The 144,179-nt window shown below is 34.1% G+C and overlaps 1 protein-coding gene and 2 pseudogenes across 2 annotated transcripts; all 3 read right to left on the bottom strand.

Annotated features, from left to right (window-relative positions):
• Nucleotides 1–38,645: 38,645 nt before the first annotated feature.
• PCDH10 (protocadherin 10) lies at nt 38,646–98,116 on the bottom strand. Of its 2 annotated transcripts, none has more exons than XM_005555921.5 (5): nt 94,633–98,116; nt 93,008–93,066; nt 92,359–92,465; nt 84,012–84,317; nt 38,646–39,203 (listed from the first exon to the last, which is right to left on the bottom strand). In XM_005555921.5, the coding sequence occupies exons 1-5, from the start codon at nt 97,261–97,263 to the stop codon at nt 39,133–39,135; spliced, it is 3,174 nt and encodes a 1,057-aa protein (XP_005555978.2). In that variant the 5' UTR covers nt 97,264–98,116; the 3' UTR covers nt 38,646–39,132. The 2 variants fall into 2 exon arrangements, with proteins under 2 accessions (XP_005555978.2, XP_005555979.1); XM_005555922.5 differs by lacking the exon at nt 38,646–39,203 and adding an exon at nt 56,577–57,198.
• A 23,930-nt stretch (nt 98,117–122,046) lies between these two features.
• On the bottom strand, nt 122,047–123,412 carry LOC123573476 (R3H domain-containing protein 2-like; annotated as a pseudogene).
• A 104-nt stretch (nt 123,413–123,516) lies between these two features.
• On the bottom strand, nt 123,517–124,561 carry LOC135964407 (R3H domain-containing protein 2-like; annotated as a pseudogene).
• Between the last annotated feature and the right edge of the window lie 19,618 nt (nt 124,562–144,179).

The raw sequence follows: 144,179 nt of genomic DNA, 5'->3' as shown, positions 1-144,179 counted from the left end.
AGCTTATTTAATTATAAGTAATTTTATAATGGGATTAAAATATTATCTATCATTTTAATTTCATAGTTAGATTTTTACTATATGCAAGCTTTCTTCAGTGACTTTTTTTAATTGCAAGGAATGAGATAAATTAATGTAATCATGGGAAGGAAAAGGTTATGATGGCAGAGGGGATGTTTGTACCAGATGCAAAGAGAAAGTAAAATAGAATGATTCCATTCCTAGAAGTAAAGGGAGAAAAATGAAGGTGATAGTTGAAGACAATTGACATAATCAGACAAATATGTTCTAGCTCTTATTCTCCATGACAAAATCTTAGCAGTTCCAACATTACATAATTTGGATGGAAATTCTAGAGATTGTGCCCTGATCCACTACAGAATTCTGGGAGATGACGATGAAAGAGAAATTCTTAAATCAAGTCAGATGAACAAAAGCAAACTAAAAATGGCAGCATGACATAGCAGGCTGAGAGAGGATCAGAGGTGAAATAATCCTCAAATTTCCAACATGCTTCAAGGCTGAGTTGAGATCCACAGGACCTTCATGCAAGGGAAGAGATGACCTTGTCATAGAGGATAATGAATGGATAACCTGAGCCAGGCTTCAGGTGGAGTGCCTGACTAAAACTGAGGAAGAGTCTATAAAGTCTATATAATTCAAACTGGGTTTGGCACAAAGAAGCACTAGGCATTCACCCAACAAAATAATGGAAACTTTTATCAATGGTCATTTGACAGGTATAAGTGCAAGCAATTTAGAAACTACTCAATTCAACGATCTTGCAATGGAGTTCAATTCAATCAAGGACCAAGAATAAAACCTCTGTATTATGTTATGGGGTCTCCGCCTCCATAATCAGTAGTCACAGGAACTTCTCCTCACACTCAAAGTCCTTTTTGAGACAGAAAGAGGGATAAGGAGGTGGCTCTAAGGAGGCTGGTTAAAATGGAGGAAAGCTGTCTGAAACAATAACTGATCAAGATACCTTAATTAATGAGTTTAAGAGTCCCTTTGCTGTAATAACCAGGTGGGAGAGGGATTCCTGAGAGTAGGTTTAGAGAAAGTAGAAAATGTGAAAAGTCATCTATTTCCTTTCAATAGAAGTAAAGAGTAGTACATTTTTAATCCTGATGCAGTTTAAATCATATTTGCAGATGGTAAGTATTTGAAACACTTTTTTTCAAAGCTTTTAATCCCTAATTAGAGGGAAAAATGTGAATGTTGGCAGGGAATAGTATACTTCTTCCTCAATATCTATTTTCTTCTACTTCTTTAGAAATAAAATGTAAGTGTTTTAGCTAATCACATAGTCATTCAAAATGAATACTACAATCCCCAGAAACCCTTTTACCACTAGAAGTGACAAAGTTCTGGACAGTTAAGCATATAAAATTTTAAGTGCCATCTGCTGTAAAAAAAATCTTTATGAAATATCTTAATTTTTTTTTAAGATTAGAAAATATCTTTAACTTGCAGTTACTAGGAAACATAGATATAATCAGTTACCACCTGGCTCTAATAGACTCTTTGGATTTTTCTAAGTAATTTTATTAATAATGTACTAGAGTAATCATAAAGGGATAGGCAAAACCAATTTTATTAGAAATTTTAATTAAAAATAAACCTTTTTGTTTCACATAAACTTTGAAATACAAGTATCATAAAAGCTAAAAGGAGACTGTTATTCTTCTTTATACCAAAAAATAATGGCCTAAATTATTTTAGAAATATATTGTGTGGTAAAGTCTACCATATCATCAACTGGGTGAGAATATTATGCATCTTTTCATTTACTAAGAAATATATATTTCGCAAGTTGATTCTTGAGTTTAAGAAAATTAGCTAAGATATAATACTGATAGTCATTGTTTGAGATTCTACATACTCAATAAATTTCACCATCATTGTTATATTCTAGAGCAGTGCTGTGTAATACAATTACATGAGCCATATATGTAATTTTAGAATTTCTTACAGCTATATTGAAAATGTTAAAGTAGGTAAAATTAATTTTAAACATATTCTATTTAATACAGTATATCAAAAAGGTATTAATATTGGATGTTTCAACATGAAATCAGTATAAATCATGAGATAGCTTACAGTCTTTTTTGTTTTGTTTTCATACTGAGTTTTCAAAATACAGTGTGTAGTATACACATATTACATGTTTCTGGTGCTCAATAGCTAGATGTGGCTACTATTAGTGGCTACCATATTAGATAGTGTAGCTGTATTTATATGTCTCTTTGCATTTGTTTTTTAATGATTGTAAAAAGTCTAACCTTACCAATATTTTTCTCTTTCTCATGATAGGTGGCAAATTTAAAAATTCTACTCAATGAAAGCTGAAGGCAGACTTTAAGGATAGACTTTCTTTATACCTTCTTGAAATAATTATCTAATACTTGGAGCATTTCAATAAGAAATATGAAGAATTACAATGTTATTATAGCATTTTTTGATAGCTCCGTGGTCTTTTGTATACTTTGAAATGTTTGATGAGTAGTGCAATAACTCTTAAGATGATAGAAAAAAGTGTAAAGACATTGCAAAATTAAGACACGAACCCATAAGGTATCTGAGATTTATAACGTTTAGTGGACTCATACAAATATGGTTAAGATACAATGAGTTTTATTCTGTTACTTTAAAACAAAGGTACATTTTTTCTGTTTTCTTTGGAAGAACTCTAAGATAGTTTTAAAATATTAATTATTGTAAAAAGTTAGAAATCTTCAAAACTATACTCAAAAACCAAAATTAAGTACAATGCACCCTAACAGTATAATGAGAGTTTAAGGTATATGGTGCGTGCCACTTGATATTGTGTCTTTGTCTAGTCCTCTATTCAGCTGCCTGGAATGTGATATAAATACTGAAGGTTTTACTGTCGTCTCAGATGACAGAGCACAAAGTGCACACACTCAGGAATATTAGAATATTAGAATATTGGAATATTAGAATATTATTACTAGAATATTAGAACATTATTAGAATATTAGAATATTATTAAATATTAGAATATGGACTATTAGAATGTTATTAAATATTAGAATATTAGAATGTTGACCTGGAAAAACCTTTAACTGAAACAAAAGCTACCTCCTGTCTTTTGAACATGAGAGATGTTATTTGGGGGTTGCTCTCCATGCAGCCCTCTTACAGAATTGTGTACCAATGAGGATCATGCTCTTTTTGTTTGTTTGTTGTTTGTTTGTTTGTTTTTTGAGATGAAGTCTTGCTCTGTGGCCAGGCTGGAGTGCAATGGTGCAATCTCAGCTCACTGCAACCTCCACATCCCAGGTTCAAGTGATTCTCCTGCCTCAGCCTCCCAAATAACTGGGATTACAGGTGCCCGCCACCATGTCCAGCTAATTTTTTAAAATATATTTTTAGCAGAGATGGGGTTTCACCATGTTGGCCAGGCTGGTCTTGAAATCCTGACCTCAGGTGATCCACCTGCCTTGGCCTCCCAAAATGCTGGGATTACAGGCATGAGCCACTGTGCCCAGCCAAGATCATGCCCACTTTTTATCATTTCCACCATTCCTACACACAGAGAGACTTTCATACAGAAGAATCATAAAGTCAATACTAAGTAACACTGCCAAGAAAACCCCACACTAATGTATCTTATTTATTAAAAACATAATTTACCTATCTTTATTTTCTTCATTTTTCCTGTTTGTGCTTGTTTAATGAATGCCCGGACAATTCAAGTGTTACTCAAGGTTTCTTTCAGTTCTAAGACTACATTGATGTTAAAATGATGAGAACTAGTGAATTATAATTACCATGTAAAGTGAAATTTACTGTAAAAATAATGGCAAATTGTTGAATAGGTGAAAACTCTGCCAGTAGGTTTATTACCATCTCCAAAATAGTACTAGTTCGTTAAATAGAACTATAGTTGTTACAATATGATTTTTATCCTTTGGGCTTTTTAATGCTTTCTTAAGTCTGGGCGCTGTATTATATCCATATTTGTTTCATGACTGAATATGAATAAAACATGAGAAACTAAGTTATATGTCCAGGTAATATAAAACTGGTTTGACCTCTCTGTAAATAGCATCAAATCTAGCAGGAAAACACATTTTCTTTATTTTCAAACTAGAAGGTGGTTTCTTTAGAAGTAAATTACATGCATTTGATAATATGGATATAGGAAACTACAAAGAAGAAAAAGAGTATGTAGGTCAGGGTAATGATCCTTTGCTTATCACAAGCTGACCAAAGTCTATAAATGTTAAAATACTTTTTAGGTTATTTTCTCTGCACAAATTTCAAGTATTTGAAAAATTGGCACAGAAATGCTATTTTTCACTACTATTTTCAAAACACAACCCCATTTTCCTTTTGGTGTTAACACTTGTAAGAAAATATGTAAACATCAGGCTTATGACTGCAGGGGCTTAGAGGAAGATAATTAGAAATATTAAATCTAAAAAAATAGAAAAGATTTTGTAGATGAAACAAAAACGCGAAATGAGCTTTTTTTAAAAAAAGAAAAAATAACCATAAGCAACATGTGTTTTTCTTCAACGAAACTTACTTTTTTGTCTTAGCAACTTTTAGAATGAATTGGGATTACAGGTGAAGTTTACAAATGGGTTAAGATTTTCAAGTTTTCTTATTTTGACTATTTATATCTAATACCTGAACAATACTTGCAACTAGGATTGCTTTTACTTTAAAAACAAATCTACCTTTACAGCGACTCTACAGTTTGAATTAATTTATTGGAAATTAAAAGCATGGCAACAAACACAGGGAAGACAATAACTGCATTCTGAGTTCTGTTCTGACCTTTATCTTTCAAAACAGTAACTCTCCAAAATTGCTGAAAGGTTAACTAATCTCTTAAAAGGTCACCTGTCTTTAAACTAGCTGCAGTATATAAATGCTTTTCTGCTATCCTGGAGCAATTCATCAATAACTCATTAAAATAGCACTGTTTATTTCTTGAAGTTTTTACTTTCTTGAAAGGCTATTTCCTCTTGGTCAATATAACATTTAATGTTATGTCATAATTTACAGAAATATAATTATATAAAACTATGTAATGCTGTTCAGTTAATTAAAACTATTTTTGAGTATGTAGTCTATGCCAGTCATAGTTCCAGTTGCTAGAAAAGAAAGCTAAGAAATACAGAGCCATAGACCAGAAAAAATGTTTGTTGTAAAATGTGTTTATGTATAGTGAGTATGGTGTGTGTCAGCATGTAATATTTAAGTCAATACAATGACCAATAAACCCTTTGAAAGATAATGAATTTATTTCAATATTGTTGAAATTAATTCAAACATTTTCAAAACTTTTTTTCTAACTCATTTGAGAGCCAACAGCACTTTAAAAAAATACCCTAAAGGTTAAACATAAATTAATGCAAAAATCTGTCCTTGAATGTACAATTGGATTATTTTCATGTGATCAAATACCATTACAAGTTTAAGGGGTTGAACAAGGTGACTATGATAGGTGATTATGGTAGGTAAAAAGGGGTGCCTATTTGCAGACAAGAACAGAATTCTAAAGTAATAACACAGAATTGCTTCTATATTCTGCAGTTGATTTGAGACAATGTTGTTTCTGTTACTCTGAAGGAAATATTAGTTGTATAATCTTTGATTATTGTTTAAAATAAATCTCACTAAAGCCCACCAAAATGTCTTAATCATTACCCAATCATTAATTGGGGCCCAGTATTTCATTCTACTCAGAATAACAATGATATGCTTTATGAAGACAGGCCTTTCTTTGAAATAAATAACAATCTATCCAACCATTTGGATGAACAATTGCAGTTTTTAATAAAAGTACAAACAGTTTATAAATCCATTTTGCTTAAAAGAGTTCTCATTTTGGACATTTATTAAATTTACGTAATTTTTAAAACTGGCTTTTTGACAGATAATATCCAAGTTTTAGCAAGCATAAAAGAGTATGAAACAGAAAATGCATCAATAAATACAGGAGTATTTATCATATGTAGTAGAACCAAGAATTGTTTTATGAATCGTGTTTTAATTATATTTGTTTTTATGTATGTTTTTATATATATATATATATAAATGCAACGTAAATTGTATTTCTTGCAAGAGTTTCTTTCAAAAGACTTGAAAGACACTGAATTAGAACCTAAAGTGTGACAGCCTGAAAACATCAATACAATATAATGTCTGATTTCCACAAATACACATTAATTTTACATCTCTTATTTTTCTTCCTGAAAGCTTCAGCATTCATTGAATGGGGATATAAATATTCATGTCTATTTGAAGAAAGAACACGGAGTTTAATTGGAGTTACAGGAAAAAATAGAAAAGCAAATGGATATTATTTAAAGCCATCTACCTATATTGGCTTTCAAAATACAAAAGTCTATTTATTATAACACACAACTTACATATATCCATGAGATAAACTTAAATAATACAGTTTACTTGGAAAATATTTTGCAATTGTAGCTATGTTAGCTTCCTAATAAATTTATTTTAAATAAAATTTTATATATCATAATATATGCCTTTAAAAATATTATATTAATTCAGTTTCTTATTCATTGAGGGAAATGGAGGTGACAGTTTTTGACACTGATGTTGCTATTGTTGCATTTTAACTATCCAAATGAAATCCTGTAAAGCTTACGGATTCCTTATTTTTGAATTGGCATTCTTGCCTAGGGTTGAGTCTTAGTATACTCCTGTGTTTCTACTGAAAATTAAATAGATACTACTCTGTTCCTATCTTAGTATACATTTGTCAAGAAGTCAGATTTTATTCATTTATACTGACATCTACCATACACTCAATTGTTGTCCAAGAGAGTAAGTATGCACTTGTGCATATGAAGCATGTTACATGCATAAAAAGACTGTGTAAAACATATTCATATAGTTTAAGGATTATAATAATATAAACATCTCTCTGCCTACCTTAGAGATTAGAAAGTGAGTATTTTCAGAATTGTCCACCCTCACGAGCAACAAATGAAAGATAATAACTTGTGTGAATGTTGAGTTCATTAGCCCCTTACTTTCTTTATTATAGATATATGAGTCATTTATGATTCCTACATACCAGCCATCTCATTATGGACATTTTTAATTTTATATAAACAGAAACATTTGTGGATCTGAAGAAGGTAGCTTTTTGAAGTCTATAGCTGAGAACTCCAGCATGTACCCATGAAGACAATACCCAATATGGGGTAAGGAACCACGCCCCCAAATCAATGGAAACAATATCTGTGTATCACACTGGGTTGAGATAGCTTCTGTTCTCACTAGCTACCTGAATGCATAGCAATAGAAACTACCAAAAATGAAAAACAGATTAAAAAAACAAAAACAAAAACAAATGAATTTATACTAGTGAAATATAGAATCTATTCAAGTGACCTAATATGCATACAATTGTATTCTTCAGTTGATATGAAAAAGAATGTGGAAGAAAAAATGATTGAAGAAGCAACGGTCAAAGGTTTTCAAAATTTGATTAAAACTATGCAGCCGCAGATCCAAGAAATTCAACACATTTCAAATATAAAAAACACAAAAATAGGCACATCAGAATCAAATTGGTTAAAAACAGCTGTAAAAATCAAATCTTAAATCAGTCGGAGCAAAGAGCACATTATGTTCAGAGAAAATGTAAAAATAATGTCAGGCTTTTTTGGAAGAAGCAAGGCATCCTAAAACACAATGGAATTGCATATTTCAAAAACAAAAGGGCAGAAAAGATATATTAAACATATAAAAGATGAAAAAATATATCAGCAAAGATGAGAACTTCAAGAAATGTTAATAAAAGTTCTCCCAGTAGGACATAAATTATATTATAGTTCTGTCACATCTTGTGAGTGAGATACTGTCATTGTTTGCCCATTGTTCTTTTTGAGGACATTGTATAGTGCAGAAGCTTGGAAGACTGAGTCGATGTTTCTGTCTAGAGTCAAGAGCAGGTTTTCTCATAGCCTTGGAAGATAAGGATAATATCTCCCTTTAGAGCAAATGACAAGTGTATTTGCTGCCCAATATAACAGAAAGTGTGCCCCTATGGAAGAAAGCAAAGTCATGCTTACTGCCTATTATAAAAGACTGAAATTCCCTACGGTAAGACTTCCTTTCCTGTAATGCAACCCAGGTATTTTCTTGCCCTCTTCATGTTGCCCTGTGGGAATGAGGGCTTCAGGAATTGATATAAAATGATGATACTCTTGCTACTGCTATTGCTTCTGGTAATGAACTATCTTTTGTCTCTGACCCAAGAACACAATAACTTCTGTCAATAACAATGAAACTCTGTCAGACTAATTGCTTAGCATGAAAATAAGGTAAAATTAAACTCTTCACTCTTCCTGATGCTTGAACATATGCATTGATCATTTCTTATTTCCTTAATACAGATTGGAATGCACATACTTAACAGTTGGTCAAACACTCACACTGGTTTCTTTACCTGTAGAGTAAGAGATATTGTAATAAAAATGACCAATTGGAATTCCTTAAACTGAGCATCTTACACTTTGGCAGTGATAGTATACTTCTGCCTTCCAAGTACATTTCACATAAGATTATATCTCAACATGTTCACTTCCAACATGTGGACTCTGAGCTCTCCTCACAAGACTAGATTTCTGTAATAGACTCTTAAAACTGATGCTCCTGATTCCACTCTTATAATCAATTAAGAAACAATTCTGGTTAAAATAAATAAATAAATAAATAACCACTGTAGTCATTCTAAGTAGGAAACACTTTAATATAAGGCTTATCTTTGATTGCAAATTATTAAAAAGGCTGAAGGAGCAAGTATTAGCTTGTGCTTCTGAGGCACACTCCCAGAATAATATACAGTCCTCAGAAATGTAACTGCTATCACTGCAGTCATGACTGTAGCTATGACTTTCAGGGTTTAGAATTATCACTGCCTACAGAAGACTCTGACACCAGCGAGCTGGAGAATAGGCACAATTCTGACTTGAGGCTATGGTATCCGTTCAAGAGGTTGCCTATGGTGATACTGTTTCTTGAACCTCAGGAGACCTCAGGTTTAGAATCTTTTTCAAAAGATCCAAAACTTTGTCAGATATTGGTTAAAATCCAGGAGCCACAGGAGGTAGTGTTCCTTTGACTTCCTTCCATGTAAAGTGTTTAATGATAGAACTTTCTTTGCACCCAGAATCTTGATTGAAAAGGAGGTTGGAAAAATAGACTTAGCTTTCCAACGCTAGAAAATAGAAGATGTAATAATGTTTTGAGGAAAGACATTCAAATTTCTACTACAACACCTCTATAAGGTTTTTCCCATACAGTTACTTTAGTGATATCATTATGTTACATAAAACATAAAGCCTTACCATTGTATATAGAATAAACCATAAAAATCTTACTACGGCTCAAAGTTTAGTCCATAATCTAATTCCTTTCTTATCCCATCTCCTGCTTTTCCCCTTCTCTTCATTACACTTCATCCACACTGATCATCTTTCTTTACTGCCAATACTAGGATTTTTCTCTTTAGACTTGGAGAAATTGTCCCTGGAAATCTTCACTAGACTTTTGTATGGTGAATGAATTATATAATGTTTTAGCTCCAGTGACAATCCCTATTAGAAGATTTCCTTTGACACTCCAATATGAAGCAATAACAAAAATTTCACTTGTGGATTCATAACTTTTCTCACTTCTAGTACTTTTTCTTGCATAACATTTTTATTGTAATTTTAGTTATAATTGTTTTAATTTTTTATTAACAATGCCTGTTAATGGTTAGGTTGAAGTCTTATTTATGTCTATTATATAAACATATGTTCATTATTTTGAAACTTGTTTTTCTCTTGAATTTTCTGGTCTATTTTCTATTTTTTAAAAAAATTAAATTAGAAGTATTTATTCTTTTGTTTTTCGTTTATTTTCATATTATTCTGTCTTTGGGGATATTTTATTTCTGTCTCACAGAGAGTACTGTTTAGAATTTCTAATCATTGTCTGCTTTTTTTCAGTACTGATAACAATTCATTGTTTGAATTATTTTTACTTTTAGTTAAATGTGATTATTACTTTTCAACAGGCCTAGTCTTACTATTTGTTTTTTTCTTTTTATTCATTATCAGAGATACATATATCCATCTGTTTGAAAAGCACAGAGCCTTACTGTTATATGTAGAATAAATCCCAAACTTCTTTATTGTTTAAAGTTTACTCCATAATCTAATTCCTTTCTTACCTTATCTCCTACTTTTCCCCTTCTCTTCATTACACTTCGTCCACACTGACCTTCTTTCTTTTCTCACAACAGATGAATACATCTATTTTCTTTTCATTCTTCAGTGATTTCTAAGTATTCTTTCTGGACATTTAAGTGTGAAAATGACAAATTCATATAAATTTTGAAACCTAGTTTCTAGTTCCTGTTCATCTGTACTATAGAGGAATACTTTTCAAACTCTTTTTGAACTGGAAGCCCCTTTCAAATCAAAATATCATCACATGAAAACTCTAAGGTATTATTTAAAAGAATCTTTAGTATAAAATGTATTTCAGTTAAACTTTTTGTTAAAAAATGCATTATAAAGTTAGTTTTGATACAGTATTTAATAATATTGATAATATATGACTGTGATTTTATATTTAATAGAAACAGATTCTTATTAATTTAATTTATTATAAATATATGGATTTATTGCTAAAACTCTCTATCTTTTAAATGGAGTGTTTAGCCCATTTACATTCAGGATTAGTTTTGATATGTGAGATTTTGACCCTGTCATCATGTTGTTAACTAGCTGTTCTAGAAACTTGATTATGTAGCTCCTTCATAGTGCCTGGGGGCTATATGCTTAAATGTGTTTTTTGGGACAGTAGGTGTCATTCTTTTGATTTCATGTTTAGCACTCACGTAACAACCTCTTGTATGACTGCACTACTTAAAACAAATTTCCTCAGTCTTCGCATATCTGAGAAGGATTTTATCTCTCCTTCACTTATGAAGCTTAGTTTGATGGTATATAAAATTCTCGGTTGGCATTCGTTTTCTTAAAGATGCTGAAAATAAGTCCTCCAACTCTTCTGGCTCGTAGAGTTTCTTCTGAGAGGTCTTCTGCTAACCTAATGGGGTTCCTTCTGTAAGCAACTTGACCCATCTTTTTAGCTGCCTTTAATATTTTTTCTTTTTCATTAACCTTGATGAATCTGATGACTATGTGCCTTGGAGATTGTTGTCTTGTATAGTATCTTGCCAGGATTCTGTATATCTCTATATTTCTTAAATTTGAATGTCAACCTCTCTAGCAATATTAGGGACATTTTTGTGAACAATATCCTTAAATATATTTTCCAAGTTGTTTATTCTCTCTTTCTCTCTCAGGAATGCCAAAGAGTCATGGATTTTGTCTCTTTACACAATCCTATATTTCTCAGAGGTTTTGTTCATTTTTTTTTTTTTTTTTTTTTTTTTTTGAGACGGAGTCTCGCTCTGTCGCCCAGGCTGGAGTGCAGTGGCCGGATCTCAGCTCATTGCAAGCTCCGCCTCCCGGGTTTAAGCCATTCTCCTGCCTCAGCCTCCCCAGTAGCTGGGACTACAGGCGCCCGCCACCTCGCCCGGCTAATTTTTTGTATTTTTTTGGTAGAGACGGGGTTTCACCGTGTTAGCCAGGATGGTCTCGATCTCCTGACCTCGTGATCCGCCCGTCTCGGCCTCCCAAAGTGCTGGGATTACAGACTTGAGCCACCGCGCCCGGCCTCTGTTCATTTTTATTAATTATTTTTTCTTTTGTCTGACTGAGCTGATTTGCAGAACCAGTCTTTTAGCTCTGAGATTCTTTCCTCAGCTTGATCAATTCCAGTGTTAATACTTCCAATTGTATTATGAAATTCTTGTAATGAATTTTTCAGTTCTAGAAATTCAGTTGGGTTCTTATTTAAATGGTTATTTCATCTTTTTGTTCTTGTATCATTTTACCAGGTTTCTTATGTTGGATCACAACTTCCTCCTAGATCTTGATGAGCTTCTTTGCCATACAGATTCTGAATTCTATGTCTGTCACTTCAGACATTTCAGACTGATTGAGAACCGTTGCTAGAGAGCTAGTGAACTTGTTTGAAAGTAGGAGACATTCTGGCTTTTTAAATTTCCAGAGTTGTTGCACTGATTCTTTCTCATCTGGGAGGGTTGGTGTTCTTTTAACTGTGGTATAACTTGAGTATAGTCAATTGTCTTCATTTCTAGATATTTTCACAGGGCCAGGGCTCTGGACAGGGTCTTTATGGCTGAATTCTTGCCCTTGATTTCACAGGGAGGTATATTAGAAAAATACTTTTGGTGTTATAGTTTAGGCTGCAATTCAGTAAATGGTGCAGTTGTGCTCTGCAGTGCAAGGGGCAGAAAAATGACCCCTCTTACCTTGCCCACTCCTGGACTTTCAGGCAATGCCATCTTATCACTGGCCCTGTACCCACATTTATTTTGTTAGTGGTTCCAGGCTGTGGGGTTCCCTAGGCAGAGGCCATGGCAGGGAGATAGATCCACACCATTTCCAGGACTGCCCTGGGGAGGAAGGCACATCTCACTCCCGCTCCAGCCCATAAACCCACACATCTCACCTGTATTATTGCTGTGAGAGTGTGGGCTTCTTTCCTGTTCAAATGCTGGCCATAGATCTCAGATTGGCCCTCCTAAGTTACATGTTTCAGTGCTGAGGGCCCAGAATCAGCTGGCAGCTCCATCCTTTGAACCCTCTGAGTCAGATTCTGAGTGTGACTTGGTATCTGAAGTGCTCCCAGGCTGCCAGGAACATAATCAGGTGGATCAAAGCACTCAGACTAGGCAGCAGAGGCTGCACTGTGCACATGGTCTTGCAAGGAGGTCATACAGGTGCCATGGGAGGGACTGCAAAACGGATTTGCCCTAGTCCCATGGGTAAGTCAGTGCCACATTCTCTTTGCCTGGCGGTCAGCTGGGACTAGAGATTATTGGAGGGAGATGGGGAGCCCTGGGTAATGGAAGTCTATGGCCACACTCCATCAGAGCTACACCATGCACAAAGACCCCTGGTTCCATACCAGCTGAAACCCTGTCTCAGTCTACTCTCTGGGCAGATCCCTCTCTCAGCTCAAATGTCCGTGGAAGACATGGGACCACCTTCAGCCAGGATTCCAGAGGTTTTCAGAGAAGGTGAGCAGGCCCACACTCCCTTTACTCACTCATTTCCCAGGAGCCATTTGGGGCCAGGAGCTAGCCCCTGCATTTGGATACCCCACGTAGGGTTCCCAGCCTCCTTCCTCAGCCTCAGTGTCTGCATCACATCTCCACCCACTATTGTTGTCTTCTCTCCGAAGATCTGTTCATATTACGTTTGTTTACTCAAAACCTTTGTCTGTCTCCATGAAAGTGACGCTTCCGGACTGTGTCTAGTCAGCCACCAAAAACAACAACAACAACAACAACAACAAAAAAAACCCTAAACCCACTTTAAACATGATGACACACACTAGATTAACCAAAAATTCTGACAACACTAAGTGTTTGCAAGGACATGAAGTAATCCTCATACAGTGCTGGTGGAAAATTTTGTCAGTGTCTACTCAAGCTGGGTTTCTGTCATATAGTATATTATTGTCATAAGGAAAGCACAAGGGACTGCAATTCCACATTGACTATCAATTGTCAGCATCTCTGTTAATGAAAATTCAAAACCTGTCAAACTTGGAGCATTCGGGGCTGTGATACTTGGAGATATATTCCAATATTAAGAAATTTGGCCTTAACAAGAAGTGTAAGGAAAGTAATACAGATCAAAGCCAAACCTACTACGTTCCATCAAGGTTAGACATTTTGTGTAAATTGCCTGTTCTACAAGGGGCATCATTTCAATTGCGAGCTATGTAAATGGAATGCTCCAGACCTATAAAGTACACTCTCTCATGATTTTAAGTGACGGTTCTTTCCATGAGCAGATAACTAAACAAACTAAGGACTGGATATAAAGAATCACACAAAAATTCATTTGTGTTCACCTAAAACTAACAGTTGAAAGAAAATAGAGAAGATGTCTGTAAGTATACCCTTGTAAAATATTTTCAGCAGACAATAACAAAAACTAATAAGACCTTGACCATAAGTACTGGTCAATGTTATGAGAGAAAGATCAACTATTTTTGTGCACACTGCTAGATTTAATTATTAAAATAATCATCTAAGTAGCAATCATAATGCAAAATGAGAGATATTTCTTTTCAAATAGATTATAGATTCAAGCATTTGTAAAAGAAAAGAAAATAGGAAGCAGCGAACTTATAAATGAAAGAACGTTAACATTTCCGTCTAACTTAATGTTAGTTAAATAAAGCAATGAAGTATTTTGTTGGTATACAGCAATTATGAACAATTGGTGCTAATCACAGTAAATTGGATAGAAAGTGATAATAATTATAATATTAATAGATAAGTTTTCCCCCTGTAGTATGATATGTCAAAATGTTGACTGTACAATAGATTATATAAAAAAGAAGTGCATTTTCCCTCACAGTATTTGTGAAGCAGTCTCTGTTAACACATTTTCCCGCTGAAGTATTTTGTAAATAAATAAAAAATATTTCAAAATGAAATTATATTAAAGCCATGCTTCATTAGGAAATCTAGTATACACATGTAAATTAGCTTTGTAAAGTATTCCATTGGTTCTGAAACTAGATTCACTGCCTAGTGAAAATATAGATAATACAGAGAGCACATTTATTCTTAAAAGTTACCACCACATGCAATCTATCAAAACACTGTAGCAGTAATGTGTTATGTGACACCCATTAATGTCTCGTCATGTAGAAGCTTATTTTTGAAGAGCTTCTAATCTTTCATAATCCACCTATAGGGCACAGAAAACTTTAATCTTATACTAACCACTACTAGTTAAAATTCCCAAGCTTAACGAAAATGCCCATCATCAGTATAGTAAATTTTTGTAAAGAAAGGAACTGATTGTCAACTTTGTGGCCATATCTAATGGGAGACAAGTATGGAATAATTTTAACAACTGGAAAGTTATCTATTAACTCTCAAGTCTGCATTTGTTTCTTACTCGTAGTATTAATTATTCTGACAGGAAAAAAAGCCATATGAAATACATTTGGAGAAAGTCATAAATTGAATATTGAATGAAGTAATAAAGGATTTATATCACTTTGCAAAAGAAAAGACATAGATAATGACCTATTATGAAAGACATTAAGCAGTCTTTTCTATAAGCCCTACAAAAATCAAACGGAACATGGAATCATCTTCCATTATCTCCTCCATATATTTCTTGGGTACTCAACCTCTATGAAGAGGAAAAAGTAAGAACTTCCCAAAGATGTAATGTTTGTAAATTGATTTATTTGTCTAATACTTACTTGAAGAAAAGTTATTAATTAACTTCTATATTAATCAGAATACAGTTGGTGCCAAATAGAACACCATCACAAATTAATTAATGATAAAATGATAATTTATTTCACCTGAATTCTAAAATTCAAATAATAACATCAGATTTCTTTTTCTTTCATTGGTTCAGTTTTGCTTACCTTCCATTTTTGTCTCATTCTCATTTCTTTCTCTGCAGATAGCCTGTGTCTACTTGCTTGGAAAGAAGGAATTCCAGCAGCTTCAGACTTAATATTCTTGTTAGGTAAAATCCAAAAAAGAGAAGGTAAACACTACCTAATTACAGTTCAGAAAATTCTGGGCAATGGGACACTTTGGACTATATGCCTATACTCCAGGTGTGGTTCAATGAGCAATAATCACGCCAGGACCACAAGCAGTGGTTACCTACACAGTCAACACGTTCCTAGATTTACGTTGTACTCTCTCAACTGGTTGGCTAGCCTTCCTTGTTTACGTTGTATTTATACATTTGGAAATACAATTTCCAAATGCATTTCATACGGGTTTTTTTCTGCCAGAATAATTAATACTACGAGTAAGAAACAAATGCAGACTTGAGAGTTAATAGATAACTTTCCAGTTTAGGTGTTCCAAACATTTAAAACCATGCCTTGTACATAGTAATGCCTGGTCTAAAATTATATGATCTTATACATCAGTGGTTCTTTTTTTTTTTTTTGAGACGGAGTCTCACGCTGTTGCCCAGGCTGGAGTGCAGTGGCGCAATCTCAGCTCACTGCAAGCTCCGCCTCCCGGGTTCCCGCCATTCTCCTGCCTCAGCCTCCTGAGTAGCTGGGACTACAGGCGCCCGCCACCGCGCCCGGCTAATTTTTTGTATTTTTTTAGTAGAGACGGGGTTTCACTGTGGTCTCGATCTCCTGACCTTGTGATCCGCCCGCCTCGGCCTCCCAAAGTGCTGGGATTACAGGCTTGAGCCACCGCGCCCGGCCATATCAGTGGTTCTTAAAGTATATTCCAGAAACTCTCAGGCTGCTTAGACACCTTCACAGGGTCCACAATATCAAAACTATTTTCATAAAAATACAAAGTTCAAAAAGTTGATTGACATGGCTTCAGAGTTTGCATTGTAAGTAACTTTCAAAAACAACCATTTAAGTTTTCGTATAGTATCAGGAAAAATACCTACAATTATCTAAGAAATGTATTAAAATACCTTTCCCTTTTTCAACTACGTGTCAACTATCTACTTTATATTCTTTAATCCTAAAATTACATAGCAAGAGATTAAAAATGGATGCATTGATAAGAATCCAGCTCTCTTATAATAGCTAGATGTTAAAAAGATTTGCAAAGATATAAAACAAGGCCAGTCTTCTATTTTTTCATTAATTAATTAATTTAGACAAGATCTCACTCTGTCACCCAGGCTGTAATTCAGTGGCACAATCACAGCTCACTATAGCCTCACCTTCCTGGGCTCAAGCAATCTCCCACCTCAGCTTCCTGAGTGGCTGGGACTACACATATGTGCCACTTCGATTGGCTATTGTTGTTTTTTTCCATTTTTGTAGAGATAAGGTCTCACTATATTGCTTTTGAAGTCCGGGGCTCATGCAGTTCTCTCACCTTAGCACCCAGAGTGCTGTGTGAACCACTGCTTCTGGCCTCTATTTTTTGTTTTGAAAGATATGGTTGTTAGTTATAAAGGTATATTATTTATATTAATATACCATGGTTTTAATTTTTTAAACTTTTCATAAGTTTCTACAGATATATTTATAATTTGAGTTGTTATTTTTAATTCAGAAAATATCAGTACATAAAACCCATGTAAACAAAAGGTCATTGGTGTCCTCGATAAATTTTTAGAGTGTTCAAGAGTTCTTCACCAAAAAATTTGTGAACCACTGCTATATGCACATAAATATATAAATATATATGATATGGTAAACTAAATAAAATTCTGTATGAGCAATTGAACTGATTTCACTAAGAGGCTAAACTGTTGTCAGCATGAGCTGGGCACTTTCTAACAAAGAGTCCTTCCAGAACAGAGCGTCAAGAGTACCAAAACAATATTGTATATTTTAAAGTACGTACATCAAGATTCTTCATGAGATTGAAAGTGAAATATTTTCCACAATTTAAAATTTCACTAGAGCATTTTCTTCTGTACATTTTCTTCTGTACACTTCTTCTGAGACTGAAAGTGAAATATTTTCCAAAATTTTAAATTTCACGAGAGCACTTTCTTCTGTACACTGAAGACAGAGCATGAATAAGACATTCAGAATGTCTGCTCTCATAGAGTTTATGTACTTTTGGCTGCATACAGAGACCACACAGGTAAACAAAATAGACAAGATACTTCCAGATTCCTATTAGCGTTGTTAGAAAAGAATAAAAGAAATAAATAAGCTAGAAAGAGACTTGCAAATAGTACAGAAGAATTTAAGTGAGGTATAGGAATGTCTCCATGAGGTGAATTTTGAACTGAGATTCGAATGACAAAAAGAAACCACACAGCAATAAATGTTTGGGAAAACATCTTTGGTTTTGGACATAATATGTTTGAATGTCATATTACATCCAAGTAAAAATTTTGAGTAAGCATTGTTATAGAAAAGTCTGTAGTTATAGGGAAACACAGAAGACCATATTATCTCTGCTGTGAATCTGCAATCTAACAGAGCCCAACTAACTGAACACGCTAAATGAATATTTGTTGAGTAAATAAATTAATGAAGCATCTACTTCCCTGACTGTTAATTTTTACTCCTCATGTAGTCTTCTATTTAATTAGTTCATTATTAATTATCTTCCAGTCTTGCTCCATATGAGGAATAATGACATAAACAGGAAATCTGAGCATTCCACTTACTGAAATATTGTTAAATTGATTCTTAAATTGAAATATTTCTTATAAATTAAGATAGCATTAATACTTACCTACTATATGAAAAATCACTGGAATAACTAAGAAAATTTAAGTTTCTGCTACTATATCTGCCTATTGTAAGTGTTTACCATGTCAGGTTCTGCCTAAGATGAACATATGTATTCATGTATATGTTCGTTCGTTCGTTTATTCATTCATTTTTGATAAACACTTGTTGAGTCTTTACTCTGCTGCAGCAATTTCCTAAGTATTAAAGATATTAACACTTAAGGACAATGGTTGTCTCTGCCTTATAGGCCAGAGCTGGAGACTGTGCCTTATAGACCAAGATGGTAACCAGTACTTTGGATTCAACAGAATGGCACTTACGAAAAGTTTAATGGAAATATGAAGTGGAATGTTCTATCAACTTCCTGGGGAAGTTAGTAAATATTTTGTAATATTTACATGAAACTTGGAACAGAGGGTGAGAAAGGCCAGTCCAAGCAAGGGCAACAGCATGTCATCTAATTGGCATATTATAAAAACATTGTGGCAATATTTTATTTATTATTTATTTATTTATTTATTTTGAGAAGGAGTCTCACTCTGTCACCCAGGCTGGAGGGCAGAGGCCAGATCTCCACTCACTGCAAGCTCCGCCTCCCGGGTTCACGCCATTCTCCTGCCTCAGCCTCGCGAGTAGCTGGGACTACAGGGGCCCGCCACCTCGCCCGGCTAGTTTTTTTGTATTTTTCAGTAGAGACAGGGTTTCACCGTGTTAGCCAGGATGGTCTCCATCTCCTGACCTCGTGATCCACCCGTCTCGGCCTCCCAAAGTGCTGGGATTACAGGCTTGAGCCACCGCGCCCAGCCTTATTTATTTATTTTTGAGACGGAGTCTCACTCTGTCGCCCAGGCTGGAGTGCGGTGGCGTTATCTCCTCTCACTGCAAGCTCCGCCTCCCGGGTTCACGCCATTCTCCTGCCTCAACCTCCAGAGTAGCTGGAACTACAGGCACCCACCACCACGCCCGGCTAATTTTTTGTATTTTTAGTAGAGACGGGGCTTCACCCTGTTAGCCAGAATGGTCTCCATCTCTTGACCTCGTGATCCACCCACCTTGACCTCCCAAAGTGAGCCACAGCGCCCGGTCGTAATATTTTTAAAGAGAAACTGAAAAGGTTGGTGGAAGGGAAAAAGAAGAAAGCAGGAAAATAGGGACAGAGAACAGAATAAGAAGGTTATTTGAAAAATTCAAGGGAACTCCCTGAACTGAGGCAGAGACAGCTGGGATGAAGAGTGGCTTCCAAGTTTCAGTCTTTGAACTTTGGGAACAGATAATGTCATTCATCTGGAGGTGCTGAGGATAAAATGGAAGATTAGAATACCCAAATGGGAATATCAGATGGGCATATCTGGAGGGAGGTTGAAATTTAATCTTTAAAGCATTGTTATATAAGTGATAATTTAAGAAATGACCATGAATATGATCACTCAGCAAAAGTAAAGAGACGATTGGAGAGGTAGGACCTAGTAAGAACATGTATAGATAAAGAAAAAGGAGCATATGTAAAAAAACTGAGTAGACAGAGATACACATATGGAAGAAAGAGGATGCAATGTCTTGAAAACCAAAATAAGAGAGTACTTTGAGGAGAGATGAATTAATAGTGCCAGATGACACCACTGTGAGTTTTAAAGTATAGTATCTTAAATCAATTTTGATGTAGTGATGCAAGATAGAAAAGAAATAATAATGTCCTATCATTTAGACCAATGTCTAGAATTTTGCTGGGAGATTATGTGCAGTTTTAATTCAAGAAAATGCTCTTTGGAGACGGTTTAGAAGATAATTAAAATGCTACAAGATTTGGCACAGCAACAAAAGATTAAAGAAAGTACAGATCTTCTGTCTATGGAAAGGATAATTTAACGTAGTTCTTTGAGTAGTTCTCATTTATATGAAGAATTCTTAAATGGAGAGTGTTATCTGGAACAAACTTTTGGAAGTCAAAAAGTTGAGACCAGACTATTTCACCGGAAAATGCACTATTCTAGTTTAGAAGAGTAGAACTAGTTTGTCATAAATAAAGAGAAATGTATGTGTGAATTTGTTTGGGGTGGGAAGCATTAGGAAGGAGTCATATAGCCACACATTATGGTACCTACGGAAACGCTAATGTTTAATTCAAGAAAATAATGTCATATTGAAGTATTTTTGCAAGTTTTATTTTCAGAAAAAAATAAATATACATGATTGTGTTTGTAGACTACATGAATGTAGCATTTTATGGAGATTAAATAGCTTTTGCTTCCAGTTAATAAGTGAGTAATACTATTTCACTTTAATATTTCCTCTAAGTAGATGCAGCTTCATATTTCTAGAATAAGTATAGCAAGCACAGTAAAACCTTGCTTTTCATCTCCAGTGGCTTCTGAACCTGGAAGATATCATAAGCATTAGAGTCATTATTTAATGTTTATTAGATACTCTGGGATCATATGAAGGTTGAAGCTATAATTTAGTAACAAAAGTAAGTATAAACCTGCTCTATTTTTGTTGCAATCCAAGAAAATAATGTAAATCTAAGTTATCCTTATAATTCTGGTTTATGATATATTTTTATTGATCTTAATAGTATGAAAATAGCAAAACATTGTCTGCTTAGCTATACATAAAACTATCTAGACTTTAAATGGTAGAGTAGTATATTTAAAAATATATGACTGACCTTTCATAACTAATGGTTTGTGATTTATTATTTTACTTCCTTCCATAAAAGTGGACTTTAAGAGAGTGACAGATAGTTAAAGAAATTGAGGGTCTTCTTCCTGGCCAAATTTATGATGGACTTTATTATGCTTCCAAGAAGAAAAAGGATAGCTTCAAGGATGGTGATCTTGAGTATAAATTTAGCCATTATTGATTATGTTGTACTCTAGTTGAAGTTGCTAATCCTTCAGTTGATAGCAAATGAAAGAGTAGTCTGATTATTTCACTTTGAATTTTATTTTATTTTTTTGAGACAGAGTCTCACTCTGTCGCCAGGCTGGAGTGCAGTGGCCAGATCTCAGCTCACTGCAAGCTCCCCCCCGCCGGGTTCACGCCATTCTCCTGCCTCAGCCTCCCGAGTAGCTGGGACTACAGGCACCCGCCACCTCGCCTGGCTAGTTTTTTTGTATTTTTTAGTAGAGACGGGGTTTCACTGTGTTAGCCAAGATGGTCTCCATCTCCTGGCCTAGTGATCCGCCCGTCTCGGCCTCCCAAAGTGCTGGGATTACAGGCTTGAGCCACCGCGCCCGGCTTTCACTTTGAATTTTAAAAGGCACACAGTCAAGTTTAAACTTAGCCATCTAAAAATAAAATAATGGAAAAAGGTGTTGTCAGCTAACTAAACAAAAATAGATATGTTTCCATTACTTCAAAAATAATGAAAATATATTTTAGTAAAGAAGAAATCAACACTCCATTTCCCAACATTATTTTGGAAACAGATCTTAGAATGACAATGTAAGAAGACCAGATGGAAAACACAGGAAATAAAAATTACATTTTTAAAGTAGTTTAGTATATGGTATAATAGAATCTGGAAGCTAAATCTATGCTTTAAAATATAATTAATTACACAAAATTTACCAACGATCTTTTTCATTTGGGCTTACATAAAAAAATTAAAGTGTGTATGTGTGTATATATACATATGTGTGTATACATATATGCACTTATATAATGTCTACATATTCAAACTTGTATAATATAAAACATGTATACATTCGTGTACAATGTTTGCATTTCTTTGTGAGTGTGTATATGTGTGTGTAAATATGCATATGTTTTAAACGTATCTTGGTCTCAATGAAGTGAAACAGAAAATTGGAAACCATTCGGTTGTTTTATAGATTGTGTAAAAAATAAATTACAAAACCTTTTTTGAATGTTGTAACACATAGTATGGTACTAAATTTAACCAACTGTAGCATATTATAAATTACATTCACAAACAGCTTGCTGTTATGACCATAATAGAAATCATTGCTAATAGTTTCCTCATTGGAACTTGTACTTTGTGTTTAAAGAGAACTTCAAAGGAAATTGCAAAGAAAATAATAGTAACAATCATTTCTTTTCAGTTCAATATGAGAAAAATTATACACAATCTAAATTAATGTTAATGTATTATATATGTAATTTCACATTTTGGTTAAATAGTCCATTTATCCAAACTTCAGGGCCCAATTTTAAAAATCAGTGACTGTAATTTTTAAAATCAAATACCATTGAACAAAATTACTTGTAAATTTTTTACAGCTGTGCAACATCAAATATGATCAGAACTTCATGTTTAAAAATACATAGAAAATTTATTACATTATTTTGATCACTGAGACCAATATTTCAATGTAATTTTTTCATATGGCTTCTTTTGAAAAAAAATAAAAGGATGGACCATGGAATTGAAGCAACTGACTGTAAACACTTTTTTTTTTTCTATTTTTAAAAATTTATTTGTAGATTTTCTTTACATGTTAAACATTTTTTTTCTTTTTTAAATTATACTTTAAGTTCTAGGGTACATGTGGATAATGTGCAGGTTTGTTACATATGTATACCTGTGCCATGTTGGCGTGCTGCATCCATCAACTCGTCAGCACCCATCAACTCGTCATTTACATTAGGTATAACTCCCAATGCAATCCCTCCCCGCTCCCCACTCCCCATGATAGGCCCCGGTGTGTGATGTTCCCCTTCCCGAGTCCAAGTGATCTCATTGTTCAGTTCCCACCTATGAGTGAGAACATGTGGTGTTTGGTTTTCTGTTCTTGTGATAGTTTGCTGAGAATGATGGTTTCCAGCTGCATCCATGTCCCTACAAAGGACACAAACTCATCCTTTGTTATGGCTGCATAGTATTCCATGGTGTATATGTGCCACATTTTCTTAATCCAGTCTGTCACTGTGGTTTCAAATAATATGATTAACCTTAGAGAAATCTACGCTGAAGAAAATGAATATCAGTCATGAGATAGTTTTGATCTATTAATATATATTCTTGTGAATAGTTTAAACTATGTATAAGAAAGTAAATCACAGATCACTTTAATGTACTTAAATAGAGTGTTACAAGTAATTCATTCATTAAAAACTATTAAACTTACTACTACCCTAGACTATAAAATGTGCTTAGGATAAAGACATGCATAGAATATGGTTCTTCAACTTGAGAATTGGAGGATCTCATGCAGGGGTAGACTTTGTAATCTAGCTTCTATATCTCAGAATTGATCATCTGTATACCCATCTTTCTCACTTCTATCAGGCCGCGATAGCCTACCCTTATTCCTCAGATGCCACAAAGACTGTTACAGAGTTTCCCTCTGCCTAGACTGCTTGACATGAGTCCTCAACGTCCAGATCTTTGACATCCAGTGCTGTTTGCCTATACTTCTCTGTATAATACTCAGTATGCCTCATCTTTGCTTAAAATGTAGTTTAGGAGACAGAGATCATATTTGTTTTAAGCCAAATATAACAGCAGTCTAGAATTTTCTAAGCTCCTTTGCTGTTAGAGCACAAGTAGTTCTCAGTTGTGAGGATACAAATTAAGCAAAAATCTGCTGTGCACTTTTTTATGAAAGCTTTTGCTTTCCTGAAAACAGACATAGATGTGACTATTCCTTACACCTTTCTGCTTTGATCAGAAGTAGGAAAAAAAGTTATTGCAGCGAGGTATGCAAAAAAGTGAAGGAAACTTCAATCACGTTCTTTAACCTTCTTAAGTGTGATGGAAGAGGACTGACATATTAAAGAGACTTATGGGTTAAATCTATGCTTTATTGATGAATTATAAGAAAAAAAGATAATGCCATGCAAATATTACAAAAGGAGAAACACTTTAGGCAGAACAATGAAATCAGTTTTATTCATACTGATTATGAGATTCCTATAAAACAGAAAGTTGCCATATATCATGATGATCACTAGGCAGTAGTTAATCTTAGATTGGAAGTCTAAGAAATTGTCAGGTCTGAAGTACAAACATGTAGATTTTGTTGAGAATATGGGAGTAGATAGATTCCTTTCATACAGTGCATAGAGAGTAAAATGAAAAGAAGGTCTAGGAGCAAACTTTGGAAAACCCAATATTGAATGGGCAGGGATGAAGAAAAAGAGAAAGAAAGAGAGAGAGATGGAGAAGTTATAGTTAAAGACCTAGGAAGATCAGAAAAAAAAAAAAATCTCACAATGCAATTAAAAGGACAGTTCCATATTTGATGATAAAATATTTTAAGTGTTAACAATATATCAAGTTAGAAGACAATGTCAGAATGCAAGCTGGATTTGGTATTTAAGATGTCTGCACTCAGAACAATAGAAAAATGTACGTTACATATCAATTATTTTTTGACTGATAAGCATGTGTGTACATAACTCTCTGCTTTTTACAAAATAACAGCAGTTAAGAGGAAAGGTCCACATTAGTGCCTGACAGTGGACATCTCTCCACTTTGGTCAGTGAGATAGTAGAGCCAAATATAATTTAATTTCAGAAATCAGAAGATATTATACTTAAATTGAGAGCACTACTGAATATGACTACCTAGTGCAAACTAAAGGGTATGTAACTCGTCAACGTATGTAACTCCATCAGGAACAATCTATGCATTCTCAAGTTACAATTTCTAGTCATTTTAGGAATATAAAATGACAAAAAAAAAAACTGCTAGTTAATATTATGCAGCTGGGAGCAGTAGCTCCCATCATTCCCTCAATCTGAGAAAAATATCTCTCTATTTATTGAGGGATGTTTCCAACTTAGATTTATACAGCAAACACCGAATTTGGACCTCCACATTACGTGGTACAGTAGTTTTTTTACACGTGATTATTTGGCTCTGTATAAGTTATTATGAATTCGCATGGCTACTTCCTCTTTATGCATCATATGCAGTTCATTCCTATTGCAAAATTCTCCAGCATTCTCTCAAGAAGGGCCTTTTCATTTTTTTATGCCTTTTCAACAATTGTGTGCTTTATAGTTTCTTTAACTTTTTGCTAAACTTTAAAATGCATCTAGAAAATTGCACGTATAGAAAATTGCACATATCTTAATCATAAAGCTTGCTGAATATTCACAAACTAAACACAACTGAATAATTAGCAGTCAGGTCAAGAAATAGGATTACTCCAGCACCCAGAATCCTTCCTCATTCGCCTTTGGATAGTCCCCATCGAAGGGTAGCCATTATCCTGAATTCTAATACCATATACTATTTAGCTTCTCTTTGTACCTTATATCAAGATAATTTATAATGTGTGCTACTTTGTGTTATGTTTTATTAGTTCAACATTATATCTGTGAGAGTGCGCATATTATCCTGTATAATTATAGGTGATTTATTCTCATTGCTGTATAATGTTCCATTGTATACTGATAATTATACTGTATCTATACATCTACTTTGGTCACTTGAATAGACTTTTGTTTTGTCTGTTTTATGAGAGCTATCTTTTTTGTTTTCTTTTAATGTATTTCTTTTTGTGAGTGTTTCCCACAAATACAGATTCTAGAAAATATTCTCAAAATGGGTTTCAGTGAACTTATATAACACTTTCTTGAAATGGTTCCTTCTTAAAATGTGATGTTCAGCTTTGGTCAATACTGCCCATTTTTCCATACTGAATAAGAGTTTTTGTTGCTTCACATCCTCCCCAAGAAATTGTAGTTGCTGTTTTTCCTTGTAGACATTGTAGTGAATTTGTAGTGTATCTCATTGTGGTCATAACTTGCATTTTCCTGATAACCAATGTAGTTTAGACCTTTTTATATGTTTGCTGATCTTGGCAACTTGGATCTTTTTTATTAAGTAAAAAATCTTGTTCAGATCTTTTGCTCTTTGGGTTTATTTATTATTTTTTCTTAAACTTTGTAAGTGTTCTTTGTTTATTTTGAATACAATTTCTTTTTTTCTTTTTGGGTACATATACTGTGAAGCAATTTCCCACTCTATGGGTTGCCTGTTCATTCTCTATATGGTGTCTTTTGAGGAACAGAACTTCTAATTTTAAGGCATTCCAAATTACCATTTTCCTTTATCATGAGTTCCATTTAAGACATCATAAGTCCTCCAAAGTGATAAAGATACTACATAATTTTTTTTCTAAAATATTCACTTCATTGGTATTTTATTTTTGTGTATGGTGTGAAGTAGTAGTCAAGACATATACATAAATGCATACACATACATACATTAATATATGCATATTTAAACAATGCGTATTTAGCTAAACCTACTAACCTACTTACTTCAGTTTTGTTTTTATAACATAAATGGAAAACAATTCTAAGGCTGCATATTATAGAACCCATTATTTTAAAGTGCCAACCTGAAACCTTCGAGGCTTTCTCACAGTTTTAACAAGCAAAATATTGCAGTAAGACAAGACCATGCTATCCTGACACCTACTGTAGAGAGTTAACTATAATGGAACACAGAAAATCACACACTAACACTGCATTCTCATTATGAAGATCCTGTAATGGGAAGCCCACACAGAAAGCACTGAGCCATGGAGAAATGGAGACACAGAGGCTGGAAGGCAGAGTAGAGAAATACAGAAAAGAGATCTACTGGCCGGGCACGGTGGCTCACGCCTGTAATCCCAGCACTTTGGGATGCTGAGGTGGGTGGATCCCAGCACTTTGAGAGACCAAGTTCAGGAGTTTTAGAGTAGCCTGGCCAACATGGTGAAACCTCGTCTCTACTAAAAGTACAAATACTACGCGGGCATGGTGCCACGCACCTGTAGTCCCAGCTACTCAGGAGGCTGAGGCAGGAGAATCGCTTGAACCCGGGAGGCAGAGGTTGCAGTGAGCCGAGGTCCACAATTGCAGTCCAGCCTGGGTAATGAGCTAAACTCCGTGTCAAGAAAGTAAAAAAAAAAAAAAAAAGAGAGAGAGAGAGAGAGATCTATTTAGTGAGAATTTTCATAAGAAACTAGGCATACTATAAAATTCATACCTTTTACTCTGTTTTCCCTACAACAATCTTTAGTAAATTTCCAACAAGACCCACTTAGTAAAGAATATTGATTTGAAAGAACACCAAGTTAGTAATCTAAAGATGGCAATTGTATTTCTTAAATCCTTGTGCATAATCGATTTCACTTTATAAAGTTGTGTAACATCAGTAGTCCTTGTAATATATACCCAGTAATGTTTCATGTGTTTGGGTATGAGTAGTCTCTTATGATGTCTGAAAATGTAAAAAACTATGGTGGATACAGAATGACAAACAATATCAGGAGCAGATGTACATAGGAGATTTCAGCAGGCTTTCTTGTCCAGCACATGATTCATTAGATGGCCCAAGATATTTTTATAATGAATAGTAAAAGATATAAAAGTTACATTGTTTAAAGTGTTTCTGAGTGAAATGACATTGATGGTTTATGTTACTGCAATATACAGACACAAAAAAGAGAAATACTTTCTCATAAAAAACATTTGTCTCTTAACACCCAAAGTTCAATACTAATGAATCATTAAGTTTATCAGAGATTTCTTTTAATATTTTAAGTGTAAAGATCAATTACTACTAATGTTTAACTTGCTTCGATGGGAAAATAAAAGCAGCATTTTTTGCCTGTCTATATATTATGAACTTTATTAGGCTACTCATATTTTTCTCTATTTTAGACTTGATTTCAAACTCAAAGAATAGTTTGTCTGCCTTGGAGCTCACAGCAGATCCTAAACCAGAAAATATGCTCAAGAAACATATATTCTGTAGTTTTATGAACTAATAAGTAACGAGCATATTATTCTTTACTACAGAGAGGATAAGTTCTTCTTTGGTGGCCATATGCTTACATGTATATTGTAAAAACAAAAAAATGTATTATTTTATTAATATAGAACTCAATAATTTGGAGAAATTCAATAATTCAATAATTTTTGTGTCTTACTTGATAAAACTTTTCTTACAACAATGTAATGGCATCTTCCTGATTATGGTAGTTTCTTGAGTATGGCAGTGGCAAAGCTGTCACCAGAGATATGACAGTAGTTCTCCTAGAAACTTAATCTTACAACATGGCTTTCCTAAAATCTCAACCAAAAATCTCTCCTGTTTTAGCACTACCCAGGATTACATGAGCCATTTAATAATCTTTAACAAATTCTTTCCTGCTTAAAATACCTACAAGGGACTTTTTCTTCCCCAATTGTACTTTGACCAGCAGTGTTTGTGGTAAGAATTACATGTAATGTATATTGTTTAACACCATGATTAGGATACAGTCAAGGTTCAACAAAGGTTAGTGAATATCATGATTATTGAGAAGTTCTCAAACTTGCATGAAGCATGAGCTATAGTTAACCAATTATAGATAAAATACATTACTAGAAAGTTTGAAAACAAAGTAAATTCCTGGGAATTTTGAAATATGACTGGCTATCTTTTGCAATTCATCCTTGTTGTCAATTGCAACTTACTTTAGAGATGTTAACCTTCAGTGTGAAGTGACTAACAGCATTCTGCCTCACTTATAATTCAGAAAATATTAAAAACTCATTTCTGATTGCCTGCTTTAAAACACAGTATGTAACATAAGATATACTTGATGACTAAATGAAGGAATACAGCTTCTCTTTGGTTGTACTCCAAGCTTATTTTGCTAAATTTTGAATTCAAGCCAGAAACGATGCTATTCTGCTCCATCTGATATAAGGAGAAAATAAATTTTTCAGACCAGATGAAGGCAATTCGATCCTCGATGGTTTGCATTTTGGTGTTCTTCACAATTATAGAAAATTTGTGCATAATGAAACATTAGAATATAAGTTTTTGTTTGCTTGTTTTAAGACAGTTTCACTTTGTAGCCCAGACTGGAGTGCAGTGGTATGATCTTGGCTCACTGCAACGTCTGTCTCTGGGGTTAAAGTGATTATCATGCCTCAGCCTCCCAAGAAGCAGGGGTTACAGTCTTACAGTCGCACACCATCCCTCCTAGCTTTTTTTTGTATTTTTGTTAGAGATGGGGTTTCACCATATTGATTGGCCAGGCTGGTCTCAAACTCCTGCCTCGTCTTCCCAAAGTGCTGGGATTATAGGCATGAGCCACCATGCCCAGCCAGAATTTAGGTTTTGAACTCCAGAGCTGTCTTACTTATTGAATCTCATGGTCTTATCTCAGGACCTGTAGTAGTGGCTCACTTAAAAATCACTATTGTTGCCATCATTTAATATCAGAGCAACAGTTTATTGTCACTTTGTAATATGTTCGTGTGACCATGCTTGAGAAAAGTCATTACAAACCCAAATTTATCTAGGGGCTCTGAGGCTTAGGGAGATTACCCACAGTTACAAAGACAGAGAGTGGCAAAGCCAAACATTGAACACAGATTTGTTTAAAACAATTGTTAATGAATGAATAACAGAAACCACCTTTAGTGTGAAATATTGTTTTCCCAAGACATTCCAGAGATTATGCTGCTGTCTGCCTTTCCTATTATTTTTATCAGATGAGCACAATGGTAATTTACTGACCATTCTGTTTCTACAACTAAAGTTGATATGCCTGTTCAAGTTTCTCCCCTAGCTTAAAGAAAAAAAAAAAAAAGAAAGAAAAAACATAAGAATGTCCTGCTTGAAGCCAAATTTTTCTCTTTGACTAAGTCAAAAAGATATTTAGAAAAAAATATTTTATTAAGAAATAGAAAACTACCAAAGAAAAAAGATACATGCACACTGAGCACGCAGATTCCATAGGAAAAAAATGACAAATATTTTGATTTTTTAAATATTAAAGTATAACATAAAATAGTGAATATTTCTTTGGAAAACTATTGTATATCTGTACAATTTTCTCTGCAGAATATGTCAGTTATTCCTAGAAGTCACATCACTTAATTAAAGACAATTAAGTCACATTAGGAAGATATAATTAAAAGGAATCGGAAAGCTATCCAGGTACCCCTTCTGCTCCAAAGTTAATTTGTCTCTGCTTTTACGGCATAATAAAAAAAAATACATTACTGCTCAGATTAATGCAAAACATCAATCTGAATTGAGTAGCTTTATTCACAAATCCTTTCAATTTATATTTATTTAAACTGTACTAAGCACTGGGCATGACACTAAGCTCCTGGGTTAAAAAAAAAAAATGAATTCTTTGTAGTTCCTGATTGTGAGAGGATTTCAAACAAAACCCTGCAAATAAAAGTTTTCCTAAATAGTAATCATCAAAATAGTAATTTAGGTTAACATGGAAAAGAAACTTCAAAATGCTTTTCATTTTATTGTTCTAAAATATCTAGGGTTCATTTGGATGATAATATATAGATAAGACAGTAACTGATATATTCAACCAAAAGTTAACTATTCTTACACAAATTTAAAATTCCTCTGTGGTTGTTATATTAAATTCTTTATTTCATCAACATATTGCCTTAATATGTAAGTATTATCACATCAACAAAATAAAGTGAAGTACTACCCACCACAACACTTATGGCAGGAGCATACATATTTATTACCTATTAATTACAATAGAGGTAATCTACACACACGTAATTGAGTTTCATTTGTCTTCTGTAATCTCTACTTAAATCTAACCTTTACAAATAAATTCTCCTCTGCCTGCTTTCACTCCAAAATCTCTTACCTCATAAGTACATCTTAGACAATTCTTACATATTATCTTTCTCATTCCTAAACATTGTGTATATGGTTTGTTTGTTTTCTGAGATGGAATTTTGCTCTTGTCACCCAGACTGGAATGCAGTGGCATGATCTCAGCTCACTGCAACCTCTGCCTCCCGGGTTAAAGAGATTCTCTTCCCTCAGCCTCCCAAGTAGCTGGGATTACAGGCATGCGCCACTACGCCCAGCTAATTTTTGTATTATTAGCAGAGACGGGGTTTCACCATGTTGGCCAGGCTGGTCTTGAACTTCTGACCTCAGATGATCCTTCCGCCTCAGCCTCCCAAAGTGCTGACATTACAGGCATGACCTACTATGCCTGACTTGCATATGGTTCTTAGATGTCCCTAGATAATAAATTCCCCGAAGCCGAAAGTCATTATTTGATTCATTTTCAAATCACAATAGTTTACATCAAATCTAGATAGGTCAAAGACAGCTCTGGAAAATTATCATATGACACATTAAGGAGTGAAGAATTAATAGGGGTTCTTTGGGTAAAAAGTAGTTGAGAATGTTTTATACACAATGAAGTAGTTTATGTTTTAACCTGTAAGGCAGTGTGGTGTTCAAGTAATATTAGCAGCAAAAATCATTTAAAATGTTATTTGATATCTTAGATATGAAAGGAGAACCTTATAGTTAGAATGGTAACCCAAATATCCAGATATCTTCTTGTCATAACCCCATGTCCAACACAAATGGCTCTACCTTCTAAGTTTGAGGATTTTTGTCTTAAGATCACGGTTTCATGTTCATGCAAATAATGCCTCAGTAAGGGGAGGACTTGACTCATTTGAGTTGGAAGAGAAGCTTACCAGCTCTTAAAACGTGGGCAGAAGTAAAAGCCAATTATAGTTAGCAATTGAATTATGCATGTGCTAGCTTTAGAGGGGACCTAAAATCTAAAGCAAAGAGGAAAAGTTCTAAGGAGATTCAAAATAAGGTTTTAATTTTTCAGATATATTGAGTTTGAGGAGTTGGCTTTTAAAAGAAGATTTGAAATGAAAGGGCATTTGAATATTTGAGCTAGGGTATCTTAAGACAAAGGGAGAGATTACACATAACAATGAATTTAGATGCTGTGGAAGGATATATAAGTTTGGATAGACTGGACATGTTTATTTACTGAGGGAAAATACATTGGAGGGGATAAAGAAAAGGAGTAGATGATTGATGGACATCCAAGGAGGCAAGCAGGAAGAAATGGGATTCAAAGCACTAATGAATAGATGAATCATAGAATTTAAAAATTAGTCTTCTCATCTGGATCCTTGAATGAACTCATGCAGAAGCCTTCCAGTTACCTGAACCAATGTTGTCGTTTTCTCTTAATCCAGTGTGGGTGGATGTTCTGTTACTTGTAACCTGACTAATACAGATAACCATCAAAAATGCTTCTCTTAAAATGTAAAGATGGGTGCGGTAAGATTATGAGTGTCTTAGAGGATGTTACAGAATCTTTTCTGATGCCTAAATTATTTCTCTGAACTAGAAAGCAAGATTATTCACTGAATGGTGTGGGTGAGGCAGGTCTGAAAATAGTAATGGAAACATTGTAACAATGTAAAGGAAAGAAAGGAGAATAGAAGTATATGTGATAATAAACAATGAAATGTAGCTAACTATAGAGTTACTAAGAGAATATCTTTCAGATTATCAAATTTGCTTAAAACTCCTTGTCTCTTGATTTTGGAATATACACATACTAGAGTTATTCAAACTTGAAAACGTTGTTATATGACCTGCTATTACTGATAATTGCACACATCAAATATTAATCATGTAAATCATGTTAGAAAGCCTTTCTGTAATAAAATTAAAAAATCATAATTTTTTCCAGTACTTACATTAATTCCTTTCTCTCCTCTGAGGTGTTATTTCAATCTCCTTTTTAATTAAGAATAAGTGATGAATATAATTTATCAGTGTCTTCAAGAGCTCCTTATTGGCCTTGATTACATGCAAATCAATTACTTACTAATAATCTGTTTTTAAACAAATAGTATTATTTTTCACACTATTTCTGAAGAGCAATAGATATACTTTTAGATAATTTGGTAAAATACCATTACATAACAATATGTATGTGTATATATATACAAAAATAGAAATATATGTGTGTATAAAATATGTGTGTATACACATACCCACACTCAGTATATACAATCATCTCTCAGTATTTGTGGAGGATGGGTTCCAGGACCCCCATGGATACCAAAATCCAAGGATAATCCAGTCCCTTATATAAAAGGTGTGGTATTTGTGTATAACTTATGTACATACTCTCATACTCTTTAAATCACCTCTGGATTACTTATAATATCTAATACAATGTAAATGTTATATAAATTGGTGTTATGTTGTATTTTAAAATTTGTATTTTTGTTGTTTTATTATTTTTATTGTTTTAGTTTTTAAAAATGTTTTTCATCACAGTTGATTGAATCTATAGATATGGAACCCATGGATACAGAAAGCTGACTGTACAGAATGTGACCATGTATTTCCTGGACCCAACTTTGTAAAAGCATGTTTATTTAGAATTCACACTTTCTGATCAAGAGAGCTAGAATATATTAAAGTGTGAAATAAAAATAAATCATATGTTTGTATTCATTGTACTTCTATATAAATTACCTAAAAAAAGGAATGTTCTACAACAGTAAAATAAATAAAATGTGTTTTATCCATGTATGGAGAAAGATAAGGCATTAATTTTATTTTCCTCTGTATTATTCAAAACATATGAATAAACATTATTTTTGGTAATCCCTGATATAAATAATTTATTTGCTAAAAGTTAATTTATAAGATGATTTTTTTATGTTATTGATGTGTTCCTGGGTCACCTGGCTGCCACGTAAAGACTATTCAGCAAGTAGATAAAACTGTATATATTGATAATAGAAAATAATTTTACAAAAGTCATTAGAATTACAAATTGTTAGAACACTTAGCTAAAGCTCCTCTTACACAGGTATTCAAGGCATAGTTAGGTAAACTTCAAAGACATTTATAGTAAAGTGTACATAGTTGATATAAAATTTGTACTGCCTTTTATCTGATGTAGAGAAACGAAGGAACAGGTGAAGATAAGCAATATTTTTCTGAAAAAATAACCAAACATGAATGCTATTAAAAAGAGATTTTAAAGGTGTTTTAACATTCTTATAATTATAGTCTTTTTAGATTCTTTTCTAAAGTCAAATATTATTAAACTGATAAGCAATTTGTATTATCTTCATGTGCTTTTAACAATCTATCTCCTTCTCTCAAATATTATTCTCTTAAAAAGTCTTCAAATAGGAAAATAAAAAGCACTGACATCATTAAGTCCCTGGTAGGAGATCTGACTATCTTTGACTTCTAAAATAAAAATAATTGTTAAGTATATAATAAGGACCAAGAAATAAGATTTTTAGCACCTTATTACAAGTTATAATTTACAGAGAGACATTTATAATCAATATGATCTGACTCTGTGTCCCCACCCAAAACTCATTTTGAATTGTAATCCCCACGTGTTGGGACAGGGAACTCATGGGAGGTGATTAGATCATGCAGGCAGTGCCCCCATGAGGTTCTCACGTTGGTGAGTGAGTTCTCATGAGATCTGATGGTTTTATAAGGGGCTTTCCCCACTTTGCTCTGCACTTCTCTCTCCTGCTGCCATGTGAAGAAGGACATATTTGCTTCCCCTTCTACCATGATTGTAAGTTTCCTGAGTCCTCCCAAGCACGTGGAACTGAGTCAATTAAACCTCTTTCCTTTATAAATTACCCAGTCTCATTTATTTCTTCTTAGCAGCATAATACAATACTCCTCCAATAATCTCATGAGTATAGTTGTTGCTACTTCCATTAATGAACTAGTGAGTGATACAGCCAGGATCTGAACCCACATAGATACTGTCCAAAGCCATGTCACAATTTTAATTATTTCTCACCTGTCAGACATGTAATTATTTAATGATAATGTCAAAAGGTTTTTTTTTTTTTTTTCCCTTAAGATGAATTCTCAACAGGACCATCTCTTGCTTCCTACAAATACATAAACACGATCCTAGAGCTTTGTTTGCAAACTTAATGAAAAGGAGCTATGTAGAACCTTTAGTACCTTGTAATAATTCTTCTCACTTCTTCTATAATCTGTCTAAACATATATAACATACTACAACATTTATTGTAGCCATGATGCATATAAATTTTATATGCATTTTCCATGGAACGTGCTGATAATCCAGTGAGGAAAGTTAAATAATTAGTCACAAATCATAAAATAAAAAACTAAGGCACAGTTTGGTTAAGTGATTTTTCAAAAGTCACACGGATTTAAAGTATTAGAAGACGGATGGCAACCCAGGACATCTACTTCCATGTCCTGAGTTTGATGTATGCATAAAAGGTATCAGCTTTGTGTATTTCAATTCCAGTTCTGCTACTAGTTTGCCAAAGGACCTTAAGTCACACTCCTCTGGCCCTAATTTTCCACTTCTGCAAAATACATGGAAAAATAAATCAACCTTTCTCAAAGTATGTTCCTCATAACTTTCATTTGTAGCTGCTAATTTTATAAAAAAAAAAAAAAGTTTCATGAACAGTGATTAGGAATAATAGGCTAAAAAATGTTAGATAAGTTTTTTTTTTTTTTTTTAATTGAAGGACTCACGAGATTTATTTATTTATTTATTTATTTATTTATTTATTTATTTGAGATGGAGTCTCGTTCTGTCTCCAGGCTGTAGCTAAGGAATTGTACATCTTTCAGGAATTGATATAGGATGCAGTATCCATTTGAAAATAAAAATTCCAATACTTCACTTCCACCCCAAACCTCAATCTAGTGGAACTGAAGGCTTAGGGAGCATACATTTGACAATTTTAAACAAGATCTTTAGATCTCATTTTATTCCAATGTATTATATTGTGCTTCATTGTATACTATTCTATTCATTACCAATAGTGTTACCATCTATTCTAAATTCATTTCTCTCTCTCTTTCACTCAAACACACACACAGAAATACACATACACAGACACAGACACACACACACAAACAGTATAATATGAGATATGCTGTCATAGTCTGGAGATGTAGGAAAAAGCATAAAACCTACAACTTAGGCCTTAAAGTCTTGATCATTTCCATTATTTGAACTATGAACTAACTTTGTTTTACATAGCTATTTGGTTTAAATATGGGAGGGGTTAATGTATCTAAAATAATTTATCTTTAAAATTCAATACATAAGATACCTATTTTAGACCTTTTTAATAAACATTAAGTGATGAATTACTTCATTTTATTTTGTCTTATTTCCCATACCACTTAAGGGAACTAACAGCAGGTGTCATTTGGCCAGAGGCCACTTCTCAGCTCCAATACTCACTAGCCTTAAAATTAAGAAATAAAGTTTACATGATTTTCACATCTTTATCATTTTAAACAGATTAAAGATAGTACATTTCTCATGTAAGTGTAGTGATGACCAGCATAGCACTTGTCACAGAAGGAGCACTCAATAAGTATCAGCTTTCACTGAACTTTAGAACTATCTTAGTTTTTATTTTTAAATGATTCTTATATGCTTGTCACAGTTTGTGCCAGTTTGGAGCTGCATTTTCTTACAAAAAAATGTTTTTATTACTTTTGGTGCATATCTTGGTATGGAGTTGTATAAAAACTCATGGTAGAGATGCTCTTTACTTCCCTTTATTCACTGGAATAAAATGAGGTCTAAATATCTTGTTTAAGAAGAGATGACTTGTCATGCCTACTGATAAAATCTAGAAACCACTATTGCCCATCACCAATGACAGGAACAATTTTAATAAGTCATTAAGAGTATTATAAGATTTTAACGGTTTATTTTGCTTTTTTATTTCTATCCAGAACTTCCCTGAACAGGGAATTCCACATGAATATATGCAATGAGTATGTCCCCAGATCATAAAGGATTCTCCCTATAAAATGGAAATTATTTTGTCTAACATCATTCTGATTAAAATTTAATTCATGACCGTAGTTCAGATATTAGAAATAATTTGTGTCTGTGAGTTAACTAGCAAAACTTCACCAAGGTCACATGATTTTAAGTAGTAAAGTGAGAGTTCAGTTTGTAATAATTTTAGAGTCATCATGCTATCCATTATATATTGTCTGTGTATTTCCTAAAGTATCAATTAATTAAGTAGAACTAACCTAATGCATACATTAAGGCATAGGTTTGAAACCTTTTAATTTTTAAAAACATTATGTTAATTATTTCAGGAAAAAAACATTTTAGTAGATTGGGTTTTTAAAAAATTTTAGTGTCAGAGCTAATTAACAGTTATGTTTTCCTTAACTATTACTTGAGTTATCATCATTTCCTTCCAATACGTACTTTACACATTATAAGTGATAAAGTTTGCAAAGTGCAAAACTTGGTAGAATTTCCTGGCTTAGAATGAATACCTAAGTATTGTATTCCTCACATACACAATTCCCTTTGAATCAGCATTAGTTTCAAAGCGTATGCTTTGTTCAAAAAATTTTTGCCCTCCTCTTATATTGATTTCAATTGTACCTACTTAATATCTGCACATTCTAGAAACACTAGAATAAAGGGGATTTTTGTCTTAAATTTAAAAAATATTTCTTTCTACTAACAAACCCAGATAATGTGGATATTCAATTCCTTTGTTTGGATATGATTTCAGGAGAGGATACGCGCTGTAAGTAGAAAAAAAATGGATTGCCTATGAATAGCTGATGCAAGAGAACAATTCTAAGATATATTTTTACTTAATTCAAAATAGGTATGATAATTATCGGATATTAAAAGTTAACACTACGTACTCTTCCAGTATAAAGTTGAGTTTCTTTATAATCTGTTTTTAAATAAGCATAGTATTGATTTCAAGTTGTGAACATATAAAAATCCATTATTTTTTTTTTAAATCTTCCTGCTGTTAGTAAAACAGAATGTGGGTGCTTTAAATACTCTTGATGTGTCTGTCACCGGCTCAATAGTTTCCCCTCCTGTGCAGAAGAGGCCTTTGTCTGTCACTGGGATCACTATGGAGGTGAAGATTGCCATGTCGGTTTTCTATCGACCTTAAAATGTAAGCACCTCATCTAGGCTGCCATCTCTAGAATGTCAGATTGGGTAGATGATTCCATCACTAGATCGCACTGTATTTTGCCATTTGAAACCAGATGTCATTTCTGGGAAGACAGTTAATGCTTTCATCACAGAGTATTTCTCTTGTTTTGCTTAACATCTACTCACCTTTCGGTTTTGAAGAAATACAAAATACTAGCTGATAAGGCTATCCCCAGGCAGAGTTTTCATGCTACCCATGGCAGTCTCTGCACTTATAAAGACCCTTCAATAATCTGTCAAAAACTGACATCACTGTGTGAAAGCTGTTCATTTCTATATCTCATTTTGGATTGATGTACGTGCACTTTTATATCCTTCAGTTCGACATAACATTTGGCCTTTCATGTTCTCAGTTTAAGCTACAGGGAATTCAGAGCTATTTCAAAGCATAATTATACCAATCTGCATATAAAAGGCTATATGTCCTACAGAGGATTCTATGGAAAGCAAACTGTTTCAAAGAAGAAAATTAGAAGTAATTCCCACAACTAAAATTCACTAAAGTTAATACATTTTTCATCTGATGAGGACAGCTTTATTTTTTTTAAGCCAATAGATCAATCCCAAAAATGGTGGGGATGATTTTTTGTGTGCAAGGTCAGGAAAAGAGGAGTAAGCAAGAACTGAAAATTGAAGAGAAAGTAAAGCAACAGGATGTGTACATTATACATATTGTTTTTGAAAATGGCCACATCACACCAGAAAAAATACTTCATATTACTGTAATACTTCATATTACTTCATATTACTGTATCAGACAATAAGATTCTCACCTACATAATGTATTAACTATTTATTGTTGCATGGCAATATACCCCAAAACATAGCAACATAAAACCACAAATATTTATTATCACACAATCTGTGTGGTTCAAAAATTTTAGTGCAGCTTAGCTAGGTGCCTCTGGCTAAGGACTCTCAGAAAGTTGCAGTCAAACTGTCAGCAGGGGCTGTGGTTTCATCTGAATGCTCAACTTGGGAGTCTGTTTCCAAGCTCACTCATGTGGTAGTTGACAGCCCTTGATCTTGTGCCACATGGGTCTCTCCACGTAGTTGCCTCCACAACAGCTCTGCAAGGAATCCAAAAAATAGCAAGACAGTACATAAGAAGTTCTTCAAAATGGAAACAATAGCATTTCGATACCCTAATGTCAAGTGTGAAATCACTTCACTTTTATCACATTGATTTTTTAGAGGTGGTTTACTATATCCCATCTACATTCAGGGGAGAGGTATTACTCAAGGCTGTCAATGTTAGGATGTGAAAATCATTATGGGCCATCACAGAAGCTGTCAATCCTACGTAAACACAGTCATGTTAAATTGCTTTAGGTACTTTTTTATATTGCAAAAGGCATTTCAGAATGCAAGTTCCGTCAATGTGGTTTTAAACTAAAAGTAATTCTACTAACAAACTCTGCATTCCTTTTCCCCAAATATATTGCTCTCCAAATATAATCTTGCTAGTTTTAGAAAGTTTCATAACTTGTAATTGATGAGTACAGTTACTTACATTTTGTAAGTAACAGTTTTTATCTTTTTTAAACATGAAAAATTGAAATTTGAAAAAAAAAACACAACTCACAAATATAATTGTGTAAATTCTGGAGCTAACAAAGTACTTAGCACAGAAGTTACGCAGCATATGGTTATCCTAGTTTTAAACAGTAAAATGTGTCTGTATGTGCCAACTCTTAATTATCAGCTCATTAACACTCAGGTGTCAATTGCTGGTGGCAAAGGCAATGCCCAAATGGCCTAGTTTCTGTCATGCACAGTGTAATTAAATTGACCTCAAGTACTGAAGCTTGCTAGTTGTCTGATAGTATTTGGACACTAATTTCAGGCCGCTATTCAAAATAGAGTAATATGGTAAATAAACCAATGCAATGAGAGAAAAGCTATATTAAGTTTTATATTGTAATATAATATAATAACCTTAAAGACAATTGAATAAATAATCACTATTCTAATCTATAACAAATATAACAATGCATATTACCCCTTTGGTTTTAACATTATTGTTTTAAAATTACTTTAGATTTCAAGATAATGATATTACAAAAAAAGTAAAAATAAGTTATTGTAATAGTGACATAGGGAAAAATGAATTACGTATTTTATTATTTTATTTTTTGATATGTAATGAAATAAATGAATTATTTATATTTAAAATTTGTTATTAATTCCAAATTGTGATTCAATTTCAAACATATCAATGCTTTTCTATATAGCCCTAACAACAGCAAAAATATTTAAAAAAAAATACTAAAGAGAATCCCATATTCAAACTCTCAATAATGTAAGATCAAATTTCCACATGACATTCTGCGTTACGCTTATAAGACTTTGCTTATTATGTCCATAGATTATTTTCAAGCTCCCAGTTACAGAGAGGGGAGAGGTCAATTAATGCACTAACATTCCTTCCTCCTAAAACTTTATGAACGTGAAAAAAAGTTTAATGAAAAAGTTACAATGACAAATGAAAGACAAACAATTGAGGAAATAACTATGACAACATTCTGAACGTTTGGAAGTAGATAAAAAGGTATAATTGACATACTAACTGCAAAAGTTTTAAAACCTTAGCTGGAATCTAAGAGTGTAAAGAAGAAACCTGGTTTATCCCACAGAAAATTCCAAAGGCTCAGTAATTGATAGCACAAATTAGTTCTGAAGTAGGGGTAAAAATAAACCTAATAAAAAGGACCAAAAATGTTATTAAGAAACAGTTAGACCTCCAGATGTCCTCATCAACTGTGCACATGTAGATGATCAACTATTCCCTCTGGTTAGAAGACAGGAGATTTATTATTCTCTAAGGAGGTTGAAACAGAGCGCTCCTACATTAGAAAACAGCAGGTACAGTTTAAAGTGCAATCGTCATACCAAGAAGTCTGGATCTTGGGTCTTCCAGATTTTTTTTCCTAGTTAGTTTTCAGAATTCAAGTACCCAGGCTTATACCCTTATACCTCCAGGCAGAAGACCTGAAAATATTTCTCTTGGTTATCTAACAAGACCAAGAAGAAAAATATGCCTAAACATATTGACCAGGAGTTCTCCAATTAAATTTTAGCCAGATTATCCTACAGACAAACATACTCAACAAGTCCTCCACACAGGGGCAGAATTTATCTTCAGCATTTTAGAGTACCTAAATTCTTAATTATGAGATGACAGCCAAGTATCATAAAACGTTATGAAAAGTCTCTAACATAATTATAGGAGACACTATCTGGAAAAAATGAAATGTAAAATAAACTGTCATCAATATATTTGGATGAATAAAATAAAGTATTGCATACACAAAGAGTTAAAAGTACTTTAAAAGAGGAACATTCAGAAAACAAAAACTACTTAGAATTCAAGTAACAATAATAATAGTAATAATAAAATAAAAAGCTCAGTAGAGGTTTGGAATAGATACATAACAAAATACCCCAGAAAGTACATTTTTAAAATATAGAAAAGAAAAAGTAATGAAAATTGACAGAGCAGTAGAGGAGGTTCAGCATCTAAATAATGAAGGATCCAAAAAAATGAAGAAAAATAAGGGAAGAAATGATGAGAGTAATAACTCGAGAAAATTTCCAAAAGTTGAAAGACTTGGGTTTGAAGATTGAAAGAGCTGACAAAGTGCCTGCAACACAGATAAAAATGGACCATCAAGTTACACAATACCAGATTTCAGACCTTAATCACAAAGAGATTATCTCACAAGTTTACAAAAGAGCTGGGGGATCCTGTGTTCATGAAAAGTTTATTTACAAAAATGGTCCACTTTGTTTAGAAGATGATATGGAAACCCTTTCAAAGAATCAAAGCTTAACAACAGAAAAATTTGGCAAGAGTCAAGCCTGACCAAGACCTAAATTCTTCAAGTGTTCACATAGAGTTTTGGTCTTTTTCATACTAGATACTGCTCACCCTTAGTGTCTGAGGCCTAAAATTAAGGCCCATTGTTATGTGTTGGCATCACGAGGAAGGACTCAAAAAGTCTAACTTCAAGTTCCCTTCCCACTCTGCTCCAGAAGATGAGGTCTCTTAACCAAACCATCCTCCTTATCAAGGAGACCAGGCACAGGCCCTGCTTATCCTGGGTTTCCTAGTAGTGGTTTCAGTTCCCTGCTAACACATGGAATTATTCAAATAAGCTAATCACATCATCCCCTTGGAACCAGGGTTCACTTCTTGAAACACAAAGCTTTTCTCCCACAGTCCCTGGTTGTTCCCTTTGTTTCCAAGTGCAACCTCCACATGGTCCTGTGCAGAATGTAGTGTCCTCCTCTCCCAGGATGTGAGAAGATGTGACTAATAAATTGTTGTAGATGCCATTTGTCCAGTGTCCAGCTGCAGATTCTCCATCCCAATAATCCCAGGGCAGGAATGTCTCCCTCACCAATAGAGTGAATAGGAGGCAAGTAAAATAACCTCTTAAAGAATGACCTCCAACCATGACCAAGGACACCTGGTCAACTTTAATTCATTGCTTTTGGCTAAGTACTTTCATGATACTAGGAAGGCCACATGCGAACAAACCACTAATTGGTTCCAGTACCACTTTGTTCCTTCTCTTCCCTTTCTAGGAAACTCTTGTTTTTCTCCAAAAGAAGAATTCTTGTTAATTGACTATACCTAGGCATGACTGACTGTTGGGTTTGGTCTGTTTTTGGCAAGTGTCCCTGAGTCTCCTGCCCATAAAAGTAGTGACAACACAGCACCTTAAAGGTAGGCTGGTGCTTGAGTCCTGCCTATCAAGGGTAATCTAGAGCTCTCTGGTTATGGCATCTAATCTAGTGACCTCCATTAGCTGCGTGGGACAGCCACGTGGATATTAACTGTGACTGTACACCCCCAGGAGGAACATGGGATGACACATTGCCAGGTTTGTAGAAAAGAAGAAGACTGATACCCTAGAAAGAATTAAGCATGGCTCCCAGGTTGCCTAACGAGAGCTGCCGTTCAGGCAAAGGTAGCCACCTTGCCCATTTCCTGTGTAACTGTTTCCCTCAATGCATCCCATGCATCCTCCTGACTCCCAGGGGTACAAAGGTAGACATCCATGGCAGCCCATGGTCAAGACACTGATGGAAAAATAATGAGAGAGAGTTTAGGAGCATTTCTTACCAGCCCCTCTTAAAACAATGGAGAGGTAATGCAGCTACTCTCCCAGTGAAAAACCCTATCCAAAATACCTAGGCTTTTCTTAGTGTTGCTGTTTACCAGCATGCAAAAGTACTTCACTGCCATGCCTGCCTCACAGTCAAAATGACCTTACTAGATGCGGTCTCCAGCACTGAAGAGATTGACTGATATTCACTGGGGAATGAGATAGCTGTCTACAGGTGGACTACTAGGCTCCCAACATTTTTACCCTCAACCACACAGAAGGTGTCCACCTAGAGTGATCAGGAAACAGACTGAAAGCTGTGATTATTAAACTTTATATGTTTAGAAATTCAAAATATTCTGAGGAAATTTGTACAGAGAGATTAAAAAAAAAAAAAAAAAAAAAGGAGAGAGGCTGCATGCCTATAGTAGACAATGGTTTTGAGAATGACCTCTGGGTCATGACCCCAGAACTCTTCCATTGTGCCAAAATGTTGTCTGTTTCTCTGTTGCAATAAAGATCATGATTCTTAGCTTGACAGGGTAAAATACCCATGACACCCCTATGGCAAAGCATAGGTGTTATTTAAAACCCAACTTAAGTCTGGGGCTCTTAAACCCTATGATACAACCATTTCCTTGGAAAGGGCCCCTAACCTTTATGATAATTATTTAAGGTTTGCTAAAGTAAAAAGTTTATAACTATGAGCAGAGTATAAAAGGGAAAAATTGTTAGAAAAAGAAGGAAGGAATCTTGGATACAGAGAGAGAGAACAAAATTCAAATAAAGGTATATAATTTGACCACTTCTCATTTCTTCTGGAATCTCTATACCATGGCATAAGCTGACAGTGGACTTCTCCTTGGCCCTACACCATACATCTTTAGCGTGGCAATTTTTGGTCACACACTGGGCTTTTCTGGAAATAGAGAACTCTCATAGATATTGGCTTCTGATCCTCCATACCAAGCTGGCCATTATGCCCTGAGTCATGAAATTAGCATTCCATAAGTTCTGCATAGCTACCTAGGACTTCCTTCAACAGACTGGCACCAAACTGGACCCTCTAATATAGCCTCCCTGCAAGAATGAGTGGCTTCACCTCTCCTCAGCCTCTTGTCTGATGCCTCAGTGCTAGAAGAGATCAACTCACTTGTGGAACTCTTAACAACCTGCGAACAACTGAGAGAACATGTTGATACACTTTATGGATCAACTACCACCATTATACGTGATGGAGCTCAATGGAATTTTACTGCTTTTCAGTAAAATTCCTCTGTCAGGATGTCCCTGATAAACAACAGGATGAAAGGGTCAGCATAACTGGCCAAACATAAGGCAGTCAGTTTTGTACCAAAAGCCCCGGATGGAAAATGCCTTCTTCCGTACATTTTCATAATCTCTCAGTCTGTTGTCTAAGAGTTGATCCCTTGGAGGTAAAGATCTCTGAGAATCTCTTGCCCCACAGAGACATAATATAAAAATCAAGGCAACAAATGTCACTATATGTACTAGGGCCACAATACAAGGCCTCACCAGAACACTTCTTATTCCTTTAAAGTTGTAAACATTATTGATAGTGATTAAGGCATTTACTTTACTTCTTAAAATAGACAATGTTGGGCTCTTAAAGAAGGTACTCAGTGCAACTTCCATGTACCCTCAAGACCCTGAACAGCCAGGTTAAGTAAGAGGCATAATGCTATCTTCAAAGAATTGCTGTTTAAGCTACTAACTGGTAAATAGAACTCCTGCTATTGCCATAGGTATGGATTAGCTTAAATCCACATCCCTCTGTATTCTCTGCAATAATGCCACACAAGTCCCTCACTTTTCTTTATTGGTCATAAGCGGGACACCACTAAAGTTTATGTTTTTGAAGATTCCATCATTCATAGCCCTCTTTACCCTGGTCAAGTGCATACTTCACATCCTAGGGAGTTTGTTCCACTGCATAGCAATCTACTTATGACAAAGATATAAACTGATGCCAAGGCTTCAAGGAGATAGTGGGGGTCTAAAATTAAGGCCCAATATTACGTGCTGCCTTGATATCTTATATAACCGAGAGAGCCTCAAATGCCCTAAGCCTTCTGCATTCTGATCCCAAAGATAAGATTCCCCTAGCCAAAGAATTGTCTTTATTAGGGATCCTCAAGCACAATTCCTTTTTTTCTTTTTCTTTTTTTTTTTTTTTTTTGAGATGGAGTTTAATTCTGGTTGCCCAGGCTGGAGTGTAATGGCATGATCTCGGCTCACTGCAACTTCCGCCTCCCAGGTTCAAGCCATTCTCCTGCCTCAGCCTCCAGAGTAGCTGGGATTACAGGCATGATCCACCATACCCGGCTAGTTTTGTATTTTTAGTAGAGACTATGTTGGTCAGGCTGGTCTCGAACTTCCGACCTCAGGTGATCTGCCTGCCTCGGCCTCCCAAAATGCTGGGATTACAGGCATGAGCCACCGTGCCCAGCATAATTCCTTTTTATCCCTAAGTAGTGAGGTTTCAGTTCCAGGCCCAGACCCACAGAATTACTCAAACAATTCAGTCACATCCTCTAGTGGGAGGTTGTTTGCTCCGTCCCCGAGTGCAACCCCAGCAAGGCCTTTTTTGTCGTGCAGGTTCTTCCCCAAGGTTGTGAGAATATTTGACTAAAAAATTGCTGTCATTGTCATCCATCTGTCCACTGTTAGGTGTGTGTGTCTCCATTCCCATAACCCTATGGTGGGAATGCCTCCTTCAATGGGGTGAATAATACATGACTAAACTACCCTTTGCATGCCTTCCTATTTTTCTTTCAATGCTTCATTAAATTAGTTGAAGTATATTGAGCTAGCTTGGGTGAAATTATTGGGTGAAATGATGATGATTTTGTAAAATCAGGTTAGTCAGATTTACTCTTGGTGATGCAGCAGTTTGTTCAATGTGATTTCTCTGGGAGACATACTCATATTTGGCTCTAATTGTGCTTACTCACGACCAATATAACTTGTCATTAAGAGGAATAAAAATGCCTACATTTCATTTTAATATAAATCCATAAAAGAATAGTAAGAACTGTCTTTAGTTTCTTAGACCAAATTTAACAGTGCCTTTTATGAGAGAATCATCATTATGGATGAACATACTAAGAAGTGGAAATTTTAAAATATAAAGTGAGGTTCTAGATGTTATAATTTATTTGCATATTTTCAAATATAACTACTCCCAAGATTTCAATTTAAAATAAGACACAGAGAATGGAAACATAGCTTGGCACAGGTGGAGAGTTCAGAGTCAAGAGAAAGGATTAGTGTAGGTTGTTAGGTTTATTATTAGGTTCTTCCATGAGTTGACTTATATTTGTGTTATTTTCTTCATAGGTGGGATTCAGACCAAAATATTTTTAAGGCCCTGTTCTGCATTAAAATTCTATCATCCTGTGGGACCTGCTTAAAAAATAGAAAATGAGATTAATTGCTAGTAGAGGTTAGAAGATAGTTGATGAACATAGACTTAACAACTTGAAGGTGTTAAGACTTCTTCAAAAATAATTGTTGAAAACATTAGTTGAACTCAGATTTATAGGAAATATTTTAAAATGCCTTTTACAATTGTTGCATCTTTTAATTTTTTTATTAACATTTTCTTTATCTTTATTACTTATTGTTATGGGTGTGTTACAAAACAAACAAACAAACAAAAAAGCCAGAAAGTTGGACTTAACCTGTGTTATTTTTACATGAGTCAAGCCTAATTGGGTACATATACTAGTCAAAGTTATACATACAAAAAAACTTTAAAACTATTTATAATTTACATATATTTATAAAATTGCTTCTAAACATTAATGAGAAAGTTTTGACTTAAGATATTTAATTTAAATAGTATTAATAACCATCAGTTATTACACAGAGAATAAAGCAGAATGCAGCATGGATAGTACCATTTTATATTAGAATAAAAATTAAAGGCCGGGCGGGGTGGCTCACCCCTGTAATCCCAACACTTTGGGAGGCCGAGGGGGGTGGATCACGAGGTCAGGAGATCGAGACCATCCTGGCTAACATGGTGAAATCCCGTCTCTACTAAAAACACAAAAAAATTAGCCAGGCGTGGTGGCGTCCGCCTGTAGTCCCAGCTGCTGGGGAGGCTGAGGCAGCAGAATGGTGTGAACCCAGGAGGTGGACCTTGCAGTGAGCCGAGATCGCGCCACCGAACTCCAGCCTGGGTGACAGAGCAAGACTCCGTCTCAAAACAAAAAATAACTAAATAAATAAAAAATAAAAAATTAACAACAACTGTGGAATTGTTCAACTATAATGTACTTCAGGCCCCACATTGGCAGAAAACATAGTAAAATTAAATAATAGAATTAGAAAGCCTTTCTACAAATAAGATACCTTTCTGCACATTGTTTTTTTGTTTGTTTGTTTGTTTTCCTTTACCTTAACTTGTTTAATGGCATTATGGTCCTCTCCATCATTTCTCCCTCGCCTTCATCAGCTGACTGACCATCAAGGTAGTGAAGAAGTACAGTCTATTTGTCCTCTGAAAGGCCTCTCAATTCTACCCTCTCCCCTCCATTTTTACCAGTTCATTCTAAGTCAATTGGGTTCATTTGTTCCTTACCTAGAGATTCACAGTAGTCTCTTCTTACCCCAACGTCTCTTTTTCTCTTTTCCATTGTTGCAAGTTATCTTGCTATTTAATTAATCAACGTATTATTATTATTATTATTATTATTATTATTATTATTATTTAGACAGGGTTTCACTCTGTCACCCAGGCTGGAGTGCAGTGACACAGTCTCAGCTCACTGCAACCGCCACCTCTCCGGCTCAAGTGATCCTACCATTTCAGCCTTTCAAGTAGCTGGGACTACAGGTGCACGCCACTACTCCCGGCTAAATTTTTAAAACATTGTTTTGTAGAGACAGGGTCTCTCCATGTCACCCAGGCTGATCTCCAACTCCTGAACTCAAGCGATCCTTACACCTCGTCCTCCTAAAGTGCTGGGATTACAAGTATGAGCCGCCAGCCAGACAAGTTATCTTGCTAACTCTAAATTAGTCAATTCTTAGTTATTTGTAGCATTTATTTTTATCTTTTATTGTTATTATATGTAGGACTTGGATAGACACTTCTATAGAGTGTTAAAAAATGCTTTCTCACACACACAAAAATACATCTTAAAGTAAAAAAATCACCTAATATATCCTTTTCACTCCCAATAACTGATTTCCAGTTAGAAGTTTGCTTCTCACCTCAGCAGTAACATCTATAACCAATAACCACACTGTTGTAGCCTTATCATATAACTTGATAAAAAGCTAGGCCAGTATTACATATCTTTGCATGATGTTAGTGGTATCACCAATGTTTCCCTATTCTGGTTTCTAAAGTTATAAGGACATCATCCTAGCATCAGGAAGACACCTTTAAATGGAGTAATATTTGCAAACACTGTCATGTGAGGCCATACATCATTGTCAAAGAGGCAATGGAAGCAACGTAAGCATCTATGGAGGCATTCAATGAGGTGGTTTGATATTACCACATTTTAAAATAAAATTTAGTATACTTCTTAATGTTGCTTAAGGAGTACTATACCACTTTATTTCATTCTTTGTCAGGTTAAAATAGAATTACTTATCATTTGTTTTCATTACTTTTTTCCTTATCTTATGTATCTTAAAATGTAACTCTCACACACCTCTCATTCTCTCTGTCTTTAATTCAGTTTCGTTTGGTATATTCTGTTACAACCATGTTTTTTTTTTTTTTTTTTTTTTTTTTGGAGTCTTCGTAGCCCTGTCATAAATAAGGGTGGTTTTCATGTAATGTTAAAATAAATCATTGATTGCGTGGTGTTGAAAGGCCCATGCCAGTTTGTTGATGATCAAATACTATTGCTTTCCAAACAGGCATGTTGATACTTTAAAGACTAACATTAGAGGGGAACAAAAGGTGGATGTTTTACCTATAATATGATCCTTTATGTTCATGTAATTCTTTCATATGAGCCTGTTATTACCTTTCCCAATTACACACACACACACACACACACACACACACACACAACATTTTGAGAGAAATATTTTGCTAGAGAAGTTTGAAATTGGCTATTCACTCTATTATTAATTAAGAAACACAACTGAGAATAAGAGAATTCTCACATTTTTGAAGTAACATTTAGAGTTGTGGGCTTACACAATTCACCATGCCAACACTTCTTTTTTTCATGATCAAGATAAGAGTTTTTCATAATGATAGGGAGAAAATGGAGATGGGGATTGTGTTTCAGATTAGGTGATTGCAATGTTATCTAAATGTTCCTATCTTTCAGACAGATTGGTTGAGGAACTGCCCAATGATCATCAGATGTTTTCTACAAAAAATAAAGAAGCATACCAAAACAAAAATATCTTCACCTACACAATATTTTCAATATGGATCAATTAATTCCCTTCACAATATGAATACTCCTTTAGAAATATCAGTTAAGTTACAGATTAATTTGAACTACCTTAACTGGGAAATTTAAAACCTAGTTTTCCTGACAAGGAGATAAAACTTTTGATTAAAAAGAAAAAAAAAAAAAAAAAAAAGAGGAGATTTTAGTTATATTCTGAACACCCAAAGGACACCTCTAGGGAACAGAGCCTGTCAAGCTAAGTAATGACAATTTCAAGAAGTCTACTATTACAGCAACTTTTAAAATTCAATTCTATTGAGCAGATACTAAACACTGCCCTAATTCATTTTTATGAAAATCATATGCAAACAAAATGATTCTTTCAAATATTCGGTATTTCCAACAAGCATTTATTTGTATGGAAATACATATTCAGAAAGGACATTAGGGTCAGTTAAATATGTCCTAGTGCAAACATACACATGTATTTTTCAACAGTAGAGATAGAGGACTATTTGAGAGTCGTAAAATGAAGGGGAGGAAGAAAGTGAAGCTAGCCAGATGTGTTTTATTTTTTGTACTCCATACTACTGATAAATGGAGAGGCAAATATGAACTGAGCTGATGAGTGGATACCAAAGGCAAGTCTACTTTCATCTTGAGGGTTTGAAATTTGCACTGCTTAGACACAACTCTGTGGCAGGTTGGAATTTAGAGAAAAGAATTTCTTTTGTTTGTAGACTGTATTCTATACTTTTGGTAACCAAGATCAGTGGTTAAATGTTGGGAAAAAAAAGTAATAACATATACTACTTTCATTGTGAAACTGCCATTGTAAAATTATAACTGAGAAAACTATTGCAGTGAAAGAGATCTAAACTAGCCAATCCCATCTTGCTTTTAACCTCCAAGCTGTCCTTGTTCACTCCTAGGCATAGGCCAAGCTAACTTTGGGAGAAACTTGGTTTATAGTTTAACTTTGAAACAAAGATGATAACAGCCCTTTCCCAAAACAAACCCCTTTCCTGTCTGGGGACTAGACTGCCTTTGTAGGACTAAAAAATTAGCCACAAGATTAGAGATTATGGTTTAAGAGTCATGCAGCTGAAGGCTACAAGATTCTGACCTTTTCTAAATTTCTTCTGGGGATAACCTCACTATTGTAATACCTAAAATCACTGTTTGAGATATTTTGGAGACTCTGTACTTAATCAATCAGTGGGCACCACCCAGATTGATAAACTGGTGCATCCGGTCTTGTGACCCCCAGCCAGGAACTAACAGTGCAACATGACAGCTTAACAGCTTCTATTTCCTATGATTTCATCTCTGAACCATCTAATCAGACCTGATTCACTGGTCCCCTTACCCACCAAATTATTCTTAAAAACTCTGATTCCCCAAATACTCTGGAAAACTGATTTGAGTAATAATAAAACTCTGGTCTCCCTAACAGCAGGCTCTGCATGAACAACTTTCTCTATCGCAATTCCCCTGTCATGATAAATTGGCTGTGTCTAAGCAGTGGGCAAGGTGAACCTGTTGGGCAGTTACAAGTCTGTGTTAGCATTGTGCTATGCATTTCAGATTTATCCGCTCATCTAATCCTCACATCTATTCTACAACTAAGTGTACTTATCCATATTTTACAAAGGGTAAAAGATTAAGATTCAGATGTGAGCTAACTTCAAAAATATCTTCCCTGTTTCCACAGCATTAAATAAGTTTAAATTTGAAATACAGATCATATGGTGTAGTGCTTTTCAAATATTTTGGGGAGTGATTCACAGTAAGAAATATATTTTACATTGTGACCTATTTTATACATATATCTGAAAAAAGCTTCACAAAGAACCATTTGCTTTTACATAAATGATGTATTTTGATGCTTTTCTAATCTATTTTTCTATTCTATTTACTTATTTTTTTATGTTATAATCTCGGGCCACTGATAACTCTCAACCATAAATTTTGATCACTTAATTATTTGATTATTTAATATTTTCCTCCAATTTCCTTGGAAATTAGAATTTTCCTAAAAGCAAATAGTACCATTCATTCGTACATTCTCTCACTGTCAGACCTCAGTATATGTCTGTCATCTAATACAATTTAATTTTACCACTGAAAATTCATAATTTTAAAGAGTCTATGTTATATTTCCCAGAAAGAGTGAAAGTAAGGGATAAAAGGTAGAGATATACAGGGAGAACCAAGGCAACTTGTAATCATAGCTGTTAACATTTCATTGAGAACTATCATTCTTCTGTATTTCATTCCCTTCTCTTCCACTGAATTGGTTTATCAGATGTTCAAAGCAAGAGAAACGCCTAGCCACACCCTCCCCCCGGCCAACTTGTTGCCTTATAAAATGAACCTTGGTTCAGGTATGTGCAATTTGAACTCAAGAAAATCAGTTACAGAGAAAAAAACATGAGATTAAGAAGCACATTTCTTATTTTACCTTGTAGTTAATTCAGACCTAAATTTCTATGGGGTTAATTTGATTATTTTAATATTGTAAAAAGTATCTATCCCTTAATTCACATTTTCTACCTGGAAAATGATACCCATATGGATTTTTTCCTTACATTTCTGTCAACTTTAAATATGAAATGCTGTGTTTCTAAAGTTTTAGATAAAATCCTTTTCTTTTATTGCTTGAAGGCACTCGTATCTTAAGTACAACCTCTATGTTAATCTTTGTGGACCCTTGGATTTACTACACATCAAAAAAAAGTTAAAAAGTAAATACAGCATTAGGTGGAAAAATAGATGCTTCTATGACTCATTTTGGGTATCATGAGAATCATATACAACGAAATGTCTACTTTCAAAACTATAAATATAATGAAATTCTTTAAAACCTAGCATATGCTGCTTCAAATGAGACTCAGTTTTGAACAGATGTCCCCTTAGACCTGTTATATTAAGACTGAAATTACTAAATCAGCATTAGATGTTTTTAAACTTAGAGCCATATTTGCCACTGATTTTTATTCAAAGCTCCCTCAGGCGTCAGTGGAAGATGCATGCATGGAAAAATGGCATAATATGTATCCTAGTTTTATTTATTTCATATGTATACAGCAGTATAAAATAATTTATTACATTTACACTCATTTTACTTATGTATTATTATAGCATTCACAGTAACAAACACTATAGTTAAGATTGAAACTCATCTTTAGTTATAATACCCTGTTTTCACTCACAGATAACTGTCTCAAAAATGTGTTTAGAGCTGAAATTCCCTGCTTACTTTCAGCTCTAGCATGTATGAATGTATTGGAAGTCTGAGTTCTATCATTCAGAAATTTTTGAGTCTCATGTGAAATTTAGTATTTTTTGAATGATGAATGCAAGATTTTTATGCAACTCAAAAACATCTGGAGAGTAAAACTTCAAACTAAGCATGTGACAAATTTTCAAGAAATAAAAGCAATTTTTCTAATGTTACAAATACTTAAAAAATAACAGTGATTAGAAATACATGCATGCACACTAAAAGTATTAGAATTTTAGTCGTATTATTGCCTGCAATACTCTGGCGGCACCCATCTACCCGCATTCTTACAGAATGCTATAATCTAAAACCTATGCCAAGATTTGAAGAAAAAAATACTCTACTGAACAGTTTCACAAATTACTGTATAAGGATTTTGTCTGACTTCACAGAGGGATGTTTCTTGAAGTACTAACAATATATAAAATAATTTTACTACTTCATGGTGTAAAAAATATGGAATTCCATTATTTTCTGTTTTTCCTTGTTAAAAAGGAACATAAAAGGATGTTAAGTGCAAAGCCTTTACCACTACAAAATTAGACTTGAAAAAGATAAAGAACCCAAGAAATTGTAATATGAAAAATATAAGATTTTCAGAAAAATCATCAAGTATACCAATATTTTAAGTATTTTTGAGTTCCTTGGGTATCAATAGCACACATAGAAAAATGAGGGGGGAAAATACATGCAATGACAAATAACAGTGCTATGATCAGTCAGTAACTTAAATACTTTTCTTGATCTTGCTGAACTTTTGCCACATTCTGCCTGAGTAATTGTTTTAAAGATTAACTGAGCTCCAGTAAACAATGTTTAGAAGGTAAAATGGTACAATTAATGTGCAGTTGTTAAAGATTATGTTGAGAATTGTGAGATTCTTTTTCCTCCTCTTAATTGAAGAAGCAAGATAGCTTCTATAATACAGAGAATCTGATGGCAAATTACAACCCAATTAACAAATAAAACAATGAGAAATTAAAATATTCAAATATTCAACTATAGTTCTTAATTTGCAATGTTTGATAAAGGCATTGCATTTAATATCTTTATAAAATAAAATACACATTTCCTTAATATTTGCCGAGAAAAGATGACACACATATTGACACTATTATATCTGTGAAGTAATTCTGATGTGATATTTAAATATGATTTAAGATGATTTCACCAAACTATGTTCACACGTTAAAAATTAGAATTCTACATGTGGATGAAATATTTTCTAAAAATTGTCTTTTGACATACCTTTGAAACATTAAGACACTGTTTCCACAGGAAATTTTTTTTTGACTTTGACTGCTCTAAAACTAACCATGTTAACAAGGAGTAAATGACATGATTATTTTTTTCTGAAATAATTTATTGATGAAATACTGTCTAATAAGATGGATATTATTTTTCTTTGATGTATATAAAATTATGTAAGATTGGATATTAGAATGACCAGATTAAATAGAAAGCCTATTCTAAAATTCCTTGATATATTAATCTAGTAAATGCTTAATTAGAAACTTTCATTATTTGTTGGTTGCACTTTCCATTTTATAGTACCCCTCATGGGAAGAAAACATTTTAACCAACTTACTAGAATCATATCCTTACTCTGCTGTAACTTCTAATTTACTTTGGATGCAACAGATAGTTGATTAATGACCTAATAATTTAGCATTTTATCCTTAAATAATACTATTTGTCCCCCAAATTAGGAAGAAGTTCTGGTTTTGGTTTTGTAGATTGATGGTGTAATTTAAGAACTAAAATGTAAGTTAGTATAACTGGTTACTAGGATATATGAAAATAACTAATACACAAATATATAATATAAAAAGTTGGTTCAAGGGAGATTATATACAATGATATAAAAGGTTAAATAATTAAAGAAAATGTCTTTGAAGTAAGTGACTTAATATAATTACTATACATGAAGTGAGCATAATCTTATTTTCAATGCATGCAGTAAGGAAGATGGATGTGGATATTCATCCATGATTGCAAAATGATGCATGAAACGTTTTAATTAAAGCAGAGTGACTCAACAAGAAAATCATTTTCTTGTTAAACAAAAGAATTGGAACAAATAGATTTTTTTCCTGTTAAATTATGTATAAACATTTCCTTACTAAAATAGTCTATCATTCAAAATACTAATGTAGTAGCAATGCCAAAAGTTTAAGAAAATGTTACTGCTGCACTTAGTGAATTTATGTGCTTTTTGTATTACATATGATCTGTTAGCTTCATATATGTTTAAAGAGACTTCGAAAGGCTGGAACATTACATACATTATTTTGATATATGAACTGACTGGAATATGATATATTAATATCTAATTTGATAACAGTCAAATGAGAGATACCGATATATCACTCTAAATGTACATATCAGGACCTAAGTGTGTGTGTGTGTGTGTGTGTGTGTATGTGTGTGTGTGTGTCTATATGCATTTTAATGTTAAATCTAAGGAAAAATTTCCACTTAAGTTACATAAAATGTGATGAAGAACATTTGTCAAGTGTTAAGTTTTAGTCTATTCTTTAATAACACAGTGCAGCTCAAATTGTCATTGAATATAAGATCAGTTAAAAATTAAGGGAAGTATTTCAAAACAGGTTTCTAATTTGAACTGGGCAAACATTTTGCTATAATGTTGAAGGTTTGATATAATGTTTTGATATAATGTTTTAAAGGGTGAGGGGAGCTGTGACAATTTTGTTTTTTCCTTGAAAGATTATCTTACATTGTCTGATTTTTTCCCCTCTCTCCAATGTGTTCTAACCAGCATAAACAGTAGAAAAAAATATATAAAAGAAAGGAAAGTGCTTCTTACTAAATTTAATAATTAATATTGTTGACATAAAAGTAAAAGGCAAGCTTAACTTTTGAAGGCTGACTCATGAAGAATTTTTTCATTAATCAAACACTGACTACATTTAAGCTATAAAATTTTCACATGGAATACTGAAACAAAAATGTAACATGTTTCTATCTCTAAATTTATCTTAAATTTAGAGATCTTTCATATTTTAGTTATTCTTTACCAGTTCAGATGTTTATATATCTCCATATATTCATATAGAGTTATAGATGTTATATTCATGTGTAATTAAGTCACAAAACTATGTAAAACTATGCAAAATAAAATTCTGTGTGAGTTATATGACTGATGACTTCTTAAAATAGTAATCTTCAGTTACATATTTTACACCACAAAATGTACAGACACCCAGTTTTTTTTTTTTCTAACAACAAATACAGGTGAATTTATCGATTCTTTATAAAAGCTTTAAGTGATTCTAAATTCAAAGCCATAGAAATAGAATCAGATTCATGTAGATTGTTAGATAGTTTGATAGTACATAGTCAGTGCTCTGTCTGATAACATTAATAGCTACGTCTTTGGCATTGAAAATTCAGTATGAGTTTTTGACAAAATTTTGTAGCTTAGAGCATCATTTTCTTTTAAACAAGGAAAAACAGGGTTGAGTAAGATATGAAAATTGGGAGAAAACTATTAATGATTTTTTCTTAGTAAGTTTGTCGTTGGGACCCTGAATTACCTTTTATTTTATTGTATTATGTGGACTGTATGCATCCATTTAAAAACCAACTGAGTTGTACCACATTTTAGGAAAATTATATAATATAATATATATATTTTATATTTATTTAGAAGCTTTGAAATAGTACAGTAAACACTTTGCAACACGGTGTATAAACTACAGAATGTCTTTGATATTTTGTGGGTCTTCAGAATACAACATTTTTTATAACCCACAGGTGAAAAGAACATAATCACAATTTCTCTTGTAAAGTTGGAATAGTTTGGGGGACACTTGATCACACAAAAATAATATAAAACAGTCAAGTTTAAAACAGTGATATTGCATTTATAATGCACAAATTTCCTTTATCTTTATGACTGGCTTCTCGAGGTGAATATAAACATCTAAAGGGCTCAGTGACATTTGGAGAGAGAAAGATAGATAGTGCTGTAAACAGGCACACACTGATCGGGGAGGCAAAATCAGTTGCCTCTAAAGTTTCTACAGTTCTGCACATTTCAACTCATTTCTCAGGCCTGCTGAGAGCAATTAGGTCCTATAATTGGCCATGATGACTCCGCCCGAAATCTAAATCAGTTACACATGACTAACTGGATGGCCAAGATAATGAAGTTGAAAAGTTGATGCTTTTGTTGGTCGACTTTGTGCAAATCATGCTGCTTCAGGTAAGTCCTGTAGAATTGACTAGCATATCCTTTTCCGTGCTGTGAAAAAGAAAGAAAAATACTCTAAGAAAAATAGGTTGATTTTTGGAGTTTAGAATTACATGTTATTGTAAAAGAAAGAAATACAATTAGAAACTAGTTGTACCCTCATACCAAACACATGTAGTGTCAAACTTTTTCACTGCTAGTAGTCATAGCCATTCTGTTGTTTGGTATTCTGAAAATGATAATTTTGATATTCTTATAAATTAGTTTTGCATGGGAAATGGATATTTTATATACCAAAGACGAAATTTGTCAAGATTTAACTTCTTAAAGTTATCTAAATAAAACAATCCCTACACTTCATTATGTAAGAGTATAGAAAAAAAAAATGTGTGGCCCTTACATTTCTAGAAAATGTCTCTAGCAAAATCTATAAATAGCTTGTTTTATATTTAATTTCATAAATTATAAATTATATATATTAAACCAATATTTATTACAGAAAATGGTACCAGGAAGTATTTATGTAGTTAAATAATTTAAAGATGACTCACATTTTCTAGGTTTATTTAATCTCATTTATAAAATTTTAAAACCAAGTCTTTTTATGGTCCATACATTTTTTTAAAGTATTCTTATTTATGAGAATCAGTTTTCTCACAAAGGAATTAATAAAGGCAAAGGGGAGAAAAATATTATCAAATTTGTTCCAGTTATATAAAATATATTAAATTACAAAGCAGAATGCCCAGATTTGATTGTCCAGATTTCATAATTTTAAGTATTTTATTTGTAATGATAAATAATATTTCTTCCCTTATCCATAAACTTTGTAATATTTGACCATAAGCACAATGAGAGCAGTTGTATCATATCAATCAGTATGTGGCACATAACAGACGTATAACAAAAATGTGCTGAAAATAAAGCTAGTTGAATTTAGATAAAATTTTCATATATCTCATTAAAAGTTACAAAGCACATTAAGTAGCAAAACTGAATTATTTTAATTTCATAAATGGTTGCTTTTTTTAAACAAAGATAAGAACACATTGATCTTCTCAACCTTATTCTCTGGTATTTCAACTCATTTCAAGTCTATCTAATTATCTATTTATCCTCATTTATTTTTCCTCAAAAGCTTAGTTTCTGATCATGAAACAGTTGTTTACTAGTTCACCATTTAGCAGGCACATCAATTAAAACCATAGAGTCAGCCAGATGTGGTGGCTCTCGCCGGTAATCCCAGCAATTTGGAAGGCCGAGGTGGGTGGGTCACCTGAGGTCAGGAGTTTGAAACCAGTCTGGCCAACATGGTGAATCCTTGTCTCTACTAAAAATACAAAATATTAGCCTGGCATGGTGGTGGGCGCCTATAATCCCAGCTACTGTGGAGGCTGAGGCAGGAGAATTGCTTGAACCCAGGAGGCAGAGGTTGCAGTGAGCCAAGATCGTGCCATTGCACTCCAGCCTGTGAGACAAGAGCGAAACTCCATCTCAAACAACAACAACAACAACAACAACAACAACAAAAACCATAGCAGTCAGGCACTATCATCAACAGAAATGAAAATGAAAATAAATATCTACATGTATTATGTAGTATAATAACTAGTATTGAAAGTAATCAGAACATATTTTGTAATATTATATGATATCAAGAAGTATAAAATGAATTTGATACAATATTGTACCACACAGTAGCCAGGTCATAATATTCCACAGAATATTCTACAAGTAAATGGAATTATTATTTTAATGGAATGAAATCCTATTTTTCTGTGTCCTTGAGTTCAAACTGTTTCATGAGAAACTTACATGTGAAATAATTCAAATAAATGTGTACACCAATCAGAATTGAAAATTATTCAATAAATTAGAATAGTGAAACCACAGAAGTTCAAGTTTATAAAATGACTCAGAGCAAATCATTACGGTCACCAAATAATTTGTTGTCCAAACTGGACCCACTGGTGAATGAAAAGAAACACTATCATTACTTACAGAAGATTTTGTGCTTTCTAGACAACCAAGGAAAATATTGTCACCTACAAATAATATTACTTCTTTCAAAATAAGCCGGGTAGGGGCCTTTATTTTTAATAGTAAAAATCAGAAAATGCTGATTTAGAGGAAACATTCTTTTCTTAGTTCAAGAACAAAAGAAACTCAGGAGTGGCCTATAGTCAACCTATAAACTAATTCATTATGTCAAAAAACTAATATACTGAAAAACTACATCTTAGTATAAATTCAGAAAGTAGTCAACTGAGCATATGTTTAGAGTATAAAATATCATTTCTAGTTCTTATGGCTTAAAAGCCATTAACATAAATATTATATGTTCACTTGATTTAGTTAGGATACAAAAAGAAATTGTTTCTTTTTAATAAAAGAAAGTATTAATATGGTTCACAGTTATAAGAACACAGAAGCTTAACATATGTTATACTCAATATCTTAAATATAAACTTAAAAGACATCTTCTAATTGCTGCTTAGAGTTACATGTTTTTTTTTTTTTTAAAGTTCACTATTCTACTTGTCTGAATAATACACCTATTCTACTTGTCTGAATAATTTAATCACCTTTTATTAAATTTACTTCCTCCCACCTATGCGTTAATTCAGTAATGCAGATTTGGATAGGACGAATATAAGATCTGAACTTAGATCTGATCTAAGTTCTGAAGGTCAGAACTAATTAGATTGAGGAAGGAAAATTTCCTCCATGTCAGAAGTTAATCGTACATTTGTGAAGAGTTATCCCTCAGTATCTGTGAGGGCCTGGTTCCAGGTTGCCCCCCAAATCGGAGGATGCTCAAGTCCCTTATAAATGGCCCGTAGTGTATGCATATATCCTATGCATGTCCTCCTAAATATGCTAAATTATCTTCAGGTTACTTACAACATCTAATATAATGCCTAACAGCAGGCACATCACTTTGTTCACATAAATTCAAGGTAGTACTCAGTGCATGACAAATTAGAGTTTTGCTTTTTGAAACTTTGCAGGACTTTTTTTTCCAAATATTTTTAATCCACAGTTGATTGAATCCACAGATAAGGAGTCCAAGGATGCAGAGGAGCCAAAATCCTGCCAACCTAGAAATAGTTTATACTATTACTAAAGTTTTAGTCACATCCGCTTTATTTCAAACCTTTTAAGGGTTGAGTTTAAACACTGAATAACTATTATTCTTGGCTGGGCATGATGGCTCACGCCTGTAATTCCAACACTTTGGGAGGCCGAGGCCGGTGGATCACTTGAGCCCAGGAGTTTGAGACCAGCCTGACCAACATGTCGAAAGCCCGTCTCTACTAGAAATACAAAAGTTAGTAGGGTTTAGTGTCACAGGCCTATAATCCCAGCTACTCCGGAGGCTGAGGAACAAGAATTGTTTGAATCTGTGAAGTGGAGGTTGCAATGAGCTGAGATCCTGCCACTGCACTCCAGCCTAGGAGAGAGAGCAAGGCTCTGCCTCAAAAAACAAACAAAACCTATTATTCTTTTAGCGTTGTATGGGCTAATGTTGGACAAGTAGCAAGCAAATATTATCTGACCTTCCCCACAAAAAAAATATTAATTGATGACATTTTAGAGCCAGTACCAGGACAATTATTCCAGTGTTAAGTAACATGGAACATTTGCTGATGCATTTCAGGTTCGACAGAATGAGTCAAATACACAGAGAATCTCTATGTTTTCTAATGTATTCTATGTATGTTTTGGAATTATCAAAGCATACTCGGAGAATTTCTTTTTCTTTTTATTTCACAAAAGCATTTTTTTCTTGTGATGCATCAACATGTAGGGAATTGGTCACTCGATGGGAAAGAAGGTTTTATTTTCAATCAAATAAAATCAGAAGTAATAGGAAAAGGATTGTGTTCCTTTTCAATTTTATTCATTCAGTGCATTTATTCTTCATAGTGAGTCATAAATGTTAGATTAAGACAATTATCTTAATATCTAAACACTAGGTGAAAATGTATCCTTAATGGAAAAGAGATTCTCAAATATCTACCTTCTCATAACTTAGCATAGATATAATTTTTAATAAAAATTCCATGGTGTATATTTTTTCCTTATATTGTGGAATCCTATTTTTGCCTTTTATAATTTGCAACTGATATTAAGCTATGAGAAAAAATTAAATACTTAAATTAATATTTTAAGGTATTAAATTGACTAATAACTTAAGACAACTATCACATGTATGTTGCAAAAATAATTGTAAAATTGTCAATACTGATATACTATTTATTGCATGTAATTGCCTGGTAAAAATTATCTTACATAATACATTAAAATAAAAATTTTATAAATTGAATATTCACATTGTCAAACTTGCAAAAGAGGAAAGAAAATACACTTTATACTTTATGATTGTATAAACCTCAGACACTAAAGAAATACATTAAGTTTATGAAATAATCTATTTCTGCAATTTAAAGAAAGGACACCCTTCAAATATCTCTGATGCCTGAGACTCTCCACTGCAGTGAAAAATTTCTGGAGGCTGAGATCAGTAACCTATTCCAGAGCTTATCCAAGTGTTCAATAAGCCTCATCATCAGGACACTTCTTTACATATAAATGCATCTAGCGTACAAGAACTTGAACACATTCCCCCCTGTGGAAGTCAGAAATATCTGTTCTCTGGTCTATGTAAAAGCACATCATACACTTCAGAATAGTTTTAAAGTAAGCCTCCATTAGAAATTTGTACAGATAATCCATTCTTTTAACTTTCCTCTGTCTTAATCTTGAGTCATGTTTAAGGGTTCCCTTTAAAATCTTTTTGAATTTTTTTTTTCAGTTTAACCTTACATCCAGAAATAAGCACAGTAGTGTTAACTATTAAAAGAGGGTAACTGCTTGATTTTTTATTTACCTTCCATTTGAACACTCATATTTGCTTTTATTTTTTAAAATATAGATGTATATTGTTTGGACTTTAAATCATTATCTTTCTCTCCCCAGACATTATGAATAGATTAGATTTTAAATTTAAATATATATGAATCTATGTAAATACATATTTACATAGATTTTTATACAATATATATTTATATATTATTTACATAGATTTATAATATATATATATTTAAAAACCTTGATTACTCTGGTTTATTTATTTATTTATTTATTTATTTTTGAGATAGAGTCTCGCTCTGGTATGCAGTGGTGCAATCCTGGCTCACTGCAACCTCAGCTTCCCGGGTTCAGGCGATTCTTCTGTCTCAGATTACTAAGTAGCTGGGATTATGCGTGCGCACCACCACGCCAGGCTAATTTTTGTAATTTTAGTAGAGACAGGGTTTCACCATGTTGCCCAGGCTGGTCTCAAACTTCTGGCCTCAAATGATCTGCTCACCTGGGTCTCCCAAAGTCCTGAAATTACAGGCATGAGCCACTGTGCCTCACCAAACTATGTTCTTAATTTTAATTCATAAGGTTCATACTCTCTTACACTAAATGTGTTTTTTTCCTTTCACCAGACAGAATGCTTTAATGCTTTTTTATTCTATTTTGACAGAGATAAGACATTATAGAACATAGGTGGAAAACAGGAATTTGGAGATGGTAGTATTATAATATGTACTATATGTAAACCTGATTAATCTTTTAGAAAGTAAATCTCATAAAATAAATGACTCAAACAATCCTTTAGACCATTAATGTGAGAAATACATAGTAAAGCCAGGTATTGATTTTTACTTTAGTTATATGTATATAGAATACTTACAGCATAGTTTGCAATGAATAGTTATTAAATTAGAATTTAAATCCAGGGATATTTAAAAATAAGAAAATAGGCAAACACCATTTTGTAAAATAGAAATATGCATCAATGGATGAATAAAATGTATCATTTCAAATAGAAGAGAGAAGCATGTTGAGCATAATAATTGTATCATAGACATTCTCATTCTAGCAACTCTGGCAGCCTTAAATAGTTGGCCATCTCTCCTAAAATTCTAATGTTACCGTTGTGGGAGAGACTATTTACCACTTCAAGCTCTGAGTTAAAAATGGATCCATCCTAATTTTCTCACCTAGCAGAGTGTGTGCAATGAATAAACTTATTTCATAATCTGTGAGGTACCTTCCGAATCAAGTAGAGTTGACATACTGTGAAAGGCCCTAAATTTACTACCAAGACAATTTCAGATATTAGTATTGATCAGTGTTTATTTTTAAACCAAATTTCATTGCTAGGCAAAGGACTTAACAGCTTTAAAAATAGGAGCTTTTATTTGTCCAAAAGTGTACTACACAGATACAATGGTATACAATTACCCTCACATAGCTTTGTATGACAAAGTGAATCAACTGAAACATTACAGATATTTTTTTCTAGATAGAAGATCAGCAGGCACTTAGAAATTTCTATATGTGTGTGTGTGCGTGCATATATGTGTATGTGTAAATCAAAACTACCTTGTCACAAGGCAATAGTATATTTACAACTGTTTCACCAGGAAATATCTACCCAGTGGATTAGTGCAACTATGCCAACTACTCTCATATTATTAAGAGAATAGATGCAGTTATAGTAACTCAGTTTTGTTTGATTTAATAATACCTCTAATTAATTATATGAATCAACAGTGCTTTTAACTATGACAAAAACTAGTGATAGTGTATTAACTCCTATAGTCAAAACGCTTTGAATATTATTATTTGAATTGACTTGAGGAAGATATCTAAAAACACAGAGTAATCATTTTTAACTTTTCCATTTAGAAACAAGAATTGTCAGTATTCTAAAGATCTATTTTTGAAACTCTAAAAACATTAAACTTTTATATTAAAATATTTGTTTAAAAAAGAAGCCAAGACAATGTACTAGCATAGAAATTTGTAAAATGTTCTTGAACTTAGTTCAAGTTTCTCTAAAAATGTGAAAAATTATGTTCTAGAAGCGTAATAAATTTTTCCTCAGGAGAAAAATAACAGGATATGACCCTAACCTAGCCTCTTTGGGCACCATACCATTCAACAAACAGAACACCATCGCCCAATTAGTATCTCAAAGTAAAGTTTGGAGACTGAATTATTTTTCACATGTGCTGACCCTATACTGGTGTATATTGAGGAAATGTAAATATAATATATCTTTCTCTGAATGTTTATAATATCACTGACGATTTTTCTGGAATCCTTCATCACAGCCCAATAAAATACGGAAATTGGGATTTGTTCTAGAAATATTTGAAAATAGCATTGTTTACATTAGCAATGAAGTACCCTTAAAATTTATTTTGAAGACAATTCCCTCAGTTATATCTTACTTTAATAACAACAAAGGATACTTTCATTTAAGTTACTGTATCAGTATTGTGTGTATCTGAAGTTCCAACAAAATATCCATACTTAAAAAAAATACGCAGTTCTTTTTTTTGAGAAGCGCAGAGCTGATAATATTTAGTGATATTTAGGCACTTACTTTTCAAGTGTTTTCCTTCAAAAAAACATTATAAGAAGACTAAATTAGCACATTTCCTGTGAGGTTGAAATTAGCACTGATTTTCAAAACAGAAAGCATGAAAATCCTGAATGGGATTGGTCATTCTCGTAATTACAGGAATGTTGTGCTTGTATAAGCGTATTTGCACCTATTGTATCACAATATTTACTCCAAATACTTGTGATGTGCACCACTTCATCTTTTATATGAAAACCAAGTGTAAATTCCAACAAAGTAAGATGAGAAAAAAAATACAAGTAAATAATAAGACCTTCATTAAAAAATATATAGCTGTGTAGCTAAAGTATTATCCATCAACAACCTACTTAAAAAAGGGTAAAGTTTCAAAATAATTTACCCACAACCAAACAGATTTAAGACACATAAACAATTGGAAGCTCTGGGTTGATAAATATTTCTAAACAGCCTATTCAAAGATACATTCAAAGAAGACACAACACATACAACTTAGAAACAGTGTGTAAATGTATGGCTATTTGCATACTTGATGATCAGATTTCCCCTAACATAATTTGGTTACTTCTATGTCAAGGCAAGTAGAAGGTTAAAAGCAGGAAGGACAGACTAAGAAGGGGGTTAAAAAGGTTCACGCACTGAAAACTGGCCACAGAGAAGAGATGTAGAAAAAACAACACGGCACTAAAGCACCAAGACTATACGTTCTGATAACCCCTTGAGTTGGGTTGCCCATAAAAAGTACAGAGGGCCCAATAACACTTGAATTTCAGATAAACAACGAATGAATCATTTTTAGTAGGTGTATGTCTGATAGAATATTTGGGTGCCAAGTATATTTTATTTGTTAAGTCTGGCAATGCTGTCCTCAGGGCATCTACTTCATGATAGCACAGATGACACTACTTACCACTAAAGCCAAAAAAAAAAAAATGTTGCATTGTGTTTTTAAATTATAATATAGGACTAGTTCGTATAATAAGTTCTCTATATATCTGTGTCAAAATAATTTAAAATTAAGGCATGTGAGTTCAGAAAGAGATAAAAAAACATAATTAAGTTATCTAGAATATAAACTTTTAATGATTAATTTTCTAATTATCATATTTGTATAATCTTAACTGTTATTTAAATTATTTCCTTGATTACGATTAAATTTTATCCCCATGTTTTGAGTGAAATTTTTGTTTTGGTGAGATGGATAGCGCATATTAAATCAATATTATTTCTTCTTGGTGTAATAGGTATAATTTTTAATTGCCTATCCTAGAATGAAAGCCTGGGTACATACTTTAGTTTTAGTTATACTCTAGAAACTCATTAAACCACCTCCTTTTCTTCCTTTCAATTTAACCTGTCATCAGATAATTAGAGATTTGAAAAACTGATAAGCAATGAATTAAACTTGGCTTTAAAAAAAACACAAAAATGCTTAATTATTGAAACAAGATAATATGCTTATTAAAGGTTAAAATTCATTTAATTACATTCTAATTAGATGCCAAGATTTAGATCCTTAAATCATTATGTTACTTTTGGAAACTTTAAACTTGGTGTTCAATTAGAGATCATGTAAATTATTATAAACATTTAATTACATAGCAAAGTAAAAATATTGCATTATATATTTACTATCTATGCAAAGTATTACAATAAATTTAAATAAAAGTTCAAATTTTAATTAATCAATCTTTGTTGGGGCCAGTAAAGAATTCTAGTCAAACAGTTTTGAAAATGCATACTTATATATATGCATTATTATTAAACTATCAGAAGTGTACAAAACTACCTATATATCTCATAATAATGTTCTCATAAAGAAAGTAAAATTCTTCAACATGATATTTTAAAAACAGCATCTGACGTACCCATTCATTACTACAATGCCATAAAACAGATATAACTTATGCAATAATGACGATAAGTAAGAATGTCATATACATACAAACTGTTACATAAAAACTTCAGAAACCTGAAGGAAAAGTCAGATGAATCGCCTCCAGCCATAGGTATCCAGTACTATCAACAACCTCATGTTCATAAATATTATACATATCCACAATGGCTCACCCATTATGTTTATATTTAAGATAACTTTATATTTACTTACTGTTTACGTATATGTTTGCAAATGATACGTGGCAGACAATTGAAAAGGAAATAGCTTAGTGAAATTAGCCGGGAGTGATGGTGAAACATGAACTTTAAGGACTTGTGAAAGAGAAAGTGATATGTCAGAAGAAAGAATAAAAGAACTAGTATAGATAAGGCCAGAATAAAAACAGAAAATTAAGAAAATCTGAAAGAAGATAAAATACAGCGGAGATTATTTAGGACTGGAAATGGTTAAGATTTTTTGTTGCTTTAGTTTGCTTTTTTAAATGTTATTCAGGGGCTACTGTAATTTTATTATTTATCTAAGTCAGGGTAGAGGTCTAGACTAAGTACCTTGAAGAAAAAAGAATTGCACCTCATTTCCATTCAGAATATTTCATTTACTGATTCATTGCTGTAGTCTATAAGCATTTCTGGGCTTCTACTTTATCCCAGGCACAGTTATGGAACATGGAACCTTTACATGGAGCACATGATTCAGCTCTAAAAGATCTTACACTCCAATGGACCGAAAATTGTTTCACAAACTATTCTAAAGACAGCAATTACGTATAAGAGTCTATAAGACGTTACAGTTAGAGTGTCTGTATCTCAGTGTCTGAGAAGTCTTCTCATTAAAAGTAAAATAAATTGAATCTTGATTGATGAGTAAGAGACGGTCATGCAGATGAATGGAGAGAAAAGCGGGTTTTCAGATGAGAGAGGATGCCAGAAGAACAGAATGTCTAAACACACAAGGGCTTAAGAAAAAGTATCCATGAAGAAGCTGACCAATCATTAAATGATGTGAAACAGAAATGTAGGCAGAGCTTAAGTATAAAAGTCTTTAAAAACTAGAATAAATATGGAGGTTACTGTGGCTCCAACAGAGAGCCTCAAAGATGTATTAAGAGGAGAACATGAGTCAAATGTTTTGGAGAAATAGTCTAATTAGTTAATATTTATAGCTAGATAGTAAAGGAGAGGAGTCCTCATTGCTTTTGGTAAGCTAGTTAGAAAGGACTGGATTTGAGGAATACAAAGTAAATGCCTGCTTTCTCACAGAGCACAGTGGGAGAACTCAGGGTTAATACTTTCCATATCTGGATGTAAGTTTGCATTCCATTACTCTAAATCTTCAAAATGTAACAAAACACTGCACTCACAAAGACTGCCTGAATACTGATTCTAAGGATGACTGTGAAAGGAAAAAAGTGATGAAATGAGATGCTCAAAGAAGGGATTCCATGCCACTGTCTCAAGCCTCGGGTATTTCCCACAGCAACAAAACCTAGGAACCTATAGAAGAGTACAGGATTTTTTTCCCATAACATTTAATGAAGAAAAAATAAGGCACATAATGATCACAGACTAATACTGAATTCACTTTATAACCGTGAGACTGAAACTTTTTAAAATAAATAATTGCTTCTAGGTTTCTTCTAGGCCCCAAAGTGAGTTCTACATATTCTTCCTTGATTACACTGTAAAGAGTCTTTCTCAAAGATAACCAAAGATATTTTATTCTAATAAATTAAATATCATATTCCTCCGTAAATGAGATGATAAACTTAACATAGACTCATTGAAAACTAGTGCATTTTGATAAAAGGAAAATGCTTAATTGCAGGTCTCTTACCCTAGGAAGTAAACCTTACCCTAGAAAGATCTGGTCTGCAACTCACAGAATTAGTAAAGACATATGGATAATTGGAATTACGGCATTTCAAATAACATACTTTAAGTGATTAAAAGTAACATACATTTGATTAAATCTCTCCTATGCAAAAATAACCCCTGCTACATTTCAATTTAACAATATTTTAAGTTATCATCTTTCCTCACGTCTATTTTTTGCTTCCAAAATTTTTAATTTAAAAAAAAAAAATGGCCGGGCAGGGTGGCTCATATCTGTAATCCCAGCACTTTGGGAGGCCAAGGCAAGCTGATCACCTGAAGTCGGGAGTTCGAGACCAGCCTGACCAACATGGAGAAACCTCATCTCTATTAAAAATACAAAATTAGCCATTTGTGGTTGCACATGCCTGTAATCCCAGCTACTTGGGAGGCTGAGGCAGGAGAATCATTTGAACCCGGGAGGCAGAGGTTGCGGTGAGCCAAGAGCACGCCATTGCACTCTAGCCTGGGCAACAAGAACGAAAAAAAAAAAAAAGAAAGGACACTGGCTTTTTGTGCCGTCTCAATAAATGTTAGCTACTATTACTATTGGTACTATTACTCAAAACGTGTCTTGGTCTATCCAAAACAACTTTTAAATCTTAACCTTCACTATATCTCTGGATATATCTGATAGATTGGACAAGTTAGAATATTTACTTCTCCATATTTATTATTTGCTCTCTAATTCCGCATTTTGGTGCATGCACTTTCCTGCTGCTAGAATACCCTTGGTCTCTATCCATTAAAAATCACACAGATAGTGCTTGAATAGTGGCCCCAAAGTGAGTTCTACATATTCTTCCTTGATTACACTGTAAAGAGTCTTTCTCAAAGATAACCAAAGATATTTTATTCTAATAAATTAAATATCATATTCCTCCGTAAATGAGATGATAAACTTAACATAGACTCATTGAAAACTAGTGCATTTTGATAAAAGGAAAATGCTTAATTGCAGGTGACTACAGTAATTATATTCACAAGCATATTAGATTAAAAAACAATTACATTTATTTAATATTTAACTTCTTCCACAGCTAGAAACAGCAATATTAAATGCAAAAGCCTTATCACTGTATAAAAAATGAGAATTTTTTTCTTTTCATATGAGAAATAAACATAAATGAGAATGATTCTGAAATGAAATTGGGCACTAAAACTTAGTTGTTAGGTATCTTGTTATTTGGGCAAAATAGTGATATATATGCAAAACTGATGTAGAAGTTAGAAGACAGAAACACATAGAATAAAAAAACATGAGAATTACACAGAGAGCCCAATGAATAAACTACAAGCTGAAACTAAAGTTTGGGTGGTTTTTTAGGTGTTTTTTCAAAGGGGTTTGTGACACTATTTGTTAGTTCTGTATCACATTGAAAGACAAAGATACAAAAATATAAATAGAAAGCTGATTGAGAGAATCAGGTTTACCAGATAATAATATTTTGGTGAAGAACAAAGAGGCAAAAGTATCTCTAGGCTTTTATGTGTTCAAATACTGATCTGTGACAGATATAGATATATTTGCTATATGTTACAGAAAGACATGGTTTTCCGTATTAACAGATGACTTTCATTTACTTTAAGCATTTTAGGGCATCTGTGTCTTTTACACAGGGCTATCAGGACACAATAGGATAACAATATCTTGTATAAGGCTAGAATTTGCACCAATGTGCCAATACAATTCTCTAAACATAGATGAGTCAAATTCTATATGGACATTGATTTTCATCATTTTAATTTCTTTTTGCCTGAGCAAATAGAAATCCTTTTTCTACAATTATCAAATATAATATGCTACTTCCTACACTGAAATAAAAATCTGTTGCTTGTATTCTTCAGATGATTTTCACTGTTGTACATAACGAAGTATCTTTAGTTATTATAAGTATACAAGTTAAGTAAAATAATGAGAATGTGAAATTTTAAAAGTTATAATCATGCTTTGTGATTAACACATGAAACAAATGAAGCTTAACCTTTGCTGAGTATTATGTATTTAGTTCTATAATGTCTGTTCCATTGGTTTCTTGGATGGAACAGGAAAATAAGGAGACTGTACTTTTAAAATATGTATTATGTGAAAGAATATATATACTGCAGATGTAAAATAGTGATATATAGTGAAAAGAATATTTGGAGTCTGATTTTTCTCTGGGAGTAAAAGAGAGCATAATTAGTTCTATTTAAGCCCAGAATTGTAATTTTGTCCATACACAGACTGATGTCATTGTTCCAATTTTAACTGAATATATGGTTGCCTTGAACACTTAATGAGTGCTTCTTTTGGGCAGGCACTCACTGCTTTAAACATGTTAAATAATTTAATTTCCACAATGAGCTTTGGAGGAACTATGTCGCAGATGCAGAAAAGGAATTATAGGAAGGTTAAAGAAATTAGAGAGGTCCCACAGATAGTAGCTGGCTGGGTCAGTAGTTGAAACCTGGCTGACTGACCCCATAACTGGTGCTCTTCACCACATTGCTTCTCTGATGTGAGAACATGTACAAAGGTCACTCATAAATCCATAGTATGCTATAAGTTCAATGGAATTAAAAGCATACGTGGAGAGCAAAATAAAATATGATATCTTCTAAAATTAAAAGTTCCAAGCTATAAAAATGGTAAAATTTGTGATGCTTATGTAAAAACTGTTCTGAAATCAATAAGAACAGGGTATGTTTCAAACATGTATTTACTTAGTATACCACATCCAACCAGGTGAGCAGGTTGTGCTTCAGGCACATTTTAAAGCTGAAAACTTTTCAGGAGTAATCCAATATGCCCAAGGCTGGTTTATTCATTGCTAAAAATCTCAAAGGAAGACTTTTGATTTGCATGAGGTTTAGGGAAGGGAAGGAGGATACAATAATTCAAAATACTTTTGCATTTTTTCATGTTTTGCATTTTTCAATGTTTCTAGGATGACCCAGAGCATATCACACTGAGAAAACCTCATTGGAATATTTTTATTTGTGCAGTAGGTACAGATCACTTAACATCAAGTGAGGATGCATTGGGCTATGTGTGGTCAATAGTAATTAAGTTGATCTAATTCCCTTTACATTATCAATCAGAGTTCTGACAGTATTTATTTTTATTTTTCCTGTGGAGAGCTCTTAGGAGTATTTCAGTTTATTTGACTATTATATTGGTATTTTAAATTAAAATATTAATCTTATTTCCATATATCAGCCTGTGATGAGTTCATGAAACATAAGCATTTTCCTATACTCCAGGCCACGAGAGCATTTATATAATCTAGTTCCAGGCCAAACAAAACTGAAGACCACTGTGCTTGGAATACAGTTGTGACCAACAATGAGTTTTCTTGAATGTGGGTCACACTGTTCTTGTCAGTAGCTTGGGAAGACTTGCTAAAAGCAGCTGGTTAAAAAGTGTTTATTTACAGTTTTAAATTGTTATGGTGCTTCTTTACAATAAATAATACCACTAAAAATAATAGGGCCAATTGATGTCCCTTTGAAATTAGAGAGGAAAGTAAGTTAAAGGAGAAGAAACTTAAAATATTAGAAAAAAGAACACAGACTTAAAATTAACTTCAAAACAATACAATGTGCCTTTGTAACTACTTTAGATGTTTCCTTGAAAAAAAAAAAAAGGTAATCTTTCTCTATATTGGATATATAAGCACACTTTTTATAAGCATTATGAAAACAATTTCTACAAAAATTACTACAAAGAGTGATTTACATTATCAAGGAATATATTACTAGATTTCAAGCTCAATTTTAACTGTGAGAGGCAAATATTAAATTATTCAATGTTAAGTATTTGCTAAAAATAATTCTAATATAAGCCTGAATGTTTAATTTTTGTAATAATTTCAATAGGCATTAATATTATGTTGTCATAACTTGAGAAATAATTATCTTCACACCACTCCATAATATAACTTAAAATTATAGATTTCCTCAATCATTAGCTTAATTCAAGCTCTAAGAAGTTAGAATTCACTCCAATCCATCAAAAAAGGCATTTCTGCATTGTCTAATACCAGTCATTTTGCCTATATAAAATTAAGTATATTTATATAATAATATAAAATATTTATAAATTGATTCTAAAATTATTTACTATAGCCTATTTCACAGGACTTACTGTGATCCTTGACAGAAGAGAACTGTCACCTTGTAACAATTTACAAAAGTGATATCTTTATTTTGTCTTATTTCATTTACTCATGCCTATAAAATGGACACTCAGTAGGTAATTACTTCTGTTATTACTAAATTTAGTATTAATGTTTAGCCAATGTAAGTTTTCCATTTTATTATTTTCTCTTTCCTTTTATTTTTCTGAAATGTATGACTAATTCATGCTTCCACATTACCAAGTTAGGCTATATTATAATTTAATCTCCAAACATCAACTCCAGATAGAATAATTGTATATGGCATATAAGACCTGCTTGCTATATCTTCCAAAGTGATGAAGAAAGCATGTATTCCTTCTAGGTTTAAGGGTAGCAGGCAATTATGACTTTGAATGATTAATAAGGGGTGTTTCCTTTTTATTTAATTGTCAGTCATTCTATACTAACTGCCACCATGGATTGCCTTAAACTTCAATAGAGGATGATGTGACACCAAAAGTGAAAATTCTCATTATAAGAGAAATAAGCCAATGTAGTAAAGAGAAGACTCCATATTAGACAAGGTTAAGATATTTTTCATCTAGAGTCAACTGACTTTGTTGTACAATAATAGCTTAATGTGTAAACTATTATTACATACAATATGAAGTTTTAAACCTGCGAGTTATGATGCATACTTTTTAATATACACAATCTATGGTATTTATTACATATGTACATATTTGACATTTTCATACTCAACATTTATACTCTATGAATCTCCCTAAATCTCTTTCTAAAATTACAATATCTTAATTTTTGTTCCTGGACATTTCATTCTCCATTGCAATTCAACATGTGAGATGAGAAAAAAAAAAAGACTTTAGGAAACTAAATTTTTTTCCTCTAAAAAATTCTAAAGAAAGAAAGATAAAGTCATTCCCAGAGAAACAGGAAGGGAGGGAAATGAAATCAATGCTTTTTCAATTGTCTCTTCTTCATCTTCAAGTAAATTGAACCCTTCTCTCCTTTGCCAGATGCAGATGAGGAAAGGCATTTTGTGGGAAAATACAATGCAGGGCTAGAACGTGATATTTCACCAAATCAAAGATGGCATATGCATACGTATGTAGTTTACAAAGCTTTCTAGGTAAAATGTTTCCATATCCCTCAGGAGCAAGAACCAATGTCAAGGTTAGGATATTTCCTGTAATGTGTAATTTAAATCTCACAGGAGCTATATAGATCCATTCCCCCTTTTCTGCTCTCCATAAAGACAGATTAACTGATTACCATCTTATCTGTGTATCATTTGTTTAAATACTTAACATTTATTATGTCACCTCTTTACTTTTCCTCTCAATTCACAATTCCTTGCGCCATTTAAACTCTCTTCAGATACGCTATTTCCCAAAATGTTAATCTCTTTACTCTATTTAAAATTCCTTTATGCATCATAGTCCACAATTTGTCACAATCTTCTAATATGTGTTCAAAGAAAAATGAAATACAAACATCTCATTTTTTCTACTCTTTTGCTAGTAGATGGTATTCAAGTTAATATATTTTAAATATTTGTTGCTATAAAAGCCATTAAGTTAACAAAGGATTACATTTCAGTCAATAAGACATGAAGACAAGCATAAAGCATTTCTGATAGACTAGCCATAAAGAGAACTCCAAAGATAGAGAAATTATATCCAAGGAGAACACTATATCTTCCAAAATGATGAAGAAAGCATGTATCACTTCTAGGTTTAAGGGTAGGAGGCAATGTGACTTTGGATAATTAATGCTAACTAAATTGTCTTCTTTGCTCACACACTGGTATATATTTAGGCTCTGCAGATGTTTTTTCCCTATATTATCAAGGAAATCACTGGCTATTAAATTTGAGTGGAACTCAAACATACTCCATTATTTCTCCAATTATATCAAGTTTAAACCCCAGAAAAACTAATTTTTGGTTACAGACTAGGATAGTAGTAATGCTTCGGGTAGTAGTAACTCTAAGTGGGCAAAAGAATGGATTTCTTGACATACTATAGTGGTAATATTTTGGCTACTGGACATATTATGTGACAATGTTTTGGTAACTATACAGGTGTACTCATTTTGTAAAAATTTCTTGAGTTATACATTTATGATTTTTGTACTTTTCTATATGCATATTGTACCTTGATTAAAATTTTTTAAAATAAAAAAATTGCTACCTGTAAAGCTGATTTCAGTCATGAATCAAATCAATTGGAAATATAAGTAATATTAATATATGTGAGAAAATTATGGAAATTTAAATAATAAGTAGATAACCAATGATAGTAAAAAAACTTATTTTTAAGAAGAAATATTGCTCTTGTGGTTATGTTAAAAACTGTATCTTTTACAAGCAAAGTGTAAACATTAATGGATTAAATGGTAGAATCCTTCTGGATTTGCTTTGAAACATCTGAATGAAGGAGCAGTTTTATCAGTGTTTGGATGAAACAAGTTTGGTCAAGAGTTGATTCTTTAAGCTGAGCAATGGAAAACCTGAAAGATTTAGTACACTATTCTCTATACCATTGTATGCTTGAAATTATTCATCATTTAAAAATATTTAAAAATATTGCTTATGAGAACTCTTTAGATTTGTATAATATTGTCCTCTGTTACCATTGTTTTTTTAAAAAAGATTGAGGTAAGTAAAGAATCAGGATAAAGATATTTCATGACCTCTAATGTAATCATCTGATGTGCATTTCTAAAGAAAATAGACCTAAAATCTGTACTACCAGTGACTAACAGGGCAGTTAATTCTGGAATCAGAACTAGGCTTATTAATGGTGAAAATAATACACAAGAATTTTATCCTAATTTTTCAGGTCAGCCTCCAGTTTCCTATACATTTTCTAAGCATGCAATGTCTGGCAACTGCCAAGCTGTAACATTAACTCTCATATCTATAGACTTATTCCTACCATTCATATTAAATCTACCTGTGAAACATTTAAGCTTACATACACCATCAGGTGTATATCATCATGACAAATTTATTATATCTATTTTGTCTACTGTTGCCATTGTTGGCTCAGAACTTTCTACTATGTTTTGCACTTTAAGAAACAAACCCATATCTTTTATTGGAAGAGGCGAGCTCTTCTATCTTGACTATTTCTGTATCCAAGGTGATTCAGAATTTAATCCAGAAAATATATATTTAATATTGATTTTAGTTATATGTTACTTCTATGTTTATGTCTTGTTTAAAGAAACTTAATTGAAAAATATGATGAAAACATTTTAAAATACGTTTTTATGGAATAAAGTGGTAATTTTCAGCCCAAATATAGTGACTGACATATAGATGTGCCTTAAAACACTTGGTGATAAACTAAAGCTAATTTTCTAGTTTGCGCAAAATATATGATGAATATCAAACACAGGTAATATTGGAATCTAGTGTAAGATTCAGGCCAATCTTAAGGTGGGGAAAACCACCTACTGACTACAACATTTTTACTAGCAGTTAAAAATACTGCCTTTCTCATAATACATAAACACTAGTACCAGAAACCTGTTTCATCTACAGTGTCATAGTTTATTTTGCCATACTTAAGCACTGTAAACTTAACAATCAGTACCTTAAAAAAAAAATAGACTACCCAGGCGGGGTGGTTCGTACCTCTAATCCCAACACTTTGGGAGGCCCAGGCCAAGAGATAGAGACCATCTGGGCTAACAGGATGACACCCCGTCTCTACTAAAAATACAAAAAATTAGCCGGGTGTGATGGCATGTGCCTGTAGTTCCCAGCTACTCGGGAGGCTGATGCAGGAAGATCCCTTGAACCTGGGAGGTGGAGGTTGCAGTGAGCTGAGATCGCACCACTGCACTCCAGCCTGGGTGACAGAGCGAGACTTCATCTCAAAAAAAAAAAAAAAAAAAAAGAATATACTAAAATGCTAAAATGAATTGAATCATGTATCTGTTTCTCAACAAGCACCATATTGTCATGTTAACAGCATCTGATAATAAAGTAGCCATTAGTTAAATACATTGACTCCTATCCCCTATGTTGCACATAATCAAAGTTTGTTCCATAGATATAATTAAAAATTAAATATAACTGATTAAAAATGTAATGATTCTATATGGGATTTAAATGTATATGAGTGTATCCATATGACTGAATCAAGAAACTAGAACATATAAAATGAATTTATAATCCCTTATTGAATGACTTGAAGTTATCATTGATAATTCAGACTAACACTGTGTTGTATATATATACAGACACTTTATCAAAGTTAATTTCAAATATTGCCTCTTCAATCCATACAGTCAAAAGAATTGTATCTCTAAGAGAAAGGGTATGAGTAAGTGTCTTACTATTACCATACATAATGTATATACATTATGTCATATAAGGTACGAATTATAGAATCATAAATAAAATCCTGATTTTTATCTGCAAAATTTCTACCTTATAATTTGTTTTTAATCTATGTTTTTGGTATGTAATTATGTTTTGGGAGACAAGGTTTTTGAATTTCCTACACTCTCCTCACCTAAATTGAAGTAGGTCAAGCTAATTTACAGTGACTAGGAAGTCTTATTAAAACTCAATACAAACCTAAAATATTTTGTTACACTCCAGGAAACATTAAAATGACTCACATTATGCGGAGTTTAATCTTAATTCAGTCATGTTATTTAATCTTGAACAGTGAATCTCAGAGTTCGAAACAGTTTCTAATCTTTATTATCTAAATGACACTATCTAATTTCTATTAAAAGGATTGAAGATGACGAAGACTCACCCAAAAAATGTGTGGCACATTGAGTATTGTATAATGTTTAATGATATTTATAGGCAATTGAATTTGTAGATTCCAGACTTATTTACAATATCTTTATAACTTAACATATTCAAATTTTGACTCATATATCTTCAGTATGATGAGGCAGGAAAAAATTCCCAAGTAGGTATTTCTTTTCATTGAATAATTCTGTTTATATTCTAATTGATAGTCTTACTTTGTTAAGCTCATATGATAGACAAATGCTTACACAGTTTTATATCAATGTACAAAATAAGAAAGAGGATGAAAATGATCTGTAATATAAAATGAGGTATATAATAATATTAATATGCTAAATGTTAATTCTAAGAAGTCCTAAATATGCATGAGATAAACTGCTTTGAAAAGCAGTTGAAGAGTCATACTAAAGAGCTATAAAATATTGAATAAAAGTATAATTAACTTTTATTGATTATGTTTTCTCTACATGCCCTTAAATGACAATATTTTACTTAACCATTTATTTGTGAACTCAAAAACGTAATTTTAAAATGTAAATAAATAAATCCTACATGGGAATTAAATAAAGAAAAAAAGTGACTAAACTAGAGGAAAACATAAACCTCTTAGTTTTATAAAAAGATGAAACATGAGAGCTAACATATTAAGTTGCTAGTAAATAAAAGAAAGATGGTATTGCAGATGGGGAAGAATGGGGAGTAATCAAAATTCTAAGAGTGTTAAGAAATATGAAACAATTTAACTCTGCCTTAGGATATGAAATAAGTTCTTAGAACAAATCAAAAGAAGTTTAAAATCTCAAAGTCCTGAAACACTCCATGATATTTTACACAAACACACTAGTTGGGTGCATTTCAATAGCTTGAATTAGTTTAAATTCTACTTCCCCATGTAAAAATCTGTAGGTGTAGCTAACAAAGAATATAACTAATTTAAAACATTTTTTAAAAATTGGAAGAAAAGAATAAAGTTTGCTTGGAGGTATCAACAACGGCGTGTGTGCATAAATGAATGAATAAATAATGACAACATTAATGAAATTTTGCATACTTTAAAAATGCCCATTAATTCATTTTACATCACATAATTATTTAGCATTTATAATATGCATAGCTGGATAATGAGTCGAAATATGCCAAGAGAGTAATTGTATTGGGAAGAAAAATTGTAGTAGAGCTGGAGCAGATTTTAGCAAAGTTAATAAATGGTAAGAAAGCAGTTACAAAACATAGTACTTATTATTGTGTAAGTTTTGAATATTTAGAATATAAAGTTTGGGGTGAACCACAGGTCAAATTATCAAAATAAAGTCAATTCAATTGAAAGTCATTAAAATGGCACTTTTAAATATTGCAGATAATTATAAAGATAACTATACTGATAAAAGAAACTATGAAATTGTTCTTTAACTGGGGCAATAGAAATTTCTTGCATGCTAACTAGTTCCAAATTACCCACAGGCACAACTTTTAAATGACTTGAAATAAGTCACAGAGAAGTACTGATGTCTGAGTAAGTAAAAAAAAAAAAATTGCTTACAGAAATGACCAGATATTTATATATAAAAAACTGCTGTGTTTCATATCTGCACCTCAGAAGGATTTTCATAGCTTTCACTTTAAATTGTACTAGCTGAGATAGACCACTATACAACAATTAAAGAAAAAGAAACAAAATACAGTATCTCATGTATCTAGTGTTACAGAGAAGTTCCCACCAACTGCTGCATCAGTTAGTTAACTGGAGGAATGACACGAATTATGAATAGATGACCATTTTTCAGAGAAGTAGAATATAAAAAATTCACCAAATACAATAAAATAAATAATATTTTAAAATAGTATAAAATATAATAAAATTCAGATAGAGAAAATGGACAGAGTTAATTTTTTTTTTTTTTCTGATGCCTAGTTATCATTTGTTTCCTATTCCTGGAGTTGAAGTGAGTAAACTTTTTGATAATGACAGATTTATTCATAATTCCTGGATAAAGGGATTTAATGATAAAATAGAATGACTAGTATATTTCTAAGACCATAAAACTGTCCCAAAGAAATAAACTGAAAAAGTGAGAAAATTAGGTTCACCAATCTGTATGTATATAAAAGAGTAAAAGAACAACAAAAAGAACCCACCCTCAGAGTACACATAGTAGCACAACATGGAGGAAAACTAATCAGAAATTAACACATCAAGTAAAAAAGAAAAAATCCTGAAAGAGAGGTCCGTTCATTTAGTGGTGTATGGGCCTATATGAAAGCAAGGCCTTCTATAAAAATATTTATTTTTGGACTTTAATATTGGATAGTGACACCATATTTACGACATTAGAGGAAAATACAAATCCTAGAGAAAGCACTATACAGAGGTACATAAGTATGAGGGTAATGTGTATCAATAAGAAAAATCATTTTATTTTCAATTCTGTGTATGCTCTTACTGCACTACTGAGTTCAACAAATTATGAAAACTCACAGAAGGCAGGCTGAGATAATGAAGGGATTGGAAGAAATGTTACTAAACAAAACATGTTCTCCAATTTCAATCAACTAAAAACTTGAAGTGCACATAGACATAATATAGATACCTAAAAATTTCCCCCATTTAAAGTTTATCGATAAAAGGTCTAGATAAAGGTTTAGCAGTATTTTAAATGAACTGTTTTAGAAATTTATTTTTTTAATCATGATATGGGTGTGTCAAGTTGAAATTTCAAGAAGGTTAACAAGTTGGCAAAAATAAAATTAGGTCAGGAGACAACCAGAATGACTTTTAGTATACTTGGACTAGTCCAAATGTTGTATAAGATGAAGGCAGGATGTGCCATGAAAATAAATTGTTCCCTTTAGACTCTAGAAAGTTCCATTGATTCAGAAATGTAGTCATTATGATGCAGTTTTTTTCACTTCATTCAGTCCAATTTATCATTGTATGACACTTAAAGAAATATTTTCATGAGTATATTTTGATGTAATTGTATTGAGCATCTTATGATTGTCTTCAATTTTTAGGAATTAATTATGTTTATTGGCAAGAATCAACAAGTATCCAAATAACAAATACTTATGCCTTTATTACTGTATAGTTCAGGCTGATAGGAATTGAATTTCATGTTCATTTACTAACAAAAATCTTAAGAGATGGTGTTCAAAGTGTAAAGCCAAAATCATAAGCAGGAATGACTATAAAAATATTAAAGTGTTTTAACTAGAAGGGTTTTCTGAAATTATACTAATAATATAACTTTTGTCAATTACATTATTGACTTTATATTCATTTTATATTTTTATTTATGGAGATTATCCAGATGGTTTTACACATAACTTATTGTGTCATTTGAAAGAATGAATTATTTTAAGTAAGATGTCTAGGATTCTAAACAAATCCTTAAAATTTTCATGATAAAAATGCAATATTATTTTAAAACTCCAGAAAATATTTTCTTTCATTTTAACATGATTATTTAAAGTGCTGCAGGTAATTATTAATTTTAATTAAAAATGAAAGTGGTATTTTAGTGTTTTTAATTACACTAATGAAAATTAAAGGTAAAGTAAAACTGAAATTATTAACGTTTTAAGGTAAATGTAAATATGGCATTTCTGAATATATGGCCATGTTCTACATGTTTAAATTTATTTATGCAATCTTTGAGTGTATCCCTTTGCTCCATATCAACTTAGCAAACTATAACATTATAACAAAAATAAGAGAAAACAAGCTCAGAAAGTGCTCATGAATAATTTAGCAAGTATTGAAAGATGTGTTCAATATTATTCCTGATTTTTAAAAGTCTCCTTTTATTAAATACATCATTTATGCTCTTCATGTGTCTTTTGTTAATACATTAAAATAAAAAGAAACATAACTGTAAGCATATTTTTAAGAACATGAAGTACATTATTTAATGTTTGCATCCACCTATTTTTGTGTAAAAGTTGTTTTCTTGCAGTTTTTAGTTTTAACTTTAGCAATCGGAGGTATAGAAATCAAAAGTTATTTGTATTGACAATGATCTCTTTTGTAATTTTAAGCATATCGTCATTTCCTTGTCATTATTGTAGAATTGACAGTGACAGTTTCATTAGGCTTTTCAGAGCTTTACACAAACATAACTAAATATACTGCTCTTTTTCCCAACATTAAAATGTATATTATATTCATTATGAAACTGCATATTTAGCAAAAAAACCTACAACTTTAATAATTATTAAAATATTCTGATTAAAAGCAAGTAATTAGTGCCAATTTTTAGCTTTTTTAATTATGTAAGGGACTTGCTTTTAGACTTAAAAGATGACACTATTTCTATTCTGAATGAAAAAGAACACAAGTATCAGTAACTGTCACCATATGAATTTGTGGGGCAAAATGGTCAGGAGTAGTCTTGTTTTAGAGTTTATATTATCAGACTAACCATAAATTTTTTATGATTATTAAGTCAGAGCCATGGTGTAATTTTAAATATAATTGGATGGCTCTAAGATGACATTAAATACTAAAAGTTAAATTAAAAAAAAAAAGTCTAGACATGATTAAAGTTGTATGAAGAACTAAGAAGAGTAGAAGTGAAAACAACAAAATAGCTATTCTTCTGCAAATTTTCCACCCCGGGTCACATGTCAACCCAAACCCTAAATTTTGAGCAGTGTGAACTGGCTAAAACAGATTAGGGGGAAAAACAAACAAACAAACAAACAAAACAAAACAAACAAAAAAAAACTACTATTAAAAACTAACTCATTCCAACATACATACATATATATATGTTGAATATATATATATGAATAATGTGCAAATAATTAAAAATTTCCTGGTGAAATAATAGATGCATTGTTTTGATTTTTAGCAACACACATAAATGTTAATAAATTTCATAATCCCTGAATGAGATTTCTAAATGAAATACCAGATTCTTAATACAAATAGAAAAATTTGTATTAAATATATATGCAGCGTTAATATTTTAATAATAAAAAATTGCTTCCAATAGTCTTATTAATAAAAAAATCTAGTCAGTAAAGAAAAGACATTTGTAGATGTTTAAAATTCCAGGTCGTCGGCCGGGGGCGGTGGCTTAAGCCTGTAATCCCAGCACTTTAGGAGGCCGAGACAGGCGGATCACAAGGTCACGAGATCGAGACCATCCTGGCTAACATGGTGAAAACCCGTCTCTACTAAAAAATACAAAAAAACTAGCCAGGCGAGGTGGCGGGCGCCTGTTGTCCCAGCTACTCGGGAGGCTGAGGCAGGAGAATGGCATAAACCCGGAAGGCAGAGCTTGCAGTGAGCTGAGATCCGGCCACTGCACTCCAGCCTGGGCGACAGAACGAGACTCCGTCTCAAAAAAAAAAAAAAAAAAATTCCAGGTCTATATGTAAGTGTAATTTCACCAAGAGCACTAAGAGCAAAAGAGGGTACCTGTTATTATATGGTAAAAGCAAATATTGTATTTATTTAAAAATACAAATTTTTATTAATCTGAATTATATACCCTTCACTTTTTGCCTTGAAATTATTAATAATGTATTTCTTTAATGTATATTCTTAGTTTAAGTGAAACAGTAGTTAAATTCACTATTTAAAATTTGGAAAAGTTTTACTTTTAATAATAAATATAATTTTGAGTCCAGAATTCAATTTCAGAGGCAAAGACAGCATCATGTTCCTCACTTACTAAAATTTGGTTTTAGGCTACTTTATTTCACTATCATGTGTGGATTTGTGAATTAAACTAAAGACATTAGCATCCAAATTGCATTTCAGACATCTCAATATTTCCTGTCTTTAAGTATTTGTTCTCTCTTTGTATAACTTTAAAAAATAAAGCAAAACAAATGATTTTTTGGTTCTGAAGTGCTAAAGTGTTACATCACGCTGGGGTATTTGTGGTTCTGAGTAATTTGAAAAGCTGAAAACAATCTTTCATAAAACACCCCCTGACTATTGTTGTCACCACAATGTATGCATCTAATAAAAGACCATTCCTTTAAGCATATAACACTTGTCTATTTGCATTATCTCTGTCCAGATTAGTAGCCACAACCTCAATGCATTCAATCTTTGCTTTTCACATTATACATCATAAGGGCTAAAATAAATATTCTTCTGTTTTTTTTTCCTTTAGGTTTTTAAAAACACTTTTACTTTTCCATTTCATCGATCATAAACGAAATGATATATCTACAATCTGTCTCATCTTTTGTTTCTAGCTTATAAGTTCCACAGTTATTTTTGTAGTAGATGAAAGAAAACATTATGTAGGATGGATCTGCTATACAAGGTAAGTCATCTTTTGATTGAGTTGTCATGAGTTTTTATCTTTATCAAACATTATTTATGTAGTTTGACCAAGATATTGAATTGTCGGTAACATTTATCCATTAATTAAATGAAAAATATTTATATTTCTCATTACCAAGATCCTCAAAGGAAATGCATTATGGAATCTCAAAGCATTTTTATTCTTCACAATGATTACATAAAATAATAAATTTGGAGAATATAGTCCTATATTTTGAAAGAGCTGAGTGCGATTATTAATGTCTCAATGTTAGAGGAATCTATTATTTTAAATAAATAAAGAATATTGCTCTAAAGTGTTGCCAGCATCCTGTCACTTTTATCCTTGTTTCTTAAAAAAACCTGAACTCCATTTTTACCAAAAAGAGTGGAATGTTGAACTTTATCTCCTCAAAGGGAACACTTTTACAGAGCCCTTTGTGTAATACTTACTCAAATATGGTGGTTTGTAAGGCGCTCGCGTATTAGACAGCAGTCCGTCCAGCTCCTTCCTCTCCAGAGTGCTGTGAAGGGCCTTCTCTTTGCCAAAGGTGGAGAAGGACCGCTCTGCCCCAGGCTGGGCTTCTGGAGTTTCAAACACCTCAGTGTCTGGAACAGAGTCCATGCCGGGAACATGCAGATTGCTGCGATAATCAGCAGCCTGGCGTCCATCAGAAGGGACAAAAGAAGGCATCCAGCACCGATCTGAGTGGCCCAGAGCTTTACATTCCTCAGTGCAATTGGAGAAGAGATCCATACCTGTTAGCAGAAAAAAGAAACTACAGATGTAGTCTTCACCAACATGACCAGTTACTTAGCAGGGTAAGATTACAGGCAGCATAAAGGGTGACAAGTGAAGGTGTCTTAACAAATTTTCCCTGGCTTATCCTGACAGGAACCAAATATCATTTTGTCTCATTTTTGTCCATCACTTTAAAAAGAGAAAATGATCGGCAAATGTAAAAGATAGATTCTTCTGGCAAAGAGGTCTCTGAAATAGATGTTTCTAAACTACTTAAGGTATTGTGAAAAAATACTGGTTCTAAATAATTTAAATGACTGGGAAATGATGAGTAAAAAAAGTAGACATCTTTTAAAAAATCTCTCATGAAGTGTATAATAGAGAAAACAACAAGGTGTAAAAGCTTTAAAATCCGTGATCCCTAACAATGATATCTGAATTTTTTCCTTAAAAACAAATAAACATAAGAAATATGCCAAGCACCAAAAATATTTAGATTATGAAATTTGAATATGAAGCAGAAAGTGAAATTCAACAGAAATGTGGTATACACAGAGGAATATCAGTAAAAATCAAGAATAAAACACAATTTCATTAGCAGCCAAAAGCATATTTTCTGAGGTTTCTAGGAAATGACTTCCTAAAGGTATTCCTCAATGACACTGTGGTAGTCCATATTACTAAAAACCACTTATCATTTACCACCTTAGACAAATCCAGAACGAACGACTGTAATTAGTGAAACCAAGGTAACCAAATGCAGTGTAAATCAACTGCAGATACTATTGACAAATACCTTATTACTTGCTCTATATTGGAACACACTTGTCCTAGTCAACAAAGAGTTGTTTGCTTACTAATCCTATAATACCAAGATTTCAAAGGACAAGTTCAAATTTCATTGTCTTCCTTAGATTGACAAGATTACAAATATTGTCTGATTATGATCAAGAAAGGTCATTCAGTTTCTTAAGCAAAGCATAAGAATTTTCGAGCAATACAGAATACTATTTAATATGAATGCTAATACATAGCACTACACAGAAAAACACATAAACAAAAATAGCATTTTAATGTTTTTCTAAACATAGTAACATATCTATCAAATATTTTAAAACAGGGCCAAAACGATCTCAACCTATTCTCAAACTTTAAATGGATAAGAAGCTCCCCGGCTCACTGGCATGGAGCTGGGTGTGGAATGACAGTGCCTAGTAGGCCACTTTTATTTTCTAAATAATATTTAAAAAAAAGAAAAAATAATTTAAAAATTTTAAAACAGGATAAATTTGAAAAACAAAAGTATATTATTAGTCTGTAGAAAAGAAACTCGAGTCCATACACAGTCTGGAAAAACATTTTTTAAATCAAAAAAGTAATATTTATTTAATGAACATACTTGATTGTTACTTCTATTAATATCAAAAGTGATTTGAGCTCTTGAACAAGTTTTGGATTTTAAATTCCTGATAGTATTCTGTTATATATTGATTTATGTGTGTTTGTGTATATGTTATCTGCATATAAAAAATAAAATAATTTTTCAAAATTATGAACACTTCAGTTTGTCTAAAAATAATTTTTCAAAATTATGAACACTCTAGATTAGTTTGTCTAATACTATCTAGATTATCTAGATTATCTAATACTTAACTCTAGTATTTTGGAGTTAAGAACAGCTAATTACATAAATTAAAAAAAGTAACACAAAGCTTCTTATCATATATTAATCTCACTGTGTAATGACTGTTTAAAAATTTTATATTAAACTATGTAGAATGCTAACTCTGACTTTGATTATAATATTTCACTGATAATTTTCCTGTATAAGTCTGGAAATAAATTACTGATCAGTGAACTGTTGAGGAACAGAAACGTGAGCTGAAGCTGGGATTAAGGAATCTGACTGAGAACAGCATGTAAAACATGTAAATGTTTCACTAGACACCAGAGAAACTCACTCCTTTATCCTATTTTAGGAAGAAGATATGTGAAAAGAAAAAGAGAAAGGGAAATAGAATGTCCCTGATACACGTTTACATACTAACTAGGTAGAGGCTACAGAACCAGAGAGAAGATTTATATTTTGACATGATAAATGCTGCCTATTTGTTAATAGAATGATAGGGGAACATAGATTTTTTTGATAGTAGAAACTGTCTTTAAGAGTAAAATTATTATGAGCAATTATTTATTTTTAAAATAAACTTAATATATACTCAATTTGAATAGCTGATATAATTACATTCCAATATAAATTTGAACTAATACCATTTTTCCCACATGACAAATAAATATCGTTTTAAATATGCTAGATAAGACAATATACAACCTTTCACATATTTTTTTGCACCTAGGCCCAACTACTCTTCTACCTGTGAATATGACAATTCTACACATAACTTTAATAATCTAGTATGTCAACATACATTAGGATACTGCTTGATTTTGGTAGAAATTACTTTTATGTAGTTTATACCCCAATGTGCCCATTTTCTTATCTGGAAAGTATGTTTTTCTTCTGTCTCTTTTGATTATTTGAGTTTGGTTAAAATTTCCTCAGATTACATAGTAAAGTTCACACACCTTGAGAATCGGTATTAAAAATAAACTGTAGCATGTGCATGGCAAAAAAAAAAAAAAAAAAGTGAAGATATAGAAAAGTTTTTTGTTTAAAGAACAGTATCACTCTACCAAGGCAATAAACATGTAAATAATGTTCTTAATAAATCTATGAATTAATCCTTTTAAAGTGGAAGTCCTTTAGTAATAATATGCAGCTTCATATAACTAGAAGGAAAGGTAAGGTGGCTCAAATTGTACATAAATGTTTCACCAGTTTTATTGATAAGTGTACCTGTTTCTCAGGAAGAAAAATCAGACATAGAAACAAACATTTAAAACATAACATTAATAGTAAATCAATAAACTTCAGATAAGTAACAGAAAAATTAATTGAAAATTGATTTTTTCATTTGTTGTATAGTTATATAGTTTGAGAGCCACATAAATTTATTCTGTTACGATTCCTCACCTTCGGAAGACATCGTATAACTAACATTTTATCTTTTATCATCTGTTGTTAGTCCCATTAAATATAGTACTTTAATTACCAAATAACCAGAGGTATATTTAAGTTTTGTTGTGATAAATGACTTTATGATGCACAGGGATGCCAGATATTACAGTAGCTAGGATATATTAAAATGCATAACTTTAACACTGCTCTTACAATTTTTTTAATAGCTCAAATTGACACCTCAAAAGTTGGTAAGTTTAACTTAATTTTTCTTTTTCTCATTCAACTGCCCTTACTATGGAAACTGTGGGTTTTTACAACAGAAAATTACAGACCAAACCTCAATTAAATTAAAAAAAAAAAATAAATAGACTTTAGGGATACATGTGCAATTTTGTTATATGAATTTATTGTGTAGTGGTGTAGTCTGGATTTTTAGTGTAACCATCACCTGAATAATGTAAATTGTACTCATTAGATAATTTCACATCCCTCACCTGTCTTCAGTCTTCCCACCTTTCAGAGTCTCCAATATCTACTATTCCAAACCTCAGTTTTGAAATTTTGGTAATATCTAATAAATGTTTCAACATATACCTTTTACTTGCAATCTCTTTTTCTAGTTATTTATTTTTCCACTTTTCAGAAATAATCTGTTCTGCAAGGGATGACAGCTGACGTGATAGACTGCCTGTTATGCAAATATATATGTAAACAAATTTTGAAGTACATGGTTTTCAACTGGCAAGTAACTTGTCCTGTATACTCAGAGGCAGTGGATATTTCCATTGAGACCAAATTGTGATTTCAGAAGTTTTAGAATTCAATTTGTGCTGTTTTTTTGGTGACTGTCATAATACAATATTGTGTGAACATTTCTTTTTGTGCAACAAGCTTTCATTCAAAACATTTTTTTTCCAAATATGATAAATTAATTTTAAAGAAGATAAAAAACTTCTCACATTTTGAGAAGATTTCTAGTCTTTTAACTACTTAAGATACATTAATTGTAACCGCAAAAATTGCAGTATATTTTAGGAAAACATGGTTTTGAAGCAGATAGTTATTAACATAACTCACTCATGAAAAAATCAAAATAAGTCCATAAAATTTTCTCCCTACCTATAATCTTTCAACATGTATATATTTTTCACCATTTCCTCTCAATATTTTGTCTTCTATATTGCTTCCAGTTATAAATCTCTCCACATTTTCAAGTTGTAGCTCCAAGTTCCACCAGTGAATAAGGTTTTATAAATACTGGTGTAAATTCATTTTATACATAAACCCAAAAGCAAATTTGACAATTATCTAAATTCTTAATGGAGTTTGGAAATAGGTATTTGTGTTTATAATAAACCAATAATTCTATTGCTGATATTGTAGTAATGCAATGGCTTAATGCATTTCAATGATATATTTTATCTACTAATTTGAAATTACTGACCAATCAACTCATTTTGTTTTTAAAATTCATAGTCAAATTTTGACCATGTATTATATCTATATCTATAATTAGTTAGAAACTAAACATAGTTGGAAGATAAGTTCTCTTATAACTGAAAGAAAAAATTATTGAAGAGAAATTTGATAATTTTCAGAGAATGTCTAACAAGTAATTAAATCACTCATTAGGATTCTTCAACATATTTTTTTAAAGGCATAAGGTATTAAAAATAAATCTATAATTAAGCTTAGCATTATTGACAGTGTAGGTATTTTATAATGGGAAAAGCAACCTGTCACTACTAACAGATCACTTTAAATATACCTCAAATAATATTAAAATGTTTAAGAATATACAATTTAAAATATTCTATCTGTACCCTAAAATAGAAAAAAAATAATTATGTTTTAATCTAATGACATAATAAAGTTGAAAACATATATCTTTAAAGTCCAGTTCTTTGGCTATTTAAGCTGTGATTAATCAGTTTTTCCTCTTGTGATGGTTTATGTTTGCATTTACCACTTCTCCTTGGACTACTGCCATATCTAACCAATACATCAATAGTGCACTGAAAAAAACGGAAAGCACCTTGACAAGGCTATATAAAGAAAGTGCCACAGAGCAGTGGTCAAGGCGAAGAATTTCACACATGGAGCCAGGTGCAGTGGAAAACTGAAAAAGCTTATGTGATTCTCCGTGCAGCTGTCTTCGTGTTTAAAGCCCTTCTATGAAAAACATTGGTGACGGCAAATGGCTTAGAAAAAAGAAAAGCAAGAAGGAGGGGGTGTAAGATAGAACAAAAAAAGAAAACTATTCATAAAAGAATAAATAGAAGGCATATCTAAATAAATAATACAGAATAATGTTAATGAAGAAAAAGAAATAGTAGTAAAGAAAAAGGAAGTTTAAACAGGTGAAGCACTGAGCTAAACAGTCTGTACACTATAGTGTGGAATGTGGTACAAACTGAAAGAGAGAATTCGGAGTCTTTATCTTTCCAATGTTAGCTTTACTTGATAATCTAACTTTTCCCCACTAAAACCTAGTTAAGTGAGATTTGCTTATTACAGCATAATTTTTTTTTTTCTATCCTGAACTTAGAAAGCTATGCTATGAGTAATATTACCTAATTTTGCAAAATAGTAAGATCATTAATATCTGGCTTTACAGTGAAATACAACAGATTTATCTGAAATGGGCTTAAATTTTTGGAAGTAGTCTAGCTGCTTGATGTGAGGCTTATAGTACGTAACAGCAGTATGGATTGAAAAAAGTCTTTAAGTAAATGCACCTTAATTCTCTGCATTTGAGGTTTTATACTTAAAAAAGAAAACACTTCAAAATCATTCTTATAATAAAATTAGACATTAAATCTGATTGCAATTCAGCACACAAAGGTGCAATCGCTTCTTAACATAAGTGTTTTATTACAATCCTAAAATAGCTATTATTGTGCCCAGTATGTTGTGGCTGCCCTGTAACTACTAATGAGATACATAAACGGATTGCTAATTCTATAATACTTTTACATGTTTAAGAACTTAAAGATAAGGAAAAATTTTTAACATTTTGATAAAAATGAAAACTGCCTGGCTAAAGTGTTTTCCACAACACATTTTAACATTTTTGTATTTTTTTAAATGCTTTGACATCTCCAATAATTTGAAAGAAACATTACAGAAATTGTAACACTGGGTGACTGTAAAATAAAGTAGCTACTGGGAAGATGCACTGATAAGAATATGTTCTCATCTATCTTCCAAATTTGGCTCTTTTTGCAGATGTTTATTCATTACTCTTTCTTCAGTTAGGTTATTATGGGTCATTATGTCTGAGGGACTAAACTAATTGAAATGTTCATTGAGATTGAAGTGCTACAAGAAAAACAAAGCCGGGCGTGTGGGGTGGGAAAGGAGTAAAATGCATCCAAAGAAACATGCAACAGATACTCTTTTTAAAACATTAAACATTTTGTTTTAAAAGTTTTAAAAGACTGACAGTTAAATTAGAAACTCTGAAAAAGAACAAGAATGAGCAATGCTAAATGTACAGTTTTTAAAGATAACAATAAATCATATGCCATATATAGGGCAAAAATGAAAGGGACTTTGTACTCACATATAAACTTCTGGCAAGATCTGGTTTGTTGTCAGGTTCCCAGACACTAAATAGATGCTCTGTTCACTTAGCGTGAAGGCCCGCAAGGGGCAGGGACCTCCGGGGATTCTTGGCAGTTCTCAAGTCTCATTAGGCCTGCATATTAATGACTCACAGCAATATAAAGAGACCCTTGAGCAGCCTTTTTTTCCTTCCTCCTGCCTGGGTTTCCCAAGGCTAAGGCAGCCACAGACACAGCACACATTAGCCAAGTGAGAGGCTTGTAGCAACCACTGCTGCCAGGCCACCATGGGGTGTACGCTGCCCTTTGACACACTGCCTCAGCACCATCCAGAGGTCCACCAAGTGTGTTAAGGAATGAGTGCTCTCGAGGACTAATATCACCTTGAAAATAAGAACCTATGGTTATATTATTAACTAAAATAAAGGTCCAGTCTCGACAGAGCTGAGTTGAACCCAGAGACAGTCTAAGATCGACATTTTCAGGAGTTAGAAAAGTTGACTAGCCTTTCTATTTCTTCATGTGTCATATAAACCCAAAACTAGTTAGAAAAAGTAAAATATTCAACAAATACCCTTCAAAGATGAAAACCAAATAATTAGGAAGGACACCAGAAGTTTATTAAATCATTTTCATTTTAACACACATATTTTATTTCATGTAAGAGTTTCCTTTTAGTATTAGTGATAAGAGTTACCAGTATCTCATAAAACTTGACTTATAATAAGAAAAGTAAAATGAAATAAAATAAATATATATCACATTGGAACCTGTCAATGACTACCGTCAAGCCCAAATACAAATATTCTCAGAGTTCACCTTTTGATGTGTCATGGACCCTGTTGAAAATATGAAGAAACCAAGGACACTTCAGAAAATACACATTATCACGTATTACCTAACATTCTGAAGCCTAAGACTCAAGATTAGAAACCCTGTTTTCAACCCATTAATGACTTTTAATCACCATTACTTTTCTCATACAATACTTGGTGGTGTGTAAAATGCATTGCCCTGGAAAACAAGAAATGTGGATTCTAGTGTTCAGTCATCTATTAATCCTCTTGTGACCTTGTGCAGGTCAATCAATTTTATCCATCTTCAGTTATCTCATCCATAAACAAGTTTAAGAATACCTTAATTGACTGAAGACTGGTAACTGGACCAGGTGAGAGAGCTATGTCTTTCTGTATGCAATGTGTCCATTAAAGAACATTACATAAGCAAGATATATTTCATATTCTGAAACTCTCCACAATGAATTCCTAACTTTAACTCTCCAAAGGAGCATTGCATTTTTACAATTCTCTTTAAGTCTGCAATTATCAAAGTAGAGTGACACTCTTTTTCTGTAGAGTTACCAGCATTAAACATACGGAAAATTGCCTAGGACATCATCCTTCCTGGGTTTATTTTTAAAAATAAAAACTATAAAAGTTAGCATTTAGATTGCCCTTTGATCACACTTACCAGCTGACTGGGCACGGTTGGTGGCATCATGATCACTATCTCCCTGTTCACTGTCTCCATGACCACTGTCCTTAGAGCTTACTATGTCGGCTTCCTGGAATGCAGAACTAGAAGTACAAAAATGTGAATATTAGAATAAAAAAGGTGAAGAAACACAGAAAACATTCTTCTGCCACCACATGGTCACAGATGGTGCTGCAGACCCACAGACCTCTTAGTTGGCTTTGTTTCTGCATAAAGCTAGTTTTTGTAACCTAAGCGTAACTCTTTAAAAATGATCGATTAACAGTCATTTTGAGCACTTAAGTCATATAAAATTTAGGCATTATTCTACAATTGGAGCTAAATACATGTTTATAACATTTTCATAAAATATATATACATTTGGAACAGTAAGGAAGACTATCAGAAGCTGTGTAGGAGTGTAAATTGACAAAATATTCAAATATATTTTAACTGTATATAAATGAAATATAATGTATAATTTTTAATGTTTTGTTTAGGAAACACAATATAATTCATATTTATGTCCTGCCTTAATTGAAAATATTTTATACATTTTAATTTTAATTTAGAATAATATACCTACTTCCTACTTTTACTAGGTAGTAAATTGTCCATTACTTCTAGGGAAAAAAAGAGTCCATACCTGTTAACTCGGCGAGGTCTGTCAACTAGATAGCTGAGCTCTGCTCGCTGGTGTTTAGTCTAGAAAAAAAAAATAAATAAATCAAGAGCATTTGAATGCTATGGGTTGAACTAGTAGTCTACTTTTGAGGTTAGGGACTATATCTAGCTTAAGTAATTGTATATATTTTTATGAATTTCCAAGCTCTCCTAAGACCTCATCCTAGTGATTTCTGTGTAAGGGCAGGGGAGATAGGCAGAGACACTTGAAACCACATTTTAGTCACTTGTAAAGGTTAAAAAAATAAAATTGGCTAACTTTAAATGTGTGTGTGTTTTTTTTAAAGAGAAAATACAAATGACTTCATGGCTAAAGCACATATACTATTGTCTCTAACAGAGTCAACCTGTTTATATTCTGCAGTCTTTTTTTTCAGTGGCTTAAAAAAAGTGTTTAGGTGCATACTGGTTGACACAAGAAAAACAGCACGCTCAATAAGCAAAAAGTTTGGATATTTTGTGGAATTATGTTGTTGTTTATTTTCAAAATGTGCTTAAGATACAAATGAGCTGTACAAATATTCATGAAAGTCAATTAATAATATCTAAGACTCAAATAAAATAACCTGCCAGGAAAGGAGGTCATAATCCTGCCCTCCCCGCCACACCCCCATTCTTTTCCACTCCAAAGGCTCTCTGCATTTGCCTCCCCACCTCTACCGCCCACACACCTTTCCGGTCCAAACTTTCTTTTACATAAACCAACTTTGTTCTCCCCCCAACCCCCACCCTCCAGCTCTGTCACTTCTCCATCCTTTTAAAAAGAAGTCAGAATTGACAAGCCAAATTCTTTTATGAAGAAAGCCAACAGCAGTGATTTATCCAAAACAGTGGCAAGAAGGTGATTATTAGCTAAAAAGATATATTTAAGACAACAATTGTTTAAGCCTTTCGTTAGTTTACTCTTAACAGGGGTTTGTGCCAAAGCAGCTTCATTCAAATTCACACTGTGTGGGCGCTCGGCTTCAAGAGCGTCTGTAAATGCTGTCCAGAGCCGAACTGAAGGATTTTTTTGCAACCCGAGTTCAGAGGACAAGGATCTGATAACTTGTTTACTAAAACATGCATTCGAGGTTAGACAACTGTGTAAAGTTAAACAATCTATAGCTTACTTGTACAGGCGACTGAAAGCATAGTTAAACAAAGCAAAATAGAGCCAACTTTATTAACGCCTGGGACAGACGCAAAGAAAAAAGACCTTTGCCAGTGCTAGAAAGTAAGTCCCTCCTCCACATTTCCCTCTCCCTTCACGCAATTTCCCTTTATCCCCAGGTTACTGAGAAGGGAATGGGCTGACAGGAATTAAGGTTTTAAAAGAAAGATGGAAGAGCAAAGGAGGGAGCTCCAAGGTGGCAAAGTACCAAGGGGACGGAATGAAAATAATGTGAAGGGGTGGAACAACGCGAAAGTTAGGTTACACACCAAGGAGTGGGAGAAGGTGACCGCCCATCTCCGCTCCCACAACGATACACATAAGGTAATATCCTAAAAATAGATACACAGTGCACCAGAGATACAAGGGCCGGGCTAGAGGAGGCTTTCTGATGGAGGAGATGAGAGATGGTGGTCCTTTCGCTTCAGCCTTACCTCGTTGGACAAAATGCTTCCGTTGGAGATGATATCAGGCTGCTGGTCGGTGTAACCGGTGACTATGGCCCCGCAGGGGTTGTGCTCAGTGTCCGTACTCCGCGAAGGGCTGCAGGGCTTAAGAAACATCAGGTCGGTCTTGGCGGACTCTGGGGTCAGGCAGACCTGGTAGCAGTAATTCTGGTTGTGGTGGTGGGAGCCAAAGCCCCCGGACTCCTCCACCGGCACCTGGGCCGGGTTACTGGGCACATTGGAGCTCTGCACCAGCATGATGTCCGACTTGCTGAGTTTCTTCTTGCGCGCGCGGGCTTGGCGGCCACAGCAGGTCGAACCTCCACCACCGCAGCAGCAGCAGCAGAGGCAGCAATCGCTGGCCAGACAAGTGTAGATGTTGAGCTTCTTCTCTTTTTGGCAACGCACGGCCAGCACGATCATGGCCAGCAGGAAGATGAAGGACACCGAGCCCAACGCGATGATGAGGATGAGGGTGAGGTCTAGCGAGGTTTCCCCGCCGCCAGAGCGGCTGGGGCGCTGGTGCTCTCCTGACCCTCCGCCTCCGCTCCCGCCCCCGCCCTGGGGCTCCACGGCGCCATCCACCAGCTGAACCACCAGGGTGGCGGTAGAGGACAGGGGCGGCTGCCCATGGTCGCGCACCTCGATCACCAGCTCATAAGGCCGCTGGGGGTCGCGCTTGGCCGGGACTCGGCGCGCTGTGCGCAGCTCCCCGGTGCGCCAGTCCATGCGAAAGAGGTTCATTTCGTTGCCACGCACGATGCTATAAGTGAGCCGGGCGTTCTCGCCATCGTCCGCGTCCACGGCGGCCACGCGGGTGAGCAGGTAACCCGGCTCAGCCGAGCGGGGCAGCACCTCACGAGCTGGAGTCCCGTTGCGCCCTGGTAGAGGCGCCACGATGGCAGGGGCGTTGTCATTTTGATCTACTATGAGGATGTTGACAGTGGCGTTACCCGCCAGCGCCTGGGGGCTGCCAGCGTCCCGGGCTTCCACCTGAAAACTGAAGTCCTTGAGCTGCTCATAGTCGAAGGAGCGCAGGGCGTACAAGTAGCCGTTCTCAGAGTTGATAGACACGTAGGTGAAGACGCTCATGCCTTGGATCTGGCACTCGAGGATAGAGTAGGCAAGCTGGGCGTTGGCGCCCTCATCGCGGTCGGTGGCGCTCACCGCGTAGATGTAGGCGCCAGGCACGTTGTTCTCAGTCACATACACGTCGTAGACCGGCTGGCTGAAACGCGGCGCGTTGTCGTTCACATCCGACACTTGTACCTGGATCGACTTACTGGTGGAGAGCGCAGGCTCGCCCCGGTCCCGGGCCACTACGGTCAGGGTGTAGGAATCCCCCGCCTCTCGGTCCAGAGGGGCTTCGGTAACGATGGTGTAGTAATTCTTAAATGAAGACTTGAGGCGGAAAGGCACGTCTCCCAGTAGCTCGCACTGCACCTGCCCATTCTCCTCTGAGTCGCGGTCAGTCACGCTGAAAAGGGCCACCACAGTGCCGGGCGCCGCACCCTCGCTCACCGCCTCCTTCACGGTGCTGAAGCTGATCTCTGGCGCGTTGTCGTTAGCATCCAACACTCGCACTAGCACCTTGCAGTGCGCAGGCACGGCGTTGGGGCCCAGGTCCTTGGCTTGCACGTACACTTGGTACACTGGGCTCTCTTCATAGTCCAACTCGCCGCTTACCTCCAGTCGGCCAGTGCGCGGCGAGAGTCCGAAAAGCTCCCGCGCCCGGGGCGAAATGTGGCTGCTGAAGGAGTACACGACCTCACCGTTCTGGCCCTCGTCCGGGTCGGTGGCGTTGAGCTGGATCACGAGAGTGCCTGGGGGCGAGTTCTCTGGTAGGGACACAGTGTAGACGGGTTGGTCGAAAGCGGGCACATTGTCATTGGAGTCCAGCACTCGGATGGTGAGTAGGGCCGTGCCGGTGCGCTGCTGCTGGGGGGGCAGGCCTGCTCCCCCGCCACCTCCCCCTCCTTCTCCTACTCCTCCCCCTCCTCCCCCGTCCACCGCGGTCAGCACGTAGCGGTGCACCGCTTGCTGCTCTCGGTCCAGTGGCTTCTCCAGGACCAGCTCAGCGAATCGGTTGCCATCCCCCTGGGTCTGCACGTCCAGGGAGAAGTAGCTGTTGGGGGTGATCTCGTAGTCGCGCAAGGAGTTGGTGCCCACGTCTGGGTCGAATGCGCTCTCCAAGGGGAAGCGAGTGCCTGGTGTGGCGCTTTCAGAGATTTCCACCGTCAGGTCCGGCTCCGGGAAAGAGGGGGGGTTGTCATTAATGTCCAGCACCTCGATCTCCACCTGGAACAGCTCCAGGGGGTTCTCCAGAAAGACCTCCAGGTGCAGGACACAGGAGGGGCTCTGTTTGCAGATTTGCTCGCGGTCTATTTTCTCGTTCACGTACAGCACCCCGGTCTCCAGGTTGAGGTCTAAGTAGGGGGTCCTTGAGTTTGGCACCGTCTGAAACCCGCGAGCCGAAAGTTTTGTAATGTCCAGACCCAGATCTTCAGCGATATTCCCCACGAAAGTGCCATGTTCCTGCTCCTCCTGTACCGTGTAGTGAAGCTGGGAAAAGACTCCTTCCACCATCCAGAGCAAGGCAAAGAATAATAGCACAATCATCTCCAAAAGGAAAGGAAGTAGCTTCCCGCAGCCAGTCAGCTACCCAATCACCTCCCCCACCACCACGAAAAAAAAAAAAATCTGAAAAAATACAAATAAAAGTGCGCTACGTAGGGGCTCCTGTGGCTTTCTGTCTTTAAAAATCTTACTCCTTTTGCTTCATTTTAGAGCTTCCCGCAATCCAGCCTCTTTTTTTTAATCTTAGCACAGGAAGGGTGACAGGCGTCCCCTTTCCTCATCTGTAATCTTTCCACTGACCAATTAATAAAATAACAATAATACAATAGTCAGCGTCCTTTATTCCGACAGTCTTGGCGCAACGCGGCGCTGGCAAATCCCAAAGAGGAAATTTCGGTATTTCAAGACTGTCCTCGGTTTGTCTTCTTGCTGATGGGAGGAGAATGAGGAGGAGGAAAAAGAGGAGGAGGAGGAAGAAGAAGAAGAAGAGGAGGAAGAGGAGAAGGAAAAGGAGATGCTGTTGGCACCGTTAAACATGCCTCTTAATGTCAACGGCTGGCAAATGCAAAAGGGCTTAAAACCAGCGACAGAATTTTGTGCCGGAAAAGCACAGAACGGCTCTGCAGCTTAAAACTTTCATTCTCTTCATTTCTCCGGATGGATGTTCTTCTTGACATTTTTTTCCTCTTTCGTTCTATTTGTATTTTTTGTCTTTCATCGTCTTGGTTCCCTCTGTCCTCATCTCCACCGTTACTTGCCTCTCTGTAAGTGTAATGAGCAATTTCTTTTCTGCTGTTTTCTTCCCAAGCCTCTTTCCCTCTAACCTCTTTTTCCTTCCAGTCCTTCCTTCCTCCTGCTTCAGCCTCTGAGCTTGTGGTCTGGACTGGCAGTTTCTGAGCTCCGAGCGCTCGGCTTCTCCGTTTTTGCGCAGCGCCCTCATTCTGCCAACCAATCGCCGAGGAGCACCACCCACCGGGCTGCCGGTGACTGGCCAAACCGGCCGCCAAACAGACACGTCACGGGGCAGCCGGGCGGGGCGGGACAGAACTCTCGCCCGAGCGGCCGGGGTGAGTGTGAGTGTGAGAGCGAGAACAGCCCCGCAGGTCCCGAGGCGCTGGCTGGGGACACTGCCGCGGAAAGTTCCCAGTCCCCAGCCGCAGGTAATGGGGAGGGAATAGAGAGGTTCCCCTGTTTGCATCAGCAAATGCGAAAACATAATAGCAACAGCTGCGGTATCCTCTCCTAGGAGCGGGATTTCCAATGATGCTAACATTCTTTTTCCTTTAAGGTATTTTCCCTGATACGGATCATGGAACTAAATCATCTGGAAGGGGAAAAAGTAGCGCAGGGGCCACTAATTGGCAAGGGTTACCTAATTAAGGGACCCTAGCAGAGATTGGCAGGGCATTTCAAAAGTGGGTATTATATGACATGTGTCAATCTAAGGGTGAGGGGTCTGACGGGGCCGCGAGGAAAGGGGTGAAGCAAACGGAGTGGGGGGTGGAGGTAGCTCCTAAAAAGCGGAGGAATTCACGCTAAAGGATGTGGGATGACAGCGCTTATAGACGGGCAGACGCGTTCGACGTGCCTCTTTCTTCCCTAAATACATATTCACAAAATACTTACCAAGTAGATTAACTCACTCGAGGACCTAGCTTCGAGCCGTGAGTGCGTTTATCAGTGACTGAGGAGTTTGATTTGAGCCGCTTCCCACGAGCCCGCCATTCTAACGCCGGGCCCTTGGGCATCCGGCACACAGCAAAGCCAAGCGCTGCAAAGCGCCTCTGATATCCCTGCGCCTTGTGCGGCCAAGTGCCACACAGCGGCTGGGAACACCGACTATTTTCTAATTTTTTTGGCAATTGGAGATCGATCCCTTTACCCACCATGCTAGACTTGACCACTGATTTCTGCCGATCCTGGGGTCAGCCCGCGGGGTGAGGACAGTAGGGCGGCGGCGAAGGCGGGCGGAGTGGTGGGCAGGAACCGTGCACAAGAGGGACCCGAGTGTGCACCGCTGCGGGTATCTGCGAACACGTTTGCACATGCACGGTACTTGCATCCATCCTCCCTGGCCCAGGGCTTAGCTATGTGTAAGCCCCAGCGGAGCCTTCCTGAGTTCTGAAGGACGCGCTTGACCAGCTGTCAGTGCCCATTCCGGAGGCGCAGGGGCAACGTGGCACATCTACATAGCTAGTTCTTGTGAAGTTAAAAAACAGCGCGAACTCTTTAATGCTAGAGAGTGGATAGAATGTCAATTCTCTAAGGAAAGATATGTAAATATATATTTTTAATTAACGGGCTACTAGCAAGGAATTGGTTGTTTATTCACGATAGAAGCCCCTATTCAACCTCCTTCCTTTGCAAAGAGATAGGAAGGTCCTTTGCTGCTTTCTGGTAATGAATGACCCAAGAATACGACCACCACAACCTGCGGGAAAGGTAGAGTCTTTTTCCCGACCCGGAGATACGTTGCCATTCCCTCCTGGCAGGGAATTAAGGAGGGCAAGTGTCCATGGGCGTGATTGTAGCCTGAGACGTGCTTCTGAGAGTCCCGCGAATGCACTGCCCCGATTTCCGCGCCACCCCCCTCCCCGCAACGCCGGGTCCCCCCGGCCCCCGCACTTCGTTCTTTCATGAAGATGGGTCCTGCCTTTGAGCGCTTAGAAGGAAAGGATGCCAGCAAAAATGGCTAATCCTTTTCCAGCTGCAGTAAATTGAAGACTGACCAAAGCCAAGCGAAAACCGCTGCAGTTAAAATGATTTTAGCATCATGTCTGCGGCTGAGAATGGAGCGGCAGTGTATAAAGGGACCTGTGGATCAATGAAAAGGAGATTATAGTGTATCTGAATATTAATACGGTATTGCCTCTGTACTTCCCACCCCTCCCCCCTTTCTTTTTCTTCAGATCTGCAGAGTTGAAATGAAATGTTTTGAGCTCTTCAAGCTGACTCGTCAGAATCCTGGAGCCTTTTAAAAAATGACGGTAATTTTCTAATGTGTTCATTTGTACGTATGGAAACACTTGTGTGTGTGCGCGCGAGTGCGCGCGTGTTTGCATGTGAGAGACATGCAGCTGAATGACAATGCAGATCCAGAAATTGGGGAAGAGGATTTCTGCCCCCGAAATATAGATGAACTTTGAAGTGACTTGGGGCGTATGCTGAAAACCAGAGAGCTTCCAGAGGTGGAGATGAGATGGCCAGATTTGCCTGTAAATAATCACTACATCCACTGTAACACTTGAGCTGCTTTTTTTTTTTTTTTTTTTTTTTGGTAGCAGCTGTGTTTGAATGGAACTCTCTCCGCAAACGTGGGTTACAGGCGTCTCCTAGCGGCGAAATCAGCATAGGGCAGACCAGAGAATTTTGCTTTGGAGAGCTCGCCTTTTGGGGGCTCTACGAGATTTCTTGGGTCATAGGTGTCTGTGTCTGCACCAGCGTCGCTGAGCCCAGGTCCCTTAGAGGTCTCGCCTCTCCGACTTCTAGTCTCTGTGGCGCCAGCCAGGGACCGGCGGGGTGACGGTGGGGTCTTCTTCCCAGCAGAACAGAACAGAGCCTGGTCCTCCGCCTCCCGCTAGATAGCTCCAGCAAAGGGCAATTCCAAGAGCATTTTGTTTGGAGCCAAGATCAGATATTGGCATTAATAGTCTTCTGTGCTCCTTTACCCTAGAGCCTTTAAAACAACCACACCCCGTCACCCACAAAACAAAACAACACTCCACATTTGCCTTTTAAAATGCCTCTAAAATGTAACAGGCTTACTTTTTCCCTTGCTGTGTCAATTAAACAGATCCTGCCTTTCGTTTTTCTTTTTCATTCTTACTCCTGTGGACCCCGGAATTTAGTGAAATGAGGTTTGATACGGCACCCTCAGTAACGAGGTTGACTGCATCTTTGAACTGTAGAGCATCATGTATATTCTGTGTTCTTCAATTCCCCCGTTACTGGAGCGGAAAAGGAGAAGGAAATCTATTGTATGTAATCCCTTCTTCACCCTCCCCCTTCCACCCCCTAGGAACGCAAACTGTTTGACCCAGGACAAACAGCACTCTAAGAAACAGAGGAAAAGCAATTTTATTATTTGGAGGGAGGTTATCAAAATCAGTTTTCATAAAAGTCCTGGTTTATATATTAGAGTAGTAGTGCATATTTTTTATTTCATTGGGCTTTAAGTGCAGCAGAAACAGGGGGGCGCTAAGGATCCCACAAGTGTGTTTTACAAACTTTGAAACTGAGTTAAGGGATTGCTTTCTTCTCTGCCCTTTGCTGCAGAGGGTGGGGCAGAAACAAGTTTGTTAACCAGCCTTTGGATAAATGAGTGTTTGCAGTGATTTAACATGACTTGAAAGCAATTTGTTTCTAAATCCTCTTATTATTGCTATGTGCCCAGAGCTTTGAGGGAAGTGTTTTTTTTTTTTTTTTTTTTTTGTTTTTTTTTGTTTTTTTTTGTTTTTTTTTGTTTTTTCTTTTCTTTTTTAGAATTGGAAGAAAAAAATTACTTTATCAATAACCAGACTCCACCAGGATTGACCAAGATGTTTGTTCCTGGCACTTGTCATTCTCAGCAAGCACAGCACAGAGAGCAAATACAAAAGGCCCAAAATGCAATGCATCTTTTATGGGTAAGCATGAAATAGGTTTATCTGTGGTGGTGTAGTCCAACTTGAGAGGTGGGAAGACAAGGCTTTGGAACCAATGCCACAAACATTGTGTTAGTTTTTGTTCATCTGTAGTAAAAAGTGAATGCTGACTAGAATTTCTGGGAAGATTTATAGCATATGCAATTTTAAGTATTCAGGTAACTCTTTAGTTACTGTGTTTTAATCGTTGAAGCCCATCAGAGAACAAACCAATCCTTGTTCTTGGGATTGAAAATACTAGATATCCCATCAAGCACCATTATCTTGATATTTAAAGTAGAAATATGGTTCTCCATTTTGTTTAACCTAGTTAATATTGGGGTGGCTTCACATTTCAGTGCCTTTTCAGTTATCAAGCAGGGCCAACATTTTGTTAAACTCTAAACAGTGAATTAAAAGCACTGAATGAGCTGAAGCAACCCTCTAATGCAAAATGACAAATTGCACTTAAGCGATACATGAACAAAAAATGATTTATGGATTTTTACAATGGTCCGAGCAAATGAAAGCAACATGAATTATACATCCTAATGCTCACAATATCATTTTCTAATAATACTGTTTTAGTTCAGATGCTATACTCTGCTCCTTTCTGTAACAGAAATTAATCAATAAGAGGTCCAGGAATGTTTTTAAATTGGGCACTGGTTTGTGATACTGATTCCAAAGTGTGTGTGTGTATGTATACATATGCATATATATATGTGCGTGCATACATTTTTATTTTGGTTTTGGGGAGGTGGGTTGATGACGAATATTGAACATGCATTCTTGTCAGATTCGTCACATATTGTGTCTTTTGGTAGTAAATAGTCCTTTGAAAACTTTTGTTTTTTCCATACCATCTTTAAGAATGTGAATAAATAGATCTCATTCAAAATGACAGTCTTTATTGCCACATGAATTCTTTCTTTATAAATTAAAATGCATTACCTCATCTTACTCTTTTCTTCCATTACTTTGCATATTAAAACATCTTATTTCTCCAAAATGTCTCTTAACCTTTTCATATTTGTTTTATCCTCTCTTTTTCAGATCATTGTTTTATACTTTAGCGCATTAGAAACATACCTGGGCTAGTGAAAAGGTCATGGCACCTTAGTTTTGTAGCCTTAGTAGATAAAATATACCCTATGGGTTATCTTAAATTACAGAAAAAAAATCAGTCAAATAAAATTTTATGTGCTGTTTGTGTTTTGAGTCTGAAAAATACAAAAATCTAGTTTCCTTTGTGTTATGATGATTGACTACTCCTAGCATTTTTATTTAACCATTTGTGGTTTGTATAAGTGGATAATTTTTGGTAGGTATGTAGATTTTAAGTGAAGGTGGTGTCTGTGCTGTGTTGCATCCTCAACCACAGGAAACTGCTAATCACCCAGAGGCCTCTAAAGTCACATTATTAGGCTTAATCTTAATTATCCGGGTTTATTAAAAAAAAAAAAAAAGAGAGAGAAAAAAAAAAAAAAACATTGAATCTCCATTTCTGCTTTTGACAGCATTAACAACTACTTTTACTGAAAGATTACTGAAATCAATTATGTGATTAGGATTGTAAATAAGAACTAAAAGACATTTAAAAGCCAGCTGCTTTGCTTAACAAGGAGATGTGTAGATTTTACTGACATGGCCCAGAGACAGAAAATGAAGCCTCAAATATAGAGGTCGATATAGAACAATTTCAAAAATTAATTGCAAGTTCTGATCAAGTTCATATGAGTAAGAGAGAAGTTGTCTAGAAAGAGCTCTTTTTTTTTCCTTATCCAATGGTTTTACTTTTTATTTGATAGAGATACAAAACCTGCATAGTTTTAGTGTTTGCCTGGAAAGTGTAAACTATTTTCTTAAAAGGAAACCCTTTGATTTTTAAAATACAAAATAAGATTATTCTGTATAATAAGAATAAGAACCCAAATTTTGATTAGGGTCGCAAGTCATAGAGCTATATTCTGAAGAGTTTTAAAACATTGGGGACAGACATTATCAAAAGAATATAAATCACAGTTTGAGAATTACATTAATAATTAGAATTACATTAGAATTAAAATAGTAAATCAGAACAAACAGTAAAACAGATACCTCAATTTTAAAAAAATATTTCTCTCAGTCTCACTGCCTGCTTAGTATAACTCTTTGTATAAGAAACACGATTTCCATGATATCTTATTTAAATGGGCTTGGCAAATGCTGCACTTTATTGCTCTATTTTATTGCAATTTCATCTATTCATTTTAGGTGAAAGTTACTAATGGTTTTTAAGCAGCTTGATATTTACCTAGAATTGTTACATAAGCTATATTTGGTATTCTCCATCTATATAGGTTTTATTATCCCAACATTCGAATTAAGGCTAATAAGGATGTTCAGAGTTTTAAGTAACTCACTGCATTATTACAGAATTCAAATCCAGATCTTTTGCTGCCCATATACAGGCTCATTTTATTACCCCGTCGGCTTTCTTCAGTCTGTCTGAATTGAATTTACTTAGGAGGTAAAACAAACAAAAAATTCAAATTAACTTAGAAATGGAGTTAATCCAGATTTTGGACTGACAGATATGCTGATTTTAGTCTTAGTCAAATTGGCTAGTACATTACTGAGTTAAGTGTTGGAGGAATTCATAAATATGTTTGAGGGTTTTCTTCTTTAAGAATTTTTATCAGTGAAACAAAGCTCGAATACGTTTTCTCACAGAGAGTGACATTATAAGCAGTCATCTTTTCCTCATGCAGAAGTGCCCAATGTGGAAATCATAGATTCCACATTTTTTTAAAGGAAGGAACAAGAAAATTGATGAAACAAGTTCAAAATGAAGGTACCTGTGCCTCATCATTCCTAAAGAACACTGATCAATGATCCCAGAAGTATGCCATGTTCTCTTAATTCATCAGAGATTGAAAGCAAAGGAAAATCAAGAAATGTACCCAGTTTACACGGTGCAAATATTGGTGTTTATTTTGTAAACATTTCTGAAGCAGTCTTTAAAAGGGGAAAAGTGTTTTTGTTAAATGAATTTCAAGTATCACTTCATGCTAATTTCTTCTTCAATTTTGCTTAAACATGGTTTCAGCCGGCCCAGTGGCTCACGCCTTTAATCCCAGCACTTTGGGAGGCCGAGGTGGGCGAATCACGAGGTCAGAAGATCAAGACCATCCTGGCTAACACGGTGAAACCCCGTCTCTACTAAAAATACAAAAAATTAGCCGGGCGAGGTGGTGGGCCCTGTAGTCCCAGCTACTCGGGAGACTGAGACAGGAGAATGGCATAACGCGGGAGGCGGAGCTTGCAGTGAACTGAGATCGGGCCACTGCACTCCAGCCTGGGCGACAGAGCAAGACTCCGTCTCAAAAAAAAAAAAAAAAAAGTTTTAATTATAAAGTTTTGAAAATTAAAAGATTAAATTTATTCATGCCAGGAGAAAAGTGGAAAAGTGGACCTTTAAATTTTGAAAGACATAATCAACGAAGATGATTGTGGCATCGTATTTACTGTAAGTAAAATTTGTATTAATATTTTGGTATAAGAACTGACAGAGAAAAAAAGATCAGGTTTATTTTAGAAGTGTACTCAGTAATTCAGAGTATATGTAATAGGCTCTATAGGGTAGGTTATACATATTTTTTACTCATTTCTGAAGGTACCCATCTGTGACAGGAGATGATATGGTAAATTTATGAAGAACATAACCTTGATAATTAAACCAAATTGGTTCATATTCTTGCTTCTCTAAATGTTTGAAGTTGGACAAATTATTTTGAAGCTCTATTAAGTGTGTCAAACATTTGAAACATTTATTAAACTACGATGATACATTGACCTTGTTATTTTGAGGTTTCAACTGAAATGATATAGGTAAAATTCTTATTCTATAGCGGATTCTCAGTAAATATTAACTATTTGTATGATAAGGTGTTTTGGATGAGGTAGTCTATAAACAGATATTTGTTGAGAATAATTGGCATTAATTTTCTTGAGGATTTTATTTCCTTTGTCAAATATATATTATTTACTAAGCAGATACCAAAACATTTGGTGTCCCTATTTTGAGGGAAATTGCAATATAATTTTGAAGACTAGATGCAAATGATAAGTGAAGAAGACAGCTAACTAAATTTTAGTTAAGCTTCAAAAACATAAAAGTCAATTATGAGCTTTTCCCATAATCATATATCACATTTATTTGCTTTCTTTCAGATAAACTTATATTTTTGGTAAGTTAAAATTTATATGATAAAACCGATAGGCAGATAGATTATAAAAATCATTTTCATAATCAGATAGCTCATTCATTTTTAAGTTTTTTTATTTAAATATTTGTCAAAATTTTATTATTAAAGGGTTCTAATTTGATAGAGTCATTTAGCTTTTTTCCGATTCTTTAGCGTAGCATCTTAATACCTTCTCCTTTATTCATGCCAATGAGTACTAAAATTCTCAAAATTTAAAACAAATTAGTGAAAAATAAGCCTCCTAAAATAGGATGAATTCATTAGAATACCGAATTCTGAGCCTTAAGCCTCAATTGTATTTGAACTTTCTTTTCTTTCCTGCATTTTCCTTGCCATTTTCTGCCTATGATTGCTTTTATTAACATTCTTTTTAGTAATTATTACAATTTGAGAGGCAAAGACTCAAAAACATGCACTGGAGTCTAGCCATACGAATAGTGAGAGAATGGAAAATAAATGTAAATTATGATATATGTTTCTCAAGAATTTCATAGTCCTTGATTTTGTAATCAATTTGATAAAGAATATATATATATATATATATAACTTCATTAAGAGTATTAAAAGTATTAAAACATATAATGACTATGAGTGCTAAAGGCATGGAGAAAAAAGAAAACACTTGAATAAAATAAATTAAAGATTTCTAGAGAAGGACAGCTTTCATTATGATTTTAAGGGCAACAGTGGTACAGATTGGTAGAAATAAATATCCGAAGAGAGTTAGATGGACTTGAGCACTAAAGAAATGAAGGCAGGGATAGCAAAAACACTTTTCTAGAAAGGTCATAGAAACAGCAAATGAATGTATTCAATTATGGGCCAATATCCTGAATTTGGACCCAGTTGCTTAAATGCATAATTTCAGCAGTCCTCAATTTTGTTTCATTTGATTTATGTTTTCCCCATCTCCACTAGAAACTTGTCCAATTTGATGTCAATGGAAATGCGTGAGATCTTTATTCAGCTGTCACACCTGAGCAATGCTTTTGGTATGTCTTGGGCTAACAGCCAATGTTCAGTCTTAGAATTATGATAAAAACCTAATATTATTGCTTGTTCCTTAGCATATATATTTGAGAACCTTGGCGGCTGCTGCTAATTTAATGGTAAAGTGCTGATTGCTGATTTTCTCAATGTTTTTTTTTAAAACCATAGCCAGTCAGACTACCTAACAAAGTACCTAATTTAACAATAATATATTTACATTTTGCTGGATAACACAAGTGGCAAAAGTATTGTTTAAGCTCAAGGAACCTGACAAGCATTCAGTTGGTCACAGGTTTTGATGGATTTGTTGGCTGCATAACTAACTAGTACTTAATGAAGATGTGCTGCCTGGATGAATGAATGCTTGACTTTTTACCTTTCTGTTTTAAATTTTAAAATATATTTCTAAGATATTATACCTTAGTTTCACAAGCTATGTTTTTAATAATCTGTATTTGTAACAAGTATTTTAAAATTAGTTATTTTTAAGAAACTTTACCTAAAATGAAAAGTTCACTGTACCTAATTACAAATGTGTTACAATACTTGATGTCTCCCAATTAATACAGTGCATTTCTCCAAACTGCCACTACTCAAAAGTGGTATCTCTTCTTATAATTTTCTTTTGTTTTCAGATTTTTCTTCTATTTCATAATACTGTGTTGAATATATAAATATGTATAGAGTAAGTACAATGGTCAATATTCTGAATCGTTTTGTTCATTTTATAAGGTCATGATGTCATACTAAGAAGAAACCCCCTGAGATGAGAATGTTAGATGTTAAGAGTGAGTATGACTGATACAGAAAGACATTTGCTGCCCTACGTAGAATCAGGAGGTATTTTAATTTTGAAGCATGTTGCAGGGTGAAGTTAAAAAGAAAGGTTGATTAACCTGTTATATTTAAAATGATGTCTTGAATTTCAAGTCAGAGGGGACACTGTTTAGCTTCTAGTTTCTCTGTTCTTCAACCTTCTGAAATGGAGATACTTCAGTTCAAATATGGTATGTTGGTCACCATGGTATATTTTCTTTTTTCTTCTCTTGGGTTGATGGCTAACTCCAGTCTTCTTTATTCCATAACTGACACACTCATATTGTTTGTGGTTTAGATATTATGGAGTATGTAAATACTTAACTCTGTATTTTGGCTATCTAATAAGGCATAGGTCGGTTGTCCAGAGTGCAAGAGTTTAAGTGGAAATGTACACACATGCACACCTGTGTGCACACACACACACGTGAGGAAAAAATGGCATTGCAGTTAAAACTTTGTTTTGTCATGAAAAATAGAAACAGATCTGTGAAACAGAAGTGATCACAAAATCAGATGATGCTACACACAGAATATACTTGGATTACAATGGAGAACTTGAACGATCGTTGTGAAAAAGAAGGTTTAGTTTTTTCATTTTATATAATATACAAATATGAATTCCAGATGGATTTAAGCATTCATTAAAAATATAAAACCACGGGATAACTAAATTTGTAGCGTACTGAATATTTCTATCACTCAGATATGTTTTTTAAAACCGGGCTTAACATTGTACCTTTTCATGTCTACTCCCCAAGGCAAACAAAAACAAAAACCGACCAACAAAACAGAAAAAAAAAAAAAAAAAATGAAACAGAAGTTTCTGAAGGACAGCAGAAATGGGAAGTTTTTTCCATGATTCAATACACTCAATGGAAAGTAACCTTCTCCTGGAAGCTACACCTAGATGGCCCTAGTCATGTGAAACCAGTGATGATAGCAACAGATGAAGATTCTGGACAGGGAAACTAAGGCTTGAACAGTTTGGATATGTCTGTTATTAAAATGTAAGCATCTTTTGACATTGGAGTAGCAAGAGGGGGTAAGTAGGATTATTAGCTTTTTAAAATATTCCTTATTAAGAGAATTTTTTAAAAGCTCAATTTTTGGTGGTAAAATCCAAGACACTCTGGAAGGTGGCTCATTTCAGTTGGAAAGATAGTAAGCTGGTTTTCAGAGCCCAAGTAGACAGTATATTTTGGAATCCTGAAGTCTGTTATTTCTAACATGCACAGATAGCATTGACAAATTATCTTCTGACTGAAAATCTAAGTTACTGATGTTTTTGATGGTTATTTATTTCTTATTGCAATTCACATTGGAATTTTTCTAAAGGTTTTTTTATGTCTTCATTTATTTGTTTTAGTATATTGGTTCTTATCTGATTGATTATATTTTTTCCTAGAATTAAAATAAAATTATATTTATCTCAGAAAGGCAAAGAATGAGTAAATATTTAACCTAGAACACATGATATGTTTATTTTAAAAGTTTATTGATCTTTATCGTTATTCTTTTTAACAATGTATCAGAATTAGGCTATGTTGAGATGGGAAAATTTATTTATAATCTTAAAACAAATACTTCTCTAAGTAAATATGTTTCTCTTTTTTCTTTGTAAAATTCGTAGTTTGGGGTTAGCTGGCATTCTCATAAGTTACATAATATTTTTATGTTTAAAATAAGGGTATGCTTGGGGGCATGAGATCTGATTCTTAGGTTGGGGACTGTAACAATAACTCCTATTTATGTCTCTGTTTTAAAATCAGATCTATTGTATACAAAGAAGAATTTTACATGTAATAGCAGAAATGTAATAAATCTTAAAATTTTAATTTTAAAACTTAATTAAAAAGATAAATGTCACGATACTTAAGGACCTCTATGTAATATGCTGCTTCTGTCTTAAATTGTTGACGTTCACACTGTCCTTGCAGAATTTTATTGCATTCAGGAACGTTTGTGAATTTTCTTTTATCTAAGAAGAATGTGTTATATTTCAGTGAATTATAGGTGGCAGTATACACAGCTAAATTCCATGTGTTACTGCAGGTAGATAAGAGGTTTTTCAATTGTTTAAAAATTTTATATTTAAGCTTTTTTTCATTCTAGCCTGGTTTCTTAATGACCTCCCATTTTTGGTCTTAATATAAGAACACCAAGTAAACTTCTTTTGATAAGAGAATGCTGGTGAGAAGTATTTTGAATCTCAAGTTTATTCTGAATGTTAGTTAAATGCATTTTTAAAAAAATTGCTAAATAAAGATACATTAGAAAGAGTATAATACTCATTGACCACTTGATTTAATATTAAAATGAGAATTTAAAACTAAATGAACTCTTAGAATTACATATCAAGCCAATGACAGAGAATTTTTTATTCTGTCTCTTTCATTTTCTGTTTTAAAAGTTACAAGCAAATATGCTTTGACTGCTAAGTTGTGAAATGCAATACTTTTCTGATTTATTATCCTGAAGTGTGATACCTATCTATGAGAAAGTTAAGTACAAAATTGCCGTTCTTTATGCCTGATATATACCCTGAAAGTATTATATTCACGAGAATGATGAGAAAATTATATATGGTATGAAGAAAGAGAATAAACCTTAAATTGATGATCGATAGTTATACTGTGGCATCTCATGGAGAATAAAAATGTTGAGCATTAGGGCAGTCTATTAACTTCATTCCTTTGAGAAACTTTTACAAAGTGTGTCTCAAGGTTTTAATGACAGTTATTCAGAGACATATGGGGTGGTGGAAGTGAAAGTCGGAGAGGTAAACAGGTCAGACTCTGCTGCCCTGCATGCTTTTCCTGTTGTTTTGTTTTACATACTGAACCTTGTGAAATGTGACACCCCTTTTCCTTTGAAACTGAAATTATTTTATCTAATCAAAATTTCTCATGTGTAGAGGAGGACATTGAGAATGAGATATTCTCAGTGTAGGGTTGACATTACAGAATATAACCTCTGATAGTAAACATTACTTCATTTTTATTTATGTTTACTTTTTTTTTCTTCTTTTTTGAGGCAGAGTCTTACTCACTGCAGACTCAAATTCCCAAGGCTCAAGCAATCCTCCCCCAGCAGCCTCCCAAGTGGGTGGCACTACAGGCGCACACCACCATGCCCAGCTAATTTTAATGTTATCATTATTTTGGCTGGACACAGTGGTTTATGCCTGTAATCCCAGCACTTTGGGAGGCCAAAGTGGGTGGATCACGAGGTTAGTAGTTCAAGACCAGCCTGGCCAACATGGTGAAACCCCAGTTCTACTAAAAACTACAAAAATTAACTGGGTATGGTGGCACACACCTGTGGTCCTAGCTACTCGGGAAGCTGAGGCAGAAGAATCACTTGAACCCGGGAGGTGGAGGTTTCAGTGAGTTGTGATCACATGACTGCACTCCAGCCTGGGGACAGGGCGAGACTCCATCTCGAAGAAACAAACAAAAAACAAAATAAACAGCAACAAATATATATATATATATATATATAAAATCATTATTTTTAGTAGAGATGAGGTCTCACTATGTTGCCCAGGCTAGTCTTGATCTCCTGAGCTGAAGAGATCTTCCCGCCTCAGCCTCCCAAAGTGCTGGGATTACAGCCATGAGCCACCACACGTGGCCTATTTGTGTTTTCTTGAGCGTGGGATTTTTTTTTTTTTTTTTTTGAGATGGAGTCTCAGTCTGTCACCCAGGTTGGAGTGCCGTGGCGTGATCTTGGCTCACAGCAACCTCTGCCTCCCAAGTTCAAGCAATTCTCCTGCCTCAGCCTCCTGAGTAGCTGGGATTACAGACGCCTGATACTGCATCTGGATATTTTTTGTATTTTTAGTAGAGACGGGGTTTCGCCATGTTGGCCAGGCTAGTCTTGAACTCCTGACCTCCTGATCCACCTGCCTCAGCCTCCCAAAGTGCTGGGATTACAGGCGTGAGCCACCGCGCCCTGCCCGATTGCGGGATTTTTATTTATTTTATTTGTTTGTTCTTTCCCTCACCATAATTTATTTATTTTAATATACTCAATTACTTTATAATTATTGACTCATAATCAACTTATAATTTTCCAGTAGGTGCATTTGCTCACATTCACACTGGCCAATTGTTTTGCACCATTTAACACAAGCAGATGTGTCAACATCATTGATTCTTATGTGAAATAAGCAGATTTAAATAAATCCAGATTGAAACTATTTCTTCATAATATTTCCATGTTCTTTTTCAAGGTCCTTAAAGATAGAGTCTCAAAACTTGTATGTTTCTTAAGTACTTTTCAATGAATTTTTATTGCTTTTTGATAAGATATAGTTCTTCAGCATTTGAAAGTCTGAACACTCCAGCATTTAGAGTTAAAAATAGGGATACATCTATAGAAACCCAAGGAGATTTTAGTTAAATGTATTGAACTAAGTTCATTTTAAAATGTGAAGCCATGACAATCTGCTAAAATAGGAGACCGATCAAAGAGTCTCTTTTGGGATGGAGACATGCAATGGGCCCCAGGTTTTATCTTCACTTTCTGAATAATTTACTCACTTTGATAGCTCCTGCATCAGATAGTGTGTCGAGAAAGAGCAACTTTTCACCTGAAACTAATACTAGACCTAAAACTACCACGTTACCATAGGATATGTCTCCCCAACAAGTCTTTTAAATGTATTAGTTGAGATTTCAATACTTAACCTGTTGCCTAGGTTAAATTAAAATAATAAAACAAACATCTTCGAGATGTGGATGTTGCGATATAAGTACAACTGACTTATTTTGCATGTTTAACTAGGGCCTAGGAAAAATCATTTATACAGGTTGTGCCTACATAGACCTATATGATAATCTAGATATTAGATCCTTTACTTTTATGGACTCACATTTATATAATATAAAGCCTTCCAGAAATTAATAACTTGTAATGTCCCATGTAATTTCACTTTGAAATGAAAAATGGCAAGTATTTTTTTTTTTTTTTTTTTTTTTTTTTTTTTTTTTTTTTTGAGACGGAGTCTTGCTCTGTCACCCAGGCTGGAGTGCAGTGGCCGGATCTCAGCTCACTGCAAGCTCCGCCTCCCGGGTTCATGCCATTCTCCTGCCTCAGCCTCCCGAGTAGCTGGGACTACAGGCGCCTGCCACCTCGCCCGGCTAAGTTTTTGTATTTTTAGTAGAGACGGGGTTTCACTGTGTTAGCCAGGATGGTCTCGATCTCCTGACCTCGTGATCCGCCCGTCTCGGCCTCCCAAAGTGCTGGGATTACAGGCTTGAGCCACCGCGCCCGGCCAATGGCAAGTAATTTTGATTACTTGCTTAATTCATTTATTTATTCAACACATATAGAGCACCTGTAATAGGCCAAGATGCTTGAACACATTAGTGAACAATGTTCTTGCCTTCATATGTGTGTGTGTATAGACAAACAATATCAATTAAGTATATTAAATAAATAAATCATCTTGAATACTAGGACATTAAAAGTGCCATAGAGAACAGAAAAAGTAGAACAAGTTAAAGGAATCTCTTAATTTTAAATTAAACACTTGTTTCCTATGAAATTTGTGGTGGTTATAAAATACAGATATGAGGTTGAATGGGATAATAAGTGAATATGGTTGTTATGCCATGAGAAGAGAAAACAAAAAACAAAAATTTGGTTGTTCTTTTTTAAGGTTTCTTTCAGGAGTTGCTTTAAAGCTGATTTCTCATTAGCCACCAAATTGAATGTTTTCCCACTCGGCAATTTGCCCCACACACTAAATCGGTGGCAGAAGCACTGAAATAACTTCATCATTCTAATGGCAAGAAGGCTTTTAAAGAGATTTTGAATAAGTTTCCAGTTTTTGATAGTTAACTTTTTTGCAGAAATATGAGTTAGTATTTTAAGTGTCAGTGGAGGTAAATAATTGGTTTAGGATGTTGCATATCCAGCAGGAACCCTGGGAGGAATTTCTTGTTTACCTTAATAAAACTGTTATCATTTATGGGGAGTAGCTAACAGTAAAATATATGCAAGGAAATAAAAAGCAAAGACAAATCTAATTACTATTATTTGAACAAGTAAATTTCATATAGAAACTGATGACAGTGAACTGTGTCAAACTTGACTACTCTGACCGTGTGCCTCCATTGATTGGCCTTTGCAAAAATCTGATTTGTAGTCAAGCAGTAATGAAAATGCTTAAAGATGCTGAAAGTCAGTATAATGGGCACTTTTGGAATGTATCACGTCTTCAGTATGCTTCCAATATACATTTTATAAGATTTCTTTCACTTCATTCGGTTATATTATTAGATAAGCACTAATCTTGGAAAATGTTATTTCCTATACTGCATGCAAAATCTGTAGTGAAAAATGCTCACTTCTTACAGTTCTCCGGAAGATTTTGTCTTGCTAAAGTTTCGTAGTTTTATTCTACCATTGTGTCTATCACCTAAGGTTCCTTATTTATTTGCTTACTGTCTTCACATACTTACTTATTTTAGAAAAACATGAAATAATTACTTATAGGTTGGAACTTTGTGGTAGGTGCTTACAAGTATTTTTCTGGATAAAAATACTCGCATAGAAAAAGTGGTAAGATGATAGGGCCAGTGTGAGTACCCAATTTTTGAACCACCACTTAGTTATGTCTGGGTCATAGATGTATGTGGACTAGAAAAGAAGAGATGGATCCCAGGATAAAGGCGGGAATATCACTAGACGTAATAATATTAGAGAAACAGAAACCTGGGTAAATTCAGTCAAGTTCTACATATGTGATGTTCATAATGATGACAGTCAAGAAGAAAATGTTAAATATTGTCACCCATATGCCTTTTAATAAGGCAGAGATATTTTTAATTCATTTTAGAAAGATGTCTATGAAATTGTCCATATTTATATAAAGTAAATAACAAACTACATTAATGAAAATAATAATTTCAGTAGTGTCTGAAGTCCTTGACTAGTTATTTTAAAAATGCTTTGATGGCCGGGCGTGGTGGCTCACGCCTGTAATCCCAGCACTTTGGGAGGCCGAGGTGGGCGGATCACAAGGTCAGGAGATCGAGACCATGGTGAAACCCCGTCTCTACTAAAAATAGAAAAAATTAGCTGGGCGCAGAGGCGGGCGCCTGTAGTCCCAGCTACTCGGGAGGCTGAGGCAGGAGAATGGCGTGAACCCGGGAGGCGGAGCTTGCAGTGAGCCGAGATTGCGCCACTGCACTCCAGCCTGGGCGACAGAGCGAGACTCCGTCTCAAAAAAAAAAAAAAGAAAAAAAAAGCTTTGATAAGGAAAATTATTTTGTATGTATGATCTATTTTTAGATTCTGATGGATACATTACATCATTACAGATTGTATTCAATCTAGTTTTAAAAAAAACTGCTGCATATATATTTAACTTACTGATTTGCCATGCCTCATTAACTGTAAACCTGTTTCTCAATGAATTTTCTATTATTTATAGGCTTACAGTGCAATGAATTAATATATTTACAATTATATATTAAAAACTTTCTCAATCACATTTAAATCATTCTTCCTTCTGACACAATGAGCTCTATTTTATCAGAAGTTATATGGAATTATACAAATTTACCTGTAAATGTGTTTCTAACTTAATTTCATAACATAAAGTTGAAACTATATGTCTTAGTGTCTTTAGAAAGATTGTTAAATTTATATAATGTCTTTCTGGGAGAAATGAGAGTAATTAAGAGGCACAATGTTACCTATTTAATTAGCCTATTTGTATCCTCAGAAGAATCCTTAGTTGTGAAACGTATGAGGGAGCTTGCCCTTAATTAATTGAATCAGAGGATTTTAAAAGTCATTTACATTTCTTCCTACTCATTTGGTTTCGTTTTGTTCACTCTAAAATGGCTCACCAAAAGATTCCAGACCATAAACTTTTGTCTAAGTAATATTTTGTTGAAACTTGTGTAAATCTATGGTCAAATCTAGGGTCAGTATCAACCCTATTTTGTTCCCAGAAAGCACTGAGTATATTTTTACAATAAAGAAGTATTCAAATATAAAAATATATCATGTAGATCTTTAAGAGTAAGGGATTCAATGTGTTGACACCCATTGAACAATTCAAAATGCAATTTGAGAGCTACTTCATCTTTCTTTCCTGTGGATATTGCTAAACCACAGGCACAAAGAGCTTAGTTCACATATGGATCCGCCGTTCCCCAGATAATTATATTTACTAAGATAAACTTTACCTATTTTACTTTAATATTTCTTTGAAAGGTAAGTCCCAGTTTAGAAATCAGTGAATGAAAGGCATCATGCTTTTAATTACTTTTAAAATGAATCTAATCTATCTCCTTTGAAAACTCTAAATTAGATTAAACTTTTGAGGGAGAAACAAAAGCAGAGGGGAGTTGCCAGTGAAGTGTTTTGAAGCCAAACGTAAGTTACCAATCCTTTTATGGAATAAAGGAAACTAAGAAAAACAGCAGCTGCCATTTCAGCTCAATAACTCCAGCACCTCCTAATGAAATCATTTTAAGACTGCTGAGTAGAAATAGTTTAAAGGTCTATTGTAAAAGAAACAAGAATTTTATTCATTAATTAGACTCGTCAGAGACTGCTTTGAATTTGCAAAACTGAATAACCTTTTATTCCATGGTTATAGTTAAATCCTCAAGCTCATTTGATTTCCTATGTCCCATTTGATTTCACTTTAAGTTTTCACCTTTACAAATGCATTATAGGCCAATCCCATAATGTTTTCATTGCCCTCTCACTTTAGTAAAAAGGCAACGGAGTAACTCTTCATAAAATTAACACACGATTGTGGGAAGATAAATTGCAGAAATGAAGTCTGCTGATAATGCACAAGTAATAGAATGGAGAACATTTTTGTTTATGTGTTTTCTCAACTTCAGATAGCTAATGGAGACTTATATATATATATTTTAATTTTAATAGTGACATTTTTATGCTGTAGAATATTAGACGTGCAGAGATTACTTTTGGTTTTGTTACTTTTCAGTTAAGATTTATTCAAATGCAGAATTCATGGCAGTATTTGAGATTCTGCCGTCTAACAGGTATGAGACATTAATTCATACTTCATTTAGAATTTCTGAAAATTTGGGTCTAGTATGATTTTTTTTTGACAGTGAAAAAGAGGGTATGCTAAAAAATAGTATACATAGTAAGTATGTAAAGTATACATATATACTTATGTATATACTAAGGAAAAGTATACATACTTAGAAATCAGCAGGTTTCAAAATTTTAAGAATAGTTGAAAATGTTCAAAGCATTATTTTTCAATAACTATGTCATGGCTACAACTTACTAATTATATCATTTATCTTCGTAAGAAATATTTGGTTGTTCTAGAGCTTAACATACTTCACATTATTACAGTTTCTTAAAAATACTTAAAATTTTTTTAATGCAATAAATTTGAATTTTAATCAAACAGTACAGTGAACAAAACAGAGATCTATTGCTCCAGCCTCCCTATCAATATACACAGTCCCCAGGGGCAATACTGTGAATCTTTCAGCTGTTTCTTCTGGTATTTGTGCATGGCACAAGCAGTACTCTAATATTTCTGTTTCTTGATTTTCTGCTTTAGAATGTATGTTTCTATTAATGTCTCAGAGTGAGATTTCTTTTAACTATCTGCCCATACATATAAAAACATGTTTCCTCTCTCTCCATTATCCCAAAAGAGCTTTATTATATTTTTTGGTTAAAATATTATTTAGTGTTTACATTATTATGAGCATATAAATTTGCTTTTATCTGAGCTTAGTATTATACTTTGAATACAGTTAGTTTCTTGAGCAACTGTTTTTATTGGAGGTTATATCTTGTTTTATCATATGTTTAATTTTCATATACTTACGACTCCAACACTCCAGAAACACTATAAATCCTGTCATTACAAACACATCAGGTAATCTCCTGGGTTCTTTTTTTTTTTTTTTTTTCAATTTTTTAACGACAGCTTCTGAAACAGCTGCTCTTTGGGTCAGCTACATAGCTGCTAACCCCAGACTTCCTATCACCATCATCCTAGACATTCCTTTTGCCTTTCTCATGTGTTCAGTCTTTCACTTATCCTCTTTTTGTTATTTCTTAATTTTAGGAAAACATTTCCTCCAGAAACTTACAAGAAAGGAATCATGGGCATTACATTTTTGAGATTCTACAATTATCAGAAACATTATTGAACATGGTATTTGACTGAAGATGGAATTCTAGCTTAGAAATTAGTATTTTTCCAAATGTTGAAGTTGTTTCTTCTAACTTCCAGTGTTTCTCTTGAAAAATGTTATGATGTTCTGATTCTAAATGCAGATCTGTCTAATGTGAACTGTTGTGCTCGTTAATCTTTCCAGAAGATTTTGTTATTATCTCTTTATCTTTGGTATTCCACAATTTCAAAACAGTATATCCTGTGTGCCACTCCCCATAAAAACACAAACAAAAAAAAATACATTTCACTGGGTTGAGTACTCAGCAGGCCTTTGTACATTCTGAAAGATAAATATCTTTCAATCTTCAAAAATATTTTGATATCATTTCTTTGATGATTTTATTCTTTTCCTTTATATTTTTTGATTTTTTTTCCTTAAAATTTAAATCAGTGCTCGAATTGTATTACCTTTTATTGTCTATTTTCCATATCTTTGTGATTTTTCTGCTTTCTAAAATGTATTCTTAACTGGACCGTCCAACCCTTCTGTGGATATTTTTATGTCTGTTGTTACATTCAGTAATTTCTAAGAGTTATTTCTTTTACTCTGAGTTTACTTTTTAAATAATCTCATTGTGCTTTTATGGATACATTATCTTCTGTTATGTCTCTGAAATAATTAATATTTTCTTTTGAATTATTATCCTTCTATGTTTCTTCTTTTTCATCCAAGATCTTATTTTCTATTTATTGATTTTGTTCACTTTTCATTTAGAGGATTGGTTTATATGTGGTACTCATTGACCATCCATTCAGTTTTGAATGCTGAACAAAAATGTTGATTTACTGCTCAGAATAAAAGTCGATTGGATGCTTAGTGTGCATGAGTCAACTTGCAAATGGCTGGTATACCTCACATAAAGGAGAGTCACTTAATTGAGTATTTTTAAGTATAAATGTTTAGGATCCATTTATCCTGGTCTGATGTTCGTAGAGAAGAATTTTCTAATCTCCTGCAGGTGAGTGTATGAAATTGGCTGGGGAGTTCCATTTTTGATAATGCAGACATTCATATTAAGCCCATTGTTTTTATTTGTCTCCTGTATTTCCCTCCACTCCTATCAGCTATGTCTGGTGATCCAAAGATAAAACCCTCTTTTGCTTAACATCTCCATAAAGTTCATGTGTGTTGAGGAGAGAGGGGTACTTTAAGGATTGGTAGGAAAGTTAAAAGTATTTTTAGAGAAGTAATCTTTCCTGTCATTCAACAAACCTCATTATTTTTAGTCTCATCCCACAAGCTTTAGTAGTTCTTTACAAGTCACTAGTATTTCCCATTTCTGAGTAATTCAGTGTCTACAAGGAGGGACTTGGTTTGCTTCCTTTGGTTTTTCCCTTGAGGGAGCTTTGGCATTGGCTTTCTTTACTATACTGTATCCGTTACCATTTATCCATCTATTTTTCTTTTACCAAAAAATGTTTAACATCTCTCATCTGCTGTAGTTTCTTCTCCCTTTCTTGTGTTTGTGTGACTGTTTTGCATTCATTCACTTGTCACATGAATGAAATTGAGAAAAAAACATGCTCAAGCAGAACTCACTGCATCTTCAATTTTGTAAAACTATTCTGTAATTCAATAATTTTTAAATTTTATTTTAGTGACTTCACATTAATGACACTTTGCATTAGCTGAGATAGCAAAATGTTCTTGTGAGGAAATGGTTACTTGTTAGCTATGGAATTCAAATCTTGGCTGCCCACCACTGGGATAAAGTTGATTTGAAAATGAATATATATATATAATGATTGAATTCTTCAGTCAGTAAAGATATACTCCTACAATATACCAGAGTGTTTAATTGATTTTCTCTAGTACTCAATTCCAAATACAAAAAAAACAGTGTTAATGAATGAGACAGCCTATCAGTAGTATTGCAATGTATGGTTAGCTTATTCCTAGAATAATTGCTACTGTTATTGTCCATGAGTTTTAGACATCACTATTGATGATTGCTACTAAAATATTAATAAAATTGACCAATATCATAAAATGTCTTACCCAAATATATAAGACTCAGTGAACATATTGATATGTACTATTAAATTGCTGTAACTGATGAAGATATAAAAAGAATATACTATTGAAAAGGGAATAAATTCAAGGAGGAAATGAATTAAAAAGTTATTTAATGATAGTATTTTTGACTATTTTCTATTACAAAGGAAAGATCAAATGTTGTTTAATGTTTTTGAATTAGTGGCTAGATACTGGCATTGATAATTGAGATATGAAATACAGGAAAGATAGAAGTTTGGGTGAGAAATGTTGGATTTGGTTTCAGGCAAGTTAAGCTTGAGGTTATTTTAAAATATTAAACAGCAGCCTGTAATACAGTACTGCAGCTCATCAGAGATGTCTAGGTCAAATATGTAGAATTGATCAGATTAGCTTAGCTACACAGAACAGAAATATTCCCATATCACAAGTGTTTAAGCAAAATAACAGTTTATTTCACTCTAGTAGAAAAAGGCTATGGAAGGCAACTTAGGCTAATTTGAGCTCAACAAAGTTATCCAGGCTTTTTCCAGATGTCCACTCTGCCATCCCAAGGGCTGGCCCTCGTCCTATTAGGTCCAAAATTTTGCATGTAAATGCTTCATCACAATGGTGTCTCCAATAGCTAAATGGAATAAAGGAAGAGGACATCACCCTTCTGTTTTAAAGACACTTAGTCAACCTCCATCACCATTCTGTTTACATCTCTTTGGCCAGAATTTATCTGTATCTCATGAAACTACAAAGAAATCCTGGGAATAGAGTCTTTTAATCTGTATGGTAACCCAGCAGGCTAAAAACCAGCTTTCTGTATTTAAGTAAAAATAAGAGAATAGAGGAAGGAGTATGTACCTGACAGTTTTGATTTAAGTTACTGGCACATAGATTGCATTTTGAAATGTAGATGTAGATGTATATGAACCAGAAAAAATATGTTAAAAATCTTATTTTAAAATCAGATTTTTGCAGGTTGAGCAATGAATGCAGATGAAGAACTAAAGAGAAGTAGAGACAAATCCTTCAAGGAACTTGAATGAAAAATGAGGGACAGGACAGTATCTCAGAAATTTAGGTTTGTGAGAGAGTAAAAGTGAAATCAGAAGGAGACCAGTCAAAAATGAGGAACATGATGAGCCTGATGACCAAGTCGAATTTTTAAATGATGCTATATAATGATTTTCTACTTAATGAATGTATGTGCACTAATCCTTTACTTTAGGTATTATCAACTTTTTTTTATATAAGTGCAAAAATGTAGGCCTGAAAGGTTAAATAACTTAAATTGAGACACAGAGCTGTGAATTTAACCAATGCCCCAATCTCAACTCATAATCTCAATCTGTCCCACTACCTCTTCTTAATTAGGAGGGATCTTAACTCTTAGGCATAATTAATTTACATTTTTTTTTAAATTAGGGAGTTAAAAAGCTCAGTGAAGGTGAGATGGTGTTAGTCAGAATGAACAATATAAGTATGCTTTCAGTGGGAAAAAAACTTTTTAATGGTGACAAATTTCAAAACAATTTATCTAGGATCAGGTGCTGAAGGTGCACATTCTAATTATGTTTCCAAAGTGGAAGCTGATCGCTATATATTTTTTTCAGTGACAGAATTTTTTTTTTGTATTTAAATACATAACTAACTTTCCTCCAAATAACCCCCAAATAATAAACCAGATTAAATAAAATTCACAGTGAATATGCCCAACCAACATCTGTATGTGCAACTAAACACTGTGTCTATTACTGCGGTGTGAACCTTAAACAATATAAAAGTGTTCTGGGGAGCCGAAGAAGCCCAAGTTTTAACTCTGTGGTATTTGGGGAGAGAAGACGCAGGAAATAAGAGAAAAGGGGAAATAAATTTTTCTATTTCTTAATTTTGTCCTTCCAATATATTCATAAAGACTAAAAGAGAAAAGGAAGCTTGGGATTGTAAATAAATAGAGGAATACGGGAGTGTGGGACCCTTGCAATGCTACCTGACCAAAACATATGAAAGAAATTAATTCCTTTCAGATTGAAAAGTTGGGAGAAGAGATGAAAAGTGACAGAAGAGGATGGGAAAGAGACAAAAGGAGAGGGGACCATCCAAGGGAAAAGAAGGGACCCATGGCAGGGGAGTAAGATGGAGTTCAGTACCAGTGAGTGCCTGTTTCCATCTGTATCCCTGTTATCTTAGGCTCCACTTGAGGGTCTGTCTCCTTTCTTCAAGCCTCTATGCTGTCAGCATCTTCTAGTCCCCTCCACCCTGCCCCCACCCCTACTGTGCCGGTCCCTTCCCCTTTTCTGTTTACTAGGAGTTGGCTCGTTCCATAACCCTCAAGTCATAGTTCTTTTCAGTCAAAGAGGGAGACTCAGGCATTTGCTACTGCTCAGAGCCAGGAGGTTGCCGAAACCCTACATAGAGAAGGATTCATACCATTTGATGATTCAGTGAAATCCTGCTATAGTACACTGGTATGCTACCTGCCAGGAGGCCTCCTTCCACAGACTGGCTCACAGGGACTGGCATGGGTTGCTAGAAGGGAGGCTGGACCACATTTTGGTAAGAAGGACCAAGCTTGCATCTGGCCCCCCATCCTGCTTCTCTGGCTGTTGAGCAGGTCCTGGTACTGGGGTTGTGGATCCCATTCAAGCTTCTATAAGCTGCCTGCTCCTAGTTAGGCATTATAGGATATAAACCAATCTTCTAGGATGGTTGAGGTAGCTGTTGACCACATTGGGAGCTGTAGACCACGGAGTGAGAGAGAGAGAGGTCAATATTTCTGGTTGGAATTAGAATACTGTCCAAGGAGATAGTAAAAAAATCTGGATCTGTTGAGGGGGCTGCATGTAGTTCTGGGCAGAACTTGCTGAGTGGAACAGTTGGAGATAGGGAGGAGCTGTCCTGTGGGAGGGGCTGTACTGCAATGAAGCTTATCTGCTGAGGATGCTGAAAGATAAGTGGGGACCAGAACAGAGGGGAGGATGGGTCAGCTGTTTCAGTAGAATCTTAGTGGTAAAGCCTTGTTTCTCCGAAGGGGTTGCTGATGTTGTCGGCCAGTGAGATCTTGTGATTATTCATGGGAGGCTGTTGCTGAGGCATGGGTGGGAGGAGAGGAAGTTGCTGCTGCTACTGCTGGGCAGTATAGGGGAGAAGGCCCCGGACAGACAGGGATGCGATTACCTGGTTGCACAATTCCAAGGCACCTAGTGCCATACCTGGCCTGGAGATCCTTCTTGCACTGCCACCTTTACTACTTCCAATGCTGTAGTCAGGTGAAGATAGAGATTCTGCTGAAGTAGCTGGCTTTGGTAGCAAAGGGTCACATGTTTCAAGGCCATGGCTCTGGAGATTTGAATTCACTATTGGTGCTGCTCTGTTGGATGCTTAGGGAAAGCTCAGCCCCTTGAGTGGCAGCTCAGCCCCTTAAACTAATCCGCAGCTGTCATGTAGATATCTGTTCCAGACAATCTCATTCTGTACTGAATTGTTTCACTTCAGAATCAGTCTCTGTTAAAATTCTATATTCTTCTCATCCGTTATATGTCCCGAAAACTCTGTTCAGGCAGCCTTGTGTTACTGGTTTTGTTGATGATGACAGATTTTCAAGTTTGAGCAACATTGTGGTCCATCCCAAAATAGGCAGCTATCCAGTGTAACTGCCTCTAGTGATATGAAGTCATCTGAGGGAACCTCTTAACTGGTTATTGTTTTAATAAATTTCAGAATCTCCTATTTTAATATTAGTAGCATCATTTTGGGGGGTTCTTTTTCAGTGTACTTACAATAAATTCATGGAAATCTGTTCCAGCAAAGTGTGTATAATTTTGGCTCGGGTTTCTGGACACCATCTTCCTTAGGACCTTTTTTGTTGGTTTGTTTTTGTCCTTGTCTTCCTTTTCAGAGATTTTCTTTGAGGACTTTTCTTTCTCCTTATCAGAAGGACAATGAATGTGCAGTTGAATTGCATCCTTGGTCCATCACCAAATGGGGTGGAGCACTTCTCACATTTTGCTAGGCTATGCACATCTTCAACTTGGAACTGGACTTGGCTGTTGTTCTGATGTGACCATATTTGATGTCCATCTTTGTGTCTCCTGAGTCAAACTGGTATCTTCCCGTCTTTCTCAATTGCTTTCTTGTCTGGAGTCTTAGATGTAATTTTGTCTTTGATTATAGGTTCTTCCATCAGTTTTTTTTTTTTTTTTCCTGATTCTTTCATTAATTCAGAGGATCTTTTGAGCAGTGTTACTGTTAGACATTGACCAGCAGTGCAAGACTGATATATACCAGTAGTATGTATTTAAATAAATTATCAATAACTAACAAAGATGAGAATGATAAAGACCTGGGTGGTAGAGAAATATTTTTACTTTGTGTAGGTAAGCCCCAGCTGGGACCAGTTGCTTGATGGTCTGAAATAAGACTATAGCATATTAATTTGATTCAGTGTATTATTAGTACAAGGTTAGTTAAAATATTCTAATGCATTCATCTCCTAATATGATGTTCTTACATGAAGAATAATCCACTATTTATGGCTCATTGTGGGGAGAAGGTATAAATGTGTATAATTATTTGGGCCCTTAATATGTGCTAGTGCAATGAAGTCTTTTAATGTTTTTATTTACATTTTTTTCAACATTTCGAGGTTGATAAGATTATTCTCCTTTTACAAATGAGAAAACTGAAATTGAGGTCAAGATTAAAAGGCTTGTAAGTGGTTGAATCAGAGTTGTACTCAAGGTCAACTCCACAATACAAAATCTAAAAAACTCACTATATAATATTGTCTGCTTGGATGCATGTATTTGTTTCCTGGGGCTTCTTTTAAAAATTAGTCACAAACTTGGTGGCTTAAAAAAAACGGAAACTTATTTTCTCACAGTTGGAAAGACCAGAACTCCAAAATCAAGGTGTTAGTTTCCTCCAGAGCCTTCAGGGAAGAATTATTGCTTGCCTCTTCCAACTTCTGGTAGCTTAAGGATTCGCCTGACTTTTGGCAGCATCACTCTAATCTCTACCTTCACCTGCACATGACCTTCTTCCTTGTGTCTGGGTGTGTTACCTTTTCTATCTCTTATAAGGAAACTTGTCATTGGCTTTACGACCCACTGGGACCCCTGGGTGATTTAGGATCACCCAGGATGATCTTGTCTAGAGATCCTTATCTTAATTACATCTTCAGAAACTCTTCTTGTAAATAAAATAGCATTCTAAAGTTACAGGTGGACATACCTGTTGAGGGCCACTATTCAGCTCATTAAAATGAACATGACCACATTTTTGAAAATGTGTTTTTGAATTGTGAAATATAATAAATATACAGAAAAATATATAATACTAATGTATAATATAATTAAAAATTATGAAGTGATCACCCTTGTAGCTTCTACCCATATCAAGACACAGAACATTCCCAGAAATCTAAAATATACTGTTTCCTTTAAGGATCACCTCATTCCTGTTCAATGGAATTATTATGACTTTATGGGAATTACTTTCTTGCTTTTCTTTAAAATCTTACTACTCATATTGTAAAATAAGACAGTTTTACATGTTTTTCAATTCTATATAGATGAAACGTTATTATATGTTATACTTTGTGTTATGCTTCTTTTAATTAATATGATATTTATAAGAACTATGTATATCATTGAGAGTGGCGGTAGCAAATTTATTTTCTTTACAGCCTAGCTATATGTTTTTCATCTGTTACATAAGTTTATCACATTCTATTTTCGACTATCACAAACACAAACTATAAACATTTTTTATTTATTCTGGTGTAACTGTGCACAGTTTTATATGAGATATATGCTCACTAGATGACAGGTTTACAAAGTAGTTATAGCAATATACCTTTCATTAGCAGCTTATGTGAATTCCCAATGTTTTCACATATTTAATAGCACACAACACTGGCTGAAATTTTAGTTTTCTTATAATTTCATAGATGTGCAGTTATATTCCATGATGGTTTTAATTTCTCTCTCTTTTTTTGAGAAAGGATTTTGCTATGTTGCTCAAGCTGGTCTTGAACTCCCAAGTAGCCAGGATTACAGATGCGTGCTACCTTGCCAGGCTTAGGGTAGTTTTAATTTAAATCTCTCTAATTACCAATAAAATTGGATATATCTTCATAGGTTATTGGATTTATACTTTCATAAACTTTTTGCTGGTTCAACTGTTTTTCCCATTTTTCAATTTGATTGTCTTATTTGTCTTTCTTCTTATGGTATGATTTTGGATAGGAGTCCATTTGTTAGTCACACATACTATAAATGCTTTCTTTCATGTAGTAGTTGTCTTTGCTGTCTTTTTATTGTGTGTTTTCATGAGCAGAAGTTCTTTTTGTAATGTAGTCAATTTTATTCATTTTTTATTTATGGTTAGTGCTTTTGGTACTTAAAAAAATCTTTTTTTACCCTATGTTACCACTGCTTCTAATTTTAATTTTTCTTTTTCTGTGCATCTATCACCAGCTAAACCCTTTGCTGATTGACATATTCTTTTTCCAGAGATGGTAGTATATTTAGGTTGTAATCAAATCTTGCTTAGTGGGAGCAATTCTGTCACTTTAAGATGTGTTGTATAATTCGTGTACATGATTTTTCCAACTTAACTTGGAAGCTAGTCGTAATTTGCTCATTTTCATTTTCTTAGGAGATTTGTTGTGGTGGGCCTTAGCTATCCTGTAAGTATGAATAAAAGAGGGTTTCCTTTGAAATTGCTTTGCTCTGATAGTGCTTTGGTTAAAGAATCTTCCCAACTGATTTCAGAGTTGATCATACTTTATATTAGTTAGGTATTTGACTACATGAAAAAGTTTACTGTTTATCAAATATTTTATATATGATACTTCAATGAATTATCTAGTGAAAGCTACAAATACATGTAGCTATGATAATTTTATTGAAGACTCTCAGATTCATTAAATTACATAATCAAGGGCAAGCTAGGAAGTTAAGTGCTGAAATATGAACTCAAGTCTGACTTTTTTTCAGTTCTTCCCTTAAATAAAGTTTTAAACTTTGGAATGACAGATTCACTTATTTTAAATTATATCACCAATTTTAAGAAATAAAAGAGCCATGTCATTTAAACTATGTCCAGATTTATCCCTACAAGCATTCTTTCTTTATCCAGATTCATGTAGAGTTATTCACTTTTATGATCCTTTTGGTTTACATGTTAGTTAAATGTAATGTGTTTTCTTTCTCTTTGGGAATTTTGGGGTGAGGTATAGGGAGCCTCTGTCGGATAAAACTTGCTTAAGCAAGTGGATTTTATTTCTTTCTTGTTTCCTTTCTTTCTTTTCCTTTTTCTTTCTTTCTTTTTTTTTTTTTTGGAATCAGAGTCTTGCTCTGTCGCCCAGACTGGAGTGCAGTGGTACAATCTTGGCTCACTGCAAACTCTGCCTCCCGGGTTCAAGCAATTCTCATGCCTCAGCCTCCCAAGTAGCTGGGATTACAGGCATGTGCCACCACGCCCAGCTAATTTTTGTATTTTTGGTAGAAATGGGATTTCGCCATATTGGTCAGGCTGGTGTCTAACTCCTGACCTCAGGTGATCTACCCTCCTTGGCCTCCCAAAGTGCTGGGATTGCAGGCATAAGCCACCGTGTCCGGCCTCTTGTTTGCTCTTTAGCATATGTATTAGATGAGTGAAATAAGGGCAGTATGGGCAAGAAAAAGAAAAAATATTCAATTCAAGAAGTTTATTTACTATTTGTCTACAATACCATTTGACTATGGTTGCTTTTAAAAAAAAAAAAAATTCTAGTGAAGCTTATACAGTTTTAGAATATATAAATGCCAGTGCTTTAAAATTAAAATCAGATTTATATATTTGTAATGGGCAATTTATAACCTTCTGTCTCAGAAGTTACCTTTTAAGAGCAGATTCAGTGATTCCAAACTCATCTACTAGCTCCAGACTAATGATGAAGATACATAGTTATCTCTGAGGTTATAGATGGGCTAGGGAAGAAGAAAAAGTGAGCATACTGATCTTTTGACCCTATTTGCAAAAAGATATGAAATATTATAATGAGCAGGTAAGATTTTTAAGAAAACCTATATTTCAAAATGCAGTGTCTAGGCTAATATAGCACTTTTGGATAAAAATGCTCACAGTTGTGCAGTTGTGTGAATTTTCTAATCCCTTTTGCCTTCTAGCATAGGACCACCGTCAATTTATCATGTAATTAATTCTTTAAAATTATAGTATCTGTATAATAATAGACTGTAGTGAAAATTTTGGTATTCGAAATAACATCTAACATGTCAGACTAATATTAATCACCACGTAGTAAGCCATCTTTTACACATGTTTCTACCTACGGTTTCTTCTTGGTATTATTTCTCATTTAGAAAAATTTCAGGAGTTCCTAGATTTGAAATCCTAGTATAAATACACTTCTTTAAAACAATTTCTTTTGTTTTTAATTATAATCACATCTTTTTTAGTAGAGCAACAGAGAGGGTAGCTTTTATGTGTCAGTTTCTCCACTGAGTTATGCCCTATCATGCTTTCAGGACATACATTTATTGTACAAATATATGTCCTACTAGTTGGTATAGGTTGAAGTCAGAGTAAATCTTTACCATTCTACTAGGTATTGGGGGCTTCTCTTAAAATCGTGCTTTTCAATTTACTTGGAGTCTCCTTGGCTCCATCTCCTGCTGTTGTAATCATTAGCGGAAGTTCATAGAGAGTGGAATTTCTCAAAATATAGACAGTTTTTTTGTTCAGAACACGAGCCCTGCAGGCATTTCTTTTCATTTTTACTTTGCTTGGGATATTTAGCTGCACCTTTGACTTTAATATGCTTATTACAGGGCCTGAACACAGAATATGCTTCCTCCTGCTTTAAGATACAGATGGCAAAAATCCTTAGTCTGCCAAGGAATTTTATTTGCTTTTAAATCCTAACAGTCCCACTACATGGCTTTGTTATATTAAGATTTTAATAGTGCAAATAAGGGTCAAGGCTTCTTTGTTGATTAAATTATAAATCACCCTTTGGCTTTCTAGTATCTGACAGTTATTTTCTATTTCATCTTTAAAAGCGGAAGTCCATGAGCTTTTCATCCAGTGATGTAGTTGGATTTTATTCATGTTCAGACTCATTGAAACCTGCCAACCATATAAAAACAGTTGCCAATATGGGAGAAGTCTTCCTTGTGTTGTGATAGAAAGGATTTCACTGTTTAAAAGTAAATTTAAAATAAAAATTTATTCCCTTCATTAAAAGAGGAGCATGTGCCTGCTTGTCCCAGGTGGCTTTCTATAAGAATAAGAAATAGGGTAGACTTATTTGAAAACATCTTCAATTGTTTTTCAAATTGTTTGTATTTATACGCATACATACCTAATATTTATATACACACACCCATACACAAACATCACCCAATATATATATACACACACATATATATACACATATATACACACACATATACATAACACATATGTATATATGTATGTGTGTGTATATGTGTATATATGTGTATATATATACATATACGTGTGTGTGTGTGTGTGTGTATATATATGATGTTTGACCTTAGAAGCAATCCTCATTTCAATGTCAATTTTGAATTGGTTACAAACATTACTTACACTTGATTTTCAACCAACTTGGAATGCAAAGAAAACTTTTTCTTTTTCTTAACTTAATGCTTCTATTTTTTTTGACTTGTAATTGTAATTTATGTGTCTGGATTTTAAAATGATTTAAAATGAGCTGAATTTTGAGTCAGTGAATTTCTCTTGACATTACACTTAGTATGGTTTTGCTCTACTACCTGAGTTCTTTTTTGTAGGTGGAATTGTTATCTATCTAATCTTCTGTAGCAGCAAATATAGGATCATAGTAAAAAACAAACAAATAAACAAAAAAAAAGTTCTATTGATTTTGCCACTGTGATGTTTCCCTATCACTTCCATCCCTTCCATTCATTCTATCACTGCCCTAATTCCGATCCTCAGTTCCTTACATCAAATTTTTGCAAGTTTCTATTTAGCCATTTTGCTTTACAATTTCTCTCAATTCCAATTCATTCTAAATATTACTTTCAAAAGTATCATTTTTCAAAAATATAGTCTTATCACACTTTTTTCTACTACAGAACCTCCCGTGTCTTCCCATTGCTTTTGGAGTAGTTTCAAATTCCTTAGGAACTGCACAGTTCAATTCAGCGGCCACTAGCCTTATGCAACTATTTAAATTTAAATATAAACTTAATTAAAAGTAAATAAAAGAAAATGAGTTCCTCCATCACAGTAGCCTAGTTTCAAATACTCAAAAGTCACATGTGGCTAGAGATTACTGAATTGAACAGCACTGTTCTAGAATATTTCTCTCATCATTAAAGGCTCTATTGGACAACCCTGCGTGGAATGTTAACACAACCTTTCCAACTTACTTTGAACCATGTTCCCGCTTATTTTTTCAGCCTCATTTTCTGCTACACAGTGTTAACATGCGTCTGTGATCAAGTCATATGCATTTACTCATTGTTGAAAGCATCAGTCATTCAATCAACAAACTTCACTGAGCACCTTCTATATGCTGGGCACCAGTCTGTTGGAAGCACCACTGTGAATTTAAAACAAAACAAAGCAAAACAAAACAGCTGTCATGGAGTTTATATCAGTGGGGATTATAAACATCCAAAAATTTTAAAATGTAAAATATCTTTTGGCAAAGAGTGCTAGAAAGAAAAATAAAATATGGTAATGTGTAGAGAATGATGGGTGGTGGTTAGATGGGGTGTTCAGGAAAGGGCTTTTTGATAAAGATATATTTCAGCAGAGGCCTCAATAAAATGAGGAAATGAAACATGCAGCTCTCGGGTAAGTGTAAGCTAGTCATTCTGCCGCATTCAAGCTTTTTGCTACTCTTAGCTTTGTGGAAATATTAATAAAGGTCATAACGTTATTAAGTGGTAGCCTCTTATCTTGCTCTAACGTTTTTTGGTCTCAAGCCAGAATGTAATCAGAATCATAGACTATTAAAGCTAGAGGCATCTATAGAAATCATCTAATCCATTTTGTAATTTTAAAAAGGAGGTACCTAAGATTTAGATAGGGTAATTGATTTAAGTGACAAAGTGAAATAATGGTAAATGGCAATTAGAACCCTGGACTCTTAGTATTTTCTGAATAGTACCGAGTTTTCCGAGTAATGCGATCCAGATGCTGATGCCATCTTGAACCTTTAAAATTTTTTAAAAAATGTAATATGTATTTAATGCTTTATTTTGATTTTCTTCAGAAATGTGTTGATGTTGATATTCAAATGAACCATTTGGTTTTCTCTTTATGCTGAGTTTTCATATGGTCATTTGGAAGACATATTTACAATGATATACACATGTGGCTATCTTTTAAATTTTACTTTCCCAATACTATAAAACATTTATTAGCATTATAAACATGATACACACATATGTATATATGCATGTGCATGGTGGGTATATGTGTATATCTGTCATAATTCAAATATCAATTTTATGTTCTGCCTTTGTATTCACAGAGTGTATTCACAAAACTCTAAAATTTCTTTGTGTGTGGTATTAAATAGCATAAAGTCATGAATTTTAATTGAATTCTGGCTTTATTCCCCTAATAGAATCCTGAGGAATTGCTCTAAGAACTCACAGAAGGTGGCTTAATGAATTTTTATTTTTTTATTTTATTTTATTTTTTTTTGGGGAGGGTGTCTTGCTCTGTCTCCCAGGCTGGAGTGCAGTGGCGCGATCTCGGCTCACTGCAAGCTCCGCCTCCCGGGTTCACGTCATTCTCCTGCCTCAGCCTCCCAAGTAACTGGGACTACAGGCGCCCACCACCACGCCCAGCTACTTTTTTTGTATTTTTAACAGAGACAGGGTTTTGCGGTATTAGCCAGGATGATCTCAATCTCCTGACCTTGTGATCCGCCCGCTTCGGCCTCCCAAAGTGCTGGGATTACAGGCATGAGCTACCGCACCCGGCCCTTAAGAAGTCTTAAAGTCATCTATGATAGGTGAGCGCTCAGGTTCCTCTCCTTAAAGTCATCTATGATAAGTGAGCACTCAGATTCTTCCTTTGTGGGGTGCAAGTTCATGACAGATTCCTCAAGGTTAATAGCTTAGTAGTATAATTTTATTGCAGTCACTGTACTGTCCATGCATAGTAATGTTGTAAGGCACATCTTTATTTAATAATTCTGAAAATATTTCGAGCACCTAACTTCAGCTATTGAGAATAGATATAAAATTATGCATTATGCTCTATAATTTTAGGGAAAGAAATTATTTTCTTGCTACATCAATAAATCTTTCTTTTACATACATCCTTTCCATATAATAAATATCCATTTCTCTTTCATATATCCATGATTAAATGTCTTAAATGAATAAAATATTTCTTTTGAAAATATACAGAATGGTTTGTCAAAACATGTGAAATGCACTGTATGGTTCCAAAATCTGTTTTTCATGTTTTTCTTTGGGGTGTGATCTGTTCCTGTTAGTTTAGTGTTTGTGCCTTAATTGTAGTATATCCTTAAGGAAATTGAGTATCGATAGACTATTTATTGCAGTTGAAGATATAGCAAAAGAAATAATTAAGTTTCCAGGAGGGGAATACTTACAAGTGAATGATAATACAGTCAGTGTAAAACAGCCTTTCACTAAAGAATGTATATACTATTATTTACTCAAAAACTATTCAGCAACTATTTTACCCACAGGTGAAATGCACTGGAGTGTCCAGTTTTGTGTCACGTGTCCTTTCTGCCATTCTCAGGCTAATGGCACTCTTCATGACAAGCCTGATTGTACTGTTAAGCTCCAGAGGAAAAAATGTGGCTACAGAGTATATTAAAATACATACAATTGAAAAGGAAAATGTTCATTTTTGCAAGCAGAAGATTACCAACAGAATGCTAAAATTGAAGGTCAGTTTTAGAATGAGCTCTCATATTATGGAGTTTATGAACAAACTATGTATTATATAAGAAAAGAAAAATCAATTTTATACCGAAGTAGTGCTTTCAAAAATGTATTTTAGTTTTCTTATAGAAAAGTAGAAAAGTGAAAAATACATGAACTCTTTCTTAACCCTAATCTATATTATTTAAGAATTTTTAAAATGTTTCATATGTGAAGTAAAGAGGCAAGAAAGTGAAAAGTGTTTGTTTTGTTTTGTTTTTTTAAATGGAGACGCTATGGGAAAATATAGGCAAATGAAGGAGTACAAATAGAAAATGTAATTTTATTGAATAACAGAAAAGAAAATAGTGCAAAACAGCTTCTCTATTCTTTTGTTCTTGGGATCAAAGCTTTCATTCCTGGTGATTGGTGGAATCCTTTTGGTTGCTATGCTCCCTTGAACAAAATCTTAAATCAAATTAACTCAAATTCTGTGTGTGCTATTAGAAACCATCTCATCTCATAACAGGACTTTAGTATATTTTTCTTAATATCAAAGAAATTATATGGGCTAAGTAATTCTCAAAGCACCATATAAAGTTTAGGTATTTCTTTAGACGAAACAAAATATATGTTCTTTTTCACATTTGTGGCTGATTTTATTATAAAATTTGACAGAAGAAACCAAGGAAAGAGAAAAGAGAAACCTCTGGAGACTTTGTATTTTCTTAGCTGACAAAAAAGGCTTCACTTTTAGCAATTTTTCTTTCTCTGTTTACTTTTTCTAAAGTCTGACTGAAACCAGACAAGAAAAGAATATTATATTCTGTTTTTGGCTTTTTACGGGATTTTTTTTTTTTTTTTTCAGCTAGAAGAAAGATTTGAAGTGCCTTTACAAGGTTATTTCCAAGGTAATGTTTCTTTTATTTTTAAATAGCAATTTTTTTGAGATTCAAAATCAACATCCAGTCCATATGTCACTGAATATAAAGTTCCCAGTGGTGAAATAGGCACAAAGTTAGCCTTGCAGACTGTAACTGACAAATGTGGGTATAAGGAAAGGAAAGATTTGAATTTGAATTTGAAATATGAAAATTCCAAGCCTAAGCTGTATGCGTTGGTTTTTGGGGATGAGAGTTAGAGACACAAGAGAAATCAGTTGTATTACGACAGTAAACAACACCCACCTTGCTTTGCTTTTGTGTCTGCCTACATGCTTATAGTTCTAAAGATTTATGGAAAGGGCAGAAAGAAGAAATCAAGGCCTGTTTTAATATAATCAATCCTATTGCCCTCACAGAAGAAAATATGTTACCTGTGATAGCAGCTTAACAGTCACAAAGTTTCCATCTTAACAGTGACAGTCCACAGATTTTATTACTCTAACGAACCATTTGGGTAGTTAATATGGAGGGTGCAGAAGTAAAGAATGTAACAATGCTGTAAGTGTTCTAGTAAATACTATGCTTAAGTGATGCTTAAATTAAGATGTTTGACCAACAGAACTCTTTCTTGAATTCCAGGTAGCCATGATCTTTGCGTAGACTTTTAATTTAAAAAAATGGTTTTAAAATTTAAATGTTATGTTATCCAGCAACTCAGATCTCCTTGAGGTTACCAATGATTCGTTTGTTGTTGCTGTTCTTTTCTGTATTGCACCATCTGATATTTCTTTGAAAAGTCATAGTGAATCTTTTCATTTCAGTATTAGCAAAACCATCAAATTTAAATCATTGATAGAAATCTTTAAAAGGATTTGAGATTATAATGACTGTATCTGTGAAGTATCTAGTCATTTAGTTCATTTCAAATACCAATTATCATTCTGATTTGCTTGAGAATAATGCCTGTAGGAAGCTTTGTGGTAATTTGTATGTGGGTAGAAAAATATAGCATGCACTCATGAATGTCTTGGTATTTGTTTCAGAAAATAATAGAATTTTTTATTACAGCACATGGTAAAAATTATGTCACAAACTATAAATAAATTAATTATCATAGATAATGCCCCCATAGATAATATTAGGTACATTAAGTAGCTAGAATCATGGAGGCAGCAATGCCCTGGCTTTTTATTTTCTAAAAGCAAGACAGTTACCTGCGTTTATCTGGTTTCTGATTTTTGAAATTGCCCCAGAAAGTGGGAAGAATTTTCTTGCTTTAGAATCTTGAAATCTGTGTATGTAACCTCAACTAATATAGTTTAGTTTTGTCCTGTTTTGAACTTTATATAACCAAATTTTGTGGCATGCACTATCCTATGGTGTCATTTTCAGTGAATAACATGTTTGTATAAAATTCACCTATGTTGTTGGATATAGCTTTTACTTTTCCCCTTTATGCTGCATAGTATTCCATTATATGCTTATACCACAATTTATTAATCCATTTGACTGAGTATTTGGTTGTTTGGTGGCAGGTATAATAGTGCTGCTATGATCATTGCTACATTTTTTTCTAGAATACATTCACAAACATTATTGTGTATAGGAAGCGAAAGCATTGAGTCGAATGTATGCATTCAAAAGTTATTACAGCAATATATGCTTTCAACTGCAGTTTTAATGATTCTAGGTGCTCCATACAGTAAGAATCAGCTGATGTTTTCAGGCTTTATGATTGTTGCAAACTAGTGGCTGTTTAGTGGTGTTTTGATTTTAATTTGGAATTCTTTGCTTACTAATAACCTTAAACAGCTTTTGGATTTATAGAGCATTTAAATTTTCTCTTTTTGTAGTTTCTCTTCAAGTCTTTTGACCATTTAAAAACATGGTTTGCTGTGATGTTTTAATTGATTTTTTTTTGGAGTTCCTTTCATATTCCGCTTTTAAATCCTTTGTCAGTGTTATGTGTTGCAGTTATCTTTTTCTGTGCTGTGACATCCTTTTACTTTCTTCATCTTTTTTGATGAACACTTTAAAGAAAAAAGCAAACTTATTCACTTTAAAGTACTTTTGATGTTTTGTTTAATTTTTTCTCCCAAGATTATAAACATACTATCCTGTTTTACCATGTTATTCTCTTAAGCCTTTGCAGAGTTTTTTGTTTGTTTGCATTTGCTTTTATTTTTTATTTTTTGACATATACATCTATAATCTATCTGGTGTTATTTTTGCCTAGTGTGATTGGTTTGGTCCCGTTTAATTTTTTTCATGTAGATACCTAATTATCATATTTCTTGAGAGTCTGATATTTCCATACAATTCTTTTCTGACAAATCTACATTGCTTGTTTTTCATAAGCAAAATATCTATAATGCATGTGTCTGGGTTCAAGCTCTCCATTCTGTTTCGTTGTTCCATCCCCTTCCTTAGCGTCACTACCAAACTGTCCTAATTATTGTGGTTTTGTAACAAGCCTAAATATCTCACAGAGTATTTGCTTCAATCCTATGATTATTTTAAAAGATCTTGACCTTTGATTTCCACAAAAATATTTGAATTAACTGGTCAAATTCCACACATACACCCTAATAAAAGTTTGGTTTATGGTTATATTAAATTAGTCTACAAATCAGGAGAAGATTCATATCTCTGAAGTTTTGATTTTTCCAATCCACGTAGTACTCTATATCTGGATTTATTTAATTCTTTAAAATTCATCAATGATTTTTATTAAATCTTGCACATAATTTGTGAATTTATTACTGAGAATTTCATATTTTATTAATAACATTCAAAATGCTTTTCATTGGTTTAGTACATATTCTACAGCATAGATAAATTCTTGCTATTTCAAATAATTTAATGATTCCTTACTGGATATTTCATTAAAATATAGTCTTATTATTTTTCTTAAAATTTGTGTAAATTTTATTTTCTCCTCTTGCCTTACTACACCGATGGCAGATTCCAGCACAGTGTTCATTGAAATCCCATATTTTCTCGTTCCCAATCTTGCTCCCAATCTCAAAGGGAAAACTTTCAAAATTAAATATATTTTTGTAAAGCTCTTTAGATCTTCTAAGTTTAAGGAATTTCTCCGTTAGAGTCTGCTTACATTTTCATAATGAGTGCTACAATGTTTTGTCTGTCTGTATTGAGAATTCCATATGATTTTTAAAATAAGATGGCAAAATACAAATACAGATTTACTAATGTTAAGACAACTTTTCTTTATTGGTATAAATCCAACTTAGACATGATATATTATCCTTTTTATGTAATTCAGCAAATTTATTGATGCTTATAAAATTAGAAATATTAGTAAATTTTAAAAAAACTGCTGAGTATTTTCTTACATGTGTTCATAGGTGAGATAAAACTATAACTTTTCTTTTTGGTTTTGTCCTTGTCAGGTTGTGGTATAGAAGGTGCATATCCTCTTTTTCAGTTCTCTTAAATGATTTATATATATTTAAATTGTTTTTGAGATTTTAATAAAAATCTCCAGCAAAAACATTCAAGCCTACTGCTTTCTTTCCAAGAAGATTTTCAAATTTTAATACAATTATTTAATTAATTGATTGTTATTATTATTTAAATCAAATATAGATTAATGTTAATGGTATAGGAAATTTAGGTTTTGGATGTTTTGAAATAGTTTTGTTCACGTGTAATTGTTTAAAGATTTGTCCACTTTTGGTAAACTTTTGAATATCTTGGAATTTTTTGTTCATAATAAACTATCATTTTGTGATATCTACAGGTCGTCTGTCTCTTTTTAAAAGAAAAATAATATCCAAAGAAGTCCCACCACTCAGAAGACTTTTACATTTCATGTCTCATTTGCCAGAATTTCTTCTTACAAGCTCTAAACCAATCATGATTAGGGTAATGTAATTACCTTGCTTCATTTTTAGGTGATAGAGTTTTCTTTGCTTTTTGATGATTTTACTATGAAAGTGTGAACACTTGAACAACTCAGTCAGCAATAAAGAATGAGGTTAGAATTGGATTTAGCTGGAAAATCAACATTGTCTAATGTAGAAAGAAAAGAGAAAAAACAGAGAGAAAAAAAAGTGAGTTTGTTTATTTGTTGCTTAAACTGATTGAAGTTGGAATCCTGACCCCTTGTAGCTGGAAAAGTCCTGATTACTTTTCCTGATTGCTTGCAATATAGTGGTTCTTTATTTCTTATTTTGGTTATAATTTATTTACATAATGTGATTTGTTATCTGAGGGATAGTTTTAGTTTTTAAGTCTACTTGGGATGCTGTAGAGTCAGTGGAGAATGAGCATGTGATATTTTAAGGAATGATGTCATATCTTTACCTGAGCCAGTTTGAAACTTCAGTGAGACTAGGATGAGACACTTGCTTTGCTATATTAGTATTCAGAAATGCTAGTGGCTATGACAAAGAGGCCAAAACAACAATGGTTAAGACAAGATAGTATTTTATTTTTCTAAGTCTGAAGTATATATATTAATACTTACATTAACTATATATAATATGTTATATATAATAATATAACTATAATAATATAACAATACTTATATTAACAATATATTAAATTGCTTAATTTCACAGGAAGGTAATATTGATCTTGAGAGCCCAGATTGGAAGTAAGACACATCACTTTTGTATGCATACCATTGAAATAATTCATTTAAATGGCTACATATAACCTCAAGGGACACATATAGTATAGTTGGACATGGATATACATAGTAGTTCTACTATTGAAAGGAACAGAATTTATTTTTTGGTAAACAACTTGTAGTCTCTGCTCTACTGCCAGTCATTGTTTAAAGTTAGCATGTATATCAGAAAAAGAAAAAAAAAAAGTAAATTCTTAGAACTAAATTTTGCAATGTTTCTAATAGTTTTTCTATGACACTGGATTTTTTAATACGATATGCTTTTAAGTAGAACAATGTTTCACAGTTAAAAAGCTAAAACTCCTACCACTTGTATGTCTTAGTAAAAATGTAATTTTGCATTGTATAAAATGTTATATATTTCTGATTTTCTTTCAAAACTAGTATGCACTCTTGGTTCTGATGTGAATACCAGCCATTTAATCACTGGGTTATTTCTATTTATGTAGTAATGATAGCAAGCTTTTCAATACTCAGGAAACTTATTTATCGGTGAAATAGTCCTTCACAAATGTTAAGTCAGTTGAGAGTTTATAGGTTGTTTTTGTTCTTGTTTATTATTTCTGATCTCTGCTTTCATGGATGTGTTATTGTGTTCTAATGAGGTGAGGCTAATCTGACAGAATATGAATAAAATAGAAATTAGATAAAAGATATTGTAAAAGTAAAAATACCTTGCAGAAAAGGAAACATCAATATTTAATATGTTCATTTGTATTCTGTGAACTACGTCTAAAGAAAATACTCTCTAATATTCTTTGTAGAATTTGTACTGGGTGAAACACTGCCAAAATTGAAGCACATTGTTGACACACAAAACTGTTACATTAAAATAACAACAACCAACACTGTGTCATTATACTCTCCTCTAATTGTTATCAAAGCACTATGCTGACTTTAATGCTTTACTCTTTTAGCTATATTTATCAAGAAATTAGGCTCAAATTTTGAGAACATTGCAACAATGGAAATTCTATTCTGTTTTTCTTTTCCTTTTTTTTTTTTTTTTCACTTAACCTAATCAAATATGGTTCTTAGAAGGTGTTTGTTTCAACAAAGTATTATATGATAATTTTTGCCTAATTTTGTCCCCTTTCTTAAAATATTGATCATGAGTAAAAAAAAGTTTATCATCCTGCCTCTTAGTCTTCTTGTAATATTCTTTTTAATAGGAAGATGATATTACTGAGGGTATTGAGTTAACTCCTATCCTGTTTTTAAATCTTACAAGAAATTACAATTTCTAACTTAGTAAATATGAACCAAGACACATTCTTTATTTGTAGTTATTTATTTATTTTAATATACTTTAAGTTTTTGAGCAGTTTTAGGTTTACAGCAAAATTGAGTAGAAAGTACAGAGATTTTAGTTGCACATATTTATTATAATAGACTTTAATATTTTGAGTAGTTTTAGGTTTACAGCAAAGCAGAGTTGAAAGTAAAGAGATTTCCTGTATACCTCCTGCTCCCACACATGCGTAGCCTCCCCATCATCAATATTGTCCAACAAAGTTGTAATGATCGATGAACTTACAGTGACATCATGATCACCTGTAGCCCGTAGTTAACAGTAGGGTTTATACTTGGTGGTGTGCATTCTGTGGGTTTGGATAGATTTGTAATGGCATGTATCCACCATTATAGTATTATACAGGGAAGTTTCACTGCCCCAAAAATCCTCTGCACTCTGCCTGTTCGTCTTCCTTCCCTTGTAAAGTTTGGCAGCTACTGATTTTTATTTTTTATTTTTTTAATTTTTAATTTAATTTTATTTATTTATATATTTTTGAGACAGAGTCTTGCTCTTTCGCCCAGGCTGGAGTGCAGTGGTGTGATCTCGACCCACTGCAACTTCCGCCTTCTGGGATCAAGCAATTCTCCTGCCTCAGCTTTCTGAGTAGCTGGGATTACAGGCGTGCACCACCACGCTCAGCGAATTTTCTTGTATTTTTCGTAGAGACAGGGTTTCACCATGTTGGTCAGGCTAGTCTTGAACTCCTGACCTCGTGATCCGCCAACCTCAGCCTCCCAAAGTGCTGGGATTACAGGCCTCGTGAGCCACCATGCCCGGCCGCTACTGATCTTTTTACTGTCTCCATACTTTTTCTTTTTTCCCTAAAGTCAAATAATTAGTATTAAAGAGTGAATAGCCTTTTCAGACTGGCATCTTTTACTTAGTAAATGCTTTTATGTTTCCTCCTTTTTTTTTTTTTTAATGGCTTAATAGCTCATTTCTTTTTGGCACGGAGTAGCATTACTTTGGCTGGATGTGCCACCATTTACTCATCTATTCACCTGCTGACTGACATCTTAGTTGCTTCTACATTTTGGCAATTATGAACAAAGCTAACATAAACACCTTTGAGTATATTTTTGTGTGGACATAAGTTTTGCACTTTTTAGGATTAATACCAAGGGAGCATGACTTCTGGATTGTGTGGAAAGAGTGTGTTTAGTTTTATAAGAACCCACCAAACAACTGTTTTTCAAAATGTTGTATCATTTTGTATTCACATCAGCAATTAATGAGAGTTTCTGTTGTTCCACATAGTAAACAGCATTTAGTGTTGTTAGTGTTCTGGATTGTGGCCATTCTAATAGGTGTGTGGCATCTCCTAGGTGGTGGTATTGCATTGTTGTCTTAGTGTATTTATTTATAGATATATAATGTATAGACTTATTTATGAGCATTTCTACAAAACGATGAAAACATTAACCAAGATTGTATATTCTCTATCCTAGTTTTTGTTTGAACTGAGCAATTTTTGTTGTCTATTATGTTGTAAAATTATTACAAATAACCATATTTGTTCCAAATCAAATTAACTGTTAGATTCTTTGATACCTGGGTTAGTAAAATAGTCCTTGAGTTATTAAGCCATAAACCAGTATGGCCACTCTTCAGAATAATGGTGTTAGAAATATTTATAAAATTGCTAACCTAAGGGTGGTCATATTCAGTAATGACAATTTTTTTATGAAATTAAACATCTATATTAATTTTGTATTGGTTTTGTATTAGTCTGTTTTCACACCGCCAAGAAGATGTTGCCTGAGACTGGGTAATTTATAAACAAAAGAGGTTTAATTGACTCACAGTTCCACATGGCTGGAGGGTCCGCAGGAAGCTTACAGTCATGGTGAAAGGCAAAGGGGAAGCAAGGCAAATATTCTCCTGAGAACTCACTATCATCAGAGAATAGCATGGGGGGAACCACCCCCACGATCCAATCACCTCCTGCCAGGTCTCTCCCTCAACACGTGAGGATGACAATTGTAGATGAGATTTGAGTGCAGACATATCCAAACCATATCGGGTATCAAATATTCAAACATTTCTTGCCCTCATGTAGCATTTCCTAATGTAAGCTTTTGGAACAGGCTATTTTTGGCTCAATTAATTTATCCTAGAGAATATTCATTTTGAACACTAAAAACAAGTGTTTTCTCCTTACTCTTTATGCTTTATGATGATCAGCCTAATATTTAAAGTACTAATCAGCATGCAAAAGCTTAATTTTTTTCCTCTTATTCTACCTTCTCATCCTCCTCCTCTCTTTCTTTAGCAGTAATAATTGCAGTGAGGAAACAGCCATGACAGCCTATTTTAATAGAAATGACATATTTGATTAAAACTTCATTACTTTTAAACGAATATTATTTATACTACTTTTCAGCTCCATTTTACATTTTTATCACCTGCCTTCATCGCTGTCTTAACTATCAATGTATTGACACCGTTTACCCATACCAATTCAATAGTCAAGTATAATAACCAGGATGACTATTTATGTTTTTCCTTTTATCATACTAGTTATATTAGCATTAAGAAATATGAAGCCTCTAAACTTAGTTCTTATTAAGTTTCAGTATGGGTCCTCACACTTTTTGGTTTGAAATTACATTATTAATAGTTGTTGAGACCAACCCCAAACACTTTTTAAAGTTTGTTTTAGATAAACAGTGTTTACTATATTAGAAATTGAAACAAACATTTCCAAAACATTTTTATTGTATATTAACATAAATATTATGGAAAATAATGTTAATTTTGAAACAAAAAAAAAAGTGAGAAAAGTGGCATTGTTTTACATCTTTGCAAATCTCTTTAATGTCTGCCTCAATAGGAGATTCACGGGGTTTTATCCCCTTCTGCATTGGTCTGTTGTGATGTCATATGTCATGTAGCCTTTAGAAACTTCCTCTGCATTCTTGTATGAGAAAAAGAGTGTTAAAAGCAAATAATGCTTTATTATTATAAGAAATATGGTTCTGACCTTGTGAATCCACTGAAAAAGTGTTGAATATCTAGGAGTCCTTTGACCATACTTTGAGAACCACTGCTACCTACTGAAAATTATTATCCTATTCATTCAATACATCTTGCTTTTCTCTCAACTTCACCTCTCTTATGATCAGTCGCTTGTGAATTTTTACATTCCAGCGCTACACTAATGGATTTCTGATGATATCTAGGTCAAAGTATGGTGTTAAGAGTTATGTCTAACTTTGCATGTGTAATACCTCTGCTAAGGAAGCTTTCACTCATCTTCCAAACATTACTCAGATGTCACTTTCCCTGTGATACATTAATCACTTGCTTTTCTTTTTCATTGTATGTACTTCACAAATACTTTTATTATCTCACAACCAGTCAGATATTTATTACAGTTTGCAAACTAAGGTGTGTTTAAAGTATTACTTTATTTCCTTTAAATAAAACTGATTTTACTATTATACTCTGACTTTCTAAATTTACAAGAAATTATATCTCCAATGTGGTAGGTTCTCCTTCCCCAACCTAATGTCCGTTCAGAATCTGAGATGCCTACTTTGTGCCCAGGGAATGGACAGGAGTTTCTGATGACTGGTGATGGTCCACACTGACATTCTCACTGGCTGTGCTTACAGTGGTTTATTCGACTAACACTTTTTAGCTGTTTTCATGCCATGCTTGAGGTGTCAAATCTCTGCTGTGCCTGGTGACCAGCCCACGACCATTCTTTGAGGCCTTGAAGCAATGTCCCATTACTGTTTGGATCTGTACCTCTGGGCCCCACCAAACAATAGTTTAAGGGGAACCTCAACTTAATTCCTGCTTTTCCAAGACTCTTTTTATCTTGTTCCAAAAACTATTATGCTCAGTAGGTATAGAACTTACAAAACAAATTTTCAGAATTCGGACAAGCTAACTTTAATTTATTTTTAGTTATATACCTATTCCAAATACGTGAGGCTTGAGGCTTACTACTTGCTTGAAGAAGAGGCAGAAAAAAGGTAACAATATGGGAGAGGGAAAAGAGCAATAATTAATATACTAAAGTTTACTCAACCATACATATATTAGACATGTTGTTTTATTTGATGAGTATTAGCTTTGTATCCCTTTATTAGTTTTGTATCCCTTTCCCCAAAATACATATATACATGCATGGATGGACACGCATGCCAATACTAGATGTGAAGTCCTGATGTAGGTAGATTCTAGCGCCAAGAATAGTGACCAGCATTTATATAATAGGACCTATATAAATGCTTGTTAAAGTCATCTAGAAAACTATAACTAAAGTATTTTTACCTGCAAATACATTGTTTATATCTTAAGTTTCTTTCCGTTGTCTT

The sequence above is a fragment of the Macaca fascicularis genome, chromosome 5, assembly GCF_037993035.2.
Source record: "Macaca fascicularis isolate 582-1 chromosome 5, T2T-MFA8v1.1".
NCBI lineage: Eukaryota > Metazoa > Chordata > Mammalia > Primates > Cercopithecidae > Macaca > Macaca fascicularis.
The sequence above is the reverse complement of the archived record's forward strand: the minus strand, read 5'-3'. Positions and strand labels throughout refer to the sequence as shown.

Excerpts from the sequence above, each read along its gene's own strand:
- PCDH10 (XM_005555921.5), bottom strand. The coding sequence starts at position 97,263 with ATGATTGTGCTATTATTCTTTGCCTTGCTCTGGATGGTGGAAGGAGTC. Across the intron at positions 93,067-94,632 it reads GAAGCATTTTGTCCAACGAG|ACTAAACACCAGCGAGCAGA; the intron begins GTAAGGCTGAAG and ends TTTTTTTTCTAG. Across the intron at positions 39,204-84,011 it reads TTACAAACCACCATATTTGA|AGCTGTTGTGGAGGCAACTA; the intron begins GTAAGTATTACA and ends GATTCCTTGCAG.